This window comes from Bos indicus, chromosome 2 (genome assembly GCF_029378745.1).
Source record: "Bos indicus isolate NIAB-ARS_2022 breed Sahiwal x Tharparkar chromosome 2, NIAB-ARS_B.indTharparkar_mat_pri_1.0, whole genome shotgun sequence".
Taxonomy (NCBI): domain Eukaryota; kingdom Metazoa; phylum Chordata; class Mammalia; order Artiodactyla; family Bovidae; genus Bos; species Bos indicus.
This window is the reverse complement of record NC_091761.1, coordinates 78,623,113-78,767,291: the sequence shown is the minus strand read 5'-3', so window position 1 is coordinate 78,767,291 and position 144,179 is coordinate 78,623,113.

The following is a 144,179-nucleotide window of genomic DNA, read 5'->3' as shown; positions in this document are numbered from 1 at the left end:
TTTTAAAGTGCCACATATGTGCCTAAGAAATATTTGTATTCTCTGTTGGTTGTGTTAATGTTCCAGCTATGTGTGTTAAATTAAATTTGCTAGTAGCATTGCTGAAATTTTATATATGAATCCTGATGAGTTTTCTTAATATATCTATCATTAGCTATGAAAATTTTGAGTTAAAACTCTCCCACTATGATATTATTGTGTTGATAATGATGATGATTTCTTCCTTCTAGTCCTTTTAATTTCTGCTCATTATGTTTTATGCTATGTTGTTGTGTGCAACAACTTTAATATTTTTATGCCTTTCTTGAGAATTATACCTTTAATTGTTTAATAGTGATTCTCTGTTAAAGCTTTATGCTTTAAAGTCTATTTTGTCTGTTATTACAATAGCTACATACTTGTGTTAGTACTTACCTGGTAATTTCCTGGATTTGTTTACTATTATTCTGACGCCAATACTTTGGCCACCTCATGCAAAGAGTTGACTCATTGGAAAAGACCCTGATCCTGGGAGGGATTGGGGGCAGGAGGAGAAGGGGACGACAGAAGATGAGATGGTTGGATGGCATCACCGACTTGATGGACATGAGTTTGAGTGAACTCTGGGAGTTGGTGATGGACAGGGAGGACTGGCGTGCTGTGATTCATGGGGTTGCAAAGAGTCGGACACAACTGAGTGACTGAACCGAATCGAATTCTGACACCACCCTTATGGCAGAAAGTGAAGAGGAACTAAAAAGCCTCTTGATGAAAGTGAAAGAGGAGAGTGAAAAAGTTGGCTTAAAGCTCAACATTCAGAAAACAAAGATCATGGCATCTGGTCCCATCACTTCATGGCAAAAAGATGGGGAAATAGTGGAAACAGTGTCAGACTTAACTTTTTGGGGCTCCAAAATCACTGCACATGGTGATTGCAGCCATAAAATTAAAAGACACTTACTCCTTGAGAGGAAAGTTATGACCAACCTAGATAGCATATTCAAAAGCAGAGACATAACTTTGCCAACAAAGGTCTGTCTAGTCAAGGCTACGGTTTTTCCAGTAGTCATGTATGGATGTGAGAGTTGGACTGTGAAGAAAGCTGAGCGCCGAAGAATTGATGCTTTTGAACTGTGGTGTTGGAGAAGACTCTTGAGAGTCCCTTGGACTGCAAGGAGGTTCAACCAGTCCAATCTAAAGGAGATCAGTCCTGGGTGTTATTTGGAAGGAATGATGCTAAAGCTGAAACTCCAGTACTTTGGCCACCTCCTGTGAAGAGTTGACTCATTGGAAAAGACTCTAATGCTGGGAGGGACTGGGGACAGGAGAAGGGCACAACAGAGGATGAGATGGCTGGATGGCATCACTGACTCGATGGACGTGAATTTGAGTGAAGTCCGGGAGTTGGTGATGGACAGGGAGGCCTGGCGTGCTGCAATTCATGGGGTCTCAAAGAGTTGGACACGACTGAGCGACTGAACTAAATTGAACTGAACTGATTCTGATATTTATGACTTAGAAATGTTTCTTACAAATAGCATAAGGCTAGCTTTTGTTTATTAATCTTGTCTGACAATCTTTGTCTTTCAATTCTTGAAGTTAGATCTTTTACATTTATTCTAACTACATTTATTTCTATCATCATTTTATGTATTCATACATTTTGTGGATTATACATTTCTTATGCTTCTTTTTTTCCCTTTTCTTTTCCCCCTTCATTTTGATTGTTTGAGCATATTTTCTCATGGCTCCTGTTCATCATCACTATTTGGAACTGAATAATTCTACTTTTGTTCTGCTAATGGTTACTTTAGAAAATTTTAAATATTTACCCTTCTCCTGAGTGATATATGATCTGCATAATAAGCTAACTTCAATCTTACTCCTTCTTTCTAATATATTATTGTGTGTTTTAGATCTATTTTCCCACAAGTGTTGATAAACAATATTATTGTTGTCTTAAGTAGTCAAAATTTGGACAGATGCTCCTCTGTATTTATCATTTTCTTTGCTCTTTATTTATTCTTACATCTCAGAGCTTCCAACTGATTGCTTTTATTTTGCCTTTAGGATAAACTTTACAGTACCACAAGTGAAGGTCTTTCGGATACAGTGCTCAGTTTTTGTCTGTATGTTTTTCTTTTTTCTACCTTAAATTCATTTCCTTCAGAAAGATATTTTCATTAGTTCAACTGTTATTTTGTCTGTTACATTTAAGATATCATTCCACTGTATCCTGACTTCATTTGCTGCTTATCATTCCTTTATTAATTATTCATCTTTGTGAAGTTTTCTAGAATAGTCTCTTTCCCTTTGGTATTGTGCAGTTTTACAATGATGTTTCTAAGTGTTGATTTTAATTTTAATTTTATCCTGCTTGAGATACATTTATTTTTATAACTAATAATGTACTTTATTAGTTTCAAAGTTCTTCATTCATTATTTCTTCAAATATCATCTGTCCCCATGTCTCACTTTACTCTTTCTGGGCTTGCAGTTACACATATTATACTTCATTATATTCTTCATGTCTTCTAAGCCTCCTGTGTTATTTCTTGACTCTTTGTGTTTCTATATTGTATTATTGGATGTCTTTAGGTCTAGCTTTTGTTTTATTAAGTATCTCTTCAGATTTGGAAAATTTTCTGTTAAAATCACCCACTGAGCTCTTTATTTAGCTTGTTATATATTTTTGGCACCCTATTTCTGTCTAAATGGTTTCAACATTTTAGTCTTTTATTATTTGTTCATCTTATCAATACCCTGCTTTTTTCTTTTTTACTTAAATCCATTAAACATACATATTTTATATTCTTTCTGATAATTGTGAATATGAAATTGATGAGAGTGGATTGTTTCCTGTTATTACTCTTAATTCTCACTTAGGATGTCTGTTTTCCTTATTATTATTATTTTTTTTAATTTGACTGTGAAATTAGAATCCTTGGAAATTCATCTGTGGGGGATTCTGTGAAGATTGTGTGGAACATTTGCTTCTGTTGATTATTTGGAGTTGATATTTGAAACTCAACTTTTAGCTTGAGTTTTTCTCAGACTTTCCAGCTACTGTGAATTTATGCTGCAATTTGAGAGAAACTAGGATTTTCTTAATAATTCCCGGGATAGATATTTCCTCCTTTACTCAGTGTTATAATGCATGACAGGCAGGTTTTGCTATTTTTCCCTCAGTGGGTGTAGAAGTGTGTGAGTGGGAATGAGTGTAGAATGTAGGTTGATTCTTTATTCACTCTTACACTGAAGAATGATTGAGTTTCATAAGTTACATTTATGCCCAAGAAACATTTGTTTCCTCTGCTGATTGTGCTAATGTGCTAATTTTGTGTGTTTAGTTAGGTTTGCTAACGCACACTCAATGCATCTCTGGTTCCAGCTTCAGGGAATTAGATCTCTCACCTGGGCAGACCCAGAGCTTTGCATCTTGATCCCCAAGTCTTGTATTGTCAGAAATGAACATCCAACATCCTCAAGGAGAGGAGCGGTTTCAATGCTTGACCTAACTCTCTAGAGTCCAGATTTAATTTGGCTTTAATTTAAAATACTCTTACGTCTGTTCCAGGTAGTCAACATGTTTAAAAATGAACTTTGAATGTTTCCTCCAGCATTTTTAATGTCTTTTTCTCCCCATTTGGAGGGATTGCCAGTGCTTCTGTTCTGTCACAGGATCTAACGTGCAAGACATCATGAAAATTATGAGTGAATCAAAAGAATACCTAATACCTGGATCCAGGGAAGCTTATATACTAGCTGATAATAATGGGAAACATACCTGAAGCAGTTAGGGAATGTTATAAGATGGGATGAAATTACTTTCTGAGTCTCTACGAGTGAATGTAACCACTGTGAGGATTTGGAGGAGAGGCAGGAATCTCTTCCAGAGACTAAGCTGGAGGAGATGAGCTTGAAGCAAGTGGAAGATCTCCATAGACAGAATTCTTTGTATGAGCAAAAGCACTATGGAAGTCATTAGGATGGAAAATTCATGATACAGCCTGGCTTTGGTAGTCGTTGCTCAGTGGTAGGTGCTGGATCTAAGTTGCTGTTAGATGTAAGCGTGACTATAAGACCAGAGTGGGACTATGGATACAGCTGAAGTCCAGGCAGAAGAGTCTTGGGGTTGTTTTGCAGGCCATTGGTAGGAAAGCCACAAGATGGACGGATCAGAGCTGAGAGCACACTCTGCTCGCCCATGGGTCAAATTTAGTCAGCAAGTATCCTGCAAATGTTGAACCATATGCTGCTTGAAGCATTGGACTGTTTGTCCAATCAGCAGGCTTCGCTTTAAAAACCCAGTTACTATATTTTCTAGAATAGCTGGACTCAAGGCTTGCAGTTTTGTGGTCAGCACATGGGTGGGTAGAACAGTACCTGCCTCTTTGAATGGGGCAGGTGTTCCTGCAGTCTCTCTGATCCCTACCCTCCTGATTATTGGGCAAGTGTTAGCTTTCCTTGACTCTTGTTCTTAACATAGATTTGGAATTGTAAATATTTCTTATATGCCTATTTCTATGAGGTAAAGATGAACAGCAGACTGAGAGGCTCAAGCGTTTTGGAAAAAATGGGAGAGATGATGTTTTCTTGCCCAAGTGAAGACAATTCCTATTCATTTAATACACACATAAGTGTCTAGGTCTAAAGACTTCATTTTCAATATGGTTCTGGGGAGAAATCTATGTGACTTGTTACATGTACTTTTCTTGGAGCACTGGCTCCTCCTGAGTAAGAATGTGAGGGCCTGGAAAGATGGGCTGAAGGGCTGTTGGTCCTTCAGCAGTGGCCTGCCAATCCATGGAAGAGTGATGTCCACCCTTGAGGACCAGACAGAAGTGACTGGTGAACATATACAATGACACCCCAGCAGATGGGGTGAAACTGTCCTGTGGGGATCTGTATCTCAGAGGGTCCTCACCTCCAGGTAAGCCAGCAGACCAGAGGGATTGGGGGCTCCCCAGGACCCTGCCATCGAGTTCCAAGCCTCCTTCCTCCGTATAGCACTGGACTTCTCAGGACAGCTGATTAGAAGAAAGGCTTTTGGGGGAGGGGAGCCTGGGGGAATTCTGGGAACTGTTGTGTGAATGATTCCCCTAAAAGGTAAAAGAATACACAGTTGCTACTGAACATCTCCCGAAGATGACTCAAGGCTAGATATAGGATTCTTATTAGGAACTTGGAGTTGGGGTAAAGTTTTCTCTCCACTTCGCAAACTTGCTGTGAGATAGCATTCACAGAGAGTCTTCCCTTAATCCCAGCAGGAATGGTAGCAATGACTGCCCTCCACAAGAGAAAGGTGCTTCAAAAGGAGAGGAGAGGAAGGCGGTGCCCATTGTTCCTCAAACCCCACATCTTGCATTTAATCTGTGCCTAGCCCTTGGGGTGGCTACTGCTGTCATCCAATTGGACAGACACCCATCGGACAGACAAGGGATCTGAGAACCCAACAGGACTCATCGTGCACAGCCCATCTAGACAGGACCTCTCTGACCACTAACCCTTCCTCTTTCCCCTTCCCCACCCTGCAAGCCAAAGGATCTGTGGACCAAGCTCAGAGTTTGAAAAATCATTAGACATTTTGGCTTGCTGCAAAGAGGCACAATTGAGTGAATATTTTTAAATGTGAAAGAACTGCTCAAACTAAAGAATTGCTCTTTTGGTTCATTTCCCAAATGCAGTTTTTCTTGGAGCTGTGTGGGCACACTTTGAAATATGGATGTCTACCTTTTAGAATATTGGAGGCAAGGAGAGAGGGAGTGAAAGGCATGACTGAAAACAAGCTATTTTTGATGGGGAACTCACCACTGTCACTGGCCTTTTATATTTGGAGACTCTTCTGATTTATAACTGTGTTATTCAGGAGACCAGGAAAAACCTTATGACTGAGTTACTGCAAGGTTCTGGGATTCATTTCACAAAGAACAAATGTCTTTAACTGTGTATATGAACGTCAAAGAAGTTAATAATTAGCTGTTTGCAATAACCATGCTCTTTCCTAGTGACAGCTTAGGAAATCCAAAGAAATGAGATCTCCACCTCTGTGCTGGTTTATTTATTTTGTGGAATGAGAGGTGAATCCCAAAGGAAGATGAATTCTTCCAGAGGCTCATAAGACAAGTGCAACTAAAATGTCTCCTGTTTATTCAGTTTCTAATGTCACACTCTTTATTCCACGTTCTCAGGTAGAACTGGAAAATCCAGCACTTCCTGTGACTACTGGGACTGGCTATCTTCACCTTTACCAGAGCTAAGGAAACACTCTCAACCTTAGCTGGCAAGGAACAGGAGGAGGAAGGAAATTTACACTGTTGATCACCTACTGAGTGCAGATGACTGCCCAGAGCTCTATACAAAGTTCATTTCTTTTCATTTCTACAACAATTTTGTTCAAAGTCTAAAGCTTTTGAAAAAATCTTCCTGTGGCTTTAATTTACATTTCCCTGATGACTAATGATATGTGCTTATTGGATATTAGAGTATCTTATTTTCTTAAGCATCTGTTCAAGTCTTTTGCTCATTTTTATTGGGTTGTTTCTCTTTCTATTATTGTTAAGCGTCTTCATATATTCTATATTCAAGCCCATTGTCAATTATGTGTTTTACAAATACTCCCTGCGAATTTGTGGCCTTCCTTAACTAGATCTTCTGAATAACAATTTTTTTTTTTAGTTTTAATGAAGTTCAATATATCAATTTTTTTCTTTTGTGCTTTTGTCTTAGTGTCATCTCTAAAAATTTCTTGTTTGCTCCAAGAAGGTATTTTCCTGTGTTTTTTAGATGCTTTTGAGTTTTAATATTTGCATTTTGGCCTATGATACTTCTTGAATAAATGTTCGTGGATAGTATGAGGTTGGGGTTAAGATTAATTTTCTGTATATGCATATATAGTTGTTCCAGTATTTTGGCACCTTTGTTGAACACTGATTAATCATATATGTGTGTGTTTCATGCTCTTTTTTATTCCATTGATATTTTTGGCTATCCTTGTATCAATGAAAGTGAAAGTCACTCAGTTGTGTCCCACTGTTTGCAATCCCACGGACAGTATGTAGACTGCCCGGCTCCTCTGTCCATGGAATTCTCCAGGCAAGAATACTGAAGTGGGTAGCCGTTCCCTTCTCCAGGGATTCTTCCCAACCCAGGGATCAAACCCAGGACTCCCACATTGCAGGCAGATTCTTTACCATCTGAGCCACCAGGGAAGCGTTTTAAAGACAGTTTTGAATTCAAGAAGTCTGTTTTCTCCTACTTTGTTGTTTTTTCAAAATTGTTTATCTTATAGGCCTTTTAGCATATAGGGATTTCAGTTGGGATTCCACCAAATCTTGTGGAGAATCAACATCTTCACAATATTCAGTCTTTTAATCCATGACCATTCCATGCCTTTCATTTATTTAGGTCTTTAACATTTCTCATCAATGTTATGGTTTTTTGTTGTTGTTGTTATTGTTTTTTTTGCAGTGTAGAGCTCTTATACTTGTTTTACTAAATTTATTCATAAATATTTTGTGTTTTTGATGCCAGTGTAAATGCCATATCTTAAAGTTTTATTTTCCATCATGTAAAAATATAGAGCAGCCAGTTCAGTCTAAGAAGCAGTGTGCAGACTTCCCTGGCAGTCCAGTGTTTGAGACTTGACCTTCCAATGAAGGGGGTGTGGGTTCAATACCTGGTCAGGGAGCTAAGATCCCCCATGTCTCACAGACAAAAAAATAAAACATAAATAGCAGAAATAATATTCTAACAAATTCAATAAAGACTTTAAAATGGTCCATGTAAAAAAATCTTTAAAAAGAAAGTAGTGTAGAAAGAGATATTAGCTAAAGTTATTAGATCTTATGCAGTTGTGGTAGTTGTGAAGCAGTCTGTTGAACTGCTACTGCTATGTCTGATTCAGGGCTTCAGGTATGGGCAAGGCGGTTGTGAAAGGAAGATGAACATAAATGAGGGAAACTTAGGATAAACCAGAACCTGTAATAACAAAATGGAGCAGGGTCTGTCTCGTCACTTCTGCTATGAACCGAATTGCATCTTCACCTCAAATTCATACATTAAAGCCCTCACTCCCAATGTGACTGTATTTGAAGATAGGGCTTTCACAGGACAATCAAGGTTAAGTGAGGTCATAAAGTGTGGGGGTTCTAATTTGATATGATTGGTGGCCTTATAAAAACAGGAAGAGAGATGTCTTTCTCTCTATCATGTAAGAACACAATGAGAAGGCAGCTGTTTACAACAACCAGAGAGTCCTTACCAGGAACTGATCTTTCTGGCACCCTGACACTAAACTTCTTAGGCTTTGGAACTGTGAGAAATAAATTTCTGTTGGTGAAGCCACCCAGTCTATGGTATTTTGTTATGGCATTGCCAGCATTCCAGGACAACCTCCAATCTTCATGATGCAAGTGACTTGCTGGATAAACTGTTGTCCTTTACCATGCAGCTGCTCACCCAATTGGCCTAAGATGTGTAGAATTTTAATAAAGGTACTGGGCAAGAGCAGGAGGAGTTGCACACCCAGCTGCTGCTCCTTGCAGTGAGAAAAGCCAGCAAATAAATAGCAATGTGTGAGCTGTAAGAACCCCTGCCCTATGTTATATTTCAGTCTGTAAAAGGGATACTCTTTCACTTCCATCTTCAAAGTATCAGAATTCTCTTGTGGCCACTCTAACCAACTTAGCTAGTTTGACATAGTGTAAAAATCACTGCAGATGGTGACTGGAGCCATGAAATTAAAAGATGCTTACTCCTTGGAAGAAAAGTTATGACCAACCTAGATAGCATATTGAAAAGCAGAGACATTACTTTGCCAACAAAGGTCCATCTAGTCAAAGCTATGGTTTTTGCAGTGGTCATATATGGATGTGAGAGTTGGACTGTGAAGAAGGCTGAGTGCCGAAGAATTGATGCTTTTGAACTGTGGTGTTGGAGAAGACTCTTCAGAGTCTCTTGGACTGCAAGGAGATCCAACCAGTCCATTCTAGAGGAGACTAGTCCAGGGTGTTCATTGGAAGGACTGATGCTGAGGATGAAACTCCAATACTTTGGCCACCTCATGCGAAGAGTTGACCCATTGGAAAAGACCCTGATGCTGGGAGGGATTGGGGGCAGGAGGAGAAGGGGACAACAGAGGATGAGATGGCTGGATGCCATCACCAACTCGATGCACATGAGTTTGGGTGAACTCTGGGAGTTGGTGACGGACAGGGAGGCCTGGTGTGCTGCGATTCATGGGGTCGCAAAGAGTCAGACACCACTGAGCGACTCAACTGAACTGAATTGATGGGACTGGATTCATGGTCTTAGTTTTCTGAATATTGAGTTTTGAGCCAACTTTTTCACTCTCCTCTTTCACTTTCATCAAGAGGCTCTTTTGTTCTTCTTCACTTTCTGCCATAAGGGTGGTGTCATCTGCATATCTGAGGTTGTTGATATTTCTCCCAGAAATCTTGATTCCAGTTTGTGCTTCATCCAGCCCAACATTTCTCATGATGTACTCTGCATACAAGTTAAATAAGCAGGGTGACAATATCCAGCCTTGACGTACTCCTTTCCTGATTTGGAATCAGTCTGTTTTTCCATGTTCAGTTGTAGCTGTTGCTTCTTGACTGGCATACAGATTTCTCAGGAGGCAGGTCAGATGGCCTGGTATTCCCATCTCTTGAAGAATTTTCCACAGTTTGTTGTGATGCATACAGTCAAAGGCTTTGGCATAGTCAATAAAGCAGAAGTAGATGTTTTTCTGGAACTCTCTTGAATTTTTTGATGATCCAGCAGATGTTGTCAATTTGACTTTTCATTCCTCTGACTTTTCTAAATCCAGTTTGAACATCTGGAAGTTCATGGTTCATGTACTACTGAAGCCTGGCTTGGAGAATTTTGAGCATTACTTTGCTATCATGGGAGATGATGTTAAACACAACCAGTGAGTTTTTTTCCTTCACATATTGTTCATTTTGGTTTTAGAATTTTCACTTGGTTTTGTTTTGTAGTTTACATTTCTCCAATGAAGTTCTATATCTTTTATTGTTGTTTATTATTATTTATTATTACAATATTATTATTGTTGATTATTGTTCTTTCCTTAAATCTTTAAACAAATTTATATTGGCTGATTTAAATAAAATTTCTGCTAATTTCAATGTCTTTATCTTCATTTCAGTTTTTATTAATTACACTTTATTACATTTAACTTGGCTCGTATTTTCCTATTATTTAAATGTGTAGTATTTCTTTATTGCATGATGAAAATTGTACATTATGCACTATATAGTCTAGATTATATTGCTTTTCCCCAGTATTTTTTCTTAATGTGGATTTTATACAAAGTAAAATTATGCTTGTTTAAATGTGCATAATTCTAAGATTGTCAAAAGCATGCAGCTACATAGACATCATGACAATAATAATGTAAAATAGCTCAACTGTTTCCAAATTTTCCTATGCTTTTTTGTAAGCATTCTTAGTCTCAATACCTACTTCTGGCAGCCATTGATCTATTTTTCTCTTACATATTTTTGCTTTTACCAGAAGGTCATATAAGTGAAATCATATGATGTTTTGCTTTTCAATCTGGCTTCTTTCACTTTATATGATATATATGTAATTCATCTATGTTTTGTGTTTAGCATTTAATTGATGAGTAGTATTTCATTACATGGTATCAAAGTTTATTTGTTAGTTCTCTAGTTAGAGGAAATTTGGGTTTTGCCTGTTTGAGGAGATTACAAATAAAGCCTATAAACATGATTGTACAAGTTTTCATACAAACATAAGTTTCCATTTTAATAAGATAAATGCAAAAGAGCAGAATTGCTAGGCCATATGGCAAACTTATGTTTAACTTTGTAAAATACTGCCAAGTTATTTTCCAAAATGTGTCTACCATTTTGCATTCCTACCAACAAAGTATAAGCGTTACAGTGATACTACATAATTACCAGAACATGAAATTGTCAGATTTTTAGTTATAATTATTTTGAAAAAAACTTTCAATTATTTTGTCTATTTTAATGATATATAAACTAAACTAAAAACTAAGTCACTTCAGTCGTATCCGACTCTGTGCGACCCCACAGAGGGCAGCCCACCAGGCTCCCCCATCCCTGGAATTCTCCAGGCAAGAACACTGGAGTGGGTTGCCATTTCCTTCTCCAGTGCTTGAAAGTGAAAAGTGAAGTCGCTCAGTCATGTCTGACTCTTAGTGACCCCATGGACTGCAGCCCACCAGGCTCCTCCATCCATGGGATTTTCCAGGCAAGAGTACTGGAGTGGGGTGCCATTGCCTTCTCCCTTAATGATACATAGTTGTATCTTTTTACAGTTTTAATTTGTTTTTCTCTGATAACTAATAATGTTGAACATCTTTTCACATAAGTATTTTGGCAGTCATACTTTTTTTGGGGGGGTGTAGTTTCTACTCACATCTAATGACAGTTTGAAAAATTAGATTATTTGTTTTCATTTTTTTGAGTTTGAGATCTGTTATATATTCTGTATATAAGTACTTTATTAGATATATGATTTGCAAATATTTTCTAGCACTCTTTGGCTTATGTTATTTTTCAAAGTGAAGATAAAGTCCAATTTGTCAATTTTGTGTGTGGTTTGAAGAAAGGATTAATATTGTTATTTTTTTCTGCCTATAGATACTTCATTGATTCAGCACTATTTATAAAAACATAGAATACTTTTTTTCAAAGAAACAGTTTTATATCTTTGTAAAAAATCAATTGATATCATATGTGTGGGTCTAATAATAGACTCTTTATTCTGTTCAGTTGAACTATAACTCTGTCTTGTTTGCAATATCTCAATGCTTTTTGTTTTTAACTTTTCTGGCTGTGCCACATGGCATACAGGATCTTAGTGCCCTCGGGGACTTAACTGGTGTGCTCTGCAGTGGAAGTGCAGAGCCCTAACATTGGCTCACCAGGGAGTTTCCATCCCACTGCCTTAATGCAGCTTCATATACAGTCTTGAATCAAGTACTGAAAGTGCTCCAAATTGGTTCTTCTTTTTACAAATTGTTTTGACCACTCTAGTTCCTTTACTTTTTCATATACATTATAGAATCACTTTCTAAAAATTTCTAAAATAGAATGCTAGAATTTTGATTGGAGTTGAATTGTATATGTAGCTCAGTTTGAAGATATTTGTCTTTGTAACAATATTCAGTCTTCTAATCCATAAGCAAGATATATATCACCATTTAATTAAGGTAACTGATTTGTTTTATTAGAATTTTGCAGTTTTTACTACAAAGATATTGCACTTTTTCATATCTATAAGCATGTTCTATTTCAAGTATTTCTATTTCAAGTATTCACTACTTTTGGCAGTGTTATAAATAATTGGTTATTCTTGGAAGTACTATATATATATCTTAATCTTATCAAGATTAAATAATTTAAATCTTAAAAATTATATTTCCAATTTTTCATTGATAGTACTTAGAAATACATTTTTTGCATATTGATCTTGTATACAGAAACTTATCTAAATTCTCTTATTACTCCTCATATTATTTAGAAAATTCTTTGCCATTTTTTATGTGACAATAATTTATAAATGTTTTATTTATTTGTTTACAACTTATGCTGTTTATTTTCTTGTCATAAGTTACTTCATAAGCTATCAGTTATTATGCTGATTAGAAGTTATAGGCAGATATTGTTACCTTGTTCATGATATTACCTGAAAAGCATTCATTTCACTATTTTTTGTTTCTTCAATGCCAGTAAGGAAGATCGAGATTCCAGTAAGATGAGTGCTATAATATAATGTCGTATAATCATATACATCCTATTATTGTTGAAATATTTTATTGGTTATAAGAAAGTCATAGATTCTGTCCACACTCAAGAGAAAACTACTGTATCCCACAAAGATATGAATAATAGGAGATAGGAACAGAAGTTTATTTTATGAGCATTTCTGCTGTAGCAGCTGCAGTTGCTTTGGGGATTATAGTTAGCATTTTTTACTTATAACAATCTACCTACAAGTAATATATTATTTCAAATATAGTATAAGAAACTTATAACAGTATTGTTCTGTGTTCCTCTTCAGCTTTTGTGCCACTGCTGTCATAACTTTTATTTTTACATATTTTATAAATCCCTCAATACTTTGCAATTCTTTAAACTGACTCAGACACTAAAGAATCTGCCTGCATTTCAGGAGACCCTGGCTTGATCCTTGGGTTGGGAAGATACCCTGGAGAAGGGAATGGCTACCCACTCCAGTATTCTTGCCTGGGCAATCCCATGGACAAAGGAGCCTGATAGGCTAAAGTCCATGGGATCTCAAAGAGTCAGACACAGCTGAGCAACTAACACTTTTCTTTAAGCAATTAATTATGCTTTAAATAGATTTTTTTAAAAGAGAAAAGTGATCTCGCTTTTTAAAAACCTACATGTTTATTATCTCTGAAGCTTTTTATTCCTTTCTGTAAGTATTACATCTGGTATTAATTTCCTTCTGCCTGAAGGATTTCCTTGAATATTTTTTGTAATACAGGTTAGCTAATGATGAATTCTTTTTAGTTTTTGTATGCTTTAAAAAGTCTTTATATAACTTTTGTTTTTTAAAGATATTTCTGCTGAGTTTAGTATAGTGGTTGATTTTTTGTTTTTTCTATACTTTAAAGATATTGCTCCACTGTCTACTGGTGTTCCTCTTTACCAATGAGGAGACTTCTGTCGTTTTTGCCTTTGTTCTTCTGTATTTAAAGAAACGTTTTTCCTCTGGATGCTAAGATTTCCCTTCTACCACTGGCTTTTAAAAATTCAATTATGGTTACTCTAGTGCAGTTTTCATTTCATATTTCTTACGCTGTGGCTCCTTGAACTTCTAAGATCTGTGGGAATTTGGATATTTGAGAGCAATTATTTCTTCAAATATATTTTTTATCTCTGTTCTCTCCCCTTTTATTCAAAGATAGAATTAAGCATATATTAGGCTGCTTTAGCAGAAGGCATGTAGCTCAAAGGGTAAAGCATCTGCCTACAATGCAGGAGACCCCAGGGTTCTACCCCAGGCTCAGGAAGATCCCCTGGAGAAGGAAATGGCAACCCACTCCAGTACTCTTGCCTGGAAAATCCCATGGATGGAGAAGCCTGGTAGGCTACAGTCCATGGGGTCACACAGAGTCGGAAATGACTGAGCAACATCACTTAGGCTGCTTTAAATTGTTTCACAGCTCACTGATGCACATTTGATTTCATTTTCAGCCCTTTTCCTCTGTTTTAAAATTTTTTTATAGTTTCTACATTTATGTTTTTTTTAAAGCTCATTAATCTTTTTTCTGTAGTGTGTACTCTGTTTTTAATTCCATTCATAATATCTTTCTTCACCAACATTTTTTATTTTTCATATCTAGTTTGATTTGGGTCATTATACATGTTCTTTGCTTAACATTCACCCTTTCTCTCTTTCTTCTAAAAATCATATACAGTAAAGTTATAATCAACAATTTAATATCCTTGTCTACTAATTACATAATTTGTGCCACTTCTGGGTCTATTTTGGGAATTCCATGCCCCTCAATAGTCCATGAACATGAAATCTGTTTATTTGCTGTCCCCCACTGTACTTTTACAGGAAGATTAAATTGCAGTGTTATCAGTGATCTATTAATCAAAGAGCAGTGGAAACACAAGGGGAATGCAGATTGCTCATCAGAAAGCTCAAGATTTTCCAGATTAACAAAAACACCTCAACTCAGTTACTGACTAAAAGTAAGTATTGGCAAGGCTGGGGAACGGAGGCAAAGGAAGTTCCTGTGGATAAAGCACATATGCCAAAGCACAGAAATGAGAAATGGATACATGAAAGGAATCTCAGGGAGTTCCCTGTGGCTGAATTATGGACAGAGTGGAGAGAGGAAACAGTAGACTAGTACGTGGAGCCAGCATGTGGTGGGACCTGTGCTTTGCTGAAGAACTTGAGATTTATCTGCATAGCAATGCTTTGGAAATCTTTAAAAATTGTGATAAAATATATTAACCATAAAGTGCAGTAGCTTAACCACTTTCAAGTATACAGTTCAGAAGCATTGAGTACATTTACATTGTTGTGCAACCATCACCAACATCTATCTTCAGAAAATTTTAACCTTCCTAACTGAAACTCTGTAACCATGGTAACCATTGTAAACGATGACTCCCCATTCCTCCCAACCCTCAGCCCCCAGCAACCTTAAGGCTAGCTTCTGGTTCTATGAATTCTAAGTATCTCATGTAATTGGATTCACCCACTATTTGTCTTTTTGTGATTGATTTGTTTCACTTAGCATAATGTCTTCAAGATTTTTCCAGGTTGTAGCAGGTGTCAGAATTTCCCTCCTTTTAAATCACATTTATTCCACTGAATGTATATCACATGTTGTTTATCCATTCATAGGTTGATAAATATTGAGTTGCTTTCACCTTTTGACAACTGTGACTAATGTTGTAATGAACATGGGTGCACAAATGCTGTGTTAGAGTTCATGCTTTCAACTGTTTTGGGTATATAACTGGAAGTGGAATTGCTGGATTCTACGGTAATTCAGGGCAGACACACTGAAATCATAATCGCAGAAAACTAGTCAATCTAATCACACTAGGACCACAGCCTTGTCTAACTCAATGAAACTAAGCCATGCCTGTGGGGCAACCCAAAACGGGCGGGCCATGGTGGAGAGGTCTGACAGAATGTGGTCGACTGGAGAAGGGAATGGCAAACCACTTCAGTATTCTTGCCTTGAGAACCCCATGAAGAGTATGAAAAGGCAAAATGATAGGATACTGATAGAGGAACTCCCCAGGTCGGTAGGTACCCAATATGCTACTGGAGATCAGTGGAGATATAATTCTGGAAAGAATGAAGGGACGGAGCCAAAGCAAAAAGAATACCCAGCTGTGGATGTGACTGGTGATAGAAGCAAGGTCTGATGCTGTAAAGAGCAATATTGCATAGGAACCTGGAATGTCAGGTCCATGAATCAAGGCAAATTGGAAGTGGTCAAACAAGAGATGGCAAGAGTGAATGTCAACATTCTAGGAATCAGCGAACTAAAATGGACTGGAATGGGTGAATTTAACTCAGATGTCCATTATGTCTACTACTGTGGGCAGGAATCCCTTAGAAGAAATGGAGTAGCCATCATGGTCAACAAAACAGTCTTAAATGCAGTACTTGGATGCAATCTCAAAAACGACAGAATGATCTCTGTTCGTTTCCAAGGCAAACCATTCAATATCACAGTAATCCAAGTTTATGCCCAAACCAGTAATGCTGAAGAAGATGAAGTTGAACAGTTCTATGAAGACCTACAAGACCTTTTAGAACTAACACCCCAAAAAAGATGTCCTTCTCATTATAGGGGACTGGAAAGCAAAAGTAGGAAGTCAAGAAACATCTGGAGTAACAGGCAAATTTGGCCTTGGAGTACGGAATGAAGCAGGGCAAAGACTAATAGAGTTTTGCCAAAAAAATGCACTGGTCATAGCAAACACTCTCTTCCAACAACAGAAGAGAAGACTCTACACATGGACATCACCAGATGGTCAACACCGAAATCAGATTGATTATATTCGTTGCAGTCAAAGATGGAGAAGCTCTATACAGTCAGCAAAAACAAGACCAGGAGCTGACTGTGGCTCAGATCATGAACTCCTTATTGCCAAATTCAGACTTAAATTGAAGAAAGTAGGGAAAACACCTAGACCATTCAGGTATGACCTAAATCAAATCCCTTATGATTATGCAGTAGAAGTGAGAAATAGATTTAAGGGACTAGATCTGATAGATAGAGTGCCTGATGAACTATGGACTGAGGTTCACGACATTGTACAGGAGACAGGGATCAAGACCATCCCCATGGAAAAGAAATGCAAAAAAGCAAAATGGCTGTCTGAGGAGGCCTTACAAATAGCTGTGAAAAGAAGAAAAGCAAAAAGCAAAGGAGAAAAAGAAAGATATAAACATCTGAATGCAGAGTTCCAAAGAATAGCAAGAAGAGATAAGAAAGCCTTCCTCAGCAATCAATGCAAAGAAATAGAGGAAAACAACAGAATGGGAAAGACTAGGGATCTCTTCAAGAAAATTAGAGATACCAAGGGAACATTTCATGCAAAGATGGGCTCGATAAAGGACAGAAATGGTATGGACCTAACAGAAGCAGAAGATATTAAGAAGAGGTGGCAAGAATACACAGAAGAACTGTACAAAAAAGATCTTCACGATCCAGATAATCACAATGGTGTGATCACTTACCTAGAGCCAGACATCCTGGAATGTGAAGTCAAGTGGGCCTTAGAAATCATCACTACAAACAAAGCTAGTGGAGGTGATGGAATTCCAGTTGAGCTATTTCAGATCCTGAAAGATGATTCTGTGAAAATGTGCTTCTTCCAGCAAATTGCCAGCAAATTTGGAAAACTCAGCAGTGGTCACAGGACTGGAAAAGGTCAGTTTTCATTCCAATCCCAAAGAAAGGCAATGCCAAAGAATGCTCAAACTACTGCACAATTGCACTCATCTCACATGCTAGTAAAGTAATGCTCAAAATTCTCCAAGCCAGGCTTCAGCAATATGTGAACTGTGAACTCCCAGATGTTCAAGCTGGTTTTAGAAAAGGCAGAGGAACCAGAGATCAAATTGCCAACATCCGCTGGATCATGGAAAAAGCAAGGGAGTTCCAGAAAAACATCTACTTTTGCTTTATTGACTATACCAAAGCCTTTGACTGTGTGGATCACAATAAACTGTGGAAAATTCTGAAAGAGATGGGAATACCAGAGCACCTGACCTGCCTCTTGAGAAACCTATATGCAGGTCAGGAAGCAAGAGTTAGAACTGGACATGGAACAACAGACTGGTTCCAAATAGGAAAAGGAGTATGTCAAGGCTGTATATTCTCACCCGGCTTATTTAACTTATATGCAGAGTATATCATGAGAAACACTGGCTGGAAGAAGCACAAGCTCGAATCAGGATTGCTGGGAGAAATATCAATAACCTCAGATATGCAGATGATACCACCCTTATGGCAGACAGTGAAGAGAAACTCAGAAGCCTCTTGATGAAAGTGAAAGTGGAGAGTGAAAAAGTTGGCTTAATGCTCAACATTCAGAAAACAAAGATCATGGCATCTGGTCCCATCACTTCATGGGAAATAGATGGGGAAACAGTGGAAACAGTGTCAGACTTTATTTTTTTGGGCTCCAAAATCACTGCATGGTGACTGCAGCCATGAAATTAAAAGATGCTTACTCCTTGGAAGAAAAGTTATGACCAACCTAGATAGCATATTGAAAAGCAGAGACATTACTTTGCCAACAAAAGTCCGTCTAGTCAAGGCTATGGTTTTTCCAGTGGTCATGTATGGATGTGAGAGTTGGACTGTGAAGAAATGAGCGCTGAAGAATTGATGCTTTTGCACTGTTGTGTTGGAGAAGACTCTTGAGAGTCCCTTGGACTGCAAGGAGATCCAACCAGTCCATCCTAAAGGAGACTAGTCCTGGGTGTTCATTGGAAGGACTGATGCTGAGGATGAAACTCCAATACTTTGGCCACCTCATGCGAAGAGTTGACCCATTGGAAAAGACCCTGATGCTTGGAGGGATTGGGGGCAGGAGGAGAAGGGGACGACAGAGGATGAGATGGCTGGATGGCATCACTGACTCGATGGACGTGAGTCTGAGTGAACTCCGGGAGTTGGTGATGGACAGGGAGGCCTGGCGTGCTGTGATTTATGGGGTTGCAAAGAGTCGAACATGACTGAGCAACTAAACTGAAATGAACTGAACTGAACTGATGGTAATTCTAATTTTTTAAGGAATACCATTTTTGACAGTAGCCACATCAACTTACATTCTCATCAGCTAAGTTCTAGGCTTTTCACATCCTTGCCAAAATTTGTTATTTTCTCTTTTTAAAAAAATCTTAATTTAAATTTTTGTATAGCAGCCATCCTAATATGTAGAACGTAGTATATCCCACTTTGGTTTTGATTTGCATTTCTCTAATGATCAGTGATGTTAAACATTTCATGCATTCATTAACCATTTGTATATCTCCTCTCAAGAAATGTCTGTTCACGTTTTTTGATAATTTTGAAATCAGATTGGTTGCTTTTGTGATGTTAAGTTGTAAGAGTCCTTTATTTATTCTGGATATTAATCCTTAATCACGTATATGATTTTCAAATATTTTCTCTCATTCTGTGGGTTGTCTTTTCACTCTGCTGGTAGTATTCTTGGCTGTATGACAGCTTAACATTTGAATAAAATGTGTCTATTTTTTGTTTGGTTGCCTGTGCTTTTGGTGTCATATCCAATCGATCATTGACAAAGTCAATGTCATGAGGCTTTTCCCATTTTCTTCTAAGAGTTTTATCATTTTAGGTGTTACTGTAGATATTGGATCCATTTTGAGTTAAGTTTTGTATATTGTGCTAAGATAAGCATTCAATTTCATTCTTTTTCATGTGGATAACCAGTTTTTCCAACATCATTTGTTGAAAAGACTGTCCTTTCCCCATTGACTGGTCTCTTTCCTCATTGAATTGTCCTTTTTCCCATAGGATGATCTCAGCACCCTTGTCAAAATATATTTGACTATGTATGTGAGGGTTTATTTTTAGGCTCTCTGTTCTATTCCATTGATTACTGTAGGTTTGTAATAAGTTTTGAAGTCAGCAAATCTGAGATCTTACATTATTCTTTTTTTGAGATTGTTTTGACTATTTCAGATCTTGAAATTCTATATGAATTTTAAGATGAAATTTTCTATTTCTGCAAAAAATGGGATTTTGTAGGATTGCATTGAATTTGTAGATAGGTTTGGGTAGTACTGACATTTTAACAATATTAAGTCTTCTAATCCATAAACATAGGATATCTTTTCATTTGCTAATGCCTTATTCAATTTTTTTTTCTGGCAGTGATTTATAGTTTTCACTGTACAAATTTCTTGCCTCCTTAAGTTTATTGCTACATATTTTATTCTTTTTGATGCTTTTTAAAGTGGAAGTTTTTCTTAATATGTCTTTTGGATTATTTATTGTTAGTATATAGAAAACAAGTCTGTTCATTTTGTATTCAGGAACTTTGCTGAATTCTTTCATGAGTTCTAACAGTGTGTGTGTGTAATCTGTAGAATTTTCTACATATAAGATCATGAGGTCTGTTAAAACTGATAGTTTGACTCTTTCCTTTCCAATTTGGATGCCTTTAAATTTCTTTCTGTTGCTTATTTGCTGTGTCTAAAACTTTTAATACTATAATGAGCAAAAGTGGCAAAAGTGGTCTTCCTTAGACACAAGCACGTGCATGCTTAGTCACTCAGTCATGTCTGACTCTCTGTGACCTTGTGAACTACAGCACATCAGGCTCTTCTGTCCATAGGCTTTCCCAGGCAAGAATACTGGAGTGGGTTCCCATTTCCTCCTCCAGCCGATCTTCTTGACCCAGGGATCAAACTCGCATCTCCTGAGCCACCTGAGAACCTCAATGTGGAAATTTGGAAAGTTTTAAACAGATGATTAAGAGGATCCTATCCAAGTTGTCTGTTCATCATTCTGGCTGCTGAATGGAGAATGAATAGAAAGGAGAAGACTAGAGACAAAAACACTAATGAAGTAGATTTTCTGTAGTCCATGTAAGGGAACTAACTTTCTTGGAAGCAGTGGGGTGAGGCAACGGTAGTGACACTAAGTGCTTACCAATCCTAAACAGATGTGAGAGGGTCTAATGGCCAAAGAACCACCCATTGCTAAAGCTAGAGGAGAGTTGGGGTTGAATGATGCTGCTGCATTCCTCTGCACATTCTCATTCAGAAGGAGTCAGGTTAAAATCAAAACCAAAGACTCCCAGCATATGTGTTTGAGGGGAGCTCCTAAAGTCAAATATTCTAGCCCCAAATATTCCAGTCTCTTCACAAGGAGTGTGGATTACAGAGCAGACATGGAAGGCAGTGAGGATAGCAAATTATTCCATCCAGACTGCACTCCTTCCTTTCCCACACCCTCCACACTAACACTTCTACAGAAAGTAGAATGACAAAGCCTAGAGACCCTTTGATCCCAAAGTTACCAGAAGCAAGTGGTGAACATTATTCAGTGTCCCAAGCTGAGAATAGGAGTTTCTGGCACCTGTCAGATGTCAGTGGAAGGAAACAATGTAATACATATATTAAGAATGAAGATCTTTTATCTAGAGCCAGGACCAGGGGCAAAGTATCTTGGTTTCTGGGTATTTAAGGATTACTTTTAAAACAGAGCAAAACAGTAAAAAACACATGTCATCATGGACCATTCTGGACTGGAATCTTTACTGCAATAATCAAGTAGTCTAGGGATTGAGAATTGAATCCAACTCTTTCAAAGTTGAAAGCCCATCCTGTATTCTATGTGGGTCTGATGTCTTCTGATGTTCCTGCTCTGTTTTGTTCCCTGATCTGTCTTCATGGAATAATCAGTAGCAAATTTTCTTAGATTGTGTCTGTAATTGCTCAATATTCATCTCATAATTTATTTATATATATATGTGTGTGTGTGTTTATGTGTACATATATATGTTTTACACCAGCCAGTACACTTGGAAAGTGTTTAACACAAATTGCATCTCTTAGAAGAGGGTTTTTTAAAATTTGTGGGTACTATTGTCAAATAGTTCTCTTCACTCTGAGTGCAGTGTGTTTTCTCCCTACCTTCTATTGTTCTTTCTCTACTGACTAGGAGAAGAATCTCCCTTTCTGGGCCCAAAGTGACTATTGGGAGCAATATGGATGTCATGGTGTGGTCTATACAGTGTCATCAGATTCAGGGCCCATTGGCTTCAGTGGAAGGTTTGACTTCACATTTTGCTCCTGTTATCAAGAGAATTGCACCAGGGCTTCTCATTAAAAAGTGTGTTTTGAAGTCTTAGCCCTCTCAGGGGCAGGAGAACTAAAAGGAGTTTGAAGAAGTCCAAAAGTCAGAAGAAAATAGTCCAGAAAGCTGAAACCTTGGCCCGAATTGATGATGGGCATGGTCATAGGAGAGACTGAGTATTCTTACTGTGGGGTACTCCTCAGATCCCTGCTAGCTAAAAAATCAAACCCAGAAGAGACACTGTAGAACCTAAAAGTAAGAGTAGTAATGGGTGGCAATTCTCAGAAGTTAAAATCGTGGTGACTTTGGAGCCAACAGTGTCCACATTCTAACAGTAGTGGAGGATTTATGTACAAATATGGTCCCAGGAAAACCCACTTTGAGAGCTCTATTGATTATAGCATTTGGCTTTTGAAAACCTTTGTAAGAAAGAAACATTATTAGAAAAAGTGAGTTATTATTCTAATCTAATATTTACATGCCCTTGCCATACTTATTTTAAAGAAATGAATTCTGATTTACAAATGTTATTTGATTGATTTTGGTTTCTAGGAGCTAAAAAGTGAAAGTAGAAATGGTCTATGAAGGCCCTGGTGATCACCATGGACCCACCAGCTTGCCTTTGAGCCTTGGATGGCCCTGGTTCTGATTTGACCAGGATGCATCAAGACCAACTGGGGCTGGAAGGGAAGAGTTTCAAGTTAAAAGGAACAATGTGGTGATGGCAGAGGAAAGAAGCTTGATCTGTAAACCTAGGAAGATGAGATAGGTGAGGGTTACAACCCAGGAGGGCAAGCAGGGACCAGAAAACCAGACTAGAAGCCTGGAAACCCAAGAAAATGCATCAAAGATGAAGGCAGACATAAAGAGTTCATCAGAGAAGTCTCCATCTAAGCTGGTGGCTCTGCATCCTGGCCACATATGACAATCACCTGGGGAGTGCCCTGCCCTTCATCATCTACCGGATTTTCTTTCAGGTTATGCCAGTGGGACTTCTGTGTCCATACGTCAGTGGAGACTTACCTGCCAAGAATAAGAATGATCTCATATTCTATTTCATAAGCTTAAAGAATACTTTTTTTTCCCATTCAATTTATCTAACTTCCAACAGAATCCCGCAGTCAGTCCTCCTCCTCTGAACTCTTTCTTCTTTTGCCTTCCATGACACCATCCTTGACACTATATATATATATATATACACACACACACAAACATATATGTTTGCTCACTCTTTTTTTTTGAGCTTCTTCTCTTTTGAACTTAATGTTGAGATGTTCCCAGAGCACTTCTCTGACCCTCTCCCTTTGTATTTTCTCTTTCCCATCTCACCATCCTTACTCTTTTCTTCCTTCTCTTTTACCCTCTTCTTTTCCTTCCATTTTCTTTATTTTTCTTCTCTTTCTACTTATGTCCTGGGTAATCTAATCAAAGCCCATGGCTTTAAATATCACCCCCACACTTAGTAAGCCAAATCAATCAGGATAGCCTAGATTCTGCAATATCAAGACAAAAGTTGAAATTTCATTACTGTCTATAACTAAGGTCTGTTTCTTGCTTGTGTTGCAGATCCAAAATATAACAGCAGGGGTTTTTGCTTACTGATGTCTTTCTGGTTGTAGTCATTATTTTGCTAGAAGATCCCACTTTTATGGAAGCTGTGGTAGGGAATGCAAATTGTACATTGTCACCTCTGAAGTGTTCTGCCCTGAAAGTGAGATAGGTATTGTTCCCCTTCCATTTTCTAGAGGAGAAACAGAGGCATCTCGAGGCTAAAGAAAAAGCTGACGCTGGGCTGTGAATCCAGAGGTCTGTTATGACCACTCATTTATAAATGAGTAGTAAGGGAAGCTGGGTACTTGCCAAGGGCCTCAGGGTTCTCAAGATAAGTAATGCTTGGGGGAGCTCTAGTCTGCCTGGCGTCAGAGCCCTGGTCTCCCAGAACATTATGTCTTCTGTCACCGGAAGTCCATTCTTGCTTATGAAGGAATCATTGTCATCTCCTGAGAATGTCAAGTTTTATTGGAAGGAGTAACTTAACTAACAATAGCTAACATGCACTGATGTCTTACAGGATTTAGCTTACTTGAAAACAGCCCTATATAAAAGGCACTGTGGAGCAGATGTGCCTTTTCCCATTTTAGAGTGAGGATTGAGAGCTGGAGAAGGGAGACTTCCTTCAAAGCCACCTAACAAGGGAAAGTGGAGCAGGGATTTGAGACTGGGTAAATGACCCTGACCTTACCACACAATCTCAGATAATTCATTCAAAATGTGCTTTTCCACCAAGACGTGGAAACAACCTTAATGTCAATTGACAGAAAAACAGATGAGAGATGTGGTACGTATAAACAATGAAATACTACATGCGTGCTCAGTCACTCAGTCCTGTCCGACTCTTTGTCCAACTCATGTCTGACTGCGTGGACTGTAACCTGCCATGCTTCTCTGTCCATGGGATTTCCCAGGCAAGAATACTGGAGTGGGTTGCTTTGCCCTCCTCCAAGGAATCTTCCTGATCCAGGGATCAAACTTGTGTTTTTTACATCTCCTGAATTGACAGGCAGGTTCTTTACCATTAGTGCCACCTGAGAAGCCCCTGTTATACCTTATGAATATATCAAAAAAGAATGTATATATAGCTTCCCCAGTGGCTCACTTGTAAAGGACCTACCTAGAAGGCAGGAGCCACAGAAGTAGTGGGTTTGATCCTTGAGTTGGGAAGATCCCCTGGAGAAGGGAATGGCAACCCACTCCAGTATTCTTGCCTGGAGAATCCCATGGACAGAGGAGTCTGGTGGGCTACAGTCCATAGTGTTGCAAAGAGCTGGACAATGACTGACGTGAGTTAGAACACACTCATATAAGTATAATAGAACATTTTGCTGTAGAGCACAAATGAACATTGTATTATAAACCAACTATACTTAAATTATTTTTAAAATAACACAAAAAATATACTTTTCCAACCAGGTACACATTAGTTATTGGACTCCACTTTCTTCCTTTTTATTCATGGGTACCTTATGGTTAGCATGGGAGATGGGCCAGCCCTGCAAGCTTGGCATGTATAGGTGTTTGCCTAAGTGGGGAGGGGAGGCTGGACTGAAACCCTCAGTGGTCATTTTTCATAGCCAGAGACCCCTATGCTTAGGGGAGTACATATTTCATAGGTTCAAGGCAGGGGGATTGTGTTGTGGGAGCAGCTGGCAATTTTCCTAACCTGAAGGGGTTGGGCCTCCTACACTCCCCATTGCCCATGGGTTCAACTTCTGAGTATCCTCATTCCCTGCAACTTGCCAACGTGTGCCTTCATGCTTCATGCTTTGTTATGCTGGGACTATCAGGTCCTTCCTCCTCCTGTCACTAATTTCATCCCCAGTTCCAGCCATGGTACCCTGGTTTTGTTTATCTTCGAGTACAACTCTCTCTCTTTCTGTCATTGCCATTGTCCCATTTCCTTCCCACTATGTGGCTTTGCATTTAAATTCTGCACAGCACAGGAAAAGAGGACAGACATGCTTTGGGATCAGACAGATTTGGGTTGGGTCTTCGAATTTGTCACTTAACAGGTGTATGACCTTGTACGTATCATTTCAATTCTCCAGTCTCAGTCCCTGCATCCATAAAAATGGGGAGTCACATCTCCTTAAAGGCAGTGCAGAGTCTCTGGTGTAAGTGGCTGGTTCAAAAATGTAGAAATGGAGGTCTTTTAGTCCACTGTTATCCATGATTTACTATGCAGAAAAGATACATTCACATATACATGTAAATGGATACAAAGGCAAACCATTAAATATCACAGTAATCCAAGTCTATGCCCTGAACAGTAACGCTGAAGAAGCTGAAGCTGAACAGTTCTATGAAAACATACAAGACCTTCTAGAACTAACACCCCAAAAGATGTCCTCTTCATTACAGGGGACTGGAATGTAAAAGTAGGAAGTAAAGAGACACCTGGACTAATAGGCAAATATGGCCTTGGAATACAAAACGAAGAAAGTCAAAGGCTAATAGAGTTTTGCCAAGAGAATGCACTGGTCATAGCAAACACCTTCTTTCAACAACACAAGGTAAGACTCTACACATGGACTTCAGCATATGGTCAATACGGAAATCAGACTGATTGTATTTTTTGCAGCCAAAGATGGAGAAGCTCTATACAGTCAGCAAAAACAAGACCAGGAGCTGGCTGTGGCTCAGATCATGAACTCTTACTGCCAAATTCAGATTTAAATTGAAGAAAGTAGGGAAAACCACAGGACCATTCAGGTATGACCTAAATCAAATCGCTTATGATAGTGCAGTAGGAGTGAGAAATAGATTCAAGGGATTTGATCTGATAGACAGAGTCCCTGAAGAACTGTGGATGGAGGTTCATGACTTTGTATATGAGGCAGTGATCAAGACCATCCCCAAGAAAAAAAAAATACAAAAAGTTAAAATGGTTGCCTGAGCAGCCCTTACAAATAGCTGTGTAAAGAAGAGAAGCTAAAGGCAAAGGAGAAAAGGAAAGATATACCCATTTGAATGTAGAGTTCCAAAGAATAGCAAGGAGAGATAAGAAAGCCTTTCTCAGCAATCAATGCAAAGAAATAGAAGAAAGCAGTAGAATGGGAAAGACTAGAGATCTCGTCAAGAAAATTAGAGGTACCAACGGGATATTTCATGCCAAGATGGGGACAATAAAGGACAGAAATGGTATGGACCTAACAAGCAGAAGATATTAAGAGGAGGTGGAACAATACACAGAAGAACTATACAAAGAAGATCTTCGTGATCCAGATAACCATGATGGTGTGATCGCTCACCTAGAGTCAGACATCCTGGAATGTGAAGTAAAGTGGGTCTTAGGAAGCATCACAACAATCAAAGCTAGTGGAGGTGATGGAATTTCAGTTGAGCTATTTCAAATCTTAAAAGATGATGCTGTGAAAGTGCTTCATTTAATATGCCAGCAAATTTAGAAAACTCAGCAGTGGCCACAGGACTGGAAAAGGTCAGTTTTCATTCCAATCCCAAAGAAAGGCAATGCCAAAGAATGCTCAAACTACCACACAACTGCACTCATCTCACACGCTAGCAAAGTAATACTCAAAATTCTCCAAGCCAGGCTTCAGCAGTATGTGAACTATGAACTTCCAGATGTTCAAGCTGGATTTAGAAAAGCCAGAGGAACCAGAGATCAAATTGCCAACATCTGTTGGATCATCAAAAAAGCAAGAGAGTTCCAGAAAAAATTTATTTTTGCTTTATTGACTATGCCAAAGCATTTGTGGATCATTTATGGATGCTGAAATGTTTGTGGATTATTACAAACTGGGAAATTCTTCAAGAGATGGGAATACCAGATCACCTGACCTGCCTCTTGAGAAATCTGTATGCAGGTCAGTAAGGAACAGTTAGAACTGGACATGGAACAACAGACTGGTTCCAAATCGTGAAAGGAGTACGACAAATCTGTATATTGTCACCCTGCTTATTTAAATTATGTGCAGAGTACATCATGAGAAATGCTGGACTGGATGAAGCACAAATTGGAATCAAGATTGGCAGGAGAAATATCAATAAACTGAGATACTCATATGATGCCACACTGATGGCAAAAAGCAAAGAACTAAAGAGCCTCTTGATGAAAGTGAAAGAGGAGAGTTAAATAAAAGCAAAAATAAACAAATGGGACCTAATTAACCTTAAAAGCTTCTGCACATCAAAGGAAACTATTAGCAAGGTGAAAAGACAGCCTTCAGAATGGGAGAAAATAATAGCAAATGAAGCAACCGACAAACAACTAATCTCAAAAATATACAAGCAACTCCTGCAGCTCAACTCCAGAAAAATAAATGACCCAATCAAAAAATGGGCCAAAGAACTAAATAGACATTTCTCCAAAGAAGACATACAGATGGCTAACAAACACATGAAAAGATGCTCAACATCACTCATTATCAGAGAAATGCAAATCAAAACCACTATGAGGTACCATTTCACACCAGTCAGAATGGCTGCGATCCAAAAGTCTACAAATAATAAATGCTGGAGAGGGTGTGGAGAAAAAGGAACCCTCTTACACTGTTGGTGGGAATGCAAACTAGTACAGCCACTATGGAGAACAGTGTGGAGATTCCTTAAAAAACTGGAAATAGAACTGCCTTATGATCCAGCAACCCCACTGCTGGGCATACACACTGAGAAAACCAGAAGGGAAAGAGACACGTGTACCCCAATGTTCATCGCAGCACTGTTTATAATAGCCAAGACATGGAAGCAACCTAGATGTCCATCAGCAGATGAATGGGTAAGAAAGCTGTGGTACATATGCACAATGGAGTATTACTCAGCCATTAAAAAGAATACATTTGAATCAGTTCTAATGAGGTGGATGAAACTGGAGCCTATTATACAGAGTGAAGTAAGCCAGAAGGAAAAACATAAATACAGTATACTAACGCATATATATGGAATTTAGAAAGATGGTAACAATAACCCGGTGTACGAGACAGCAAAAGAGACACTGATGTATAGAACAGTCTTATGGACTCTGTGGGAGAGGGAGAGGGTGGGAAGATTTGGGAGAATGGCAATGAAACATGTAAATATCATGTAGGAAACGAGTTGCCAGTCCAGGTTCGATGCATGATGCTGGATGCTTGGGGCTGGTGCACTGGGACGGCCCAGAGGGATGGTATGGGGAGGGAGGAGGGAGGAGGGTTCGGGATGGGGAACACATGTATACCTGTGGCGGATTCATTTTGATATTTGGCAAAACTAATACAATTATGTAAAGTTTAAAAATAAAATAAAATTAGAGAGAAAAAAAATAAATAAAAGTTGCCTTAAAGCTCAATATTCAGAAAACTAAGCTTATGGCATCCAGTCCCATCACTTCATGGCAAAAAGATGGGGAAACAATGGAAACAGTGAGAGACCTTTTTTGGGGGTGCTCCAAAATCACTGCAGATGATGACTGCATACATGAAATTAAAAGACGTTTGCTCCTTGGAAGAAAAGCTATGACCAAACTAGACAGCATATTAAAAAGCAGAGATGTTACTTTACCAACAAAGGTCCATCTAGTCAAAGCTATGGTTTTTCTAGTAGTCTTTTATAGATATGAGGGTTGGATTATAAGAGAAGCTGAGTGCTGAAAAATTGATGCTTTTGAACTGTGGTTTTGGAGAAGACTCTTTAGAGTCCATTGGACTGCAAGGCAATCCAAGCAGACCATCCTACAGGAAATCAGTCCTGAATATTCATTGGAAGGACTGATGCTGAAGCTGAAACTCCAATACTTTGGCCACCTGATGTGAAGAACTGACTCATTTAAAAAGACACTGATGCTGGGACAGATTGAAGGCAGGAGGAGAAGGGTACGACAGAGGATGATATGGTTGGATGGCATCACTGACAGGATGAACGTTAGTTTGAGTAGGCTCCGGGAGTTGGTGATGGACAGGGAAGCCTGGTGTGCTACAGTCAATGGGGTTGCAAAGAGTCGGACATACTGAGAGACCGAACTAACTAACTAACATATATACTAAGTGAATTTAATGAGGTTGTATGTTCACACATGCCACTGCCTAGATGGACAATACAAATGTCCCTTCTTGACCCACAATCTAGCTAATTTTCCTCCTTGAGCTCTAAACCTGTCCTGCTGGTAAGAAATCTTAAATTTGCCACTTTAAAAGTTACCCAAATTTCTTTTGGTGAGTGTCCTTTGGTTTAAATGTATCCCTTTAGGTCAATGCTAAGACCTCCAATATTCACTCTGCCCTTTTTCTACCTGGAGAGGGGGATTCTTTGTGTGGGAAGAGCTTACTGTGAGCTCCTGGTGGTGGGAGGGAGCTTGCAGTTCCTTGGAGCTCTTGCACACTTCTCTTTGTGCTAACTGTTCCTTCCTGCTTTGGTCACTGACCCTATGGTGGGTATTTGCTGTTGCTTGCTTGGTGAATTCAGGTTGACCTCCCAGGTGCACCTGTATGCCAGAGACCTAGCCGTGTCTCCCATCTCCCCCTGACAACCCTTCACCCAGGTAAGCCAACCAGCAACCCCAGTGACCTGCCTTCCACATGCCTGCACAAGATGTAACAAATTGTGGTTGCTTACAACACAAAGTGGTAATTCTGGTGTGGCCAGGGAACAGGAAATAGAAAGCAGAAAGCTTTCATGAGCACCTTTGTATAAGAGTGAGATTGGTTAAAGATCTTGAGGACCTTATATATTTTTAAAAAGTTTATTGAGAGAAGCAGCAAAACTCCCTTGGACTAAAGAGATTCAAAAAATAATAAAGGCCTTTTTATTCAGTGGGGTCATGTAAATTTTTTATTCTATTTGGAAATAAAGCAAGTGTGTGAATTCCCAACTCCTTTTAATCTGTCACTCATATATATCACTCATATATATCAAGGGGCTGGGACCCAAAAGTGGATTATATAATGAGTGAGTTGGAAGACTTTCTTGACAGAAGTGTGCCTTAAATTACATATTGTTCATCTGGTTTTTAAAATATGGAGTTCTATTTTTTTGTGGTTGTCAAATATGTCTTGGAAAGGCTGTAATTTCTCAGTAAGGATCAGAAAAAGTTTTCTGCTGAACAAAGTTGAAGGTACGCTTTTGGTGCTCTGTGTATTGCTATTTGATCAGTGAGGTTTGTTTGTGTTTCATTAATCATTATTGCTTGAGGGTGAATAATAATCATCATAGCGATAACAATATTCTGTCACTCTGATCTTGTTGCATAAGATGTGCCAGGAGGTAGATGGACAAACTGAAACCTGATGTTTCTGGCTCCATTTTGCACCTGGATGGAAGAGATGGAATCTGCACATTGTGATTTCAGATGCTCATGGAGGCAAGGTGTGTTCACACTACAGGGATAACTGAGATCTGGATTGTCTTTTCATGGGGACACATTGAGCAGGAAATAAAGGAAAGCAGATTTCCTCATACAGGGTAACACAGAGCATCATTTATTATGTACTGACTAAGAATATCAGAACTTCCCTGGTAGCTCAGATGGTAAAGAATCTGCTTGCAATGCAGGAGACCTGGGTTCCATCCCTGGGTGTAGAAGATCCCCTGGAGAAGGGAATGGCAACCCACTGCAGTGTTCTTGCCTGGAGAATCCCATGGACAGTGGAGCCTGATGGGCTACAGAATGTGGGGTTGCAAAGAGTCAGACACAACTGAACAACTAACACTTTCACTAAGAATAAGGCCGTGGACCACATGTTCTGGGTCCTGTGTCCTTTTATCATGCGATGCTGAGAGGCTGTGGTGCAGTTGTGGATCCAGTAGGAGTGAGACTCCATGGGTGAGCTCAGGGGTCCAGGATCAGGCAGAGAGTATGTGGCCGAGCTGCCCTGGGAGCCCAGGTCTCTCTTAGTCTTTCCAGGCAAGGCTCACAGCACCACACAAGAAAGCCTTCAGTTCAGTTCAGTCGCTCAGTCATGTCCAACTCTTTGCGACTCCACGGACTGTGGCACGCCAGGCTTCCCTGTCCATCACCAACTCCTGGAGTTTACCCAAACTCATGTCTATTGAATCAGTGATGCCATCTAACCATCTCATCCGCTGTCGTCCCTTTCTCCTCCCACTTTCAATCGTTCCCAGCATCAGGGTCTTTTCAAATGAGTCAGCTCTTTGAATGAGGTGGCCAAGGTATTGGAGTTACAGCTTCAATGTATGCAGATCAGAAAGCAACAGTTAGAACTGGACATGGAACAACAGACTGGTTCCAGTTGGGGAAAGGAGTATGTCAAGGCTGCATATTGTTATCTTGCTTATTTAACTTCTATGCAGAGTACATCATGAGAAACGCTGGACTGGATTAAGCACAAGCTGGAATCAAGATTGGCGGAAGAAATATCAATAACCTCAGACATGCAGATGACACCACCCAGACATGCAGAAAGTGAAGAAGAACAAAAGAGCCTCTTGATAAAAGTGAAAAAGGAGAGTGAAAAAGTTGGCTTAAAGCTCAACATTCAGAAAACTAGGATCATGGCATCAGGTCCCATCACTTCATGGCAAGTAGATGAGGAAACAGTGGAAACAGTGTCAGACTTTAATTTTTTCGGCTCCAAGATCACTGCAGATGGTGACTGCAGCCATGAAATTAAAACATGCTTACTCCTTGAAAGGAAACTTATGTCCAGCCTAGAGAGCATATTAAAAAGCAAAGACATTACTTTGCCAACAAAAGTCCCTCTAGTCAAGGTTATGGTCTTTCCAGTGGTCATGTATGGATGTGAGAGTTGGACTATAAAGGAAGCTGAGTGTCGAAGAACTGATAACTTTTGAAGTGTGGTGTTGGAGAAGACTCTTGAGAGACCCTTGGACTGTAAGGAGATCCAACCAGTCCATCCTAAATGAGATCACTCCTGAGTGTTCATTGGAAGGACTAATGTTGAAGCTGATTTACTGTTTCACTTTTACAGTGATGCTTGCAGAAGTGAAAAAGCTGTCCAAAGTGTCCAAGTGTATTTCTTTTTCTGGTATCCCCCAACTCAGAAAGTGACAAGGCTTAGATTTCACTCAATTCTGCAAAGTAAAGCACAATTTGTTTAAATGTGCTAAATCTGTTCCAGACCATCAATATGTAAAAAACCAGATAAAAGTAACCATAGTATGTACTCATTTTATAAATCTGTATTATAACCTTTACTAGTAAAGTTAATCAGTGAGAACAATTAAGGTATCTTGACAATCACAAACATTTAAAAAATTAAACCTTTTTTTAAATAAGGTTTACATCAACTTCAGCATCTAATTTATTTCTCAGCTTCATAATATTTGAAAATCTCAAACTTAAAAATATAACCAATTGAAAGTGCTAAATTCTTTCTAGTAGGTTGAGGTTCTCCAGCTAATTCAGGAGAAAGTTGACACAGGGCCTCTAAGTCATAACCAGGTGTGCTGAGCTGCACATAAACCCTGGATGGGACCCTGGGGAGTTCTCTGGGAGGTGTCTGGCAGGAAGATTTTCCTGTTCATCTCTGGATCCTGATTCTGAGGTCGCTTTCCTTGGCCACACTCACCAGCCTGTGCTGGCCCTCATTGGCAGTGTGGTGTCTCCATCCTTCACTCAGGAAGATGGGTTTTGTGTTCTCATCACTGAGCTCCTTGCCGATCTGCTTTTCAATGACAGTGACCAGAAGCCAGCCCGGCCCAGAGATATCAAAGCGCTGCCTGGCCATTATTGCTGCCTATTCTTGCTACCCTACCTTCTGCTCTCAGATGGAACAGACCTGTGCCTGCTCAGATATCCTCCTTGGGGGAAGGAGACATACATAGAGGGCTTGGGATAAACCTTGGGATGTAGGATGACTCTCCACATCCCACCCAACCAACTTTGACTATTACTGAGCACAGGCTGCCTCTGTCAGCTACAAGACAGGCCAATAAATCAGGAGGCAAGTTGTGGGGGCAAGAAATAATGACTTCAACTGAAATGTTAGCAGACTGAGAAAATGGTAGACTAGTATCTCAAAAAACCCATCTTGTCCTGGTCTGATTTTGGGCTCCTTTTATGCAGAGGAAGGGGAAGAAACAGGGCCTGCAGAACACTGACTCATGGCTAAGACCAGCCTTCCATGCTCTGACCCCTCATCAGCCTACTCTTGCTGGAAGCAGACCCACTCCACATGACCCCTGCTCCTTCCACACACATAGGGAGAGGATATGGGGCTACTCAGGTGGGATCAGAGTGGTGGCTCAGCCTGGACTGGCTGTCCTGGGTCTCCCTGTGTTACTTTTAGGTCCCTCCAGGCAAATGGCCAAAGGCATCAGGAATGCTGCTGCTGCTGCTAAGTCACTTCAGTCATGTCCAATTCTGTGCGACCCCATAGACAGCAACCCACCAGGCTCCCCTGTCCCTGGGATTCTCCAGGCAAGAACACTGGAGTGGGTTGCCATTTCCTTCTCCAATGCATGAAAGTGAAAAGTGAAAGTGAAGTCGCTCAGTTGTGTCTGACTCTTCGTGACTCCATGGACTGCAGCCCACCAGGCTTCTCCGTTCATGGGATTTTCCAGGCAAGAATACTGGAATGGGGTGTCATTGCCTTCTCCAGCACCAGGAATGAGACCTGACCAAATATCTGCAGTGTCAGAAAAGGTGGTCACTGTGGGAGGGTTTCTGAGGCCAGGGTTTTGGGACATCAGGACAGAGAAGACCATGTCCATTTGAGTGTCTCCTACCAAGTGAGCTGGGGTAGGGATCTTCTCTAGAATGTGGTGCCTGGTTTCCTGGGTTCCAAGTTCTGTTGGCCTCTATTGCCAGGAAAATGAGGTTGCTTCCTGGAGTCCCTTTATCTGGCTTCCTCCTCTCACAAAGCTCCCCAAGGACCCCTCTGGTCTGCTGACTGCTCATGCTGCCACCCCATGTCCATGTGCAATGAAACCAGTGGGGAGGCCTGAGTGCAGATCCCATCCAGCAAGAACAGAAATCATCTTCCCTCCACACAAGAAAAGAACAGGCATGGGCCCACACCCATCTTATCCTTCTCCACATGACCAGCCCCATCATATCAAAAAAATGTGACTTTCCTCCCGTCAGAAACCAAACACCAGGTAAGATTTAGATGTAAAGTAAACCAGAATATTGTTTTGAGCTACAGACATTAAAAAACAAAACAAAACCAAAAAAACCCTAGTAGCAAAAACAAATACCCCCCCACCCCCCACCAAACAGCAAAACAGTAGGTGCAAGAAGAAAGAGCATGCTGACTCTTCCCTTTTTTCTTCCTGGAAGCAGGTGATGGCATATCCATCCCCCTACCACTGTTCCCCACCCCGTAGCCCCTCCTCTCAGTCCCCTCTCCCCCTAACTGCCCCCTCTCCATCCCCCAATGAAAGATGTCTTCCCTCTCCTGGAAGGAGAATGACATTGTTATTGTCATGGGCAGAGAGTGGAGAATGAGAGGAGGAACAGACCTTTTTCAACAGAATTCTCATCCTTCTTCGCCTCCCCACATAGTGCAGTTACTTTTCCACAACTGCCTCTCTTTGTTCAACCCAATAGAAAAACATTTAGATTTTGCCACTTCTCTGGGTCTTTCTTCATTTCTTAGGATGGTTCTCCATGTCATGTAAAACAGGGAAAATAAATGTGCATGCTTCTCTCCTGTGAATCTGTCTCATGTCCATTTAATTCTCATGACCAGCCAACAACCTAAAAGGGTAGAGTTAACCTTTTGTCTTGGCAACGTCTTTCTTGAAGGCATCTTCAATTTTACCTCCTTCCTTGGCTTGGTTCCTCAGTATGCTGACATGCTCTCAGTTACTCTTCAGAAACTCTGTGAACACAGGCTGTGTCTTTCAAAATGAAACACACCAGTCCTAGAACTCCTTGGTATTGATGGACTCCTTGGTGTCAATGAATTTCCATGACAGTGTTTAGTGTGATGCACACACGAGATTCATTTGTCAAAACCCATAGAACGTATGCTACTAGGAGTGAATCCTAGTGCAAACTCTGAACTCTGGTGATAGCAATGTGGCCATGTAGATTCATCAGTATTAACCAACACACAGAATGATTCTAAGACAGTTGGGAACTTGGGAGGCTCTGAGGATGAATTTCAGACTTAAAGAAAGAAAGGAAAAACATTAGACAATTCAGGTATTACCTAAATCAAATCCCTTATGATGATACAGTGGAAGTGGCAAATATGTTCAAGGGATTAGGTCTGATTTACAGATCTGATAGACCTTCTAGAACTAACACCCCTCAAAAGATGTCCTTTTCAATATAGGGGATGGGAATGAAAAAGTAGGAAGTCAAGAAACACCTGGAGTACAGGCCAAACAGGCAAATTTGGCCTGGAGTACAAAATGAAGCAGGGCAAAGGCTAATAGCGTTTTGCCAAGAGAACACACCACACTGGTTATAGCAAACACCCTCTTCCAACAACACAAGAGATGACTCTACACATGGACATCACCAGATGGTCAATACCAAAATCAGAGTGATTATATTCTTTGCAGCCAAAAATGGAGAAGCTCTAGACAGTCAACAAAAACAAAACCAGGAGCTGACTGTGGCTCAGATCATGAACTCCTTATTGCCAAATTCAGACTTCAATTGAAGAAAGTAGGTAAAACCACTAAACCATTCGGGTATCACCTAAATCAAATCTCTTATGATTGTACAGTGGAAGGGACAAATAGATTCAAGGGATTAGATCTGATAGACAGAGTGCCTGAAGAACTAGGGACCAAGATTCGTGCCATTGTACTGGAGACAGGGATCAAGACCATCTCCAAGAAAAAGAAATGTAAAAAGGCAAAATGGTTGTCTGACAAGGCCTTACAAATAGCTGTGAAAAGAAGAGAAGTGAAAGGAGTAAAGGAAAGATATACCCATTTGAATGCAGAGTTCCAAAGAATAACAAGGAGACATAAGAAAGTCTTCCTCAGAGATCAATGCAAAGAAATAGAGGAAAGCAATAGAATGGGAAAGACTAGAGATCTCTTCAAGAAAATTGGAAATACCAAGGGAACATTTCATGAAAAGATGAGCACAATAAAGGATGTAAATTTTATGGACCTAACAGAAGCAGAAGATATTAAGAAGAGGTGGAACAACACACAAAAGAACTATACAAAAAAGATCTTCATGACCGAGATAACCATGATGGCATGATCACTCACCTAGAGCCAGACATTCTGGAATGGGCCTTAGGAAGCATCACTATGAACAAGTGGGCCTTAGGAAGCATCACTATGAACAAATCTACTGGAGGTGATGGAATTCCAGTTGAGCTATTTCAAATCCTAAAAGATGATGTTCTGAAAGTGCTTCATTCATATGCTAACAAATCTGGAAAACTCAGCAGTGCCCACAGGACTGGAAACAGTCAGTTTTCATTCCAATCCCAAAGAAAGGCAATGCCAAAGAATGCTCAAACTACCACACAACTGCACTCATCTGACACGCTAGCAAAGTAATACTCGAAATTCTCCAAGCCAGGTTTCAATAGTACGTGAACAATGAACTTCCAGATGTTCAAGTTGGATTTAGAGGAGACAGAGGAACCAGAGATCAAATTTTCAACATCTCTTCGATCGTTGAAAAAGCAAGAGAGTTCCAGAAAAACATCTACTTTCGCTTTATTGGCTACGCCAAAGCATTTGACTGTGTGGATCATTACAAACTGTGGAAAATTCTTCAAGAGATGGGAATACCAGACCACCTGACCTGCCTCCTGAGAAATCTGTATGCTGGTCAAGAAGCAACAGTTAGAACTGGACATGTAACAACAGACTGGTTCCAAATTGGGAAAGGAGTATATCAAGGATGTATATTGTCAGCTTGCTTATTTAACTTATATCCAGAGTACATCATGGGAAATGCTGGGCTGGATGAAGCACAAGCTGGAATCAAGATTGCTGGGAGAAATGCCAATAACCTCAGATATGCAGATGACACCACCCTTATGGCATAAAGTGAAGAAGAACTGAAGAGCCTCTTGATGAAAGTGAAAGAGGAGAGTGAAAAAATTGGCTTAAAGCTCAACATTCAGAAAACTAAGGTCATGGTATCCATTCCCGTCACTTCATGGCACATAGTTGGGAAACAATGGAAACAGTGACAGACTTTATTTTTTTGGACTCCAAAATTACTGCAGATGGTGACTGCAGCCATGAAATTAAAAGATGTTTGCTTCTTGGAAGAAAAGCTATGACCAACCTAGACAGCATATTAAAAAGCAGAGACATTACTTTGCCAACAAAGGTCCGTCTGGTCAAAGCTATGGTTTTTCCAGTTGTCATGTATGGGTGTGAGATTTGGAGTATAAAGAAAGCTGAGTGCTGAAGAATTGATGCTTTTGAGCTGTGGTGTTGGAGAAGACCCTTGAGAGTTCCTTGGACTGCAAGGAGATCCAAGCAGTCCCTCCTAAAGGAAATCAGTCCTGAATATTCATTGGAAGGACTGATGCTGAAGCTGAAACTCCAATACTTTGGCCACCTGATTCGAAGAACTGACTCATTGGAAAAGATCCTGATGCTGGGAAAGATTAAAGGCAGGAGGAAAAGGGGACGACAGAGATGGTTGGATGGCATCACCAAGTCAATGAACATGAGTTTGAGTAAGCTCTGGGAGTTGATGATCGACAGGAAATCCTGGCATATTGCAGTCCTTGGGGTTGTAAAAAGCTGGACACAACTGAGTGACTGAGCTGAACTGAACTTAACTGACTACCTGTGTTTTGAGAGTAGGGGTTAGGAAGACAGCAACAACAGAGCAGGGTCCATGTGGGACCTCTCTCTACTCTGCTCCATTCTGCTGTCAACTCAAAACTGCTTTAAAATATATTATGAAGCCTATTTAAACAAAGGAAAAAGCAGAGCTTTCAGTAAAATCACATGGCTACTCCTCTTTGAGTCCTCACCTTGTCTGGGCCGCTTGAGAGTCAAACTTCAGTGGACACTGTCCTTTCAATACACATCCTTTCAAAGTTTCATCTGCAAACCACTTTCTATCTCATTCAGTTCAGTTCAGTTCAGTCTCATTACACTCTTTCTTTTTTAAGATACTCTTCTTACTCTTTCAATTTGAAATATAATTGACTGGCAATATTATATTATTTTTCTGTTATGTCACATAGTGATTTGATATTTTTATATATTATAGAATGATCACGAATATAAGTCTAGTTACCATTCACCACCATGCAAAGTTATTATAGTATTAGGAACTCCATTCCCTATGCTTTCATTACATTCCCATGACATTTGTTTTATAACTGTAAATTTGAAACTTGAGGAAGCAATGTTTTTCACTTATTGATCTCATCCCCTACTCCCCTCCCCCTTTGGCAACCACCAGCTTATTCTTGGAATCCTTGAGTCAATTTCTGTTTTGTTGTGTTCATTTATTTTGTTTTGTAGATTCTATATATAAGTGACATCATAAGGTATTTCTCTTTCTCTGTTTGACATATGTCACTTAGCATAATGCTCTCTCAGTTCATCCATGCTGTTTTAAGAGTTCATTCTCTTTTGTGGTTGAGTCATATTCCATTGTATATGTGTATATGAAATATATATATATATGAAATTTTCTTTATCCATTTGCCTATTGGTGCACATCTGGGTAGCTTCCATATCTTGGCTATTGTCAATAAAGTTCCATAAGCATAGGGATGTATATATCTTTTTAAATTAGTTCTTTTTTCCTTCAGAGAAGGCAATGGCACCCCACTCCAGTACTCTTGCCTGGAAAATCCCATGGACGCAGGAGCCTGGTGGGCTGCAGTCCATGGGGTTGCTAAGAGTCAGACACGACTGAGCGACTTCACTTTCACTTTTCACTTACATGCATTGGAGAAGGAAATGGCAACCCACTCCAGTGTTCTTGCCTGGAGAATCCCAGGGACGGGGGAGCCTGGTGGGCTGCTGTCTATGGGGTTGCACAGGGTGGGACATGACTGAAGCAACTTAGCAGCAGCAGCAGCAGGAGAGGTGGATTCAATACTTGGGTTGGGAAGATACCTTGAAGAAGGAAATGGCAACTCATTCCAGTATTCTTGCCTGGGAAATTCCAAAGACATAGGAGCCTGGCAGGCCACAGTCCATGGAGTCACAAAATTCAGACATGACATAGCAACTAAACAACTACAAGTAAATAGAGGTGGGCAGAAGGCTGAGTGTGGTGGGCTGGGGACTCCTTGGGGTTCTGTGGATTCTGAGGAACCCCAGCACAGGCTAATGGAGAAGAGGAGCACACACAGCAATGCTCCTGCTCCCTGCAGAGCATTCCTTCTCCTGAGCCCTCTGTGATTCTGACTTGGTTTCTTCCTGGGGGCAGGCACAGCCTCAAGTCTGGGGCAAGGTCCTAGGTGTTTGAGTCCCAGTGCAATCTGCTGCCTCAACTGCCCCTTTCTGCAGCTCCCTCATCCTGCAGATACCCTGGCAGTAGAAATGATGTAGGGTGTTCTAAACATGATGAGGAAATGCAACAGTAATTTGCAGTAACACATCTAGTGTGATCAGTTGCTCTTCACCTGGAATGGAAATGGAGCAAGAGGCTCTTTCAGTTCAGTTCAGTTCAGTCTCTCAGTCATGTCTGACTCTCTGTGACCCCATGAATTGCAGCACGCCAGGCCTCCCTGTCTATCACCAACTTCTGAGTTCACTCAAACTCATGTCCATCGAGTTGGTGATGCCATCCAGCCATCTCATCCTCTGTCCTCCCCTTCTCCTCCTGCCCCCAATCCCTCCCAGCATCAGAGTCTTTTCCAATGAGTCAACTCTTCGCATGAGGTGGCCAAAGTACTGGAGTTTCAGCTTTAGTATCATTCCTTCCAAAGAACACCCAGGACAGATCTCCTTTAGAATGGACTGGTTGGATCTCCTTGCAGTCCAAGGGACTCTCAAGAGTCTTTTCCAACACCACAGTTCAGAAGCATCAATTCTTCGGTGCTCAGCTTTCTTCACAGTCCAACTCTCACATCCATACATGACCACTGGAAAAACCATAGCCTTGACTAGATGGACCTTTGCCGTCAATGTAATGTCTCTGCTTTTGAATATGCTATCTAGGTTGGTCATAACTTTCCTTCCAAAGAGTAAGCATCCTTTAATTTCATGGCTGCAATCACCATCTGCAGTGATTTTGGAGCTCTTTATAAATATGTAAACTCTTATCAGAGGATGCCTTACACAAAAGTAACAAAGTAGCTTCTCTGGAGATACTGCTGTATCTATAACAACTATTATGGATTACCTACAACCTTCAAACACTTTGTGGCATTAAATTATCATGACACTGTGATGGGTATTGTTATTATCTTTTTACATCCCAGATATTTGAGTCCAAAGAAATTAAAGTGAAATCACAATATCATGGACCAGTAATGGACAGAATCCATCCCGACTCATTCCTGCCTGATTGCTTTTCATTATTGCTCTTGATGCTCAGTACCACCCCCAGACCAGTACGTCTGTGTCTTGCATACCTGTACACATTCTCTCTGTAGCCTTCAGGGTCCTGAGACTGGAAGAAACAGGAAATTTGGGCCCAGCTGATGGATCTGGTGCTGGGCAGTTTGGTCTGGAAAAACCTCACAGATGCAAGGGGGGTCCCCTTCAGTACTGTGGAGGAACTTGAAGAAGTACCTGCTGGGAAATGTTGCTTGGAGTTTCAAAACTCCACTGTGGCCTGTGGCCTTATCCCTGATCCTTGACACAGAAAAGAGAGACATAAAACAGGCTGACACATGACACATGAAGAGAAACAGAAGATGCAGAAGATTGAACAGAGAAACAGAAGCTTGAAAGATTGAAAAGACTGAGAAAGATCCACATCATTTCACCACCCCCAATTAACTTAAGCCTTACTCTTTAAAAAATTTTTTATTTTTTAACTTTACAATATTGTATTGGTTTGCCATATATCAACATGAATCCGCCACAGGTATACACGTGTTCCCCATGCTGAACCCTCCTCCCTCCCTGTACCATCTCTCTGGGTCATCCCAGTGCACCAGCCCCAAGCATCCAGTATTGTGCATTGAACCTGGACTGGCGACTTGTTTGCACACACACACAGTGTCTATGTCTCCATTTCATCACACGTACTATCCTGCATTATAATTAATTTATTAGTTTAACTAATATTTATTGAGCATCTATTAATACTATGAGCCAGACACTGTTTCAGGCACTAAGAATATAACAGTGAACCAAACAAACAAAAATCCCTGAAACTATATTCAACTAAACAATTAGACAAGAATACCCAAGGCGAGATAAATATAAATGATTATATAAACTGCCAGAAAAAGCTTATATTGTTTTCCTACCAATGCAGGTAAATACTAAATGACTGAATACACATTTTAGTCTATATATCAAAGATTCATGTGTTATATACACTTTACAACTAATTTCACATCACAGCCCACATGGAAGTGAATAATATGCTTTCAGCATCCTGGGATAGATGAATAGGGCTAGGTGCAACCTGAGCACTGAGGTCTTGGGGATGATGCCTCAGTCTCCACCAGGCTGCCTGAGGAACAAAGTGACACACATTTCAGCGTGGCTCTAATCCACGTGTAGCAAATACTACAGTGTATCATTTGGCAAACCTTGCTTAATAGACACAAGTGGCCCACAAATTGAACAACTGACATTCCTATAGAATAAGTGGAAACTATGATGAATAGACAATTTACAGAGCCCACAGAAAAAAACAGCAAGGACTAAAAATCATATAAATAGATGCTCAACCTCACTAACAGCTAGGAAAATACAAAAAACACCTTTCCGTTGTCTGTTCTTGAGATTCTGGGGAAATGGGTACCCTTGATCTTCCTCGTGGAAATGAGTTAAATATTTCGAGGAAACAATCTATTACGGTGCATTGAAATGAAAAAATACACCTATTGCATACATAAACAGTCATTAGAGCCTTTTTGTAGCGTCTAAGACTAGCAAGAACCAACATACCCATTGATTGAAGATTGATAGAATAAAGATGCACCCAAGTACTGGAGGCCTATGCAGGGCTGAACAGTCATGAAGCACCACTCTCATGTTGCTGTTCAGTTGCTTAGTTGCGTCTGACTTTTTGCAACACCAGGCCTTCCTGTTCTTCACCGTCTCCTGGAGTTTGCTTAAACTCATGTCCATTGAGTTGGTGATGCCATCTAACCATCTCATCCTCTGTCATCCCCTTCTCCTCCTGCCTTCAATCTTTCCCAGCATCAGCATCTTTTCAGATGAGTCAGTTCTTCACATCAGGTGGGCAAAGTATTGGAGTTTCAGCTTCAGCATCAGTCTTTCCAATGAATATTCAGGATTGATTTCCTTTAAGATTGACGGGTTTGATCTCCTTGCAGTCCAAGGGACTCTCAAGAGTCTTCTCTAACACCACAGTTCAAAAGCATCAATTCTTTGGTGCCCAGCCTTCTTTATGGTCCAACTCTCACATCCATACATGGCTACTGGAAAAACCATAGCTTTGACTATATGGATTTTGTAGGTACAACATTGTCTGCTTTTTAAAATGCTGTCTGAAAGTGAAAGTGGCTCAGTTGTGTCCTACTCTTTGTGACCCCATGGACTATATAGTCCATGGAATTCTCCAGGACAGAATACTAGAGTGGGTAGGTTTTCCTTGTCCAGGGGATCTTCCCAACCCAGGGACTGAACCCAGGTCTCCTGCATTGCAGGTGGATTCTTTACCAGCTGAGCTACAAGGGAAACCCAAGAATACTGGAGTGGGTAGATTTTCCCTTCTCCAGCGGATCTTCTCAACCCAGGAATCAAACTGGGGTCTTCTGTCTAGGTTTGTCATATCTTTTCTTCCAAGGAACAAGCTTCTTTTAATTTCATGGCTGCAGTCACTAATTATTTGAGAAATGTAAATCAAAACTACAGGGAGGTATCACCTTATTCTTGCAAGAATGGCCATCATCAAAAAAATCTACAAATGATCAATACTGGAGAGAGTATGGAGAAAAGGGAGACCTCCCACACTGTTGGTGGGAATGTAAGTTGGTATAGCCACTATGTAAAATAATATGGAGGTGCCTTAAAAAGCTAAAAATAAAACTGCTATATGACCCAACAGTCCCACTCCTGGGCATATACTGGGATAAAACTATAATTTCTAAAGACACGTGCACCCCAATATTTACTGCAGCACTCTTTACAATAGCCTGGACATGGAGGCAACCTAAATGTCAGTCAACAGAGGGATGGATATAAAAGATGTGGTATGTATATACAATGGAATATTATTCAGCCATAAAAAGAACAAATAATGCCCTTATACATAGTTTTGAATGTAGTTAACAGACATTTTTGGATTTTGATTTTTAAAGCACATAATGATTGTTATTACAAACAATTCATTGAAGTGGGCTAATGTCAAGGATTTACATTGCTTATATTGTTTTTCTTCCCAACAAATCAAATTGAAATGTACATCTTTGAGCAAAGACACTTTTTTATTTAGCAGACTTTCCTTAGAGTGGGTTGTAAGAGGTGTAAGTAGTACAGAATAGATTTATTTTAGGTCTCTTTGTCCATATTTAATGAATATATTATACCAGAGACCTGAAGCCATATTAAAAGCAGCACCAGGCATATTTTGAAAATATAACCTCAGTTGGGGTCATTTCCACAGTCCAACCTAAAGACTGTGCATCAGGTAAGAGGCACAGAAAAGGGGAGGCCAGCTGGGCTGTGGAGGAGACTCGTTCCTGGGCTGCTCACATCTTCACTGGTCCTGGAGACAGTTCTCCATAGAGAGGTGCCCACCCCTCTATGAGGATGGTGAGGATGAGAAGCAAGGAGGCTACGTGGAGAGGGATGCTGTTGAGGATGGACTCAGGTTGGAGGGGGCAGGAGAGTTCAAAGTGAGGCTCCAGTGAGCAAAGAAGAAAACCATAGCAGAGAAGAAGGAAGAAGAAGGTAGTGTCCACATAGAAACCAAAGACCTAGAGATGGCTCTTCATTTGCTCAGCAGAGCTCTGGATTCACCCAGGTTTCTGGCTGACATGGTTTAAAGGCTTATCTGGCCTGTGGCTTCTCAGGGGGCTAGACTAGAAAAGGTTTCCCATTTCCATAAGTCATGGAAGGGAGTGTGTGATTTGAGAATCAAGATTAATGGGTATAAAGTAAAAATCTTTAAGCTCTCAGGCTCCAAAACTGACTCAGGCTATGAGTCAGTCAATTCAAATATATTCTCTCTCTTGGGAAGTGCTAAGTGACTCTCCTTGGGGTTGGAATTTCCACATGGTAGTTCACATTCTAAGCCTGCTCAAGTGCCTGGCATGGATCCAGCTACATGAAGATTAAGACATGCCCTCTGGCCAGGAGGAGCTAGCAGCTTAGGGAGGGAGGCATCTTGGGAGCACCATGACCTGCAGGGCCACTGGGAAATTTGTGTTCTGTTGTGCCTACAAGAACAGAGACCCAGCATGGAGGGTCTGTAGGCCATTGTACTTGACATATGTTCTCATTCAGTTCTGCAATTTTATTCATGCATCAAATATCCATGGAGCCTCTTTCCATGGCAGATTCTTTTACAGAGTAAAAAGCACACAGAGCGGAAAAATAATCATTCTAAGCATGATCCCCGGTCTCATGAGGCTCACAGTCTAGAGGTGAGACAAAGACATAACTACCAGCAGTATAAGATATGCAATGTTGAAAGAGGTTCAGAATGTGGATTCTTAATTTTCTTGCGTGGTTGGAGGTCAGTGAGGGGTCAATGTGGAGAGGTAATCAGGGATGGCTTCTCAAAGAAAGAAGTATATGCTGAGTTGTGGGGGTACAATTAGGTTTCACCATCTACCAGAAAACTAAGCCAATGAATAAAAGAATGAAGTAAGTGTGTTTCTGACAGAAGGCCCATCCATAAGAGAGCATGGCATGGTGCAATCAGGGAGTGTGTGTGTGTGTGTGCGTGCACATGTGTGTTGGATCCTATGTGAAACATTTAGCTCATTTGTTTATCTACATTCTTCTTTATGAAGAGGAAGGATGAAAATGTTAACCTGCTTAATTTTTGGACTGATCAAATAGATGATAATCCAGCAACTTTGATGAGACATAAATACCCATATTAAAATTCCACAATTTGTCACCATCAAGGAAGTCTATCAATTCATACTACTGAAATTTTTTATTAATATTTACTTATGTTTTCCCCACAGATGGAAAGATAGCAAATTTAACCTTCTTTTAGATTTACATATATATCCTCACAAGTTTGACGCTCACAAAGCACTTGCATATGCATTATCTTCTTTGATCCTGAGCTCTTTTTCTTTTCTTTTGATGGCAGTGCAAAAGAAAAAAAAATACTTTTCTCTTTCATCAATTCTGCCAATTGATAATTGGACAGTCAATTCGGTGGCTGTATAAGATACTCCCTTAATCTTTTTCAGTCAATCACATCAAACAAGAATTTCTGACTAGAAATAAATCTTTAACAAATATGATTGATATTCTAAAGTAACAGATGTGGAAATTTACAGTATATTTCAAAACCTAATTGATTTTTGAAACCCCATGCATGGATTGCCAAGGAAATCAATTTCTGTAATTTGTTGGGATACAAGTATGGTCTGAGAATGGTATGTGGGTTACCAGGAGTCTTGTCTGAAGGGAGAGAAATACAAATACAGACCCAGATTTTAGGCCTGACTCTGTCACTCTGTGGCCCAGAAACTCAGCACTGTTCCCTGGCTGCTCTGTCTGCAAGATGAGAACTTTGATATAGTTACCCATAGCTTGGGATACATTTAGAAAGTGATTTAAAAGTGTTCTAATCACTTTCATATATTTTGATTTTATTCTTCACAGTGATCCTTGTAGTAACTGGACCATGATGTAGCATTTATAATATTAATAAAAAAGAATGGGATGTCCAGAAAAGTGCAGAGGTAGGCTCAGCATTGCATGACTGCAGCAGGGTCTCCTGGCTTCTAGGAAAGCAAACCCACTGCTGCCACCCAGAGCTCTGGAGTCCCCTGATGGAATTCCAGAGGGAGATCCCATATGCAAGCAGGCTTGTACTCAGCTTCCTGATCTGGTTCTACCTACTCTTTGGTGCAAACCCTCCTTAGGGCCAAAAGGAGATTAAGGCAGGCCTAGGAGGGAAAGGCAGCAAATAAGAACTTTAATAAATTAAATTTTAATTTAAAAACTGGGCTTATATGATCCAGCAATCTGACTCCTGGGCATATATCCAGAGAAAGCTCTAATTAAAAAAGATCCATGTACCCCAAAGTTCATAACAGCACTATTTACAATAGCCAAGACATGGAAGCAACTTAAGTGTCCATCAATAGATGAATGGATAGAGAAAATGTGGTACATATATACAGTGGAATATTACTCAGCCATAAAAATGAAATAACGCCATTTGCAGCAACATGGATGGCCCTAGCGATTATCACACCAAGTGAAGTCAGTCAAAGACAAATGTCATATGATAGCACGTGTACGTGGAATCTAATATATGACACAAATTAATTTATTTATGAAATAGAAACTGACTCACAGACATAGAAAACTAACTTATATTTACCACAAGGGAGAAGGAGTGGAGGAACGATAGATTGAGAGTTTTGGGATTAGCAGATAGAAATAGCTATATATAAAATAGATAAACAGCAAGATCATACTGTATAGTACAGGGCACTATATTCAATATACTGAAATAAGTCATAATGGAAAAGAATATGAAAAAGTATATGTAAACATATATATAGTTGTATCACTTTTCAGTACACCAGATGCCAACACAATATTGTAAATCAATTATATTTCAATAAAATAAATAAAATAAAATAAAAACAAACCTTATTTTCTCTAGATTTCTTCACAATTGTCCAAATTTGCAGCCCTTGGATGCAAACATTTGCTTCTGGCAGGGGAGGGGCTTTCTCAGTTAAAATCAGACTAAGAAAAAATTTCAAAAATTAAATGTTATTAAACATTATTTAAAATAGGCAATAACTTTGGATTTTTTGTTGTTGGTTTTTAATACAAGAGCATTATTGAGCCATAACTCATATACTTTAGCAAGTGACTCATTTAAAATGTATAACCTGACAGCTTTCAGTATATTCACAGAGTTGAAATTTGACCACAGTCAAATTTAGAACATTTTATCACCCCAAAATGATACTCTGTATCCATTATCAGTCATTCCTATTTCCTTTCAAATTCCTTCCCTTCCAAAGTCCTAGGCAATTCCTAATATAATTTCTGTCCCTATAGATTTGCATATTCTGAACATTTCATATAAATGGAATCATACCCTATGTTATATTTTTTACCTGGCTTTTTTAACTTAGTAAAATACTTTCAAGGTTCAATGGTGTTGTAGTATGTATTAGTATCTACATTCTTGTACATATTAAGCAATATTCCATTGTTTGGACATACTGCATTTATCCATTCATCAATTTTTGCCACTTCTTGTCTATTATGACTAATGCTGCTATGTACATAAATTGTACAAGTTTTTGTGTGGACGTATGTTTTTATTGGGCTTCCCTCATAGCTCAGTTGGTAAAGATTCTGCCTGCAATGAAGGAGACCCCGGTTCGATTCCTGAGTTGGGAAGATTCGCTAGAGAAGGGATAGGCTACCCACTCCAGTATTCTTGGGCTTCCCTTGTGCCTCAGCTGGTAAAGAATCCTCCTGCAATGCAGGATACCTTAGTTGGGAATCCCTGGAGAAGGGAAAGGCTACCCACTCCAGTCTTCTGGTCTGGGGAATTCCATGGGCTGTATAGTCCATGGGATCACAAAGAGCTGGACACCCCTGAGTGACTTTCACTTTCACATGTTTTCATTTCTCTTGATTAATGTCTAGAAGTAGATTTGCTGGATCAAATAACTTTTAGTTATTTAGTTTCACTTTTTTTTTTTAAGGGTGAATGTTTTTTTTTTTAATTTTATTTTATTTTTAAACTTTACAAAATTGTATTAGTTTTGCCAAATATCGAAATGAATCCGCCACAGGTATACATTCACTTTTCAAGGAACTGTGAAACTTTTATTTTTTTTTTGCAAAGCAGCTGCAGCATTTTATATTCCCACAAGCAAGATCTCAGCGCTCCAGTCTCATTACATCTTTGCCATCATATATTATTATTTGTCTTTTTGTTTATAACTGTTCTAAAGGGTGTGTATCTCATTGTGGTTTTGATTACCATTTCTCTGATGGTTAATTATGTTGAACACCTTTTTATGTACTATTTGGGTATTTATGTGTCTTCCTAAGAGAAATTGCTAGTCAAATTCTTCATCCATTTTTAAGATTGGGTTATTCGTCTTTTTAATATTAGTTGTAAGAATTCTTTATATATGCTAGATTCAAAGTCCCTTATTATATATAGTATTTGCAAAAAAATTTTCCCAATCTATGTGTTATGTTTTCAATTTCTTGATGGTGTCCTCTAAAGCACAAGAACTTTAGTTTATATTAAGTCTAATTTATCTGTTTTATCTTTTGTCACTTGAGGTTATAGTGTCAAATCTAAGAAGGATTTTCCTAACTTGTGGTCATGAAGATTCTGTTTGAAAATTTTAGCTCTTACGTGTAGGTCAATGACCCATTTTGGGTCAGTTTTTGGGTTTGGTATGAGGAAAAGGTTCAACTTGGTTTCCTTATTGAAATAATGAAATGAGAAAGGATAAGTGGTTGCCAAATTGTGGGCTGGAAGAATTCCAACAGTCCTCCATGTGACACATTGCATTTTCCAAAGAATTTATGGTTTTTTTTCTCCATTTGCTTTTATAGAACTTGCCATTCACCTATTATAGGGTAGATTTTATTTCTTTTCATCTTGAGTTTGAGGCGGCTTGTGGCTCACTTCTAACCCACAGAATCTGGGAGAATTGATGCTATGTGATACTTGAGCCACTGACCTTCTTAGCTAGAACACGAACTAGTGCTTAGAGTATTGAGCACTAAAAAATTCTTTTCCTTCTCCAAGGCTACTTTGAAGTGAGAAAACAGAGTCCTTGAAGAAATCTATTGTAGATGTTTTAGACCACAATCCCAGCTGAGGCCCCAGACAACATGAAATATCAACTGCCAGATGTGTAACTAAAGATGCTATCAGATAATTCAAGTCCCCATTTGCTGAGTGATCCAAGGTAAAACCCCAAATACTGTTGTACAAAATAGCATGTCTGAGTTCTTAACCCACAGATCCATGAGTACAAAAAAATTGTGGGAAAGATGATCTGCTTGTGAGTAGAGTAACAATCCCTGAATGATCCTCCAAATGACTGCATTGTTGTAATGACTAAAATAACAGATGTGAAGATTAGAATATTTAATGAATTACAGGAAGTATGAGGAAACTATGGGAGGAAGGTCCTGTTCTTTGGCTTCCCTCCTAGTCCACAAGGATGTCCCTACTGTGGTCCTCGCCTGCCTCTCTACCCACCTCCCCCCGCCCCCCGCAGACTCATGGACCAGCAAAACTCACATGAATATCTTGGAGGGCTGGTTCTCACCTGGCACCTAAGGTGCCTGTGTTCCTCTGATCTGAGATGTTTTTCTCCTCCCATTCTTCTTTGCAATTTCCTCCACACATCCGTGATGTATGAAGGTTAGTCTGCTTTCGGGCTTATTGCACAGAGCTCCTCTTTCACCACACTTACTGTCTATATGAGTTCCCTTTACGCATGCATTTGCCCTTAGTCACTCTTGGCGACCCATGGACTGTAGCCCACCAGGCTCCTCAGTCCATGGGATTCTCCAGGCAAGAATACTAGAGTGGGTTGCCATTTCCTTCTCCAGGGAATCTTCTAGACCCAGGGATCGAACCCATGTCTTTTGCATCTCCTGCATTACAGGCAGATTCTTTGCCAGCAGAGCCACCAGGGAAGCAGATTTCCTTTATACTGGAGCTTAAAACCATCCTTCAGTGGTTTTTGATTTTACAGAATATCAAACAGAAGCTTTCCCTCAGGTGTTATGGCCTACAGTGACCCAGATCTGACTAACCTTCAGGGTTCTTCTCTAGCTCTAGAAGCACACTTATTCCTGCCTTGTGGGACTGTGGATAGACCCCCGAAGTATCATATAGCCCTCCTTCAGATCTCCAAAATTTTACATATGCAACTGCCTCTGCCCAAATTTCTCTTCTACTTCTTTGTTTCATTATATTCTGATTATTCTTTGAAATTTTGCTCTTCATTTAAACTCCATCTGATATCCTACTTTCTCAGACTCATCTGACGGGCCCTATTGGTTGCTCTTACATTCTGTGGTTTGTGTTCCTATTTTTTGTGATGCTCTTGGTACTGTTGACTTGCCTGTCTGAACCTCTGGATTTAGAGCTGTTAGAAAGTAGAGAGCAGTGTGTCCTGGGACTTAACATACTGTATATTCCAGTGTGGAGGTCAAGTATGTGGTTTTACTGGAGATGGCATGTACATTAAATAAGACACCTGGATGAAAAAGCACCCCTTTCCCTTGCTGTGGAATCTTATAAGGCAAATCCTTGCCAATTGCCTTTACTGTATTATCCAGACACTTGGCTGTGATCCATCAGACACTGTCATCCATTAAATATGATTATATGCTTTATTAGAATAGCCAGATGTTAAGCACAGTGAAAAGATGTCATTTCATCCAATGGAAAGATTATGAACATATTTACAGTGGCAATCAACCACAAACCACATTTAAATCAACCACATTAAATGATCCAATTAAATTATGGATAGAGTAGACAGGTTTTTCTGTTAGTGAACCCTGGAATAATGGGTTCTCCCAGGAGAGTGGAGTTTCGGGGTGGAGTTGAATTTCTGAGGAGTAGTCATGACCTTGCTAATTGTTCTATCTGCTTGAAATTTTATTGATGATTTGTGAAAGTTGTTATCCCAGGAAAGCCCACCCCAAAGTTCAAGATATTTTAAGGATTTACATAGGACATGTTTTAAATGGGATTTCATCCCTGTTCAGTTGGTGGGGCCGGCATCTAACCAGATATCCATGCTAGACATATGGAAATCAATCAGTTATCTAGTTCTGCCTATCTCATCTCCCAAATACTTTTCAAATTATCTCATTTCCAGGCCAATATTAAACTGCCCAAGTCAACATACCCTTATCACCTCTTGGGTGAACTCCCTCCATAATTTAAAGGTTAATGAATTCCTTTTGTAAATCTAAGGAGATATTGATTGACCTGGGGAAGAATTTCAATATTATACACAGTACAGAAGTCAAAGAATTGAACATTTTAATTATGTTTTTCTAATATGGACATTTTGAACTGAAATGATTTCCCAATACGTGCTGATAAAGGTTGATTACTAAACTTCCTCTATCTCTGAGAATGGGAGAACTAATTTGGTAAGTAGGAAATCAAATTTTAAAAAGAGGCAAGTAGGTGTAGATAGAGAAAAAAAAAAATTTGAGACTTAAAAATGATAGCTAAGGAATGGAGCTAAGAGAGGAAAAGTCAGTATTACCAACAGGGAATTTGAAATATTTTTCTATGAGAATTAATGAAGATGGGAGAAGGCCCTTTATCTAGGAAGAGCCTGGTGTTTGGAAGGATCACTGTTAATGGCACTATTCTAAGAAGCCTTATGGTAGCTGAGTTATTGTCACAATCTACCAGCTCTCTTGAGTGAAGTCTTCCCATTATGGTGCTCAGGGACTTTCATCATTATTTCTTCCTTCAGCACAGGTAATGACTTAACTTCATCCACACCCATCACCTTATCCACGACTACCTGGGGGATATGGTAACTCCCTTTGCTGCCAGATTCAAGATGTGTGTGTATGTTTTGCAGCATCACAATCAACTAAGGCAATTTGGGGAAAACATCTAAACGTTTAAACAGCACTGACTGGCACAGACCATGAACTCCTTATTGCCAAATTCAGATTTAAATTGAAAAAAGTAGGGAAAACCACTAGATCATTCAGGTATCACCTAAATCAAATCCCTTACGAGTATACAGTGGAAGTGACAAATAGAATCAAGGGATTAGATCTGACAGAGTGCCTGAAGAACTATGGACAGAGGTTCATGACATTGTATGGGAGGCAGGAATCAAGACCATCCCCAAGGAAAAGAAATGAAAAAAGGCAAAATGATTGTCAGAGGAGGCCTTACAAATAGCTGTGAAATGAAGAGAAGCAAAGGGCAAAGGGGAAAAGGAAAGATATACCCATTTCATGCAGACTTCCAAAGAATAGCAAGGAGAGATAATAAAGCCTTTCTCAGCAATCAATGCAAAGAAATAGAGGAAAACAACAGAATGGGGAAGTCTAGAGATCTCTTCAAGAAAATTAGATACCAAGGGAACATTTCATACAAAGATGAGCACAATAAAGGACAAAAATGGTATGGACCTAACAGAAGCAGAAGATATTAAGAAGAGGTGGCAAGAATACACAGAAGAACTATACAAAAAAGACCTTCATGACCCAGATAATCACGATGGTGTGATCACCAACCTAGAGCCAGACATTCTGGAATGCAAAATCAAGTGGGCCTTAGGAAGCATCACCATAAACAAAGCTAGTGGAGGTGATGGAATTCCAGTTGAGCTATTTCAAATCCTAAAAGATAATGCTGTGAAAATGTTGCACTCAATATGCCAGCAAATTGGAAAACTCAGCAGTGGCCACAGGACTGGAAAAGGTCAGTTTTCATTCCAATCCCAAAGAGAGGCAATGCCAAAGAATGCTCAAACTACAGCACTATTGCACTCATCTCACATGCTAGTGAAGTAATGCTCAAAATTCTCCAAGCCAGGCTTCAGCAATACATGAACCATGAACTTTCAGATGTTCAAGCTGGATTTAGAAAAGGCAGAGGAACCAGAGATCAAATTGCCAACATCCACTGGATCATCAAAAAAGCAAGAAAGTTCCAGAAAAACATTTATTTCTGCTTTATTGACTATGCCACAGCTTTTGACTGTGTGGACCACAACAAACTATGGAAAATTCTTCAAGAGATGGGAATATCAGACCATCTGACTTGCCTCTTAAGAAGTCTGTATGCAGGTCAGGAAGCAACAGTTAGAGCTGGACATGGAACAACAGACTGGATACAAATAGGAAAAGGAGTACTTCAAGGCTATATATTGTCACCCTGCTTATTTAACTTACATGTAGAGTACATCATGAGAAATGTTGCACTGGATGAAGCACAAGCTGGAATCAAAATTTCTGGGAGAAATATCAATAACTTCAGATATGCAGATGACACCACCCTTATGGCAGAAAGCAAAGAACTAAAGAGCATCTTGATGAAAGTGAAAGAGGAGAGTGAAAAAGTTGGCTTAAAACTCAACATTCAGAAAACTAAGATCATAGCATCTGGTCCCATCACTTCATGGCAAATAGATGGGGAGACAATGGAAACAGTGAGAGGCTTTATTTTCTTGGGCTCCAAAATCACTGCTGATGGTGACTGAAGCCATAAAATTAAAAGATGCTTGCTCCTTGGAAGAAAAGTTATGACCAACCTAGACCACATATTAAAAAGCAGAGACATTACTTGGCCAACAAAGGTCTGTCTAGTCAAAGCTGTGGTTTTTTTCCAGTAGTCATGTATGGATGTGAGAGTTGGACCATAAAGAAAGCTGAGTGCTAAAGAATTGATGCTTTTGAACTGTGGTGTTGGAGAAGACTCTTGAGAGTCCCTTGGACTGCAAGGAGATCCAACCAGTCCATCCTAAAGGAAATCAGTCCTGAATATTCATTGGAAGGACTGATGCTGAACCTCCAATACCTTGGCTACCTGGTGTGAAGAACGGACTCATTGGAAAAGACCCTGATGCTGGGAAACATTGAAGGCAGGAGGAGAAGTGGACAATAGAGGATGAGATGGTTTTATGGCATCACTGACTCAATGGACATGAGCTTGGGTAAACTCCAGGAGTTGGTGATGGACAGGGAGGCCTGGTGTGCTAAGGTCCATGGGGTAGCAAAAAATTGGACACGACTGAGCGACTGAACTGAACTGAACTTGACTGTAGTGAGTTTAGAGATCCAACCTTGAGACTCAATGAGTGGAGAAACTGTTAATGAAATTGCTATAGCCTGCTCTTTTCCTTTTACTAAGTATAACCTTAGGAGAATTTCATAAACACTCTATCTGAATTTCCTTATGTGTAAAATAGGGATAATAATTTCTACTTCTTGGAGTTGTCATGGGAGAAATACATGAAATAATATATCTATATATAAAGTTTCTTAGTCTGTCTTGAACCTGAGAGATGACCAATAAATTATAGACATTATTGTACTCAAAGTTATTAATGATCCTACTTAATTGTCATCAGATTTCTCCTGATTTCTCTTTGGGTACTAATAACATAGACTATTAAATTTATCTTGTAAGAATGTCTTTGTGCTTTATGGTTATTGAGAAAATCAGCTTAGAAAAAATACTTTCCTAGTAAGTAAGTATGGGAAATGTTGCCTGCTGTATACAACTTTCATCTTTATCCTGTTCTTCTGGAGCTATACCAAATTTATAAATATATTAACATTAACAGTTTGTTTAGCTCACACATTTTACAGTCACTTTAAGGGCTTCCTGGTGTCTCAGTGGTAAAGAATCCACCTATTAATGTAGGAGACATGGGTTTGATCCCTGGTCTGGGAAGATCTCACAGGCCACGTGGCAACTAAGCCTGTGAGCCTCAACTGTTGAGCCTGTCCTCTAGAGCCCAACAGCTGCAACTGCTGAGCCCACATGCCACAACTACTGAAGCCCGTGCACCCTAGAGCCCTTGCTCCACAAAATGAGATGTCACTGCAGTGAGACGCCTGTGCACTGCAACAGAGAGTAGCCCCAGCTCACCACGACCAGCAAAAAAGCCCCTGAAGCACTGAAGACCCAGCACAGCCAAACATAAACAAATACAGTTATTAAAAATGTAGCATTAAAATCACTTTTAATATGGAACTAATTTTTTCCCCATGAAATACATAACATTCTAAAGAAGGATTACTCCATGGATAACATTTTGGAAAATGCATCACTAAGTAAAGCCAGTGTTTTCAATGTGCTTCATGGAGCTTAAGAATCAAAAGCAAGATGGGGTACTATCAGGCAGTGGCTCCAAGTCAATACCTTCAACTCCATGGGAGGGCCTGCCACTCTTGATCTGCACTTGCTTTGATATCTTGCTTTTCAACATGATTGATGCACAAAATGATTTCACATTACCCTGTATTAGCAAAGATTTGTTCTGACATTCCATTGGGAGTCAGTCAGAAATCCAGTTTGAAGTTAAGTCAATAAATGCCAAGTTTCCCGTTCTTTCCTTTATCTATTAGTAGTATTAATAGAATCCAAAGGCCTTTCTCTTTTCATCCTGCCAATATAAAATTACACATTCTAGCTATAAGATCTCACTCTGCTCTAAATATACTGCATCACAAATAATACTCATAGTTCAATGACAATATTTATTTTAATAGGCAAAGAAACAAAGGTAAAGAGAGTTTTAAAAGCTTGTTTATTGTCAAAGAACCAGAATTCCAGTATATGTATTATTTCTGGTCCAATCATAATGTATTGTGTTCCACAGCACATCATGCGTCTTCAGAAAGCCTTACCTGCCCATCTTTATGGAAAGCTACAAATATGCTGTGCAACAAACTACCCAAACACTAAGTGATTGAAAGCAAACATTTGTCCTCATGAATTTGTAATTTGGCTAGTTAAGGTTGGGCACTGCTCTGAGTCTATTATCCTTTCTAGAGATGAGCACGTTTTTATTATGGTGATGTCAAAGATGAAAGAGAGCAAAAAAGTCACAAACATGCTTCTCAAGCTTTGGACCACATCATGTGAGCTAACATTCTATCAAATGAAGCAAGTCACATGGTTGAAACCAAAGTCAAGGGACAAGGAATCATGCTCTGCCTCCATAGCAGAAAAACTGCAAAGCCACATGCCAAGTAGCATAACATATTCCCAGCTTTGAGGGATTAGGATGTGGACCATCCCTTTGGGGGCATTATTCTGCCACAGTTTATGTTTTTTGGACATTCTAATAGTTGTTTAGTGGTATTTCACTGTGGTTTTAGTTCACATTCTTTTGTTGGCTGTGCCACATTGCTTGTTTGATCTTAGTTCCTAGACCAGGGAATAAAGCAGAGTCCACAGATACACAGACGTACAGATGTAAGAGTGGGACCATAAGGAAGGCTGAACACCAAAGAGTTGATGCTTTCAAATTGCAGTGCTGGAGAAGACTGATAAGAGTCCCTTGGACTGCTAGGAGACAAACCAGTCAATCCCCAAAGAAATCAACCTGGAATACTCATTGAAGGACTGAGGCTGAAGCTCCAATATTTTGGCCACCTGTTGCAAAGAGCTGACCATTGGAAAAAACCCTGATGCTGGGAAAGATTGAAGGCAGCAGGAGAAAGGGATGACAGAGAATAAGATGGCTGGATGACATAACCAAAAGAATTAAGAAAAACCATAATAGGATCTTGCTGCTGTGCTGTGCTTAGTTGCTCAGTCCCGTCCAACTCTGTGACCCCATGGACTCCAGCATGCCAAGCTACCCTGTCCTTCACCATCTCCTGGAACTTTGCTCAACTTATGGCCAATGACTCAGTGATGCCATCCAACCAGCTCATCCTCTGCCATCCGTTCTCCTCCTGCCCTCAATCTTTCCCAGCATGAGGGTCTTTTCCAGTGAGTTGGCTCTTTGCATCAGGTGGCCAAGGTACTGAAGCTTCAGCTTCAGCATCAAGTCTTTCCAATGAATATTCAGGGCTGATTTCCTATAGGATTGACTGGTTTGGTCTCCTTGCTCTCCAAGGGATTTTCAAGAGTCTTCTCCAGGACCACAGTTCAAAGGCATCAATTCTTCTCCACTCAGCCTTCTTTATGGTCTATCTCTCACATCCACACAACACTACTGAAAAAACAATAGCTTTGACTATACAGATATTTATCCGTCTAGTCAAGGCTATGGTTTTTCCAGTGGTCATGTATGGATGTGAGAGTTGCACTGTGAAGACTCTTGAGAGTCCCTTGGACTGCAAGGAGATCCAACCAGTCCATCCTAAAGGAGATAGTCCTGGGTGTTCATTGGAAGAACTGATGCTGAAGCTGAAACTCCAATACTTTGGCCACCTAATGCGAAGAGCTGACTCATTTGAAAAGACTGATGCTGGGAGGGATTGGGGGCAGGAAGAGAAGGGGACGACAGAGGATGAGATGGTTGGATGGCATCCCCAACTCAATGGACATGGGTTTGAGTGGACTCTAGGAATTGGTGGTGGACAGGGAGGCCTGGCATGCTGCGATTCATGCTGTTGCAAAGAGTGGGACACTACTGAATGACTGAACTGGACTGAACTGAGCATGGGTATTGTCTGTTCTTTTTTAAAGTATAGCTTCTGGTTATTCTAGGCCCTTTGTTTGGCCATACAGATTATAGATTCATCTTTCAATTATATATAGAATCATTTTCGAATATTGGCACACTGATTCTATTTTCTGGGAACTTGGCAAACTCATTTATTAGTTGTATGTAAATTCCTGGGAAATTTCTACATAGAAAACTTTGTAATCTGTGCCAAGAAACTTTTTTTCTTCTTTTGTTTATCTATATGCCTTTTGTTTCTTTTTCTTGCTTGTTTCTCTTACCAAGGCCTTTGGTACAATGTTGAATAAAAACAGTGAGAACATACATTCTTTGTTTATCTCCTATTTTAGGAGAAAATAATTCAATCCTTCACCTTTACATAAAAAGTTAAGTGTAGGCTTAATTTTTGTTTGTGTGTGGATGTCCTTTATCAGACCTAACGGTGGGTATAGCATGGATCTGTGCCCCTCTTCCATGGTAGATTGGATTTTACTGTTCCCTTCCTCCGCTTCAGTAGGTTTTCTCCAGGGTCCTTAGTATACTGCTTTTTGTTGCCTTTTCTCTTGTAGACTAGTTGGGCTTCCCTGAGGGCTCAGTGGTAAAGAATCTACCTGCGGTGCCCAAGACCTGGGTTTGGTCCCTGGGTCGGGAACATTCGCTGAAGAAGGAACTGGCAACCCACTCCAGTATTCTTGCCTGCAGAATTTCATGGACAGAAGAGCCTGGTGAGCTACTTCATAGTGTCACAAAGAGTCGGACACGACTGAGCAATTAACACTTGGAGATTAAGGTTTTTGTTATGTAGGAAGGATTGGAAAATGGATGTGGACAGACCTGAGAAGTGCCTGCTGTGAGAAGTGCCTACCGTCCAGCACCTCCAAACAGCTTTATAACGGGGCATCATCAGGATTCTCTCTAATCTAACATATGAGTACCCTCTGGAAGAGAAGTCTTTTAGAAGTTTGGACCTCCTCATGTCTGTGCTGCAGGGACCTCACCCTCTTACACTAGCCCACATTTAGATCTTAGTAATTCTCGACATTTTCTTGCTGAATATTCTTACCGGCATTTAGTCATACTTTGTTGGGACCTTTTTCTTCTTTTGTAGGTGGTTCTCTCTCAAAAGTCTCAGTGTTTTGCCCTATAATCTCAGTTATTGAGTTCAAGAAAATAAGCAAAAGGTTTTTTTTTTTTTTTAAAAAAACCCCGTTTATTATTGGAATAGTGAGAGTAACACTTTTCCAGTTCTATACATCTGAAACTAGATGTTTCTTCTCATCTCTAGAGTTGAGGAGGAAGGAAAAGTTTGGAGAGGTACTGAGTGTTATAAAAAACTACTCTGAGCCCTGTGTTGCACTAAATTGCCCATGCTATCAAATTTAGACATTAAACAATTACATGAGCAGGAACCATTATTATTATTATTACCATGTCAGTTTGTACGGTTAATCATTTCATGTGCTGCCTTTATCTTGGGTAATCACAACACCAATCATCTGACTAAAGGGACCATGATGTTCTTGGTGTTGTTACATGATCAGCCTTTAGCAGAATATTTAGTGCATGGTGAATGCAGAAAAAGTCCCCGTTGAATAAATTAGTGCAAGTGGAGACTTCAGGCATATATACAATAGTCATTACAAGATCTCCACATTCCTTCCTTTCCTGCAGTAGTGGAAGCCTGGCATGAGCTGGGATCTGTGCACTCAGAAATACATTTATTCATCTATCGACCCTGTGAAGCTGAAAGGGTGGTGGAAAGGTGATCACAGAGCATGGAGGGGAGGAAGGGGGTGGCTTGGACAGCCTCTCCTGACTCTTCCTACCATCTTATTACCTCCATTCTAGGAAATTGATTGACTCCTTTTTTTGGCCTTGGTGCTTGAACCATCTGACATTCTCAGAGCCAAGTCTGTAGCGCTGCGTTATTTTAACTGTTGCTTCCTCCCACCTTCCCTGGCATTCACAGATCCCTTGTTTTTCATGACAGAACATGTCTTTCTCAACATTCCGGAGTCCTGCTGCTTTACTTAAAATCCATTTTATAGTATGAACTGGATCTCCCGGTAAAGGTGTACATTTGTGATCTGCACAACATGGGGATGAAATGCAGCCCACACTCTGTTTACCAAGACAGGCAGTCAGAGCAGTGGCCATATTTGCTGGGGAAGAAGCACCTCTTCCCACTTTTGCAAAGGCACTCTGTGGGTTGATGATGGCCTTGATCCTGCATGAGATTATGCTGAGCAGAGGGGCAAATCAGGAAAATAGCCTTTTCCTTTTGAACCTGAAATTTCTAGTAACTTCTCTGCAGTAACTTCTGACCCCTTCTGCTGCCTCCCTCTGCCATTTCTTGTGTTTCTCCTCTCACATGCTTAGATTATCCTTGGTTTTGCTTCATCTCCCTGTCATCCACCCACCCCATCCCACTCCACCACACACAAGCACACAGCACCAGTCTCGGTTTCCTTCTCCATTTCCATTTCATTTTTCACTGGGATTCTAAAACCAATCCTGATACTCACACCTGCTCAGGAAATTAAAATGTCTAATCTTTTTTGGCTGCTGCATCGCTGTGAGGCCAAACTGACAATCTGCTAACTACAGACTCAGAGCTAAAATAACAAAATGTTTTGCAAGCTGGGCTAGAATCACAGGTGGCAGATTCTTTTTTAGCTTTCTGAAGCCAGCAAAGCAAAAGAAAAATATTCCCCAGCTCCCGTCTGCTTTTTCCATTAAACAGTGGGGAGAGGAGCCTCAAAAGGGTGTGTCTGTGGACTTCTTTGCTGCCTTCCCCACTCTTTCTCCATCTTCCATCTCGCATTTGCTTCTTATGGATAATCACCCTCCCTCCCAAGGCGTGTGCCCCAGAAGGCGTCCTGAGCAGCTGTGATAGCCAGAAGCCTGGGTGGAGCCTGGGTTGAGGGTGCCTGCTCACTGCCAGTCTTTAGTCTTGGAAACACAATAGTTCTCTGACAGCAGGCTGCCTCTCTGAAGGAGGTAAATGCTCTGCTTGCAGATAGAGAGGGCATCTTTCCAGGAGGGTTGACGGACCTGGCTTCAGGACACTGGTCCATGGATGTCATGTGCTGAGTTGCCCTGAAGGAATAAGAAGGAAAAGAGCATTCAGCAGAGCTGCTTGAACACTCCAAGAGTGTCCTGTGTCAGCATGTGTGTGCCGTGCTCTTTGCCTCAAACATTCTTCCTTTAGCTCTGTGAATGTTTCCCTCCCTCATCTTTACTCAGATATTTGTTCAAACTTGATTGCTTCCCGACCATCCTATATAAACTTGTTTACGTCACTTTATACTTTTATGGAATTTATCGCTCCCTCCCTCTAACTTATTTGTTGGTGTTGTTGTCATCCCCTCTCAGATATAAGCTTCATGTGTTGGTGTGTGTGTGCTCAGTCATGTCCGACTCTCTGCAACCCTTTGGACTGTAGCCCGCCAGGCTCCTCTGTCCATGGGATTCTCAGGCAAGGATACTGGAGCGGGTTGTCATTTCTTCCTCCAGAGGATCTTCCCAACCCAGGGATCAAACCTGCATCTCCTGTCTCTCTTACATTGCAGGTGGATTCTTTACCCATTGAGTCATTGGGGAAGCTTCATGAGGACAGGGATTTTGTTTTGCTGTGACCTTCCTCATACTCAGAAGACTGCCTGGTAAATAGTAGGTGATCATTAAATGTTTTACGAGTATGAACCTCAGGAACATCTCAAGTGGACCAGGTACCATGTCAGTTGATTTACATACTTTATTTCATTTCATATTCAAATCATCTTGCCAAAGTGCTAATGGTTTCCAACACTTTACAGAAAAGGTGACCAGGGGGTCATGATGTTAGGAATGCCTGGGCTGATTCCACAGTGGTTTGACCTCCGGCTAGTCTGACCTCAGAGCCTGCGTCATGTCCGCCAGAGGCTGCTGCCTTCCAAAAGTGGTAACCTTCAGTCTTCCTCCCCATCCCATTTCCCCAGTCCTTGATCTGTGATGGGAAGGACTCGAACATTTTCTGGGATGGAGAAGAGTTTCTTAGGCCCTCTTTCTGACCACACTTTCCTGCTCTGAAACTTCTCACGTCCCTGGTCCTCTAGACTGGCTGCTTCTCTCAGAGCATCCTGATGTGATTGATGGCACCATTCCTTGGGTACTTCTTCAGCTTCTATTCATAGTTTAGTGATGTGTGAAAACAAATTTCACTTAAGAATTTCCACTAAATTCACAAAAGAACAAGATATCAAAGCTTTGTAAATCATTCATATTTGCTGTCTCTCTTGGCAGAGTTACAGTTTTCTGGATCAGAGTGTGCAAACAGAAAAAGTGAGCTCCCAGAAGGTTGAGAAGTTTCTCTATGTGTCTCACTGCACTTTGGCGCCCAGTCCCAGAGGCCTGCATCCCAGTGATGGGAGCTGCATCCTTCTTCTGAAAAGGACACTTCAGCCCTGCACCCAGACCTGCCCTGTGTGATTCTTCAGGCTGTAAGCCTCCTCTGCCTGGCACCACGGTCACCATGTGTTGGGGCAGGTCCACCCCTGCTAGCTGTCATGGTCTCAGTTCTGCACCCCTGTTGATCCCATCCCCCACCACATATCCTACTCTGCTCTCAGCTTGTTAAGCTCCAACCTCATTACTCTTTCACCTGACTGTCCTACAGACTCAGGGCTGTGCACTGCCTTCCTTGTTCTTTGCACCTCTTCTGTACCAGACCTGTTGCCTGGGCCAGCCTGTCCTCACCTGACCTTGTCCAGAACCCAGTCTTGCTATGTTCTTCTGTGGGAAGCCCTTGGGTTTTCCCAAGCCCTGAGCAGGGACAAACTTTGCCCTTCGGAAGTTACTGCTGCTACTGCTAAGTCACTTCAGTCGTGTCCGACTCTGTGCGACCCCATCAACGGCAGCCCACCAGGCTCCCCCGTCCCTAGGATTCTTCAGGCAAGAACACTGGAGTGGGTTGCCATTTCCTTCTCCAATGTATGAAAGTGAAAAGTGAAAGTGAAGTCGCTCAGTCTTGCCTGACCCTCAGCGACCTCATGGACCGCAGCCTTCCAGGCTCCTCCATCCATGGTATTTTCCAGGCAAGAGTACTGGAGTGGGGTGCCATTTCCTTCTCAGTCAGAAGTTACTAGATAGCCTTTAATAGACATTTTTCTTTGGATTTGATTTTGGTTGCCCTGGAGCCCATAGAATGCAAAAAGGAAGCAAGGTTTCTTAAGCCAAGATTCTTAACTTGACAAGGGTTTTAATCCAGCTTATTCATCTATTCAACAAGGACTTACTGACAACCTGATATGTACCAAAGACCATGCCCAGTGCTGGAAATATAGAGACACAGGGGCTTCGCCTTTCTTTTCATGGAGTTCAGAGCTGCAGTGCAGATCACAGAAGACAGGGAGTAGAAAGAAGCAATGTCAACCAGTATTTGCTAAGCCTGTACTTCTATATTTCAAGTCCTGCACCAAAGAGTTAACATGCTTCTACTCATCTAATTTGTGCCTCAGTGTGCCCATGGGTTTTATCCATTCTTATAGACCCTAGCTGTCCTTCTGGTTTTGTCCAGCTCCTCTGCAAATATGTGTGTTGTTAGAACAGCTCAGGGATTCCCTGTAGACACTTGATGGTGATCAATGGGAAATAGTGCAAGCTGGACTTCAGATAGAACGTCACTGCCTGTATGTGGCATTCTGTAAGTGGCACTCAGTTAAGTTCAGTTCAGTCGCTCAGTCATGTCCGATTCTTTGTGACCCCATAGACCACAGCATGCCAGGCCTCCCTGTCCATCACCAACTCCCGGAGTCCACCCAAACTCATGTCCATTAAGTCAGTGATGCCATCCAAACATCTCATCCTCTGTCATCCCCTTTTCCTCCTGCCCTCAATCTTTCCCAGCATCAGGGTCTTTTCAATTGAGTCAGCTATTCACATCAGGTGGTCAAAGTATTGGAGTTTCAGCTTCAACATCAGTCCTTTCAATGAACACCCAGGACTGATCTCCTTTAGGATGGACTGGTTGGATCTCCTTGCAGTCCAAGGGACTCTCAAGAGTCTTCTCCAACACCACAATTCAAAAGCATCAATTCTTCAGCACTCAGCTTTCTTTATAGTCTAAATCTCACATCCATAAGTGACTACTGGAAAAACCATAGCCTTGACTAGATGGACCTTTGTTGGCCAAGTAATGTCTCTGCCTTTTAATATGCTGTCTAGGTTGGTCATAACTTTCCTTCCAAGGAGTAAGCTTCTTTTAATTTCATGGGTACAGTCACCATCTGCAGTGGCATTGGGCTGTCCTTTATTTCTACCCTTCTCCAGTTGCTTTCTTCCTCTTCTAAACACATGTCAAGTTTTCTAACTAAATACCCTCTAACCACTCGGTTTTCTAACTGAATACCCTCTAACCACTCCCCTTATCTACCTTCCTGTGCAACAGACTTGAGTTCTTTCCTGAAAAGAAATCTGATCATAATATCTCCTGCCCAAAGGCTTTAAATGGCTTTCTAATTCTTTAGGGTCAAGTCCAAAATTCATAGCTTGGCTTCTTAGGCATTGACCTGGCTCCTGTCTAAACCTAACCCTAACTGTAACCCTAACCGTGACCCTGAAAGTGAAAGTGTTAGTCTCTTGGTCATGTTCAAATCTTTGCATACCTATGGACTGTAGCCCACCAGGCTCCTCTGTCCATGGAATTCTCCATGCAAGAATACCGGAATGGGTTGCCATTTCCTTCTCCAGGGGAGCTTCCAGATCCAGGGATCAAACACACAACTCCTACATTGCAGGCAGATTCTTTACCATCTGAGCCACCAGGGAAGTCCTAACCCTGATCCTAACCCTGACTCTAACACTGAGCCTGAGTATGACCCCTAACCTATAGTTATAACCGTATAGGTTAACCCTAACCCTAACCCTAGCCTGGCTTTAACCTCTGAGCTCACCACTGCCTCCTGGTCCACTTCATTCTGGTCCCACTGGCTGTCTGGGAGATCCTAGAGTGATGTTTTTCCTCCCTCAAGGCCTTTGATCAAGCTTTCCCCTCTGTGCAAAAGCCTTCTTCCATCTCAGGCTCATTCTCATTGTTTGACAGTTTTTGGCTTAAAACTGTTTTTTGTTTTTTTTTTCTTTCCCTCACTTCCTTTCTTTCCCTCGAATAGTTCAGGCCTCCTATTTTATGCTTCTGTGATACTCATCTTTATTCTTTCAGCCACTCTCATGGCTACGATTGTTATATGTGAGATGAAATGGTTGGCCACCTACTAGTCTTTGGTTAGAAGGTAACCTACAATTAAAATGGTTGTTGCTATATCAGAAAGTGGGGTTCTGGCTGCTCACTGCTCAAAAGTCAATAAAGAGACAAAGTTAGTGAAAAGGGAATTTTGCTTTATTTTGAATGCTAGCAACCAGTGGGATGGGCCGACGCCCACAAAAGGCCAACTCCATCCACTGACAAACAGTACAAGAGCTTTTATAGATGGAGGGAGGGGGTCTACATGTAGAAATAGCACAGTCAGCTCTGACAGTCATCTTGAAATTGATCATGTAATAAGTAGTCTTACCAGCATCGTCTTGGTTGTGTCAAGTATAATTAATCTTCAGTTCTAGGGTCAGTTTGTCCCATTTCCTTGAGGCCAGTTCTTAGAGTTATGGCAGCTTATGTCATGGATACAGTTTGGTCAACATGTAGTTAAATTCTTCTACCTGGTGGGGGTTTCAGTATCTACAAAACAGAGCAAAGAATATGGTTCAGAATATTATCTATAGCCCTTGAGGAGGAACCAAATATCCTTGCCTTTACTTAATGACTAAACTATTATTGTTTGGTCCTGTTTGATTGTTAACCTTTGCTTCTGCATTTTTTTCAATTCTCTAATTAAACTTATTCTTTGGCTAAAGTTTTTCCACAGACAAAAGGCACATTGAAGACATGGGGCAGAGGGAAAGGACCATAGGGTCCTGCTCCATTTCATTGCTGGTATATCTAGGTGTATGCCACAAGGCCTTGGGTTGAGCAGGAAAAGCTCTCCATGCACCAAACCACATTGGTGGTGGGTCTATTACCCATAAAAAAGCCAGCATTACTAATAAGAGAAATAGCCTTTCCTCACATGGGGCTATACTCTCGCATCTCTGAGTACTTAATAAGTACTGAGTAATTATTGCTTATACCTTGGAGCTGTTATGTCACAAATTACAATGTAAAGGGGACCAGTCCATCACACAGTTTTCATTGATGAGGGTGGATAGCAGGAAAGCAGGACAGGAAATTAAAAAGGGAGCACTGTTCCCTTCCTTGTTCATGGGCAGGGAGCCCTTTATGTTCAAAAGCACATGAAACTAAACAGAGGAATGTGGGCCAAATCCTGGAACTTGCTTCACTTTGCAAAATGTAGGTGGAATAAAGAGAAAACATGCTTATACACTTATAAGGAAGATCAGGTACTCTTAGCATGGGATGATAAGCCTAACACCTTTGAAGGAAATAGCCCCTTCTTCAGGGAATTTAAAGGATAGAAAACACCATGTAGTCATGTTTGGGGATAAACTATCACCTAGGAATTGTCAAGTTGACCAGGTTGAATGTGTGGTAGGGTATTTGGTCAGGGTTGTCACCATCTTCAGTTTGTTACACTACAATCCTCTCTTGACCTACACTCAAAATTTAGTAAGAAAAAAACTTCCTTGAATGAATTAATTCTATGGGCTTGTCTGACTCACAAGACTTGATGACAAATTCCTGAGGGCAAAGCCCATGGCTTATTCATTTTCATTGCCTCAATGTTCAGTTCAAGGCTTGGTAAGAGTAGCCACTTAATGTTGCTGTGTTTGGATAAATAAGCCTATGTACATTTTTCATTCAAAGAAGCTTTTTTTTCCTTACTAAATTTTGAGTATAAATCAATAGAAGATTGTAGTATAGCAAACTGAAGATGGTGACAATCCTGATCAAATAAACAGCCACACATTCAAACTGGTGAGAGGAGGGAAGAGCCACTGAGAACCAAGAGCCAAGAGACAGAAGTCTTGATGGGGATGGGAGGGGATGGGGTGCATTGCTCAGATGTCTAGCAAGGCCTAGTCAAGGAGCGGAGAGGGATGCCTGTTCTGATGAGGCAGGCAATATGGGAGAAGTAGGGGTATTTGGGATGGATAAGAGTAGTGTAGAAAAGGGTTCAAATTCAGACTTAAATTGAAGAAAGTAGGGAAAACCACTAGACCATTCATTCAGGTATGACCTAAACCAAATCCCTTTTGATTATACAGTTCAGTTCAGTTCAGTTCAGTCGCTCAGTTGTGTCCGACTCTTTGCAACCCCATGAATTGCAGCATGCCAGGCCTCCCTGTCCATCACCAACTCCCGGACTTCACTGAGACTCACGTCCATTGAGTCAGTGATGCCATCCAGCCATCTCATCCTCTGTCGTCCCCTTCTCCTCCTGCCCCCAATCCCTCCCAGCATCAGAGTCTTTTCCAATAAGTCAACTCTTCTCATGAGGTGGCCAAAGTACTGGAGTTTCAGCTTTAGCATCATTCCTTCCAAAGAACACCCAGGACTGATCTCCTTTAAAATGGACTGGTTGGATCTCCTTGCAGTCCAAGGGACTCTCAAGAGTCTTCTCCAACACCACAGTTCAAAAGCATCATTCTTCGGCGCTCAGTCTTTTTCACAGTCCAACTCTCACATCCATACATGACCACTGGAAAAGCCATTACTAGATGAACCTTAAGTGACAAATAGATTCAAGGGATTAGATCTGATAGAGTGCCTGAAGAACTATGGACTGAGGTTCATGACATTGTACAGGAGGCAGGGATCAAGACCATCCCCAAGAAAAAGAAATGCAAAAAGGCAAAATGGTTGTCTGACAAGGTCTTACAAATAGCTGAGAAAATAAAATGTGCAAAAGGCAAAGGAGAAAAGGAAAGATATACCCATTTGAATGCAGAGTTCCAAAGAATAACAAGGAGAGATAAGAAAGCCTTCCTCAGTGATCAATGCAAAGAAATAGAGGAAAACAACAGAATGGGAAAGACTAGAGACCTCTCCAAGAAAATTAGAGACACCAAAGAATATTTCATGAAAAAAATGAGCACAATAAAGGACAGAAATGGTATGGACCTAACAGAAGCAGAAGACATTAAGAAGAGGTGGCAAGAATACACAGAAGAACTATATAAAAAAGATGTTCATGACCCAGATAACCACTATGGTGTGATCACTCACCTAGAGCCAGACATCCTGGAATGTGAACTAAAGCCCACTTTCCTAAGTGGGCCTTAGGAAGCATCACTACAAACAAAGCTAGTGGAGGTGATGGAATTCCAGTTGAACTATTTCAAATCCTAAAAGATGATGCTCTGAAAGTGTTGCACTCAATATGCCAGCAAATCTGGAAAACTCAGCAGTGGTCATAGGAATGGAAAAGATCAGTTTCACACTAGCAAAGTAATGCTCAAAATTCTCCAAGACAGGCTTCAACAGTATGTGAACAGTGAACTTCCTGATGTTGAAGCTGGATTTAGAAAAGGCAGAGGAACCAGAGATCAAATGGCCAACATCTGATGGATCATCAAAAAAGCAAGAGAGTTCCAGAAAAACATCTGCTTCTGCTTTATCGACTATGCCAAAGCCTTTGACTGTGTAGATCACAACAAACTGGAAAATTCTTCAAGAAATGGGAATACCAGACCAGCTGATCTGCCTCCTGAAAAATCTGTATGCAGGTCAAGAAGCAACAGTTAGAAATGGACATGGAACAACAGACTGGCTTCAAGTTGGGAAAGGCATATATTAAGGCTGCCTATTGTCACCCTGCTTATTTAACTTATATGCAGAGTACATCATGAGAAATGCTGGGCTGGATGAAGCACAAGCTGGACTCAAGATTGCCAGGAGAAATATCAATAATCTCATATATGCAGATGACACCAGACATGGCAAAAAGCAAAGAAGAAATAAAGAGCTTCTTGATGAAAGTGAAAGAGGAAAGTGAAAAGTTTGGATTAAGACTAAATATTAAGAAAACTAATATCATGGGATGGGTCCGGTCCCATCAATTCATATAAAATAGATGGGGAAACAATGGAAACAGTGAGACTTTATTTTTTTGGGCTCCAAAATCACTGCTGATGGTGACTGCAGCCATGAAATTAAAAGACACTTGCTCCTTGGAAGAAAAGCTATGACCAACCTACACAGCATATTAAAAGGCAGCGACATTACTTTTCCAACAGAGTTCTGTCTAGTCAAAGCTATGGTTTTTTCCAGTAGTCATGTATGGATGTGAGAGCTGGAGTATAAAGAAAGCTGAGCACCAAAGATTTGATGCTTTTGAACTGTGGTGTTGGAGAAGACCCTCAAGAGTCCTTTGGACAGCAAGGAGATCCAACCAGTCCATCCTAAATGAAATCAGTCCTGAATAGTCATTAGAAGGGCTGATGCTGAAGCTGAAACTCCAATACTTTGGCCACCTGATGTGAAGAACTGACTCATTGGAAAAGACCCTGATGCTGGGAAAGATTAAAGGTGGGAGGAGAAGGGGAAGATAGAGGATGAGATGATTGGATGGCTTCTCCGACTCGATCAACAGGAGTTTGAGTAAGCTCTGGGAGTTGGTGATGGACAGGGAAGCCTGACGTACTGCAGTCTATGGGGCTGCAAAGAGTTGGACATGACTGAGTGTACTGAACTAAGAAAAGAGTGGCAATTTGGATAAGCTTCTGCTTCTCCATATTGTTGCTTCTTAATAAAGTTTTAAAAAGAAATGTGTGTGTGTGTGTGTGAGAGAGAGAGAGAGATATTTAAGGGTGTGAGGACTAAGCATCATGGCACAGAAAGAAAACCAATGAAACTTGGACTATGACTCTTCCATTTATTTGTCTGATATTGGATAGAAAATAGAACTTCGTTCACTGATGGCACACCACTCCGGTACTCTTGCCTGGAAAATCCCATGGATGGAGGAGCCTGGTAGGCTGCAGTCCAAGGGGTCGCTAAGAGTTGGACACGACTGAGCGACTTCACTTTCACTTTTCACTTTCACATACTGGAGAAGGAAATGGCAACCCACTCCAGTGTTCTTGCCTGGAGAATCCCAGGGATGGGGGAGCCTGGTGGGCTGCCTTCTCTGGGGTCGCACAGAGTCGGACATGACTGAAGCGACTTAGCAGCAGCAGCAGTTCACTGATTTAATGTGATGATTTAATTAGCTATCACAAATGAAACTCTTATCAACTCTAAAGCATATCGCAAATATGTTTCTTTGAAAGATCTATTGAAATATCTAAAGTCTTTGAAGGATCTAATCTATAAAGATCTACTTATAGTTTAGTTGAATTGATGGAAGAAATTTAACTCATCTGAACAATATGATGAACTATGTATAAAATGTTAAAAAAAAAAACTATAAGACTACAGAAATATAGAGTATCCACTTGATGGATTTTTGGAAATCATTGACATGATCTCCCTGACATGACACATTGGATCCATGACATATTGGATAACAGTATTTTCCTATTGTAATTATTTCTGTATACATCTCTATGAAAGTGAAAGTGAAGTTGCTCAGTCATGTCCGACTCTTTGCGATCCCATGGACTGTAGTCTACCAGGCTTCCCTGTCCATGGGATTTTCCAGGCAAGAGTACTGGAGTGGATTGCCATTTCCTTTTCCAGGGGATCTTTCTGACCCAGGGATTGAAACCAGGTCTCCTGCATTGCAGGCAGATGCTTTACCCTCTGAGCCACCAGGGAATACTACATCACTATAGGTCTTTCCAAATCCTGTTTGTGAATTTCCCCCAAAAGAGGTAGTATCTCTATATGTCAGCATCTATTAAAGTCTTATCTATAAGCTAATTTCTTAATACCTATATTATCAATTATCTGTTGAAAGCTTCCATTTTACAGTTGGAGAAACAGGCTCAAATATCTCATGTACTCTGCAAGTTTCACACAACTAGCTCTTCTCACTGCCAGCCCAGTGCTTTTTACAATTTGACCTTAGGAAAGAGGTGGGTCTTGAATATGGCTTTGATGAACAAAAACATAGGAGGAAACAGAAAACAGGACATTCTTAGAACATCTTGTGCAAAGGCACTGTGGCAGAAATGGGGATTGAGTATTCAGGGGCCCTTTTACAGACCAATATGACTGCAGTGGAGGGCACACATATTTTTCAGGGGGTCTGCTAATCTGTTGTAGTCTTGAGAAAAACAATCAAGAAATTGTCAAAGATAATAATACAAATCTTTAACAATTATTTAATTATTTAGCAATCTGTCCAGTACTAAACTCTGGGACTTACCAGGTGACTCAGTGGCAAAAGAATCTGTCTGCCAATGGTGAGATGCAGGAGACACTGATTTGATCCCTGGGTTGGAAAACCCCCTGGAAGAGGAAATGGCAACCTACTCCAGTATTCTTGCCTACAGAATCCCATGGACAGAGGAGCCTGGTGGGGTTTCAGTCCATGGGGTTGCAAAGAATCAGACATGACTGAGATACTGAGCATACAGGCCAGCACTAATCTCTAAGGTGACACTAGTGTCATGTAATTTGAACACAAAGTTGAACACATCAAATAAAATAAATGATTCCTTCTTGTCAAAATCTCCTTGGAACTACATCACAAAGAACCCTTGAATCTTAACGATAATATTGAATTGAAGAAATCCCCTTCACTTATTTCAAAGCAAATGCCATTGGATAACTTTGAGATTACTAAGGGTCCTGTATGAAGTTTAACTACCTTTAACAGAGCACCCATTTATTCCAGAGGGGAAAGTAGATCAGTGCCTACTAGTCCCTGACTTTTCTGAGACTTGGACCCCAGTATCATGCCTCAGCATTGTGCAGCACTAAACTGAATAGAATGCATTTCAAAGCTTATTGAAAAAATATCTAAAATCATGGAGGGTTTTCTCGAGAAAGGATGACTTTGATAGAATCCTAACAATGGAAAACTACTACTTAAATCCCTTCATTGTCTCCCTAATGGAGACATACCTCCTCAGTCATCCAGTTTTGTTTCCCAATATTTCTTCCCAATATTTCTCTTTCATATCCCTATACTGCAATCTGAGATGGTTGGAGGGCATCATTGACTCAATGGACATGAGTATGAGCAAACTCCAGGAGATACAGGGACAGGGAAGGACAGGGAAGCCTGGCATGCTGCAGTCCATGGGGTCACAAAGAGTTGGACATGGCTGAGAGACTGAAGAATGACCAATACCCCAATCATACCAAACTGCTCACAGTTCCTTGAGCTTTTTATTGCTATTTCACAGTTTGGAGTCCTTAAATGTCCTCATTTTCCTACCTGATGCACCATTGTACTTCTTCCGGCTGGAGAGAATGTCTCCTTGGTATTCAAATCCTTTATGACTATTTCTTCCCCCAACTAAGGTAAACAGGAGTACTTACCTTTGTGTTCCACTCTGTATCTTATACCACCTTCCTTACAACACTTATCTCACTACCCTGAATCCTTTTTTGTTTTAATAAGAATTTTTTTGTATTTATAGCTCTAGACTGAGCTAAACGACTAGGCTCTGTGTATTACTGGGAACTCTTTCCCTATTAAGTCACTGGTGCAAAGTAGGTGATCTGCTTGTCAAATGAATGAATGGATTAGTGAATGAATAAATGAAAAGTACCAGGCTAATAGTTTGAGTCCAAGAGCCAGGTGGGTGCATTAGGTAGAATGCAGATGCACTTGACTGCAAGAAATAGACAAGCCAACTCTGTAAGTATAAATGGAAATTGCTTCTTGCAAAGTTTCTGTAGGGCTTCCAGGCCTTGGTTGGATGAGTCTCTGCTCAGTGATGTTAGCTGAACCTGGCTTCTTTCTCTCCCTCTGCTCTACCATCTCCTGGCTCCCCCTTGTGGCTGAAACTTGGCCGCCAACAGCTCCTGAGACCTGTTGCACTTAGGGTATGCAACAAGGGAGATGACATGTCTCCTTGGAAAGCTCTCTGAAAAGACACATTTCCCCCAGAAACCACTAGGTAATATTCCCCCAGTTCTATTACTCAGTTTGAACTGGGCAGCCACTCTTAAACCAGTAACTGGCTGGGAGGTAAGTTTTGCTGAGAAGTCACATGCTCTGGCTTAAAGCTGGAGAGATTGTTTTTGAGAGGGGGGAAAAATAGTTGAGATATGGATGCCCAATCAATAAGAGCATTTTAAAGAGAAGAAGGCAGGATTCGAGAGAGGTGAACACAGTGACTAAAATGGGGGTGGAAAAGACATGCCCCAAAGCCATTCCTGTGGTCTGTGTTGACCTTGTATTTTTTCTTTTTTTATTTAAGAGCAGACTTTACTTACAAAGTAAGGAACTATAAAGATGATTAAAATAAAAACCTAGTTCTTTTTACAAATGTCACTAAAATAGATTGATGACAAAAGAGGGAAAAGTTCTATATATACAATATTAATATTTTTTATTTGTTTGAGTTGGAATTTACAGTTCTTGCTCACTGTCCTTGGCTTTATAAAGTGTCAGTTTATTAATAACAAACAAAAGAAAAAACTCCCTATAACATGTGTGTGTGTGTGTGTGTGTGTGTGTGTGTGTATCACAAGCATACATCTCCAAAGTTTGACTTACTTTCTGTTCATGATGCATCTGCTGAGGTAGAGGTGAAAGTCATCTTGAATCTCTGTCAGAGTGGGGTGTAGCAGAAAGGGACCTCCTGTCCAGAGAAGCCATTCCTCCACAGCAGATGCTCTAACACTAGCAGGTGGATCTGGTTCAGTCTCCAGTGGAGTCTCTGCTTCTTTCCCCTGGGTCCTGATGCATGTCAGATTTTGCTTGTACCTCCATGTTTTCTCCAGTCCTGTGGAAGTCTTGCATTCAAATCCCATTGGCCTTCAAAGTCATTTTCCATCAACTGCTACTGGCTTCACAGTAAGAGCATTCAGCATGCATACAAAGTTTTGACTTTGTCTTGAACAAGTTTACATTTATCTCACTGAATTCAAACAAAATTCTAATCTCTCTAAAAGGGGAGTAAATTTGGACACCCCAGGGAAAGACTTTTCTTGAAATATACTTGTTTTAGCCTCTGCCTCAGCGGAGATGTTTGCTGGTTGGTGCTCTCCTGCTTGTTCTAATCTTTGATTTATTCTCCCATTGAAGGAAGAAATACATTAAGTCAGCAAAGACTCATTGTACTACATGGCAGGTACTAATATTAGCTCTAGGAAGAATAACCATGGACAAGATCTATCTTCACTTACTCTTCTTGTAGTTTAATTCCAGGTGGAAAAATGAACACTAAACTTATGAATCAAGATGTGATCAAGAGAATTTCAGCTGGTGATGACTGCAGTGAAAAAAAGCAACACAGGGAGATAAAGTAGGAAGTGCCTGGGTGGAAGGCTAAGTTAGATGCAGTCAGGGAAGACCCTCTGGAAGAAAAGAACACTTGAACAGAGATTTACATGATGGGAAGAACCCAGCCACAGGGGGAAATGGGGTCATGTTTTCCAGGAAGGAAACAGCAAAGTCAGAGTTTGGAAGTCAGGAGTGAGCTTAGCTTGTTTGAAAAGACCAGAGCAAACATGGGAAGAGATGGTTTCTGGATTCTGTTCCTTTATTCTGTGGGTTACCTCTGACTCCAGTGCATAATTTAACCTTTAAAGCAGCATATTTTTACACAGTGTTCATTTTAGAGTTGTTAAAGCTGACATACAGAGCCAGTGGGTTGCTTGAAATGGCATAGCCAGCCATGAGCAGAGGAAAGATGGATCCTATGCCATACCCACCACTAAGTCAGTGTGAGAGAGAACAGTCCATGAAACACCATCCTTCTGATACCAATTGCGATTTGGAGGTTTCTCCAAAACAACCTTAGGTTCCATACTAGAAGGACTCCCAGGACTCACTGAAGGCTGTTACACTCACGGTTATGGTTTATTACAAGGCAAGGATGCAGATGAGAAGAAACCAAGGAAATAAACATGTAGGGCAGAGTCTAGAAGGATGTGGAATGTGGAGTTTTCAGTCATCTTCCCCAGGGAGTTAGGATGGGATTTCGCTCCTGGCACTGATGTGTGGCAATACACATGGAACACTGCCAGTCAGGGAAGCTCACCTGAGCCTCAGTGTCCAAATCTCTATTAAGGCTCCACATGTGGGCATGTTTAGTTGATTGCCTGCATGATTGATTTCAGTCTCCAGTTCTTCCAGAGGCTGACTGATATTATATGACCCAAAGACTTCACCTCAAATCTCATTGTTACTATTTGGTGTGGCCAGTTCCACCCTAAATCACATTGTTAGGCTATCTAGTGTGACCCAAGGGCCCCAGGCAAATAAAGACACCACTGCCAGGCATATTCCAAGGGGCTGGAGATCACTTTCCAGTAGTTGAGGGCAAAGAGCACAAATCTTTCAGGGAAGATTAAATTTTTGATTGCCCACTGAATATACATCTTCCATAGGACATTGTCTTAGTGATGGTCAGGCTTCTGGGCACACATTACTCTTGTCCTGGTCCTCTGTGTCCTTTGGGATATGGCATGGGTTGTGGCAGCAAAGTGTTCCTCTGCATTGGCAGGCACACAGGGCAGGAACACCTTCCACTCACTTCATCCAGGACATTTTCTCACCTACTAGGCTCAAGCTCCAGAGCAGACATTGGTGTGAGCCAACCTGGGAGGTAGCCTGGGAACATGATGGAAAGTACCTTTGACAGTTTGCCCTCACATAGCACACTGCTTAGAAAGGGCAATGTGGAAAGGAAGGCAACAAATTGGCTCTTTCCTACTGTCTCCATGGCAACCAATGCAAGACAATACTCTGGGTCCTTCTGATTCATTTCTAAACTTTATCCCTCCTCCTGACCAAAAAGTTGCCTGTTTTGTTTTAGGGCATGCACACTGATTGTGAATCCCCTCTGGCCATGACAGCTCTAGCAGCTGCCTTTATAAATGTGCTGGAAGCTGACATCTGACAATGAGGAGAGGGTAGGCAGAAACAGACTTACCTGTGGACCCACCTGAAGTGGATCCTGCATCATATCATAGCTCTGCAGTTCCTATATTAGGGCCTCTATTCACCCATCTCACCTTAGTCTAGGAATCACTGAGGATGGTGATTGCAGCCATGAAATTAAAAGACATTTGCTCCTTGGAAGAAAAGCTATAGCAAACCCAGACAGCGTATTAAAAAGCAGAGACATCACTTTTCTGACAAAGATCCATATAGTCAAAGCTATGTTTTTTCCAGTACTGATGTATGAATGTGAGGTTTGAACCATAAAGAAGGCTGAGTGCTGAAGAATTGATGCCTTTGAACTGTGGTCCTGGAGAAGACCCTTGAGGGTCCCTTGGACAGCAAGGAGATCAAACAGTCAATCCTTAAGGAAATCAACCCTGAGTATTCATTAGAAGGATGGATGCTGAAGGTGAAACTCCAATACTTTGGCCACCTGATGCAGAGAGCTGACTCGTTGGAAAAGACCCAGATACTGGGAAAGATTGAGGGCAGGAGGAGAAGGTGGATGGCAGAGGACGAGATCAGTTCAGTTCAGTCACTCAGTCAAGTCCGACTCTTTGCAACCCCTTGGGCTGCAGCACACCAGGCTTCCCTGTCCCTCATCAACTCCTGGAGCTTACTTAAACTCATGTACATCGAGTTGGTAATGCCATCCATAGTTTTAGCTTCAGCATCAGTCCTTTCAATGAATATTCAGGACTGATATCCTTTAGGAAGGACTGGTTGGATCTCCTTGCAGTCCAAGGGACTCTCAAGAGTCTTCTCCAACACCACAGTTCAAAAGCATCAATTCTTCAGTGTTCAGCTTTCTTTATAGTGCAACTCTTACATCCATACATGACTACTGGAAAAACCATAGCTTTGATAAGGCAGACCTTTTTTGGCAATGTAATGTCTCTGCTTTTTAATGCTGTCTAGGTTAGTCATAGCTTTTCTTCCAAGGAGCAAGTGTCTTTTAATTTCATGGCTGCAGTCATCATCTGCAGTGATTTTGGAGCCCAAAAAATAAAGTATCTCACTGTTTCCATTGTTTACCCATGTATTTGCCATGAAGTGATATAACTGGTGCCATGATCTTAGTTTTCTGAATATTGAGTTTTAAGCCAACTTTTCACTCTCATTTTCATCAAGGGGCTCTTCAGTTCTTCTTTGCTTTCTGCCGTAAGGGTGGTGTCATCTGCATATCTGAGGTTATTGATATTTCTCCTGGCAATCTTGATTCTCGCTTGTGCTTCACCCAGCCCAGCATTTCTCATGATGTACTCTGCAAATATAAGTTAAATAAGCAGGGTGACAATATATAGCCTTGATGTACTCCTTTCCCAATTTGGAACCAGTCGCTTGTTCCATGTCCAGTTCTAACTGTTGCTTATTGATCTGAATATAGATTGCAGGATGAAATGGTTGGATGGTATCCCTGACTCAGTGGACATGAGTTTGAGCAACTCCTGGAGATAATGAAGGACAAGGAAGCCTGGTGTGCTATAGTCCCCGGGTTGCAAAGAATCAGACACGACTTGGTGACTGAACATCAACAACTTAAGTGGCCCTTCCTTTTCAGCCCTGGTCTCTCCTCCCAGATCTACCCACATCAGACTCAATCTTAACTATTTCTAACATTTTCTGAACAGAGAGGTAGTATGTTGGGCCAGTGGCAATGTGAGATCACACAGTGATCCATTAAAAAATTCAAGTCTGCCTGTGTTATCTTAAGTCACCCAGCAAATTACTTCAAATCTCTGAGCCTACTTCCTTCTCTATCCAGTGTCACAAGCTTCTTATGAAGGAGTTTGTATACAGAAGTGCTGAAGGTAGTGACTGACACATTATTAAGCTACTATTGTTGTCCTGGTGGCTGCCATGAGGGTTCCACAAGGGAATACACATCATTGGTACATAACAGTAATTCTTTGCACACACTTCCTTTCTTACCAAGTAGTCATTGTCCTCTTAGCCAGAACCTGTGTACAATATTGTGTCCCTGTCCTTTGAAGTAAAAGGCTTTAGTCTCACAGACCTTCAAGTCTTAAAAGTCTGACTCAAGACCTAATGGTTAGAACATGTAGATGTAGAAACAAAGAATAATCTGGGGAAATGATAACAACGTATATGTTAAACCAGCCTCACAGAACTCACAGTTCCCTGAAAGATAGGTGAAGGCCTGACACACATTCCTAAGTCATTTTAATGGGAAGTAGACCCAGGCCCCCGACAGATGAAGAGCTGACACAAGCACAGAGACCCTAGACTGGTTGAAACCAGGTTGATGATGTTTGAAACTTCACCTTGATGCCAACCAATCTGAGAATTGTGCATGAGCTAATCACACACCCTGAAGCCCCCTCCCTTACACTGCATTTAAAACCCCTTCCCTGAAAGCCATCAGTGTGGGGGAGTTGGGATCTCTTGGGCATGAACTGCCTGCTCTCTTTGCTTGGTTCTTGCAGCAAATGCTGCGCTTCCTTTAACTAGATTGGCTTTACTATTCACAGGCGAGCAGACCCAAATTTGGTTCGGTAACATGCCTAGATTATCATGCACAGCACTTTGGAAGCTGAACACACACACACACACTGCATTCTCTCATCTCCAACAATAGGGGCCTCTGTTCTTCTCCAGGTGTCTGAAACAAGCCCATCTGTAGACTTTTGCTCTTTTATTTCCTTTGCTTGTAACACTTTCCCCAGGAGAGCTGTGTGGATCAACACTTTATTTCAGTTGAGTCTGTGCTCAAACACCAGCTCCTGGGAGGCCTTTCCTAGCCTCATCTCTCTTCCTCTTTCCTCTGCTTGTTTCCCTCCACATCACATATCACAACTAATGTTATATTATTCATCTGATTGCTTATTTTATATCTTCATCAGAATTTAAGTTACATCTGAACAAGTTCTTTGCTCAGTACTCTGCCCTCTATTCCTAGAATAGTGCTATTTATGTAGGAGGTACTCATCTAATATTTGTTAAATAAACTAAAGGATATTCTCTTGCGTCACATTCTCATGGTTTTAATGTTTTGTTTACACATATAGGCCTGGAAGATGGTGTCTAGGAGTTAACTCTTTTTCTGCCTCCACTCAGTACACCTCAAAAGTAGTGGTTTATATCCAGCACTCAGTGAAGTAATCTAGAATTCACTTGTGTTTTTCTACCCATCAGTCTCTTTTTATTGGAAATAGATTTACCGATGTCTGTCTTGCAGTTAGTCCTATGCTTGATTTTTTAAGAATTGAAAGACGATTGAAACATCATCCTGCCTTCAAAGAGCTCATAGTTCAGTAAATTGAAAGAACAGTGCAGGAGAAGAAACGTGTTTTCCATGGTGACTCAGTATAATATATATAAATACATGTACATACATGTGATGGAAATAGTTATATTAGGAAGCAATGTCCTCTGCTGTTGTCTATTCATTCTTTGACACTTCTAAAAATGCTACTGGCAACTCACTCAATTAACGCATTAATGAATTATGACACAATTTAGAAAACACACCTATAATACAATTTATTTTCCTTGATTACATAGGGAGTACATAATTATTATTTCCCAGATATTCCACTATGTTGGCCTTTTCCAGTATGATAATGATAATGGCTATGATACTACTATTACTGTTACTTAATACTGCAGAACCAATATTGTAAATGGTTGATATACTACTACTGCTCCTACTTTCTGCTGCTGCTGCTGCTAAGTTGTTTCACTTGTGTCTGACTCTGTGCGACCCCAGAAATGGCAGCCCACCTGGGTCCCCTTCTGTGGGATTCTCCAGGCAAACACTGGAGTGGGTTGCCATTTCCTTCTTCAATGCATGAAAGTGAAAAGTGAAAGTGAAGTCACTCAGTCGTGTCAGACTCCTAGCGACCCCATGGACTGCAGCCTACCAGGCTCCTCCGTCCATAGGATTTTCCGGGCAAGAGTACTGGAGTGGGGTGCCATCGCCTTCTTCCTATACCAAATGCTGTTCTAAGATCATTTCATGGATCATCTTTGTCAAATCTTTGTAATAAGACTTTAAGACAAGGCCTGTTGTTAAGAACATTAAACCAACCAGAAAATGAGCCCATAGAGACTAGAAGTCATCTTATGTGAAATCTTAGAGCTAGTGAGAGGCAGAGAGCTGGAATCTGTCTTTGGAGCTGTGGTACAAGAATAGCGGGTAGCCATTCCTTTCTCTAGAGCATCTTCCCAACCCAGGAGTTGAACCCAAGTCTCTGGCACTGTAGGCAGATTCTTTACCATCTGAGCCATCACAAAACCCTATAACCACAGACTAAATACTAATTCTCTACAGCTGCTGAACTCAGTCAAATGCCATATCTGTTTTCACTTGTATGTCCAGATTTGAAGTCCCCAATTCCCCTGAGCTCTGTCCCCCATTTAGTGATGTTATTTCTCCACCTCACAGAGTAGTATCAGATCAGATCAGTCGTTCAGTCGTGTCTGACTCTTTGCGACCCCATGAATCGCAGCACGCCAGGCCTCCCTGTCCATCACCAACTCCCGGAGTTCATTCAGACTCACGTCCATCGAGTCAGTGATGCCATCCAGCCATCTCATCCTCTGTCGTCCCCTTCTCCTCCTGCCCCCAATCCCTCCCAGCATCAGAGTCTTTTCCAATGAGTCAACTCTTGGCATGAGGTGGCCAAAGTACTGGAGTTTCAGCTTTAGCATCATTCCTTCCAAAGAAATCCCAGGGCTGATCTCCTTCAGAATGGACAGGTTGGATCTCCTTGCAGTCCAAGGGACTCTCAAGAGTCTTCTCCAACACCACAGTTCAAAAGCATCAATTCTTCGGTGCTCAGCCTTCTTCACAGTCCAACTCTCACATCCATACATGACCACAGGAAAAACCATAGCCTTGACTAGACGGACCTTTGTTGACAAAGTAATGTCTCTGCTTTTCAATATGCTATCTAGGTTGGTCATAACTTTCCTTCCAAGGAGTAAGCGTCTTTTAATTTCATGGCTGCAGTCACCATCTGTAGTGATTTTGGAGCCCAGAAAAATAAAGTCTGACACTGTTTCCACTGTTTCCCCATCTATTTCCCATGAAGTGTTGGGACCAGATGCCATGATCTTCGTTTTCTGAATGTTGAGCTTTAAGCCAACAATTTCACTCTCCCCTTTCACTTTCATCAAGAGGCGTTTGAGTTCCTCTTCACTTTCTGCCATAAGGGTGGTGTCATCTGCATATCTGAGGTTATTGATATTTCTCCTGGCAATCTTGATTCCAGTTTGTGTTTCTTCCAGTCCAGCATTTCTCATGATGTACTCTGCATATAAGTTAAATAAACAGGGTGACAATATACAGCTTTGACAAACTCCTTTTCCTATTTGGAACCAGTCTGTTGTTCCATGTCCAGTTCTAACTGTTGCTTCCTGACCTGCATACAAATTTCTCAAGAGGCAGATCAGGTGGTCTGGTATTCCCATCTCTTTCAGAATTTTCCACAGTTTATTGTGATCCACACAGTCAAAGGCTTTGGCATAGTCAATAAAGCAGAAATAGATGTTTTTCTGGAACTCTCTTGCTTTTTCCATAATCCAGCGGATGTTGGCAATTTGATCTCTGGTTCCTCTGCCTTTTCTAAAACCAGTTTGAACATCAGGAAGTTCACGGTTCACATATTGCTGAAGCCTGGCTTGGAGAATTTTGAGCATTACTTTACTAGCGTGTGAGATGAGTGCAATTGTGCGGTAGTTTGAGCATTCTTTGGCATTGCCTTTCTTTGGGATTGGAATGAAAACTGACCTTTTCCAGTCCTGTGGCCACTGCTGAGTTTTCCAAATGTGCTGGCATATTGAATGCAGCACTCTCACAGCATCATCTTTCATGATTTGGAATAGCTCAACTGGAATTCCATCACCTCCACTAGCTTTGTTCATAGTGATGCTTTCTAAGGCCCACTTTGACTTCACATTCCAGGATGTCTGGCTCTAGGTCAGTGATCACACCATCGTGATTATCTGGGTAATGAAGATCTTTTTTGTATAGTTCTTCTGCATATTCTTGCCATCTCTTCTTAATATCTTCTGCTTCTGTTAGGTCCATACCATTTCTGTCCTTTATCGAGCTCATCTTTGCATGAAATGTTCCTTTGGTATCTCTGATTTTCTTGAAGAGATCCCTAGTCTTTCCCATTCTGTTGTTTTCCTCTATTTCTTTGCATTGATTGCTGAAGAAGGCTTTCTTATCTCTTCTTGCTATTCTTTGGAACTCTGAATTCAGATGTTTTTATCTTTCCTTTTCCCCTTTGCTTTTCACTTCTCTTCTTTTCACAGCTATTTGTAAGGCCTCCTCAGACAGCCATTTTGCTTTTTTGCATTTCTTTCTCTTGGGGATGGTCTTGATCCTGTCTCCTGTACAATGTCATGGACCTCATTCCATAGTTCATCAGGCACTCTATCTATCAGATCTAGGCCCTTAAATCTATTTCTCACTTCCACTGTATAATCATAAGGGATTTGATTTAGGTCACCTGAATGGTCTAGCGGTTTTCCCTACTTTCTTCAATTTCAGTCTGAATTTGGCAATAAGGAGTTCATGGTCTGAGCCACAGTCAGCTCCTGGTCTTGTTTCTGCTGACTGTATAGAACTTCTCCGTCTTTGGCTGCAAAGAATATAATCAATCTGATTTCGGTGTTGACCATCTGGTGATGTCCACGTGTAGAGTCTTCTCTTCTGTTGTTGGAAGAGGGTGTTTGTTATGACCAGTGCATTTTCTTGGCAAAACTCTATCAATCTTTGCCCTGCTTCATTCTGTATTCCAAGGCCAAATTTGCCTGTTACTCCAGGTGTTTCTTGACTTCCTACTTTTGCATTCCAGTCCCCTATAATGAAAAGGACATCTTTTTTGGGTGTTAGTTCCAAAAGGTCTTGTAGGTCTTCGTAGAACCGTTCAACTTCAGCTTCTTCAGCGTTACTGGTTGGGACATAGACTTGGATTACTGTGATATTGAATGGTTTGCCTTGGAAACGAACAGAGATCATTCTGTCGTTTTTGAGATTGCATCCAAGTACTGCATTTCGGACTCTTTTGTTGACCATGATGGTCACTCCATTTCTTCTAAGGGATTCCTGCCCTCAGTAGTAGATATAATGGTCATCTTAGTTATATTCACCCATTCCAGTCCATTTTAGTTTGCTGATTCCTAGAATGTCGACATTCACTCTTGCCATCTTGTTTGACCACTTCCAATTTGCCTTGATTCATGGACCTGACATTCCAGGTTCCTATGTAATATTGCTCTTTACAGCATCAGACCTTGCTTCTATCACCAGTCACATCCACAGCTGGATATTCTTTTTGCTTTGGCTCCATTCCTTCATTCTTTCTGAAGTTATTTCTCCACTGATCTCCAGTAGCATATCGGGCACCTACTGACCTGGGGAGTTTCTCTTTCAGTATCCTATCATTTTGCCTTTTCATACTGTTCATGGGGTTCTCAAGGCAAGAATACTGAAGTGGTTTGCCATTCCCTTCTCCAGTGGACCACATTCTGTCAAATCTCTCCACCATGACCTGCCCATCTTGGGTTCCCCACGGGCATGGCTTAATTTCATTGAGTTAGACAAGGCTGTGGTCCTAGTGTAGTTAGATTGACTAGTTTTCTGTGAGTATGGTATAATAAATAATATAGAGTAGTATAATAAAATATATATCTGATCTTTGTACCCAGTTCTTGGAACAGAGCTTCAAACATGGTCCCTGGAATTTCTTAAGTTACTAGAGTGTTTTTTATGCTAATTGTGTGACTCAGGATGGATTCATAGATAACTTCAGGATGCTGGGTGCTCATCAGAAAGGCCTACTTTATAGAGGATGTGGCCATACAGCATCATACAGGATGTGGTCTTACACATCTTGTTCAAGAGAAATTACCCACCAACTCTACATGAGGCTGGTCTCACTATAGGTCACGACATTTTTGCCTGTTGAGTTATCTGATTTTTAAAGAGTGTTTATATCACAATCATAGACAAGACAACAGAGGTTAGATTTAGCTCCCAAGTGGGCACTTTGCTTTTAAAACCCAGAAAAACTTCCTTATAACCTGGATTTTTGTCTGCTCTTGGAACATCTAGCAAGTTGCTCTAGCAACACTGGGAGCACATTTCCTCAATCCAACAATGGACCAGATCAGAAAGTGCCTCTGTATACAGTTCACACTTACTCTTGCATTCAGAGTCCCCACCACCTTTCACTGCCTCACCTCGACTATATTTATTCACACTAACTGCTCGGCTTTATCCTTTCCCTACATCAATGTTATTCCCACATTATCTGACCAGAATGCTGAATGCAAGTGGAATCCAGGCAGTTTCATCAATATTTTTCACAGTAGTTCATTTATCTATTCAACAAAAAACAATGAGGGCCTGGATGTGCAGAACTATTCTAGATGCACAGATATATTTTAACATGACTATTTAAACATGACTTCATGCCCCGCAACCTGCTATGAGGGAAGAAAGACACAGTCATTTGTGAAGCTGGACAAGCTAACAAAAACAGTACAGTACATTAGCTAATTACATGGGAGGGGTCCACAGGGTGCTTTGTGGATACTGGGGACAACTGATCCCAGAAGGGTTGATGAGAGGGTGAAAGAAGACTGCCATCCTTTTCAGAGAGGCATTTTGTATTTGGTGTGGAGGACAATTAGGCTAAGTAAGCCTGAGGTAATCGAAAGTCAGAGTCCTCTAAACTGGGGGAGAACAGCTTTTGAAAAACAATAAGTATGGGTGCAAAGGCACAGAAACAAGATGATGTGCTTGGGATGGATGTGCAAGAGGGATGACAGTGTCAGCTACATATGAAGGAGCATGGAGACCGGGAGGGTGGGATCCCTGGGGCTGCCTCAGGTGTTACCAAGTAGGTGGAGGTCCTAAATCCATGTGTATTGATGACCCCTTGCAGGGGCAAGGGGAGTTTGCAGCAAAGAAAAGAACTGGGATGTAGATGTGTATAGATCCAAGAAGACCATGCTTGACATCCTAAGCATCTTCTGCAGAGCACAGGCCTCCAGTGATGGAGCTGGATGAGCCAGAGACACACCTGACTTGTCCTCACTTCCAGCAGAGACACAGGAAGACTTTTGACCTCTCTCTCTTTCAGCCTCCAGTAGAGGGACAGGAAGAACAAGCAAAAAAGCCAACCATCTTCCCACTCCATTCTATGTATCTGGATCGCAATGCTTAGTTCAAGAGAAGGGAAAATTTATCTTTTGATATAAGAAGAAAAGTTTAAGTTGTGTTAACTTACAATAACCAAAAGTAAATGAGACCTCCAAGATTTGCACACAGTTTCATCAAAGGACAAGAAGAGAGTTTGACAGGGCCTGGTTGAAAGCAGGGATTAGAAAAAATAATTACAATATTTACATGTTGGGCTTCACTGGCTACATGTCACCTAATACACTGGCTACACAGGGTTGAACAAGGTTCATGTCAATTTGAGGGACTTATTTGAGTGTCTTGTCCTGAGTTCGAGACTCAGACGAAGATGGTCTGGGAGTGAGAAGAGCCAGAAACAACTATGAGAGGCATAGGACACATCTCTCCCACAGGGCGATGATGATGTGAAGGCCTCTAGGCAGCTGAGTTCACAGCTCCAGCCAGAGGCGGGGTAGCTGGCCTCGTCGACTTGGGGGTTTTGAAGGCTTGGGCGATAATTTAAGAAGACATGGAAAAACCACAGAGAGCAGGTGAAGCTGGCACCAAGGGGGTGGCAGGGGCAGGTCCACTTGCTCTGTCCACCTAGTGGTCTGAGCAGATAGTGACAGGTACCTCCATAGGTACATGTCCTTCCAAATGCAGGCCGGCCTTCTCATCTCCGCAGTGACCGTGGATCCACACAGATCAGCTTCCTCTTACTCTCAGTTACTGTAAATGAATTTCTGAAGAATCACTGATATGGGGGAAGATTTACAACAGATTAGCTTTCATTTAGTTTAAAGGGATTGTCTAAATGCATAAATCCAAGCGTGCCTCAAGCTCATGAATTTTTATAACTTCTGCTCGGTTAACAATCTTTGTCTCCCTTTCTTTGCTTCCTCGAACCCTCTCATCCCCTCCTCCTCTGCTCTGCCATTGAGTTTGCTGGGGTTTTGCACCTCTGTCAGATACTTTGAGAGCCGGGAGATGAAAGCTTCAAAAGAGGTGTGTAAAATATATTTATGGTGTGTCTCCGCAAATACTCTTGTTTAGTTATAAATGAGTATAAATGATGCATGACAAGCAATTTGCTGCATGGAAGCTGACATTAATGACTTGATATATTCATGCCTATTTGTAAAATCAGATTCTTTTTTTGCCAGTGACATATTCTGGTCCGAAGTGTCTTATATTAGGAATATCCATTTCTTCACGTTAAAAGGAAAACATTTTCTCAGGTTTCTTTATTGTTTCCATGGGTACTGAAGAGCTCATTTCATATAGTTAATGGGAACCTTACTATGGGAAGTAGTGTCCCAGAGAGGAAGGTTTTCCATTAATTGAATCAGTAGAATTTCCTTGCCTGATTGCTTCTGTTAGATGCTCGGGTGTGTGATAGAACAGGACTGAAATGGCCCCACTGCTCAAGCTCACTGTCTAGTGGGGTGCCATGGACAGCCAAGTCCAGGGCTGAGTTGGTTTTTGAAACTATTCAGTTTCTTGTCTAGTGCTACCTTCCTGCAAGATTGTCATGGAAAGCTCCCATCACATACCTCTGGTATGGTTGGTGAATGAAATGACCGGACACTGGGATGAGGCAGAATAATCATTTGGGGAATTAGGACTTCTATCAATCCATTCTACTGTCTTCCATGACTACCCTCTTGGAAGCCATTTTACGTAGGAGGGAATTATCCAAAGCAAACCATCCCATAAAGAAACAACAGTTCTCAGGTTTAAGAAACAAAGGTCAAGATAATAAGGCATAAGACAGGATTTGAATGACAACTTATTCCTGTGTTCACCTCCACTGAGACCAAGGAAGCTCTGACCTGGGAAGAGTGGAGGAAAGAGAAGAACAGGAGTGATGTGGGGCCTGTCCTGGCTTGTCTCCACCAGTTAATCTGGTAGCTGAGGGTATGGAGAGAAGTTGTATTAAACCTGTAAGCTGAGAGGCATTCTTCTCATCAGGACCAGACTTGAGGATGGTGCCAGCTTTGCAGCTCTGTTCTGCACCACACCCCATGGAGATGAAGGGTGATGAGGGTTAAGATAGGGAAGCAATACAGGTCAGCTTCTCCCAGAACTTTTCCCTTTTCTGTCCTCAAGACTGTTTCAAGCATTAGAAGGGGAATCATGCAGCAGTTGGATCCAGCAATGACTGATGACACAGAGGCCCAGTGAGGAGCTATTGGTACAATCCGTTGATGAAGTGCTATGGGCCGGGATGGTGCATGGTGGTGGGGATGCTTATGACTCAACAAGTCAGCATAGGTCTGTGTGTCTGAGAGACGATAAAGTGAAGAAAGTCAGCTGATGTGAGGATTGGGCCCAAGTGTCTCAGTGAGGCAAACTTCTGCTGGGTTCCAAATCATTTCTGATTCGTATCAATCTCAGGGTGTATAGTTCCAATTCATTAGCTTTTTGGCCTGAAGCCCAGATGCCTTAGAGATGAAAAGTTAGTGAAAATATTTGGACCTGACTTTTTATAACTCTATGACCAAAACAGATCTTGCAGAACAAAACTCAGTTGTTAGCTTTGCCCTTGAGGCCCTGAGGATTTCATAGGAATATGAATGAAAAAAATCCTATGAATTATTTCCTCCTCAGAAAACACTCTTCCCCTCCAAGCTATTTTATAATGCCGTATGAGATGGAAAGGGGTTAAAAAACAAAACAAACAAAACAACAACTTCTCTTGAGATGGTCAAAATAAAATTAATTCCTATTCTCTGGATGAGGTTGAAAAAGCACAATGGAAATTGTTCTCACTGAGCCCAGAGACTGCTTAGCCTCTTTGGCAATTTGTGGGGGGCTGTTACCTCTGCACATATTTATCTGTGCCCTCCTACACTAGGAGCTGTGTCTGGCACTGGTGCTCTGATTCTGACAGTTGTGAATCTCAGTGGGGAGAGAAACCTTCCCCAGCGCAGCAGGGCACAGGCAACCCAGGTGCTTGGGGGAAGATTCTCTATATAGCTGTTTTGAATAAGATGGCTCTCCTGGGGCATAAAAGAGGTTATAGGGCTTTTTTTTTTTTGGAAGAACACAGGAAAGGGGGGGACACAGAGCTTCTGCTTTTAGATCGGGTTACATTTGTGACTACTCCACCTCTGACAAAAGAACTAGACACATTCTGTCTACCAACAAGACATTTTGGTGGTTTCAGTAGCCCATGGGCTACCATCTTCAGCCTTGGTGGTCACAGGGCTATGCTCCCGCCCTGTAACACTGTCTATGGTACACAGACTATGCTCTCACCTGCCATCTTGTATGAATGTGGAGTAAAGTGAACTTCACAGATTTGAGTTCTTTTCTTTTTCTTTCTGTTTTTTATTTTTTTATTATTATCTAGTCTTATGTGTTTTCTGTATTAAAAAGATACATAATCCTGCCTTGCAATTATTTGTGCTGATGCTTTGTTTGTAACCTAGTTTATAAAGTACTAGAGGGCAACGGCCATGGCTATGCATCCTCGCTTCCCCCAGAGCATCTGAAAGCATTATGTAGATCATTACACCTGATGGCATGGATCAGAATACAAGCTCTGAAGCAGAAGACCTGTGTCTGCTCTGATTTCATCTTCTTCTTGCAGTGCGACCTTTTGTACCTTACATCAGATCAGATCAGTCGCTCAATCGTGTCCGACTCTTTGCGACCCCATGAATCGCAGCACGCCAGGCCTCCCTGTCCATCATCAACTCCTGGAGTTCACTCAGACTCATGTCCATCGAGTCAGTGATGCCATCCAGCCATCTCATCCTCTGTCGTCCCCTTCTCCTCCTGCCCCCAATCTCTCCCAGCAGCAGAGTCTTTTCCAATGAGTCAACTCTTGGCATGAGGTGGTCAAAGTACTGGAGTTTCAGCTTTAGCATCATTCCTTCCAAAGAAATCCCAGGGCTGATCTCCTTCACAACGGACTGGTTGGATCTCCTTGCAGTCCAAGGGACTCTCAAGAGTCTTCTCCAACACCACAGTTCAAAAGCATCAATTCTTTGGTGCTCAGCCTTCTTCACAGTCCAACTCTCACATCCGTACATGACCACAGGAAAAACCATAGCCTTGACTAGACGAACCTTTGTTGGCAAAGTAATGTTCTGCTTTTGAATATGCTATCTAGGTTGGTCATAACTTTCCTTCCATAGGCTTTATTTATTTATTTTTGGCTGGGTATTTGTTGCTGCCTGAAGGCTTTCTCAGATGGCAGTGAACAGGGGCTACTCTCTAGCTGCAGTGCTTCTCACTGTGGTGTTCTCTTGGTTCTGAAGCACAGACTCTAGAGCACATGAACTTACGCAGTTATGGGGCAAGGCTAAGCTGCCCTGCGGAATTTGAGATCTTAGTTCTTGGACCAAAAATTGAACCTGTGTCACCTGTGTTGGTTGGGAGATTCCTAGCCACTGGACCACCAGGGAAGTCCCTGATCTAACCTTTTTGAACTTCAATTTCCTTATCCAAAAAGTGAGGATACCAAATTCAGCTACTACAGGGCATTGTTGATAGGATGAAATGGCATAAATGGTAAGAAATAGCTAAGTTAATATTTGGAGATTAAAATTTGATCAAAGTCTTAGGCTTAGGCTATGTTAAACCTAAAAGCATAATTTCCAAGTAGTAGATCGTTAAGTATCACTAAGAATGAGATCAAATAGTAACGTAGCCCAGCAGACACTCAAACTGGTGACCTGTTTTGAATCTTTCACTTTTTACTTGGTAGAGTAATCAAAATCACAGTTTCTATACTAACCTCCTACAATATGATGTACTCAATAAGGTAACTAAAGAAGGTTCCTGTAAAAGAAGAGATTTCTAGGTAATTGCTGGCTCCGGTTCCATCCTCTTGTTCTGATTCCATTTCCATACAATTTGTCTGCAGAGATCTAGCCTAATTTGGAATCCTACTAGTATTACTCAAATATATATGATTATTGTGACACCATATATTATATTAGGACATAAGCTCCTGAAGGTAGTAATTTTTGCCTGATTGCCTTATTTCTCTGTCCCCTGGACAAGGGAAGGTCTACCCACTCCAGTATTCTGGCCTGGAGAATTCCATGAACTGTCTAGTTCATGGGGTCGCAAAGAGTTGGACACGACTGAGTGACTTTCACTTTCATCACTTACAAAGGTTTCTGACTTATGTTCTCAATGAATGTTGAATGAATGAATGTATTCCAGCTTTCAGCCAGTAAGAGGGATTCTTCTGGATGTGAAGGCAGCTCGGATTCAGCATTGTCAGGGGCTGGTAAAATGAATGAAGCCTGGCTGTCCAATGTGACTGCTGAGTTAATTCAATACCTGAGGCGTCTCCTGGAGATTATGTCAAAACAGTTACATTCCTAGGCAGACAGGCAAGGCTCATAAATCTGCGCCGTGCTCTCTCACTCTCTTTAACAGCAACAAAAATTCACTTTGAGGTAAAATGTCCTGAAGGCGCTTTCAGTAATATGCATCACCAAAACAGAGAGGGTCAAACACATCGCCTCAATCTTGGGAATCATATTTCATTGCTAGTTAGTGTCAAACATTATCTCATTTGTCAACAAAGCACTATGGGGAATAAATACTACCACTAGGCAGGCACTGGAACAAGCTCTCTTTTTAATCAGGAGAGTATGTGTTTGTAGAAGGAAGACTAGTTTAGCATAAGTGAGTTTATCATTTCATATCAATGAAATTCGATAGGACACATGTTCAGACCTCGCCTGAAATACCATGAAGCTAACACTTAATTAGTGTATGCTTTCTAGTGATAAAAAAACAGTTACACTTCAATTAATCTTAAAACACCAGGGCAAGCACTGAAAAAGTGGACTTGCAAAGGGGTTTTATATTTTTGTCTCACATTAAAAAAAAAAAGCAAACACCTGCAAATTATGCTAGGAAATTTGTTGCTGACTTTATTCAAAAGGTTCAATGAAGATTAGAGAGGATCTAGAATGTGCTCATAGGATGAGGATTTATTTGTAAAGAAGGGGAAACTTGGGTACAGGACATGGATTGTAGTTTTTGAGAAGACCTGGCTCCTTTGAAAAGACCCTGATGCTGGGAAAGATTGAAGGTGGGAGGAGAAGGGAACAACAGAGGATGAGATGGTTGGATGGCATCACTTACTCAATGGACATGAGATTGAGTAAACTCTGGGAGCTGGTGATGGACAAGGAGGCTTGGTGTACTGCAGTCCATGGGGTCGCAAAGAGTAGGACATGACTGAGCAACTGAACTGAACTGAGAGCATGTTGGCCTAATTTTTTTCATTTAAGGGTTTTATGCCTTTCTTCAGCATATTCTATTTTGTAAGGATTTTAGATGTCAACTTCCATGAACAATCTTGTTGAGTTTTGAATTAGTCTTAATTTATAGATCAATTTGTATTATATTATTTTTAAAAATTATCTCATATTTATCTAGTATTTTACAATTTTAAAAATTTGATTCAGATTCATATAAAAAGATTTTGATACAAAAAGTAAAGTAAGGGATCCATTTACCATTACTTTCCAGAAGGTTATCCATTTGTCCAAACACCAGTTATCAAACAATCCATCTTTTCCTAACTGGTTTGCTGCTCTGGTTTCTTTTCTTTTTTTGCTGTTCAGTCACTCAGTAGGGTGTGACACTTTGTGACACCATGGACTGCAGCACACCAGGCTTCCATGTCCTTAACTATCTCCAAGAGGTTGCTCAAACTCATGTCCACTGAGTCCATGATGCCATCCAGCCATCTCATCCTTTGTCATCCCCTTCTCTTTCTGCCCTTAGTCTTTCCCAGGATAAGGGTCTTTTCAAATGAGTCAGCTCTTTGCATCAAGTGGCCAAAGTATTGGAGCTTCAGGTTCGGTCCTTTCAATGAATATTCAGAGTTGATTTCCTTTAAGATTGATTGGTTTGGTATCCTTGCAGTTCAAGGGACTCTCAAGAGTCTTCTCCAACACCACACTTTGAAAGTATCAATTTTTGGGTGCTCAGCCTTCTTTATGGTCCAACTGTCACATTTGTACACGAATACTGGAAAAACCATAGCTTTGATTAGATGCCTTTGTTAGCAAAGTGATGTCTCTGCTTTTTAATATACTGTCTAGGTTTGTCATAGCTTTTCTTCCAAGGAGCAAGCATCTCTTAATTTCATGGCTGCAGTCACCATCTGCAGTGATTTTGGAGCCCAAGAAAACAAAGTCTGTCACTGTTTCCATTGTTTCCCCAGTTATCTGCCATGAATTGATGGGACTGGATGCCATGATCTTCTGTTTTTGAATGTTGAGTTTTAAGGCAACTTTTTCACTCTCCTCTTTCACATTCATCAAGACGCTCCTTTGTTCCTCTTCACTTTCTGCCATTAGGGTGATGTCGTCTACATATCTGAGGTTATTGCTATTTCTTCTGGCAATCCTGATTCCAGCTTGTGATTCATCTAGCTGGACATTTCTCATGATGTACTCTGCATATAAGTTAAATAAGCAGTGTGACAACATACAGCCTTGAGGTACTCCTTTCCTAATTTTGAACTAGTTTATTGTTCCATGTGTGATTCTAACTATTGTTCCTTGATCTGCATACAAGTTTCTTGGGAGGCATGTAAGGTGGTCTGGTATTTCCATCTCTTTAACGCTTTTCCACAGTTCCTTGTGATCCACACAGTCAAAGGTATTAGCATAGTCAATGAAGCAAAGCTGATATTTTTTCCTGGAATTCCCTTGTTTTTTTAATGATCCAAAAGATGTTGGCAATTCGATCTCTGGTTCCTCTGCTTTTTCTAAATCCAGCTTGTACAGCTGAAAGTTCTTGGTTCATGTACTGTTGAGGTCCAGCTTGAAGGGTTTTGAGGATCACCTTGTGAACATACGAAATGAATGTGATTGCAAGGTAGTTTGATCACTCTTTGGCATTGCCCTCCTTTGGGATTGAAGTGAAAACTGACCTTTTCCAGTCCTGTGGCTCCTGCTGAGTTCTCCAAATTGTTGGCATATTGAGTGCAGCACTTTATTATTACTATTATTATTATTTTTTTTTTTGAGTGCAGCAGTTTAACAGTATTATCTCTTAGGCTTTTAAACATGTCAGCTGGAATTCCATCACCTCCACTAGCTTTGTTTGTAGTAATACTTCCTAAGGTCCACTTGACTTCACACTCCAGGATGTCTGGCTCTGGGTGAGTGACTACACTCTCATGGTTATCTGGGTCATTAAGACCTTTCTTGTATAGTTCTTCCATGTATTCTTGCAACCTATTCTTCTTCTGTTAGGTCCATACTGTTCCTGTCCTTTATTGAGCCCATCTTTGCATGAAATGTTCCCTTGGTATCTTTAATTTTCTTGAAGAGTTCCAAAGCTTGTGTGGTTTTACTAACTCTCCTTCCCTTTTAAAATGTCAAAATTATATCAATGTACATGTACAGATAAGCTGTTACAGCTTTAAAGATTTATGTAGATTTATTTATGAATTTATAGAGAGTCTTGATAGCTTTATAATACTGACTTTTTATTCTCAAAAAAGATTATGTCTTCCATTCAATAAAAGAGATTAAAAAAAATTTTTTTTTAAATTTTCACTAGCATTTACAATCTTTCTTCACAGAGCACTTGCATATTTCTAGTTAATGCTTACATTTTTATTCTTTGTTGCTATTATACCTATAGTCTTTTTCTCATATGTCTTCTAAGTGGTTGATCTTTTTACAGTGTGTCACTATTGAATTTTATATGTTGACTTTGTAATCAGCCACATTACTGGGTTCTTTTTTAGTCCTTAATTGTGTTGAGCCAACTCTTGGGATTTCTAGATATGCTGTGTTATATTTGGCAAATGACAATAATTACAAATCTTTTCCAATTTTATGCCTCATATTTCTTTCTCTTCCCTTCTTGTACTTGCTAGGACCTCTAAAATAATTATAAAAATAGTAAGGAGAATGGCCAATATTGTTTTAGTCCTGATTTTAGGAGGCATGCTTTCATTGTTTCACCATTAAGCATTATGCTGCCTTTGGTTTAATCTACTGACACTTTATTAGGGGCTTTATTTTTACTTCAAAATCAGGAATAGGTTTTGAATTTTGTTGGCTATTGTTTGTCCAGCAGGTACAGAAATATCTATGCCTTTTCAGTTACCAAGATAAATATCATATAAGGCATTTGGTAGCTGTATATTCCTGTATTAATATTCTGTAGGATTGCTTGTTAACACATTGTTTAGGACATGTTTTATATAATTTATTTATAATAGTGCAATTAGTGAATTTTATCTATGTCTTACATCATTTTATGTCATTGTGCTATTTTTTGGTCATGTTTTCATATCTAGAGTATGATGGTTTTGTAATATAACTTAAGATATATTGATCTTTATATTCTTTTTATTCTGGAAAAATTTTGAAAGCATTTGGGTGTTCTATTAGCTGAAGCATAGACCATATCTAGAATCTGTGATGTCTGTTATCATTTATCAGATTCCTTTGCATCCTGAATTGCTGTATGTGCCTGTGAGCATGCCGTCGTTTTAGTCGTATCCAACTCCTCACGACCCTATGGACTATAGCCTGCCAGGCTCCTCTGTCTATGGGATTCTTCAGGCAAGAATACTGAAGTGGGTTGCCACGCCCTATGCCAGTAGTCTTCCTGGCAAGGGATCAAACCCATGTCTCTTATGTCTCCTGTGTCTCTTACATCTCCTGAATTGGCAGGTGGTTTCTTTACCATTAGCACCACTTGGGAAGTCTGTATTTCTGTACATTTATGCTTAAATATGGAAACTTCATTAAGTTTATACTTAATTTTCTCTTTACAAGACTACTTCATGAGTTGCAGGTTACTTCCATTAGGATGGTCAGATTTTTCTCCCTTTTTATGATATTAGTAGTCATTGATAATCATTGTCTATATCCATTAATTAACTGAGGATTTATTGACATACTTATTTTATCATTCTGTGTTTAGTTCATGGAATATTTTCATAAAGAGAAAACTTCTGTTATCAATACTTGATTATTGTGAGTTACAGGTCATACAGTGAAGGCAGCAAAATTCCTTTTGCTTATTTGTTTTAGCCAGGTTTAAAAATATTGGATTGTTTCCTTAGTGATGACAAGTGTTTTATTTGTTTTGTTGTTGTTGCTTTTGTATCTTTATGAACTCCTGGATTTAGACTTGCTTGATTGCTTTAATCCATTGCAGCTATTAACCTAACTAATACATTTTCTCACCCCTGAACAATAAAAGTTTGTTAAATTTGGTCTGTGAATCCTTTTCACAGATACTTTCTGGTATTTGGTATTTTCCTTGGTCTTTGATAAGAAAAACTGTTATATAGCTTCATTTTGCACATTTTATTTTGCTTTAGAACTGGAATCGAAAGTAATTTTTTTACAATCTTTAGGATTTTTCAATGTATAGAGTAACAAAAGTTTTTAACATGTTATTTTGTAGTTTCGCATTTATACTTGTAGCTCTAATTATTATCTGTCATAATTATCAGTTTTATGTATTGCAAACCATGCACACAACGATTTCATAATGACAATTGACACCATTAGGAAAGATGCTTACCAGTGTGTGGCAATTTGGAGCCTCCAGAAATGTGAGAAAATAAATTTATTTTTTAATTCACCAAGACTATGGCAATTGGATACAACTGCCACAAGAAATTAATACATTGTTTTTCTACTTTTCAGCTGTTATGAATAATGCTGCTGTGAACATTTGTGTACACATTTTTTGTGTTGACATGTTTTCATTTCTCTCACGTACACGTTTGTGTCAACATGTGTTTTCATTCTTCTCTCCACATATTGGGGGTGGGGGGAATTGCTGAGTAATATAGTATCTCTATATTGAACATTTTGAAGAATTGCCAAACTTTCTTCAATGTAGCTTGACAATTTTACCTTCCAACCAGCAATGTAAGAGAACTCCAATTTCTCCACATTCACATCAATACTTTTTTTTTTTCCAGCCACTCTAGTAGGTGTGAAATAGTATCTAATTGTGGTTTTCATTTGAATTACCCTAATGACTAATGATGTCAAGCTTATTTTCACATGCTTGTAGGCTGTTTGTATCACCATCTTTGGGGCTTCCTAGATGGCTCAGTGGTAAAGAAGCCACTTACCAATGTAGGAGATGCAGGTTCAAGTCCTGAGTCAAGAAGATTCTCCTGGGGAAGGAAATGGCAATCTACTTCAGTATTCTTGACTAGGAAATCCCATGAACAGAGGAGCCTGGTGGACTTGGCAAGCTATATAGTCCATAGGGTCATAAATAGGTGGATGTGACTGAGAGACTGAGCCCACACGCATTATCATTTTTGGAGACATATCAGTTGAAATGATTTGCCAATATTAAATTTGATTATCTGTAATTTGTTATTAAATTGTAAGGTTTTTTTTTTTAAAGATATAACTTTCTTTGTATACATATATGCATATGATTTATAAATATCTCTTTTATTTTGTGTATCATTTATTTATTGGCTTGGCCAAAAAATTTCTCCCTCATATACTGAACAAACTTTCTAGCTAATCCAATAATTTCTTGATGGCTGTCCTTTGAATTACAAAATTTTTTAATTTCGATGAGATAAAATTTATCTATATTTTTCTTTTGATGCTTATATTCTTGGTGTCATATCTAAGAAGTCATTGCCTAATCCAACATCATAAGTATCTGATTCTTCACTTCAAGGAGATTAAAAAGTCTTCGCTCTTACATTTAGGTCTATGATCTATTTTAAATAAATTCTTTCTTTCTTTTTTTACATGTGGTTGTCCAGTTGTCCTCCTACATATGAATTGTTGAAAAGATTACAATTTCCGAATTGAATTGTCTTGTGTGTAAAAAAATCAATTGACCATAAAGGTATAATTTTGGACTCTCCATTCCACTACATTGATCTATATGTATTTTTTAAAGCAAGGACCCACAGTTGTGGCTATTGTAGCTTTGAAACCAGATAACATGAGTCATCCAAATTTGTTACTCTTTTTGATACTGTTTTAGACTTTCTAGGTCTCTTAAATAACCATATAAACTTTAGAATTATTTTGTCAATTTCTGCAAAACAGCTAACTTGTATTCAAGGAATTGCCTTGAATTTGTAGATAAATATGGGGAATATAGCCATCCTAACAATATTACCTTCTGATCCACAAACATGAGATGCATTTATTTTTATTTAAATCTTTTAAATTTCTTTAAACAATGTTTTCTGATATATCTTGCATTTATTTACAAAACTTATTCCTAAGTATTTTATTTGATTGATTGCTATTGCAAGTGCTAGTGTGTGTGAGAGAGAGACTACACATGGACATCATCAGATGGACAATACCAAAATCAGATTGATTATGTTCTTTGTAGCCAAACATGGAGACCTTCTATACAGTCAGCAAAAACAAAAAAGACCTGGAGCTGACTGACTCAGATCATGAGCTCCTTTTTGCAAAATTCAGGCTTAAATGAATGAAAATAGGGAGAACCACTGGGCCATTCAGGATGACTTAATCAAATCCCTTATGATTATGCAGTGGAGATGATGAATAAATTTGGGGGATCAGAACTGGTAGATAGAGTGCCTGAAGAACTATGGACAGAGGTTCATAACATTGTGCAGGAGACAATGACCAAGACCATCTGAAAGAATAAGAAATGCAAGAAGGCAAAGTGGTTGTCTGAGGAGGCTTTACAAACAGCTGAGGAAAAAAGAGAAGTGAAGGCACTGGAAAAAGGGAAAGATAAACCTAAATGAATGCAGAAGTCCAGAGAAGAGCAAGGAGAGTTAATAAGTCCTTAAATTATCAACTACAAGAAATAGAGGAAAACAATAGAATGAGAAAAACTAGAGATCTCTTCAAGAAAATTGGAGATATTAAGGGAATATTTCATGCAAGGATGGGTCCGATAAAGGACAGGAACGGTAAGGATGTAAAAGAAGCAGAAGAAATTAAGAAGAGGTGGGGAGAACACACAGACCTGTACGAAAAAGGTCTTAATGATCTGGACAACCACAACCGTGTGGTCAATAACCTAGAGCTGGACATGCTGGAGTGCGAAGTCAACAGGGCCTTAGGAAGCGTTACTAAGAACAAAGCTAGTGGAGGTGATGGAATTCCAGATGAATTACATCAAATTCTAAAAGATGATGCTGTTAAACTGCTGCAATCAATACACCAGCAAATTTGGAACGCTCAGTAGGGGCCACAGGACTGGAAAAGGTCAGTTTTCATTCCAATCTCAAAGAAGGACAATGCCAAAGAATGTTAAAACTATCCCACAATCACATTTATTTCACAGCTAGCAAGGTGATGCTCAAAATCTTTCAAGCTAGACTTCAGAAGTATGTGAAACCAGAACTTCCAAATGTACAATCCAGGTTTTAAAAAGGCAGAAGAACCAGATATCAAGTCGCCAAACTTCACTGAATCATGGAGAAAGCAAAGGAATTCCAGGAAAAAAAAAAATCTACTTCTGCTTTATTGACTATGCTAAAGCCTTTGACTGTGTGGATCACAAAAAACTGTGGAAAATTCTTAAAGAAATTGGAATAACAGAATACCTTATATGTCTTCTAAGAAATCTGTATGGCAGTCAAGAAGCAACAGTTAGAACCAGATATTGAACAACTGACTGGTTCAAAATTGGGAGAGGAGTATGTCAAGGCTGTATATTATCACCTTGCTTATTTAACTTCTATGCAGAGTATATCATGACAAATGCCCAGTTGTATGAATCACAAGCTGGAATCAAGATTGCCAGGAGGAATACCAACAATTTCAGATATGTAGATGATGTCACTGTAATGGCAGAAAGTGAAGAGGAACTAAGATTCTTGATGAGGATGAAAAAAAAGAATGAGAAAGCTGACTTGAAACTCAATATTTAAAAAACTAAGATCATGGCATCTGGTCCCATAACTTAATGGCAAATAAAAGAGGAAACATTGAAAGCAGTGACAGACTTTATTTTCTTGGGCTCCAGAATCACTGTGGACAATGACTGCAGCCATGAAATTAAAAGATGCTTGCTCCTTGGATGGAAAGCTATGACAAACCTAGTGTATTAAAAAGCAGAGACATCATCATTTTGCTGAAAAAAGTCTGTATAGTCAAAGCTATGGTTTTTCCAGTAGTCATGTACAGATGTGAGAGTTGGACCATAAAGAAGGCTGAGTGTTGAAGAATTGATGCCTATAAATTGTGGTGCTTGGGAAGATTATTTTGACCTCCTTGGTCTGCAAGAAGATCAAACCAGTCAATCCTAAAGGAGAATATTCTTTGGAAGAATCGCTGATATATTATTTGGAAGAATCTCTGGTGAAGGTGAAGCTCCAATACTTTGGAAACTTGAGGTGAAAAGCCAACTCACTGGAAAAGATCCTAATCTTGGGAAAGACTGAAGGCAAAAGGAGAAGTGGGCCACAGAACATGAGATGGTTAGATAGTATCACTCACTCAATGGACATAAATTTGAGCAAGCTCCAGGAGATAGTGGAGGACAGAGAAACCTGGTGTGGTACAGTCCATGAGGTTGCAGAGTGTGGGACACAACTTAGGGACTGAACAGCAACAACATCAACAACAGATATACAGAAGTACAACTTATTTTTATATATTGATCTTAATCCTTCAATCTTGTTGAATTTATTTATTCATTTTGGTAGTGTTTTTGTGGCTTTGTTAAGGCTTTGTATATATGGGAGCATGGCTTCAGTAAAGACAGATAGTTTTACTTGTTCCTTTCCAACTTTGATTCTTTAATTTATTTTTTATTGCCTAATAGAAGGGCAAAAGTGAATATCTTTCTTATTCCTGAACTTAATGGGAAAGTATTCAGTTATTTTTCCTTTAAGTATGATGTTAGTTGTAGACTTTACTAGACTCTCTTTATCATATTGAGAAAGATTCCTTCTACTCTTGGCTTCTTGCATATTTTCAGTCATTAAAAATGCTGGATTTTGTCAAATGTCCTTTTTCTATCTATTGAGATAATCATCGTGTTTTTGTCCTTTATTCTATCATTATTATATATATAATATTGATTCATTTTTTAAATTAATTTTTTATTGAAGGATAATTGTTTTACAGAATTTTGTTGTTTTCTATCAAACCTCAACATGAATCAGCCATAGGTATACATATATCCCCTCCCTTTTGAACTTCCCTCCCATCTTCCTCCCCATCCCACCCCTCTAGGTTGATACAGAGTCCCTGTTTGAGTTTCCTGAGCCATACAACAAATTCCCACTGTCTATCTATTTTACATATGGTAATGTAAGTTTCCAGAGAAGGCAATGGCACTCCACTCCAGTACTCTTGTCTGGAAAATCCCATGGATGGTGGAGCCTGGTGGGCTGCAGTCCATGGGGTCGCTAATAGTCAGACACGACTGAGCGACTTCACTTTTACTTTTCACTTTCATGCATTGGAGAAGGAAATGGCAGCCCACTCCAGTGTTCTTGCCTGGAGAATCCCAGGGACGGGGGAGCCTGGTGGGCTGCCGTCTATGGGGTCGCACAGAGTTGGACATGACTGAAGCAACTTAGCAGCAGTGGCAGCAGCAATGTAAGTTTCCATGTTACTCTTTCCACACATTTCACCCTCTCTTCCCCTCTCCCAATGTCCATAAGTCTATTCTCTATGTCCATTTCTCATTGCTGCCCTGAGAAATTCAACACAATTTTTCTAGATTCCATATATATGCTTTAGATTACGGTATTTGTCTTTCTCTTTCTGACTGACTTCACTCTGCATTATAAGTTCTAGGTTCATCCACCTCATCAGAACTGACTCAAAGGCATTCCTTTTTATGGCCAAGTTATATTCCATTGTGTATATGTACCACAACTTTTTTATCCATTCATCTATCAATGGACATCTAGGTTGCTTCCATTTTTAGCTATTGTAAATAGTGCTGCAATGAATAACGGGATTCATGTGTCTTTTTCAATTTTGGTTTTTTAGGGTATATGTCTAGGAGTGGGATTGCTGGGTCATATGGTTGTTTTATTCCTAGTTTTTAAAGGAATCTCCATACTGTCTTCCATAGTGGCTGTATCAATTTACATTCCCACCAACAGTGCAAGAGCATTCCCTTTTCCCTTTTTTCCACACCTGCTCCAGGTTCTGAATTCTGTTTGCTAAAATTTTCTTGAGGATTTTTGCATCCATGCTCATCAGTGATATTGGCCTGTAGTTTTCTTTTTTTGTATTCTCTTTGTTTGGTTTTGATATCAGGGTTATGGTGGCCTCATAAAATGAGCTTGGAAGTGTTCCTTCCTCTGCAATTTTTTGAAAGAGTTTTAGAAGGATAGGCATTAACTCTTCTCTAAATGTTTGATAGAATTCTCCCATGAAGGCATCTGGTCCTGGGCTTTTGTTTTTAGGGAGATTTTTGATCACAGCTTCAATTTCAGTGGTTGTAATTAGGTTGTTAATAATTTCTATTCCTTCCTGGTTCAGTCTTGGAAGATTGAACTTTTCTAAGAATCTGTCCATTTCTTTCAGGTTATCCATTTTATTGCCATATAAGTTGTTCATAACAATCCTTTGTATTTCTTCATTATCTGTTGTAATCTCTCCTTTTTCATTTCTAATTTTGTTGATTTGATTATTCTCTCTTTTTTTCTTGATGAATCTGGCTAAACATTTGTCAATTTTGTTTATCTTCTCAAAGAACCAGCTTTTAGTTTTATTAATCTTTACTATTATTTCTTTCATTTCTTTTTATTTCTGCTTAGACCTTTATGATTTCTTTTCTTCTACTAATTTTGTTTTTTTTTTTTTTGGATGTTGTTCTTCTTTTTCCAGTTGTTTTAGGTGTAAAGTTAGGTTGTCTTTTCAATGTTTTTCAGGTAGGATTGTATTGCTATCAACTTCCCTATTACAACTGCTTTTGCTGCATCCCATAGGTTTTGAGTTGTGTTTTCATTGTTATTTGTTTCTAGAATTTTTTAAATTTCCCTTTTGATTTCTTCAGTAACCCGTTGGTTATTTAGAAGTGTATTGGTTAATCTCCAAGTGTTTGTGTTTCTTACAGTTTTTTCCTTGTAATTTATATCTAGTCCCATAGTGTTGTGGTTGAAACAGATGCTTGAAATGACTTCAATTTTCTTAAATGTACTAAGGTGTGATTTGTGACCCAAGATGTGGTCTATCCTGGACAATGTTCCATGTGCACTTGAGAAGAAGGTGTATTCTTCTGCCTTTGGATGGACTGTCCTGAAGATATCAATGAATCCATCTCATCTAAAGTATCATTTAAGACTTGTGTTTCCTTATTAATTTCTGTTTTGATAATCTGTCCATTGGTGTGAGTGGATTGTTAAAGTCTCCTACTATTATTATGTTACTGTCAATTTCTCCTTTTATGTCTGTTAGTGTTTGTCTTATGTATTGAGGTGCTCCTATGTTGGGTGCTTAGACATTTACAATTGTTTTGTCTTCCTCTTGGATTTATCCCCTGATCCTTATGCAGTGTCCTTCCTTATCTCTTGTAATATTCTTTATTTTAAGGTCTGTTTTATCTGATATGAGAATTGCTACTCCAACTTTCTTTTGCTTCCCATTTGCATGGAATATATTTTTTCACCCTCTCTCTTTCAGTTTATATGTGTCTTTAGGTCTGAAGTGGGTTTCTTGTAGACAGCATATATATGGGTCTTGTTTTTGTATCCACTTAGCCAGTCTGTGTCTTTTGGTTGGAGCATTTAAACCATTTACATTTAAAGTAATTATTGATAACTCCTATTGCAATTTTCTTAATTGTATAAGGTTGATTTTGTAGATCTTTTTTCTTCTCTTGTATTTCTTAACTATATAAGTCCCTTTAACATTTGTTGTAAAGCTGATGTGGTGGTACTGAATTCTCTCAACTTTTGCTTGTCTGAAAAGCTTTTTATTTCTCCATCAATTTGTAATGAGATCTTTTCTGGGTACAGTAATCTTGGTTGTAACATTTTCCCTTTCAGTACTTTAAATAAATCCTGCCATTCCCTTCTGGCCTGCAGAGTTTCTGCTGAAAGATCAGCTGTTAAATGTATGGGTTCACTTGTGTGTTACTTGTTGCTTTTCCCTTGCTGCTTTTAATATTCTTTCTTTACGTTTAGCCTTATAGTTTGATTAGTATGTGTCTTGGCATGTTTCTCCTTGGGTTTATCCTGTATGGGACTTTTTGACCTCTTGGACTTGATTAACTATTTCCCTTTTCATGTTGGGGAAATTTTCAACTATAATCTCTTCAAAAATTTTCTCATGCCCTTTCTTTTTCTCTTCTTCTTCTTGCACCCCTATAATTCAAATGTTGGTATGTTTGATATTGTCCCAGAGGTCTCTGAGACTATCCTCAGTTCTTTTCATTCTTTTTACTTTATTCTGCTCTTCAGAAGTTATTTCTACCATTTTATCTTCCAGCTCACTGATTCATTCTTCTGCTTCAGGTATTCTGCTATTGATTCTTTCTAGAGTATTTTTTAATTTCAATAATTGTGTTGTTTGTCTCTTTAGGTTTATTCTTTAATTCTTCTAGGTCTTTGTTAATTGAGTCTTGCATTTTCTTCATTTTTTTTCAAGGATTTTCATCATCTTCACTATTATTTTTCTGAATTATTTTTCAAGCAGTTTGCCTATTTCCTCTTCATTTATTTGGAGTTTCTAGTTTGTCTTCTGTGTTTCTAATTTGTTCCTTCTTTTGTGTAGTATTTCTCTGTCCTTTAATTATTTTTTAAACTTATTGTGTTTGAAGTCTCCTCTTCCCAGGCTTCAAGGTTGAATTCTGTTTTCCTTTTGGTTTCTGCCCTCCTAAGTTTGATCCAGTGGTTTTTGTAACCTTAGTATAGGGTGAGATTTTGTGCTGAGTGTTTTGTTTGTTTTTTCATTTTTCCTCTGACGGGCAAGGCTGAGGGAGGTGGTAATCCTGTCTGCTGATGATTGGGTTTGTATCTTTGTTTTGTTTATAGTTTAGATGAGGTGTCCTGCACAGGGTGCTTCTGGTGGTTGTATTCAAGTGGTTTCCTTTGTATGAGTTCTCACTATTTGGTACTCCCTAGGGTTAATTCTTTGGTAGTCTAGGGCCTTGGAATCAATGCTCCCACTCCAAAGGCTCAGAGCTTGATCTCTGATCAGGAATGAAGATTCCACAAGTGGTTTGTTATGGTATTAAGTGAGATTAAAACAAATACCGAAAAACAAGAAACCAAAGATAAATCCCAGACCAATGGCAGTTATAATATAAGGCAAATAATAATTAAAATAATGGAATATACACATAAACATATACACCCATGAGCAAAGTCTAAACAGTCCAACAAAAATAAAGTACAGTAGATTGACCTGGTGATCAAAGGAAATAAAAAACTGTATTTACAAGTTAAGAACAAAATTAACTAAAGCACAAACTGGAAAACAAAACTAAATCAAGGCTCAAGGGAATAAAGCAATGAAAACAAAACTAACAAATATGTTGAGAGGAAAGGAAAGAAAAAAAGAATAGATATGCAGAGTTAAATAGATGTAAATGAAGAAGATGTATGTACATTGATGATTAACTGCAAGGGGAAAAGACAGGTAGGAAAGGAGAGCAAAGGAATAAATGTAGAAAAATGTAATAGGTTTAAAAAATTAAAAATTAAAATTATAAGAAAGAGAAAAAGAAAAAAAAAGGAAGAAGAAAAAAAAAAAAAAAAAAGGAAAACTCTACAGAACTGCCAAAGTCCAATGTAGAGGCAGAGGTTTATAACAAGAATAAAAAGTGTGACTGAATATACACATATACACATATACCCATAAAAAAAATCAAAACAGTCCAACAAAAATACAGTACAATAGATTGACCTGGTGAACAAAGGAAACAAAAAACTATATCTAGTTTTGTTAAGAACAAAACTAACTAGAACACAAACTGGAAAACAAAACTAAAGGAAGGTGCCAAGTGGGGAATGAAGCAATGGAAACAAAACTAACAAATACGTTGAGAGGAAAAGAAAGAAAGAAAAGAAGGAAAGAATAGATCTGCAAAGTTAAATAGAGGTAGATGAAGATTTATATACATTAAAGATTAGCTGCAAGAGGAAAAGAATAGTAGAAAAAGCAAACAAAGGAATAAATGCAGAAAAAATAATAATAGGTTTAAAAAATTAAAAGTTAAAATTGAAAAAAAGAGAAAAAGAGAGAGAGGAAAAAAAAAAGGAAAACACCACAGAACTGCAAAAGCCCAATGTAGAGGCAGAGGTTTATAACAACGATAAAAAATGTGACTGAGGGAAAAAAAATATCTCAAACGCTTAATTAGATTTCATAGTGCCAATAAGAGCGACAACTACAACAGAGTGGGGGGGAAAAGGAAAAAAGAGATAAAGAAACCCAAAAGAATCTACAGAACAAGTCAAAACATAAGAATGATAAATGTTTTTCTTGAGTCACTGCTGTCAGAGTTCTTTCCCTCGCTGGGAGTCACAGTCCACCTCACCTCCCTAGGATGCCCTCCAACACTGTGCTGATCTCTGGACCTGCTGTGGGGGCAGCTCAGATTCTAATCTGGTCCTATATCTGTGTGTTCTTGCCTCCAATGTCCACAATTATCAGAACTAGTGCGTTTTCTTTTGTGGGAGCTCTCAATGTCCTTTTATATATTCCATAGACAGAGTCTGCCTAGTTGATCATGTGGATTTAATCTATAGCCTGTACAGCTGGTGGGAAGGTTTTGGGTCCTGTTCCTTAGCCACACTGCCCCTAAGTTGCAGTCGTGGTTTTATTTTCGCCTCTGCATGTGGGTCATCCACTGGGGTTTGCTCCTGAGAGTACCCTGGAGGACTTGGGTTTGCCCCTTATGAGGGCCAGGTGTGGAGGTGGTGCAGCTGCTTGGGTTGCAGGGGTTCTGGCAGCACCAGGTACTTAGTGGGGTTAGTGGCTAGGGCAGCAGGAATTATATGCTCTAGAAGGGTATGGCAACCAGTATTGGCCAATATTCTTCAGTATTCTTGCCTGGAGAACCCTCCCTGACAGAGAAGCCTGACAGGCCACAGTCTACCAGGCCGCAAAAAGTTGGACATGACCAAATCGACCCTGTGCGCATGGATGAAAGACTTTTTTTTGCCTGTGGTAGCTCTGCCCCAGTACGACTTGAACATGAAGATGGCACAGCTGCTTGGTTTGCAGGGGCCCTGGAGGAGCCAAGTGTGCAGAGACACGGACTGCCTCACTGCAGGAGTTATGGCCCTATTAGAGTCTTTTTTCGAGCCTCTTGTAGCTGGCAATCAGAAGGCCACTTCGGGCAGTCTTTCTCCATAGCTCTGCCTGTTGATGCACATAGAGGGCTCCCCTGGCTGGGGTCCTACTCTGTAGATCGGTGTGTTAGGCACTTAAAGGGGCATCCTGGGTGGGGTCCTACTCTGTAGTTCAGTGCGTCAGGCTTTAGATGGGCCAGTCTCTCTTTTGTTCAGCTGCCTATGCTGGAGTGTGGGGTGAGAGCGGCTATGGTGATGGATCTACCCCCTACACGTGAGTCAGCAGTATCCCCTTGCTTCCATGGCTGCCTGGCTTTCCTCTACAGGCACTTCCCATCACAATCTCCTCCCTCACATCCCCTTGACCCATCTCTCTGCAGTCAATAGCAGCCCTTGCCCTGGGATTGCTCCACAATCCCTAAACTCCAGCTCCCAGCAGCTGTGCCTTCCAGGGGACCTGCCTTTCTGTCCAGGGTATGTATGGCTGTGGCAAGGACTGTCTGATTCTCATTCCATTTAAGCTGCCACAGATCAGCTGTTCACTCTCAGCCTTAAATGTTTCTCCTCTGACTCAGACAATTGCCCAGCTGTGGGGATCAGACCCCTGCTTCAGTTCCCCTACCTGCTGAGGGCAGGTCCAGTCTTAATAACACTCCCATTTTTCCCCCTTGTTCCTACATCCTACCGAGTTTTACATGCTTCTATATATTCTTTTCCTTTGGTCAGGTACTCCTGTCGGCTCTGAAGTGGTGTTCGGCTTGCACTTCTGTCTGAAGGTGTATTCCTCATGTATCCATGGAGAGAGATGTACCCCACATTCACCTACTCCTCCGCCATCTTGTTCTCCTCATTGATTCATTTTTGGATGTTAATTCCACTGTGAATTCTTGAGATAAATCCCATGTGGCCATTATTTGAAATTCTCTTCTTTCCCCCAAACTTTAAACTTTTTGCTTTGTATTGGGATATAGCTGATTAACAATATTGTGGTAGTTTCTGGTGAATGCTCCTGGATTCAGTTCACAAGTATTTTTTGTTTATTTTTATACATATATTCACAAAGGGTATTAGCTAGTACTTTTCCCTTCTTATGATGTATTCATCTGGGTTTTGTATTAGAATAATCATTTCCTCATAGGGTAATTTTGGAAGTGTTCCCCTTCTTTTATTTTATGGAAGAGCTGGTGAAGTATTAAGATGATCTTTTAAATATTGGGTGGCATTCATTAGTTCAGCCATCTAGACCTATGCTTTTCCTCTAGGATTTTTTAAAGTTACTAATTCAGTCTGTTTTCTTGTAATAGGTGTATTCAGGTTTTTAATTTCTTTTTGTGTCAGTTTCATTAGCTTGTTTCTTCTAGGAATGTGTCTAGGTTATTTAACTAATTTGTTGGCATATACTTGTTCATACCATTCTCTTATAATTCTTTTTATTTCTGTAGAGTTGGTAGTGATGTCCACTCTTTCATTTGTTATTTTGTGTCTTCACTTCTTTTTTTTTTTTTGGTCTATATAAGCCTAAAATTTGTCCATTTGTTCACCTTCCCAAAGAAGCAACTTTTGGTTTTATGGATATTCTTGTGCTTTTTTATTCTGTGTTTCCTTTATTTTCACTCTAATCCTTATTGTTTTATTCTTTCTGCTTATTACTCATTAGTTTGTGATTTTTTTCAATATTTTAAAAATATATACTGTATATTATAACTATGTTTCCCTCTGAGTATTGCATTATTTGTAATCCATAAGTTAGTAGATTGTTTATTTTGTTCATTTGAAAATATTTTCTAATTTTCTATTTAATTTTTACTTCGAACCTCAAATTGTTCATATGTTGTTTACTTTCCACACATTTGTGCATCTCTGAAATTTTGTACTGTTGTGGATTTCCAGTCTGACTTGAATTTGGACAGATAATGTATATTCTTTGACTATAAATGTTTGCATTCATTGAGGCTTGTGTTATAGTTTAGCATTTTGTCCCTCTCGGAAAATGCTCCTTGTGTGTTTGAGAAGTATGTGATCTGCTGTCATTGAGAGGAATATCATGTAGACCTGTCACCTTTAGTTGGTTTATAGTGTTTTACAAACCTTCTATTTATTTGTTGGTCTCATGCTTAGGTGTCTGATACACTGTTGAAACAGGATTATTATCCAACTACTATTTGAATTGTTTGATACTCCCTTCAGTTCTGTCAGGTTTTGCTTCATCTACTTTAAGACTCCGTTATTAGACTCATAAATGTTTATTATATCTCTCTAATGAAAAATGTCTTTCTTTGGCTCTGGTAACAATTTTTCCCATAAAATATGTTTCGTTTATATAAATACATCCACTGCTGCTACTGCTGCTAAGTTGCTTCAGTCGTGTCCAACTCTGTGCGACCCCATAGACGGCAGCCCACCAGGCTCCCCCGTCCCTGGGATTCTCCAGCCAAGAACACTGGAGTGGGTTGCCATTTTAGAGCCTCTTTTGTTTACTACTTGAATGTATATATTTTTCCATCCTTTTACTTTCAAACTTATTTGTGTATTTGAATCTGAAATGTGTGTCTTTTAGACAGAATAGAGGTGAATCTTTAAAAAAAAAAATCCCTTCTGACTGTTGCTATTTTATGGTAGGAATGTTTAATCTATTCATATTTGTTGTAATTACTGATTAAGTAGGATCTTTCAAATTTGACATTTTATTTTATATATGTCAATTTGTTTTTTTTTTTCCTAGTCCTCACTTTCTGTCTTTTACATTAAATAGAGTTTTTTCTTTTGTAGTATAACATTTTAATTCCCTTGCTCTTTCTTTTGCTAATTTTTGAATTATTTTCTTACTGATGTTCCTGGAAATTAAAATTAGCATCTTAAAACAATACTATACACAAACTTTTCTATACTATATTTTCTTTTTTAACCTTTCTTCTATATATAGTTATTGTCATACAAATGACTTTTAACATTTTAAGCAACATTTAAGGAACACTTTTATACTTATTGCATTTTGTTGTCTTTTGAATCATCTACAAGAAGAAAAGTTACAGACAAAAACACATTTATACTATCTTTCAAAATATTTATCTAGCTAGTTTCATCAGTGCTCTTTCCTTATTTATTTTCTTTGTGGATTTAATTTACCATCTACTGTCTTTTCATTTCAGCCTAATAGGCTTTTCATATTAATGTAGGACAGATTTTCTAGTGACACATTCTTTCAGTTTTTGTTTATCTGGAAATATCTTAATTTTATCTTTATTTTTTAAGGTTAGTTTTGCTGGACAGAGAATTCTTAGTGAACAGTCTTACTTTCAACATGATAAGGATAGACATTTCAGTGTCTTTTAATCCCCAAAGTTTCCAACAAGAAGTAAGCTGTTAGTAAGGATATAGTCAAATAAGGATTATTTGTATATAATGCCATTTTTCTTTCTGCTTTCAATTTTTTCCTTCTGTTGGTTTGACTATTATTTTTGTAGATGTGGATTTCTTTTTCATTTTATTCTGCTTAGAGTTTGTTGAGATTCTTCAGTGTCTTTACTTCAAATTTGGGAAGTTTTCATTCACTGTTTCTTCAAATATTTTTTCTCTACTCCTTTTCTTGTCTTCTTCTCTGGCACTTCTATTATGTGTGTGTTTGTATGCTGAACAAGTCTCTGAGGCTTTGTTTATTTTTGCTTCTTCTTCTTTCTCCCCAAAATGGGTAATCTCTCTTGACATACATTCATGTTCACTTGTTTTTTTTCTTTATTCAAACTCATTATTGATCCCCTACTTTTTGTACTTTACAACTCCAGAATTTCTGTTTCATGCTCTTTTACAATTTCCATATTATTGTCAATATTGATATGTTCTTTTCAATATCATTATTGATATTCTCTATTTGACAAGGCATAGTTCTCATACTTTCCATTAATTCTTCTTTTATCATTGCTTTTAGTTTGTGAATATATTTATAATAACTGTTTTGAGATCTCTTTCTACTAAGCCTAAACTGGGTTCCTCCCAGGAACATTTTCTGTTGGGTACTTTCTTTCCCTATGTATGTGATGTGCTTTCCTATTTCTTTGCGTTTCTCATTTTTTTTTTTTTTTTTTGTTATTATTGAAAACTGAATATTTCAGATAATATCTTGTAGTAACTTTGGTTAGGTCCCTTCCCCATCCAGTTTTTGGTGCTCTTACTGGTGGTATTTTCCTGTTATTTATTTTCCTGTTGTTGCTTTTCTATTTAAGGCACTACCAGGGCAAATTCTGTAGATTCTGTATTTTCTGCAGTTGAAGACACTGAGTTGTCTGCTATTTTTTTTTTTTAATAAAGCTTTTATTTTTATTTTTATGCTTAGCTTCCTAGGATTTATCCCTAAAGCAGTATAATGTAGTAGTTAGGCATTTTGAAGTTAGCAGATTTACTTAAATGGCTTGCATGTCTTCAAGTTTATCCAGAGGAAATTTCTCTTATTATTTTATTTTATTTATTTATTTTTTTTTTTTCTGGGGCATAGGTATAGTCGTGCATGACAAACTTTGAGATCTGCAGGAATCTCAGAGCTTTTCAAGTTCCTTATGGTCATATTGTTCTCCATAATTCCCTTTTATATTCCTGACTAGACTGTTGTTTGGGCTTCCCAGGTGGCACAATGGTAAAAAATCTGCCTGCCAAGGCAGGAGACTCAAGAGACATGGGTTCAATGCCTGAGTCAGGAAGATACCCTGGAGTAGGAAATGGCAACCTGCTCCAGTATTCTTGCCTGAAAAATTCCATGGACAGAGGAGACTGGTGAGCTACAGTCCACAGGGATCTCAAAGAGTGGGACATGACTGAGCACTGAGCACAAACTGTTGTTTGCTACAAACAAATCCAATCATAGCCTTAGGCAGCTACAATGTTGTCAAGAGATTGACATTGCCTTGGCAATCCCCTATCAGTAGGGCTTTTTTCTTAAGGAGCCGAGCATTGAGTTGAATACCCACTGTACCTGAGCTTAGATATTTTTCTGGTAGTTGGAAGCTCAGATAATGCATTTACTGTGCTCTGAAGATGGTGCTTTAAATGCAGTTTCAGAAGAATTCAGTCATTTTGTCTGGCTGACTTTTCATAGTGACTACACTGCTGAACAGAGGATGACAGGATATGGAATAGCCACAAGTGAAAAGGAAATTGTTTCATGAAGCTTCTCTTCAGTAGCTTCCCTTAGTTTTGTTAAAAACAAAACTATTAGCTATTTCAGAACTGTGGAAATTAAGCAAAATGACAGCAAACTAAAAAACATTTGTCTAAGAGAAGAGAAGCTACTGAACTTTCATAACACAACCTCCTTTTAACTTGGGGCTATTTCATATCCTGTCATCCTCTGCTTAGTACTGTGGTCACCGTGGAAAGCCAATACTCTTGTAGCCAAACAGGATGACTGCATTCTGAAATTCCTTTAAAAGCACTATCTGTAGAACACAGTAAATAAGTTATCTGTTATCTGAACTTCCAACATGGCTTCCCTGATGGTTCAGATGGTAAAGAATCCACCTGTAATGCAGGAGATCCTGATTCAATCCTTGGGTCAGGAAGGTCACCTGGAGAAGAGAATGCCTACCCACTCCAGTATTCTTGCCTGAAGAATTCCATGGATAGAGGAGCCTGGCTGACTATAGTCTACTGGGGTCACGAAGAGTCGAACATGACTGATTAACATTTTCACTTTGTTAGCATAGGCAGATAGCTAGATATGAGAAGCAAAAGGAGAACACGGGTCAGGTGTCAGGAAACCACACATCTTGTAAATGTTAGGAGTCTTTGGACAGACAAAGAATATCAGGAACCTCCAGATATTGAGGGGATAAATGTCCTACATGTGTGAGTACTCAGTCTCTTCATCAGTGTCTGACTCTTTGCGACGCTATGGACTGTAGCCCGCCAGACTCCTCTAAGTTGTTCTGGCTAAATTTTCACAGGTATGTGGCATTCTATTTTTTTGAAGAGTTCTCTTGAATTAAGTTTTTGTTTCATTCATTGCTTTTATTTTTTTCTTTAAAAATTGCAAATCTAAGTATATTAGATTTCATTTGCTCTTTTCTATAACTTTTACATTCTCCTGAATCCTTTTTGGCTCCACTTAATTTTTTAAAGATTTTAAATAATTTCCTCTTTCAGTTACAGATTGTGATTTGTTATGCTTGTTTATCTTATATTCTTTTTGTTAATTATTTATTTTTGAGATAATTTTTTCCTTTTAAAAAAACTTTCCTGCATTCTATCATCTCTTTTTTTCAAGTCATCCTTTATTTAATCACCAAACTTTTGAGTATTTTCTAATAGTAATTTTTCTTCCAATTTTAGTGAGATATAATTGACATTATATTATAGCATTATATAAATTTAAGGTGTACAGAATAATGATCTAACTTAAATATATCACGAAATAATTGTAACTAGAAATTTAGTGAACATCATCTCATGGATATATAAAACTAAGGAAATAGAGAAAAAAATTTTCCTTGTGATGAGAACTCAAAATTTAATTTGTAAACTTTCATCTATAACATACTGCACTGTTATTTATAGTTATCATGTTGTACATTATGTGTCTAATATTTATTTATCTCAATAAATGGAAATTTGTATCTTTTGACTGCTTTCATTCAATTCCTCCTCCCCCCACCCTTTGGTAACCACAAATCTGATCTCTTTTTCTATGAGTTTGTTTGTTTTCTTGTTTGTTTTTGAAGTATAAATGAACTATAACACTATGTGAGTTTCTATTATGCAATATAATGATTTGATATTTCTCACATTTCAAAGTGATCATCACAATAAGTCTAGTTACCATCTGCTATAATACAAAGATATTGCATCATTATTGACTATATTCCCCACACAGTGCATTTCATACCTGTGACTCATTTATTCTGCAACTAAACGTTTGTATATTAATCTCCCTCACCTGTTTCTCTCTTCCCCCACCCCCACCTCTTTCCCTTCTGGCAACCATCTAATTTGTCTGTCTATCTATGACTCTGTTTCCATGTTGTCATGCAGGCTTATTGCTTAGTGCTTTGGATTTGACATATAAATGAGAGTAGACAGCTTTTGCCTTTATCTTTAGCATTTTACTTAGCATAATACTCTCTACGTCCATCTATCTAAGTTATTGCAAATGGCAACATTTCATTCTTTTGATGATTGAATAGTATTCCTTATCTATATGCCACATATCTTTTATCCATTCATCTGTTGGTGGGCACTTAGGTTGTTTCCGTATATGTGCTATTTTAAATAGTGCTGCTATGAATATTGGAAAGCATTGTTGTTTTTCAGTCACTCATTCATGTCCAACTCCCTGTGACCCCATGGACTGTAACCTGCCAGGCCCCTCTGTCCAAAGCATTCTCTAGGCAAGAATACTGGAGTGAGTTGCCATTTCCTTCTCCAATTGGAGTGCATGCATCTTTTCTAATTACTGTTTTTATTGTCTTTGGGTAAACACAGGCATGGATTTGCTGGATCTTATGTAGTTCTATTTTTAATTTTTTAAGGTCTAATTGTAATTTATGTTGCCTTTCTTTACTTAGTGTCTATCTTTCTTTTATCATTATTATTAGCCATGTTCTGTAGCATGTGAGATCTTAGTTCCTTGACCAGAGGTAGGACTCATACACACTGCACTGGGAGCCTGGAGTCTTAACTACTGGACTGCCAGGGAAGTCCCCTCTTAATTTTTCATGATTCTTTCTGTGGGCACATATTTCTGGGATATTTTCATTGGATGAATTATTTTTTATACCTTTGAAGAGAGAAGTGAAGCAGGAAAACTTTCACAGCTTTATCTGGAAATTCCATTTCTCTTGTTTCACAAATAGATAAAAAACAGGGCCTCATGCTTTCCAAGATATGCCTTCTGCTTCTATTTGGATTTCTTTTTCATTTGGTTCTATTGTTTAATTTGACTTCTATCCCCAGCATTCTCCTTACAGGAGGGAATTATCCTAGAATGGAGATTTGCTTTGTAAATTTGGTGATTTCATAAAACATATTATTCCAGCATCAAGGTTTTCTGTTAGTAATCTGAACTGGGCATGTCAAGGTTCCCTTCAAGTTTGGATTGCTCTCCTGAGTTGATTTCTCACATTTTGCAGTGAACATTTGTTGTCAACCTTGGAGGTTGTCTGTTCTCAGAGTCATGATAAGCCCTGTCATTTATCTTGATGTGGATTTTGTACGTGTTTCTAGTCTTTCTTTTTTTCCTGTTTTGGGATCTGTAGGATGCCTGAGCACTAAATTTTGGCATACATACTGTCTGCATGTTTTTCGTTACCTTATTCTGAGTGCCCTGTGTGTGTGTACGTATGTACATTTTAGAGGAATCAGGGAAACTAAAAAAGATATATTGCCATATTTTCACAATGTAGTGCATTTCATTTTGTTCTATAAATTTTTATCAAAGATCTTGTATCTTTTCTTTGAGTTCTTGCTTTATAAAGATCACACATTAATTTTTATTTTCAGAGAAATATTAATTACAATTTCATCATGTAGATTGTGTAGTATGTCTGATGTATATTAATCAATTGCTTAAGTGTTTTTTTTCCCTTTCCTCCTCTTAAAATTTCAATATTTATATTTGATATGCAAATATTTCCTTTCCAATTTTCATCTATATCTTAAAGAAGATAGAGGAAAGAGTTGGTGGAAATTAATTTTTAATAGACTTTTGGGAAAAAATACAGTATTAAGAAGATGCTAGGTGTATTTACTGCATAAATTCAGCTATTTGAGGTATTCATTGCTCAAAAGAAAGACAACTTAATTTTCTTGTTTCAATCAAAAGAGGAATAATTGAGTCTTTCCCCCTTGGGGTATAAAACACATTTGTGGACTTTTACTTCTTTCATAGACCTGAAGAGACCAATATTTTCACTAGACATCTTGTATCATCCTGAACCAATATTTACCATATTGGCATTGCTTTCTTCATAAGTTGTATCTTGTGATTTTAGGCATTTCCTAGTTTGTTATTATTGTAATTATTGTTTTTCTTTATTACAAGGTTAGTCATAAAATATTTTATTCTGCTATCTTTAACCAGGGTTATCAGAATATACACCACAGAATATATTCTTTTACTATTAACACTAAGGTTAGAATATTGAACATAGGAGAACTTTATGACCTTCCTATGAAAATTTCCTCTTCTATTCTTTTAAATAAATTTGATACTTTTTTTTTTTTTTTTTTGCTGCACAGCATGGCATGCAACATTTTATTTCCCAGACCAGGGATTGAACCCATGGCCCTTGCAGTGGAAGTGCAGAGCCCTAATCACTGGAGCCAGGCAATTCCACATCTTTTCATTTTTAATGTTGGGGTAAATTAGTTGTATAGCCTTCGTTCATCCTTTGTTTTATTAATAATTAATGCTTATTGTTGGGGTTTCCCTGGTGGCTCAGACGGTAAAGCATCTGCCTGCAATGCAGGAGACCTGGGTTTGATCCCTGGGATGGGAAGATCCCCTGGAGAAGGAAGTGGCAACCTACTACAGTACTCTTGTCTGGAAAATTCCATGGATGGAGGAGCCTGGTAGGCTACAGTTCATGGGGTCACAAAAAGTCGGACACGACTGAGTGACTTCACTTCACTTCACTTCACTTCAATGCTTATTGTATCAGTATGCACAAAACACTGCTCTAAATAGTGGATAAGAAAGCCCTTATTTTCAGGGACTTTCATTTTAGTGAAGGATGAATACTAAACAGATCAGCCTGTGTGACTTCCACAGGTCTCCAAGATAAATGTTTCTTAAACTGCTCACTTTAACTATTTTCAAATTCTATTATTTTCTTAGCAGGGTTTTATTTACTAAGATACTACTTTTCATAATTAATTATAAACACTGTTAAGTGTTTTATAATGTAGCTTTCAGAAACAGATCGAACTTATCAGGATTCCAAGGTGATATAATTTAATGTTATATCAGAATACAGATACAAGTGTGTGTACTAAATATAAGACTTTTAAAAAGAGAAACAATGAAGTAAGTTGTGTAATATAGTGGCCTGTATTTACAATCTGGTTAAACATAAATTCTGTATCTACAGAAATACTGACTGCTTCTCATATCAACCATTCATCACTATGTCCAGAGGTTTCCAGCAAAGAGTTTGCAATGAATTTAACTTTCCTTCTGTTCAAATTGCTAGTACAGAATCAGTGGAAACCAATTGCTATTTGTCAGAAGTATAGATAATGAAATAACTGAAAGGTATAGCTATCTTCAGTGAACTAGTTAATTATTAGACTTTCAGTTACTTTTTAATTTTAAATTTCTCTGGAGTGAAATCTTTCTCTGTGTTTTTCTCCAGTGAGATCCTCTACCTTAGTGATTTCCAGAAGGTAAGAGTAAATCAAACCAATTATAATTAGTGCTCTTTTGAGCCCAGAAATCATTAGAGATAGCAAAATGGAAACTTTCACCAGTCTATTCTGAACTCCTATCTGCTCAGTCTGAAAATTCCTGCATGCCTGTTTTTATAATAGGCTCATTATCAAATCTAGTAAATAGACATTTAGCTTCAATTAATCCCTGTTGTTCACTCAACTGTGTTTATCTAGTAAACTAAAGAGCTGAGCTGATTAAAAATTTGCTTAGGTAAGTATGTCATAATTGCCTTACCAACATTTTTTTTCCTACTTTGATCCAATTGCCCTTAAGCAGGCTGACCACATCTAGGCAGTTGAGTGTCATCTGCTTAGAGTTGAAGATAACATTACAGAAAGATATATCAAGCTCATGTGGGGACCAGGCAGTACAGTGGTCACAGATGGTAATAAACATTAAGTCACTGCCTTAGAGTAGGTTCCCTGAAAATAGAATCTGAGATGGGAGTGATATGCAAAGGGCTTTTATGTGGTGTGATCACAGGTGATAGACCTCTGGTGAATGAGAAGTCAGAATTAGGAAGAGGGAAATGTTGACCTGCAATGTGGTCTCAACTATGGCTCCAGCCAAGCCAAGGAAGTTCTTGAGGTAGGAAAGTTCTTCCCCTGGACCAGGCCTTTGGTTTCCTTTATCAGCTTCCTTGGTGATGGCATAACCTTGGGCACACAGTTTCTTATAGTTAAGAGTAATGGCCAGGAGTAGATATGGTTGTGAGCTTTCAGCGTCCATTAGTCCCTGCAACTCATTTGTGTGTATTTGGATTATAGAAAGGATCTGGTTAGAGCTTCAGCGAATCCATTACAGTCAGCAAATTAAGCAGGCTTAGGGTTCAGGAATGTCCAGTTGTGTTTTTAATGACACTAGAAGTGAAATGATTAAACAGTAGTCTTGCTAAGTTCTTATGACCATGAGGAAAGATTTAATGATATAATGACATTCATGTTTCTTCAAAATAAGTGCTTTTCAGTCCAGAACCCAAATAGGCAATGGGTCTTCCCATAAGAAATTATGAATTATAATCCTTTGTATCATTGCAAACTGAAGACAGTGGAAGTCAGAACAACAATCACTTGGGTAAATGGTCAGGGAATCGAACTACTATCAGAATATTGATCATAAAAGTTGGATATATGAGTTATCTTTGGATTTTTCTTTTCCAGTAAGAGCAGAGTGCTGGTTATATGGCAATGCTTCTACTAAGGACAACTATAAAATGTAGACAAAACACAAAACAAATCTCTTTTAAGGTATGAGAGGAAAGATAAGCTAGCCAGAACTTAAAAGACCAGAATCTGAGAGAGAAAGAAAGCACATTGAGATGGGTCCAACAGTCCAGAGGGATTTTCCTATTGAGGAATTTGACAGAGTATAAGTGGTGTGGGGTCCAGAAGCTCAGAAGACAAGGAGAAGGCTGTGATGTATGGTTATGAAACCGATCTGATTCTTAGACAGTCTTGTAAGGCTGTGAGATTAAACACAGACTCTGGACTCATAGTCAGTCATTTGAGGATAGTTCAAGATACCAAAGAAAAGTGAATTACATTGAGATGTACAAAATCATCTATCCACTTTTCCTCTTAAGATATGTATTCATCTTCAGGCTGAAGGGTTAAGAAAGCAAGTTCAATTCAGTCAGTCATGTCTGACTCTTTGCGACCCCATGAACCATATCAGCCAGGCCTCCCTGTCCATCACCAACTCCCAGAGTCCACCCATACTCATGTCCATTGAGTCGGTGATGCCATCCAACCATCTCATCCTCTGTCGTCCCCTTCTCCTTCTGCCCTCAATCTTTCCCAGCATCACAGTCTTTTCCAATGAGTCAGCTCTTCGCATCAGGTGGCCAAAGTATTGGAGTTTCAGCTTCAACAGCAGTCCTTCCAATGTACACCCAGGACTGATATCCCTTAGGATGGACTGGTTGGATCTCCTTGCAGTCCAAGGGACTCTCAAGAGTCTTCTCCAACACCACAGTTCAAAAGCATCAATTCTTCAATGCTAAGCTTTCTTTATAGTCCAATTCTCACATCCATACATGACTACTGGAAAAACTGTAACCTTGACGAGACGGACCTTTGTTGACAAAGTAATGTCTCTGATTTTTAATATGACATCTAGGTTTGTCATAACTTTTCTTCCAAGGAGTATAAGCATCTTTTTATTTCATGGCTGCAGTCACCATCTGCACTGATTTTGGAGCCCCAAAAAATAAATCTGCCACTGTTTCCACTGTTTCTCCATCTATTTGCCATGAAGTGATGGGACTGGATGCCATGATTTTTGTTGTCTGAATGTTGAGCTTTAAGCCAACTTTTTCACTCTCCACTTTCACTTTCATCAAGAGGCTCTTTAGTTCTTCTTGGCTTTCTGCCATAAGGGTGGTGTCATCTGCATATCTGAGGTTATTGATATTTCTCCTGGTAATCTTGATTCCAGCTGTGGTTCATCCAACCCAGCATGTCACATGATGTACTCTCCATGTCTGGTTCTAACTATTACTTCTTGACTTGCATACAGATTTCTCACGAGGCAGGTCAGGTGATATGGTATTCCCATCTTTTTAAGAACTTTCCACAGTTCAGTGTGATCTACACAGTCAATGGTTGTGGTGTAGTCAATAAAGCAGAATTAGGTGTTTTTCTGGAATTCTCTTTCTTTTGTGATGATCCAATAGATGTTGGCAATTTGATCTCCAGTTCCTCTGCCTTTTCTAAATCCAGGTTGATCATCTGGAATTTCATGGTTCAAGTACTAAAGCCTGGCTTGGAGAATTTTGAGCATTATGTTGCTAGCATGTGAGATGAGTGCAATTGTGCGATAGTTCGAGCATTCTTTGGCATTGCCTTTCTTTGGGATTGGAACGAAAACTGAGCTTTTCCAATCCTGCGGCCACTGCTGAGTTTTCCAAATTTGCTGGCATATTGAGTGCAGCACTTTCACAGCATCATCTTTTAGGATTTGAAATAGTTCAACCAGAATTCCATCACCTCCACTAGCTTTGTTTGTAGAGATGCTTCCTAAGGCCAACTTGACTTCGCATTCCAGGATGTCTGACTGTAGGTGAGTGATTACACCATCGTGGTTATGTGGGTCATGAAGATCTTGTATAGTTCTGCTGTATATTGTTGCCACCTCTTCTTAATATTTTCTGCTTCTGTTAATTTCATACCATTTCTGTCCTTTATTGTGTGCATCTTTGCATGAAATGTTCCCTTGGTATCTCTAATTTTCTTGAAGAAATCTCTAGTCTTTCCCATTCTATTGTTTTCCTCTATTTCTTTGCATTGATCACTGAGGAAAGCTTTCTTATTTCTCCTTGCTATTCTTTGGAACTCTGCATTCATATGGGTATATTTTTCCTTTTCTCCTTTGCTTTTAGCTTCTCTTCTTTTCACACCTATTTGTAAGTCTCCCTCAGACAACCATTTTGCATTTTTTTTTTTTTCCTTGGGGATGGTCTTGATCACTGCCTTCTGTACAATGCCATGAACCTTGGTCCATTTCTTCAGGCACTCTCTCTATCAGATCTAGTCCCTTGAATCTGTTTGTCACGTCTACTGTATAATCATAAGGGATTTAATTTAGGTCATACCTGAATAGTGGTTTTCCCTACTTTCTTCAATTGCCGTCTAATTTGGCAATAAGGAGTTCATGAATTGTGCCACAGTCAGCTCCTGGTCTTGTTTTTGCTGACTGTATAGAGCTTCTCCATCTTTGGCTGCAAAGAATATAATCAGTCTCATTTCAGTATTGACCATCTGGTGATGTTCACATGTAGAGTCTTCTCTTGTGTTGTTGGAAGAGGGTGTTTGCTATGGCCAGTATGTTCTCTTGACAAAACTGTATTAACCTTTGGCCTGTTTCATTTTCCAAAGGGATGAGATGGCAGAGTAGAAAGACATATGCTCATCTTCTCCTGGGAGAACTGCAAAATTACAACCCACTGCTGAACAACTGTAGACAGGAGAATGTTGGATCCCACCAAAAAAAGAGCCCACGTCCAAGGGCAAAGGAGAAGCCCCAACAAGATGGTAGGAGGGGCAAAATCACATTTAGAATCAAACCCCATACCCACCAGAGACACTCAGAGGGCTCAAACAAAACCTTGTGCACAGTAGGAGAACCCACAGAGACCGAGCCAGACCTGACTTTGAGTGTTTGCGTGTCTCCTGCGAAAGTATGGGTCAGCAGTTTCCTGCTTCTTTGTTCCATATTTGGACTATTTTGATTAATGATGCTGTTAAAATTCTAATCCTTGATATCTGGGGTATATTGTGCACACATCTATAGGCTATTTACCTAGGAGCAAGATAAAATCATACTTGGTCATAGTGAAGTGAAATGAAATGAAAGTCGTTCAGTCATGTCCAACTCTTTGCGACCCCATGGACAATATAGTCCAGAGAATTCTCCAGGCTAGAATGCTGGAGTGGGTAGCATTTCCCTTCTCCAGGGGATATTCCCAACCCAGGGATCAAACCCAGGTCTCCCACATTGCAAGCGGATTTTTACCAGCTGAGCCACAAGGGAAGCCCAAGAATACCGGAGTGGGTAGCCTATCCCTTCTCCAGAAGATCTTCCTGACTCAGGAATTGAACCAGGCATTGAACTTGGTCATAAAATTGGTATCTATTTAGCTTTAGTAAATATTCCAAAGTGATTGCCTTGACTGATGTTTCCCCAGGACTGTATAAGAATTTTAGTTATGCCACATTTTCACTAAACTTGATTTTGGCATCCTTTTATAATATAACCATTCTAGTTGGTGGGCAGTCATGTTTGGCTGACATTTTGGGGCCTCTTTTTTCTTTCTCACTTTTAGTTTTATAAAAAATATTTTTCAGTTATTTTAAACATGCTAGTTTTGTGTTCTATATTTGACATTCTGTTATTTGAAACTGTGGTCAGTTGTCTGTGCTGATGCATAACCACAATAATTAGCATGTACATGTCATACACACACATACGCAGATTTCAGAGTACAAGCATATTTGTTGTAAATTCAGTGAAGGCTGGCTGTCCCCCCAGGGGTTAATTGTTTTGCTTATGCTGCTAATCAAGGAATACTTGAAGTTCTCTTCATTTATGATGACACTGAATCAGTCACAAGGGAATGTGAAATTCAGAGAAGGCAACGGCAACCCACTCCAGTACTCTTGCCTGGAAAATCCCATGGACAGAGGAGCCTGGTGGGCTGCAGCCCATGGGGTTGCACAAAGTCGGACACAACTGAAGTGACTTAGCAGCAGAAGCAGCAGCAGCAGAGGAGACATTTCCCTCTCATCTACAGTACAATTTAAGATAAACTAGTCATTAAAATTTGTTTTAGTTTGTTTCCAGTTTCAAGGCATGGAATTTCTGTAGTCCACCATTCACTACACTTAAGGCCATTTTATTTAAAGGCAATACAGGCCTTGGTCCCCAAACTCTGTCTTATACTCCCAAGTTCTTTCTCTTGTATGGCCTTTCAAACTCAACATCCATAGAGAATGCATGAGCTGAGGGCAGCCACAGCTTCAGAGGCTTTATGGCTTGCTCTTGGTTTGGCAAAAGTGTTTCCTTTCATTTTTGCAATCTTATGCAGGCATTCTGGAAATGAAAGTGTTAGTCACTCAGTTGTGTCCTACTCTTTGCAACCCCATGGATTGTAGCTCACCAGGTTCCTTGGTCTATGAAATTCTCCAGGCAAGAATACTGGAGTGGGTAGCCATTCCCTTCTCCAGGAGATTTTCCCAACCCAGGGATTGAAACTGTCTCCTGAATTGCAGGCAGATTCTTTACTTTCTGATTCACCAGGGAAGCCCAATTACCCAAGACCTTTGCATATTTTATATAATAGGAAAACTTTTCTAGTTTTCTGCTTATTATCTGATATGGAGCTTTCTGTTGTTATTTCTTTCATTAGTTATTTATAATTTATTTCTTTTCAATCTTCTTTTAGGGGACATTGAAACCTCTGGTTTATTTTCATCTGTGTTAGGTTCTACGCATACTTTCATATTTCCACCATTTATGCTATGTTTAAGTAGTATTCCTCAGGCATCCAGTTTTTGCTTTCAACTCTGTTTAGTCTATTCCTCAGCTTGGTTATTATTTTTTTTAGTAAACAAAAATTAAATTTTCATTATTTCTAGTAGACATGCTTATTTTTCCTATTGTTCTGAGGATAGTATCATATTCAACTTTCTCTATTTAGTTTGTTGATTTGAATTAAATTATTTTGTTTGTTGGATTTGTTTTTGTTTATCCAAACTTCTGACCTTCTGCAAAAAGTAGATGATTCCTGCTTTTGGGCTCATTTCTGGAGTTTCTATATCCATTGACAGTCTCCTGTATCTGCGTAGTTTGCAAAGGGGCAAATGATAGGATGTTTCTGGGATTCATACACAGGTTTGATAGTAAAAGTAAATGAGACCCAAGATATATTATTGAGAGATGAATTGTCTTTAATCTCTCAGAAACTCAAGTTCCCCTGGTTGCCTCTGACTTCTGAGAACTCTGTCCCATCTATACTCAAGCTCTGGAATTCATAGATCTTACCTGGCCATGAAACCCTCATCACTGATACCTGGTCTTTGGAGTTGCTACTCTTGATATTATGATATGCATTGTACATTCATTAAGCTATAATATTTATTAGCTTTTTTAAACCACTGTCTTGATAATGTAGTGATCATAGAACACTTGAAGTCCAAACTTTTTCACCTTTTGTGCCCTTGTTTTAGTGTATTTTAATATTCTATTTTCATCGTTAGTACTGTTTTGCTGCTATTATTTATTGAGATTTATCTACCTGTTTATCATTTTTCTTCCCTATGTATCTGAATTTCAAATAGACCTAATTTTTATTTGCCGTCAAGAATTTCTTTTTGTATTTCCTTTAGTCCACATCTATTTGTAATAGATTATTTTATTAAATATTTGGTAAATATGTCTTTATTTTACCTTTTTTCTCAAGGATGTTTTGCTTAATGTAGAATTCTCATTTGGCAGTTCCTTTTCTATCATTGTAAGTTTAAACATATATTTATATGTTCTACTGTCTTTTGACTTTCATACTTTCTATAAAGAAATCAGTTCTCAGTTTTATTGTCACTCTTTGAAGGTCATGTATCTTTTGCTCGTAGCCTTTGGTTTTCAGTAGTATTTTTATGATATTAGATTTGGGCTGTTTTTATTGTCTTTGTCTGTTTGTGTTGCCATGACAGAATATCACAGACTGGGTGGTTTAAATAACAGATATTTATTTCTCACAGTTCTGGAAGCTGGGAAGTCCAAGTTCAAGATGCTGGCAGATTCTGTTCTTGGTGAGAGTCACTTCCTGGCTTGCAGATGGTTGTCTTCTCGCTCTGTTCACACATGGTATAGAGAGAAAGCTCTGATGGCTTTCTTCCTCTTGTAAGGGTTCTGGTCACATCATGGGGGCATATCTTCATATTCCAAACAAACCCTAATTACCTCTAAAGGCTCCGTCTTCAAATGCCATCACTCTGCTGGTTGGGGCTTCAGCATGTGAGGGGGAGCAATGCAAATATTCAGTCCATAATACATATTGATCAACCTGAAGTTTGATGTATTTTGCCAGTTTCCTCATATTCTCTTCCAACTATCTTTTCAAATAACCCTCCCATATGGTAGATTTCTTGTGTCCTTGCTTCTACTGTCTATTTGTTTTTAAATCAAGTCTGTATTTTTATATGTATACTAATTTTTTAAGGCTGGGCCATGTATTTGAAAATGTTTAGAAATCATGGAGTTTCTTCATAATGCTATCTTTGCTCATTGAGGATTTATATATGCCTTGGCTAGTACCTAGACTAAAGACAAATGCTTTATAACTAAGAGCTTAGATTATTAAAGTTTGGGATTCATTTTCTGTGAAGTCCTGTCTGTTTCAGTTCTTTCTTATTCTAAGAGTGTAATTGTTACAACACCTAACCAGAAGCCTGTTCTGTTTACCAGATACTCAGCCTTGGCAGTTTAGATGCCCTCAGGAGGAGCCTGGTAGGCTGCAGTCCATGGGGTCACTAAGGGTCAGACACGACTTCACTTTCACTTTTCACTTTCATGCATTGGAGAAGGAAATGGCAACCCACTCCAGTGTTCTTGCCTGGAGAATCCTAGGGATGGGGGAGCCTGGTGGGCTGCCGTCTATGGGGTCGCACAGAATTGGACAGGACTGAAGTGACTTAGCAGCAGCAGTAGCCTCATGACACTGATGAAACCCTCATAAAGCTTCAGTCTCTACGTAAATATTTTGAAATTGGGAATCACAAAAAGAGAAAATAGTGCGAATACAGAGCTTGCATCTCCTGATGTCTCTCTTCCAAATCTTTAGGGGCAGACATCCTCTAACTGTGTAGCTCCCTGGGTTCCCAGGTGGTGCAGTGGTAAAGAATCTGCCTGCCAGTGCAGGAGACACAAGAGATGTGAGTTTGATCTCTGGTTCTGAAAGATCCCCTGGAGAAGGATATGGCAACCCACTCCAGTTGGAAATCCCATGGATAGAGGAGCCTGGTGGGCTACAGTCCATGGGGTTGCAAAGAGTTGGTCATGACTGAGAAGGCACACAATGTATTCAATTATGTGTGTGTGTGTGTATGTTGAGCAAAAAATATAGTCACAACCTGAAAGTGGGGAGTTAGTTTATTTGGTGGGAATGTTTAGGACTCAGCCTGGGAGACAGCATCTCAGCTCTGAGAAAACTGCTATAAGGAGGCAGGAGGTGAAACCAAGTTTGCAACAAACAGAGGAGCAGTCTGAACATCAAAGATCAAGTATCAAGTTAAGGAATACTGGATTGAAGTTTGGGAGCCCTCATTCACATTTGGAGGCCAGGAATCACTGATGGCTGTGACATCTTTTATTTATTAATATGTCAGGAGATATTTTAATTTCACACACACACACACACACACACACACACACACGGCTTCCCTAGCAGCTCAGATGGTAAAGAATCTGCCTGTAATGCAGGAGATCTTGCTTTGATCCTTGAGTTGGGGAGTTTCACTGGAGAAGGGAATGGCTACCCAGTCCAGTATTCTTGATTGGAGAATTCCATGGACAGAGGAGTCTGACGGGCTATAGTCCATGGGGTCACAAAGAGTCAGACATAACTGAGCGACTCACACACACACACACACACACACACACACACACACACACGCACATATATATATATATATATATATATATATTATTTCTTACTTGTCTCTGTTTTCTTTGCACAGGTTGGTTCCTCCAAATCTAGTTTGTCATTGTGAGAGCACACCCCAGGAGGCCTATATTTCAATCTCAAGACTATCACTGAATTATGAGATATTTGAACCTTCTGAGTTTTATTTTCCTCATTTTTTTTCAGTGGGAACCATTACCTGCCATGTTCACCTCATGGGGTATTGAGAAGATCATTTAATGTAATAAGTATGGAAAGTGAAGTGAAGTGAAGTCACTCAGTCATGTCCGACTCTGCGACCCCATGGACTGTAGCCTACCAGGCTCCTCAGTCCATGTAATAATTTTCCAGGCAAGAGTACAGGAGTGGGTTGCCATTTCTTTCTCCAGGGGATCTTCCTGACCCAGGGATTGAACCCCGGTCTCCTGCATTGCAGGCAGACGCTTTACCGTCTGAGCCATATGGAAAGATGTTCAAAAATGCAATCACATTTAATACATAGGCATCTGCTCCTCCAAAGAACAACAAATCGCTCCAGCCTTTATTAAAACTTTACCACGTGCCATGCAGTGTTCTATATATTTTATGAGTGTTAAAGTGTTAGTGGTTCTATGAAGTACATGGTGTTACTAAGCCGGTTTATAAAAGAAAAAACTGAAGCACAGATCATTTAATTTAATTGTTGACAACCACAGAGCTAGTAACCGAGATGCCAAAATGCAACCTAGGTGGTGATACTGGAGCTTTTGTTCTTCAAATGGAGAAGCTCAATCTAAAAAGAAGAAATACAAATGGCCACCCAGCTTATAGAAGCCATTTTGTTCAATCAGACTTGAAACACTGAAAAATTGTACACCATATTAATGGGTTTAGTGCCTATTTCATTCACTGGAGGCTATTCATATCACTATAGTCTTTCTGGAGAGAAATTTTGCTTTATTCTTCAAAAGACTTAAGATAGTTACATCATTTTATCCAGTTATGCATTTTTACAAATTTTTACAAATGATGCAAAATTACATTATTTTATTCCAGGTTTTAGGAATATATCCTATGGAAATTATTAGATATATCCACAGAGATGTGTTAAGTAATATTTCATAATGCTTTAAGGGACATGACTGATATGATACTGTTTAAGTAAATATCTGTTGTAAGATGAATACCCAATAAGTAATTTTGTACCAGGATGCTCATTAAACACCATTTATCATAGCAAACAAATAGAAATAGGAACAATTATCCACAATAGGTTAGTAGTTACATAAGTGTCATTTATGTGTAGAAGAAATATAATCAATTCTTAAGAGTTTTATTTCTAAGAATATTGAGTGGCATTAGAAGATACATAAGTGGAAAAAGCAAAATATAAAATTATAGATACAGACTGATTTCTAAATTATAAACTAATATGTACATATATATTATATATTTTCAACACTTTACATTATATTTTTCTATTGAGTTGTATATTTATCAGGCTCTATTATTACACAATGGGAGCTTCCTTGGTGGCTCAGTGTTAAAGAGTCCACCTGCCAATGCAGGAGATGCGGGTTCAATCCTTGGGTTGGAAAGATCTCCTGGAGAAGGAAATGGCAACCCAGTCCAGTATGCTTGCCTAGGAAATCCCACAGACAGAGGAACCTGTTGGGCTATAGTCCAAGGGGTCGCAAAACAGTCAGACACGAATGAGCAACTAAACAACAGCAAATGGTTGTATGATAAATAGCTACGGATTATCTGTTTTCGTATTACCTAACTTTATAGAGACCAAAGCTTTCCTAAAATATACCAAAATGCTACTGAGAGATAGCCTGGATCAGTGGCGTGACAGGGAATTTTAAGTTTTCATTATTTTATTATTTGGTATTTAAAAGCTTTCTATAAGCAGCAGGCTCTGATTATAGTATTATATATATGTGTATATATATGTGTGTGTGTATTTATATATCTGTGTAAATGTGTGTGTGTAGAAGTAGTAGTGAGTATTGTCAAATGTTGTTCTTGAAGTTTCAACCTATTTTCAGTGCACACTCATTGAAATGTAAGTCACAGCTCTCCACTTTCTTGGACTCCCATATGCCTGGCATCAGGTTGGGGATTGCTTATGGGCAGGGCAATATTTTTCCATTTGTTCTCATCTAAATACAGTCTCTTTCCCCTTCTGCTCTGCCCCCTTCTACACACTTCCTGTTGGCTTTACTATAGTTTAACAGCTTTGCCACCACTCACTTACCTTTTTTCACACATTTAGTGTCAGCCACAGAGGATGTCTGAATAAAAGTTTCCTATGAATTTTATAAGTAATCTGTTTTATATTCCTTCAAGCCCTCTGTTACACATCTTAGTGAACATGATGTTTGGATTCTGCTCATAATATCTCAAGTTGAGAATATGTGTATGCATGTAAGAGAGTTTGTTTTGAGTGTGTGGTGTTGCCCCAGCTATGACTAAGGACTCATTTTTAGGAGCATCCCATCTTAGTTGGTTTCTGATGGAATGCTAGTCTGCCACCAACTAGAGAACAATGTTTTTGCTTAAGAGACTAAGAAAGGAAGTTAAGAAGAAAAATAATATTTTGCTTAGTTGAATTAACAGCTTTGTTTTTACTGCTTTTTTGGGTTGCTAAGCATTTCTGGCACCTATTGAAAAAGAAGACTAGCTCTTTTTGCACTCACATTGAATAGTTAGCTTTCAAATATTGTTAATTATTTACTAGAATTTTTTTCTTCAGATATGTATATATTTAGAAGTTATTTTATGCATAAATGTGGTCTCCAGAACAAAAATTTCCCCAGAAGAATGTATCTCTGAATTTGAGTATAGAATTTGCAGTCAGAGAATTCAGGGGGAAGAAGTTTCATATTTAGATGATTTTCATATATATTCATCTCCTGTATATATTGAGGTATCAGAATTTGCTCTTATCCACAATGTAGCATGAAATCCCACTGAATGAGGGGTGTGTTTCTCAAAACAAGGATGGTGTTAATACTAGTGGGCATTAGATGGCCCTGTAATTCCATCCAGCCTGTATCTTGGGAAGTTATTTGACTGGTGGTCACAGAGAATAACTCTTAAAGGAATCTGGAGTTAAGGTGACCTCAATGAAAGGTTAGTTGTTCCCAGGAGTTTTCTTTCCAGCATCCTAGAAAAGCGCTTTGTGACCTCGGAGTCTGTGTCCCAGTGCCCTTTTACCACATCCCTTTGGAAATGTCAGCTCACATAGAAGACCTGCAACACACATGACATCAGGGACTGTCTCTTAAGTGCAAACCCTGATTCGAGTTGAGAGGGTGGTTTCCCTGCCCTGCCTCCAGTGGCGATCAGGAAGGACTTTCTGTGTACAGTACCGTGAAGGAAGAGGCAAAAGTAAAGCGTGGGGGATGGGTCAGTCAGAAGGTTTGTTCATAAAACAGGTGACGATCACTCCACAAATATTTACTAAGCTTATCTGGGTCATTGCTAATTAGGGGTGGGGGTGAGGATAGAAGGCAGGTTCCTGCCTGTTCATAGCTCAGAAGCTGGTGCCTATAAGGAAAAGCAGACTTGGAAAGCACCTGCTCAAGACTCCAACTTGGTCAGTGGAAAAGCTGGGGCTAGCATCCAGGGTCCTGTTTCTTGTTTCTCATTGGTCTTCCAGAGTTGTAGGCGATTGATCACTGAACAGCATTGATGGGTAATATCTGATGCCCGACTCCTCTGTGGTTTATTCCTCTAGCATCCACACCACCTAATCCCTCACTCGTCAGCCCTCATTTATTCATTGTCTCACTCAAATGAACATTTATCAACCATCTATGTGTGACACACATCATGCTCAGTCCTTTAAAAATTTTTACATTTTATGATTTTATATTCTTATAAAGTGTATGCTTAGTTGCTTAGTTATGTCCCACTCTTTGTGAACTGTAGCCCACCAGGGTCTTCTGTGTATGGAATTTTCCAGGCAAGAATACTGGAGTGGGTTGCTGTTTCCTACTCCAGGGGATCTTCCTGACCCAGGGAACAAACCCCACGTCTCTTGCGTCTCCTGCGTTGGCAGGCAGATTCTTTACCACTGCACTGCCTGGGAAGCTCTGTATCCTTGTAAACCATCTCCAATTTTGACAGTGAGATATACAGAAGAAAATTAGCTAAAACAGCTAAATACTTACTGATATTTCTCTCTATTGCCTCACCTCCTAGTTAAAATAATTCTATGAATTCATGGCTTTATTTACTTTCTGGAAGGACTGAAACAACCAGATTATCTGAGTCCCCAGAACTTTTTGGAAAATACCTTTAAACTCCTCATACCTCTGTGAAACTGAGACTTTCTCCTCAGTGGCCTCCTGCAAATGACCAATTGGGCATTTTTATTCTTTGCAAATGCTACGGCTTCTTATTTTCTGGACCCTGTATTTGAGGAGTGCATTCTCACCACCTCTTTCATTGTTGCTCAATTAAAGGCTTCTCAATGACACTTCAAACTACTGCTTATCTCCTGCCCTCTCACATCTGCTTGGAATATTGTATAATGGAAAGAGGTTGGTGAGAGGAGCAGTTTCTGGTGCATTAGAGGAACCCTAAGAAGTAATTTCCTAAAAATAGGATGGTGTTAATACCAGCAGTAAAGTGAGGCTTAGAAAAATATCCACTGTCAAAAGACAAAGAAAGGTGAAAAAGCAAATAGCAAGCTTTGAGTACACATATCTTATCATAGCACAGACAGGGTGTTTTCCTAAAGAAATTGCTCACAGTGAGTACTATCTGCAAATAATAGAAACTGGTAATAGCATCACTGCTGAAGCTAAAAGAAAGTAAATGTATAAAAGGCAATGAGGAGATGATAGGGATAATTCTGTGAATTCAGGTAGCAAGCTGGGGTAGCAGGATGAACTGGACATCTGAATCTGAGGCACCTGGGCTGGGGTGTCTGCTGCAGTCATCAGTCATGCGATCACAAACAAGCCACAATTTCTCTGAGCCTTGGGATCACCTGCTTGATGGAAGAAAAAATATTTCAAATTGAGAGAGGTTTACATAAGATGGTATTCAGAATAGAGCCAAGTAGACTGACAGGGAGGGCTTCCCAGTGGTGCTGCTGCTAATAAGTCACTTCAGTAGTGTACGACTCTGTGCAACCCCATAGACGGCAGTCCATCAGGCTCCCCCGTCCCTGGGATTCTCCAGACAAGAACACTGGAGTGGGTTGCCATTTCCTTCTCCGATGCATGAAAGTGAAAAGTGAAAGTGAAGTCGCTCAGTCGTGTCCGACTCTTAGCGACCCCATGGACTGCAGCCCACCAGGCTCCTCTGCCTATGGGATTTTCCAGGCAAGAGTACTGGAGTTGGGTGCCATTGCCTTCTCCGCAGGTGGTGCTAGAGGTAAAGAATCCACCTGCCAATATAGGAGACATCAGAGATACGAATTCAGTGCCTGCATTGAAAAGATCCCCTGGAGAAGGGCATGGCAACTCACTATAGTATTCTTGCCTGGAGAATCCCCGAGGACAGAGGAGCCTCAAGGGCTATCGTCCATAGGGTCACAAAGAGTTGGATCTGACTGAGGAGATTTAGCATACATGCACAGACTGCCAGGGAAACCTTTTTCCAAATTCCAATTCCCTAGGATCCCTCTTGATTGTTGGAATATTTAGAACTGAAAATACTGCATACTGAAAATACCCATATAACTGATATGGTTATATGGGCAAGAAATGAGGCAACCTGGGCCCTGATAAAAGATCAACAAAGGATCTCTTTACAGACAAACTTCCAATAATTAGAAGATTATACCTTGGGCACAGAAAGTTTAGCAGTTTTTATTTTATATAGAACTGCTAGGTATTCAAAGAGGGCTCAGATTGGAACTATGGCATGAGGGATTTAGAAAGCAAGATTATACCAGGTGTGGTTGTGAGCCAACCTGTGGTATTAACAGCATTTGCATTGTCCCTGTTCCTGTGACCACTAAAATTGCTTATAAGAAATGTTATTTTACACCCCATGAACATAAGTGTAAGTCACAGACATCCTTCTATAAAGGCAAGTAGGAAAGGTGTTTTAGGAATTCAAAAACAGGTAGGGAAAATAATTCCTTTTAAATATGTTTTTCTTTATTCCTCAGGAGAGCTCTGAATGCAAATGAATAGTAGAAGTTGCCTTCAATGGATTGGAAGGTATTGTGATATAATGGAGCAGGGCAGCGGAGTTGTGACAATAGTGATTTCCACAGTGTGGGCTGACTCTTGAAGGAGCAGAAGTTTACCCAGAAGTTGAGAGAGGCAGGGCTATTCCAAGTAGAAAGAATAAGAGAACAGTGTGTACAGAGGCTCAGAAGCAAGGTAGACTGGAACTGAGTTGGGGGGTGTGTCTAAGAAGATGCAGGTGGCTCAGATGAGCAAGTACATGCATAGGCAGGACAGTGGGGAATGGGACACAAGAAAGAAACAGAAATCATATCACAAAATCATGCTATCAGGTTTGAACTTCTCCACAGTAATAAAGTACTGAATCTCAGAATGAAATGATAGCATTTGCCTTTTAGCAAAATTTGGAGGGTGTGTAGTTTGGAGGTCAACTAGAGGAGTTGAGACTGGAGGCAGATAACCCAGTTGAGAGGCTCCTGCAAGATGCTGAGATCCTGACATGGGGCTTGGCAGCATAATTGGTGAAGAGAGGAAGTGAATAGGTGGAATTACATTTTTGACATGTGACATAAAAGGGCTTCCCTGACAGCTCGAGTGGGAAAGAATCTGCCTGCAATGCAGGAGACAAAGGAGATGCAGGTTTGATCCCTGGGTAAGGAAGATCCTCTGGAGAAGGAAATAGGAACCCACTCCAGTAATCTTACCTGGAAAATCCCATGAACAGAGAAACTTGGTGGGCTCCAGTCCATGGGGTCACAAAGAATTGGACACGACTGAGCACACACGTGCACATGTGGGCATACTTACGAGTTACTTAGGAGGTAAGATTGCCATGACTCACTGACCTATGTTATGTGATGGTGAATGAAAAAGGAAGAGCCTCTGCTAGCTTTCAGGTTCTGACTTCTTAGACAATGGTACCAGTAACTCAACTCTAAAGAGCTCACTGGGGGCAGAAATTGGGGATTTGAAAGAGACCACGCCTTCAGATTTGAGATCTCTATGAGATAGCAGTGAAGACAATGTTCAGGTCTGGGAACATCAACTTGAGATTAGTTCTCCTGAAGACCACAGAGCTAGTTAAATAAGGGGGTGAACATAATTGTCCAACTGGGACTATTCCTCCTGACAAGAGAGAGAAGGGGAGAAAAAGCCCAAGGCAGCAGTTATAGCCAGGCCAGATGGGTCACTGCAAGTAGAAAGTTTGCTGGAAATTCGTAAAGTTGTACATTCAAAGCTAAACAACACTTTGAATTGAGGAAGTTGATTGCTCTTGTCAGTGTTTGTCTACATGTTTCCTTTTTAAGAGCTATCAGTTGTGGCACATTTTGCTTTTTTAAAGCATCCATCCTTCCATCCACCTATACTTCCATCATTCACTGGTCACCCAAGAGGTGGCAAACTCAGTGCTGAGAATCAGAGTAGTAGCTGTGATGCAACACTTTCCCCGTCATCTAGGAGCCCCGTCTGTGCAACCAGCTGCCGAGGTCTATCCCCTTGTTGGCTGAGAAAAGGACACAGGCCCCTCTGCGACTTAGATCCTCACACCTCTTGTGGAAGGTCCAGAGGACATATGCCACTTACCTACTGAAAAAAATTTTGCAGCTCCCCATTGCTATGAGCCGAGTGACTTGGCCCCCAGGACTTTCCTGTGCCTTCTACCCCTGAGCACTGCCCTGCACTTCACACTTTAGCAATAATGAACAGGGCCCAGGCTTTCAACCCAGGAATCCTTTGTATACATTTTTCCTATTAGTACCTCCTCTTCTTTTCATGTACTTGGGAAGCTCCTACTTATTTTTTAAAACAGTGTGAGTGCATCACTTCCTTTATGAAATCTCTGATGACCATCTATGCAGAGGTGACTTTTGAGTATGGCTCAACATTCAACCTTACCTTGTTTCAAATCCCAATGTGAACACTTCAAAGACATCTGATTTTGAGCAGTTACTTAAGTTTTCTGAATCTGAACGCCTACTTTTAAAAATTTATTTATTTTTAATTGGAGGATAATCGCTTCACAATATTGTCTTGGTCTCTGCCATACATTAAATGAATCAGCTATAGGTGTACATATGTCCCCTCCCTCTTGACTTCTCTCTTACCTCCCACCCCCTCTCACCCCTCTAGGTTGTCACAGAGAACTTGATTTGAGCTCCCTACATCATACAGCAAATTCCCATTGGCTATCTGTTTTACATATGGTAATGTATATGTTTTCATGCTACTCTCTCAATTCATCCCACTCTCTCCTTCCCCCACTGTGCCCACAAGTCTGTTCTCTATGACTGATTCTCCATTGTTGCTGCATTGTCAAAAGCTTCCTCTGTATCTATTGACATGATCATATGGTTTTCATCTTTCAGTTTGTTGATATGGTGTATCACGTTGATTGATTTGGGTATATTGAAGAAACCTTGCATTTCTGGGATAAATACCACTTGATCATGGTGTTTGATCCTTTTAATGTGCAATTGGGTCCTCTTTGCTAGAATTTGGCTGAGGATTTTATGTATCTATGGCTTGTAATTTTCTTTTTTTGTGGTATCCTTGTCTGGTTTTGGTATCAGGGTGATAGTGGCCTCATAGAATATGTTTGAGAGTTTTCCTTCCTCTACAATTTTCTGGAAGAGTCTGAGTAGGTGTTAGCTCTTCTCTAAACTTTTGGTAGAATTCACCTGGAAGCCATCTGGTCCTGTGAGCCCCCACTTTTAAAAACTAAAGTGATGATACCCACTTTGTAAGATGGTTGTAATTAGAAATGTAGTATATCTTAATTATATATACAGTATATTAATATATGGACTTCCCTGGTGGCTCAGATGGTAAAGTGTCTGTCCACAACGCGGGAGACCTGGGTTCGATCCCTGGGTCGGGAAGATTCCCTGGAGAAGGAAATGGCAACTCACTCCAGTACTCTTGCCTAGAAAATCCCATGGACGGAGGAGCCTGGTGCAGGCTACTGTCCATGGGGCCGCAAAGAGTCAGACACTATTGAGCAACTTCACTTTCACTTTTCACTTTTATGTATTGGAGAAGGAAACGGCAATCCACATACGTGACTTGTCTGTTGTCTAACAAGTTGATCCTTAGTCAACAACTTTTATTATAATTTTTGAGGACCTCATATGTTAGTCTTTAGGAGTCAGGGCTGCTCCTTTTAAATTTGAGCTGACCTGAGATTCACTTATAACCAATAGAACGTGAGGTAAGCTGCTAAGTTTTGGGGACTGTAAGAGAAGGCGAAACACTCACCCTGTCCTGAAGGCTCTCCCCCAGGATCTGTGGGATACCCCTGCCCTGTGATGTCCTCCCATAAGTCCTGAGGGGGGCCACCCCCTGCAGTCTTCCATGTCCCTGCTTAGGTGTTGTCCTCCTGCCGCCTGCATGTGCTGCAGGGACAGAGACCTTGCCCAACACGTCTGCTGTTGTTCTCCAGAATTCAGTAGAGTGACTGTCAACTACATGGAACAAAGACACACTTTTGACTGAATATAATATTCACACTGTATTGTAGTCTGATGTATCCTCCTCATTTATGACCTTTTATATGGCAAGGCTCTGAAAGACAGGATTAATAATTATGTCTGCCCCAGAAATTTGTTATAAAAAAATGAAGCTATATATATATATACTTTGTGGGTTTGTATATATATATATACACACTTTGTGGGTTTGGTACATGGCCAGCCCTCCCTAAGCATCAGGTGACACATGATCAAGGTTGTAGTGTTGGGTATGGGGCAAGACTGTGGCTGATGGTCAGTAAATGTCATTGAACTCAACAAAACTGCATAGGACAGAGAGAGAACCACCTCTCTTTAGCAACCCTCTCTTGGACTTACTGAGTCTTGCTAAATGCAAGACCCTCAATTGCTTGGCCAGGGCCTAGGAGATCTGATTTGATAACTGGGGACTGTCCTTTCACTCATTTCACACCCAGCAACAGAGTACAAGGGGTTTCCTGGGCTGAATGTGAGTATGGTGTGGATACCAAAGTGAGGTTAGATCTGTAGACATCTCTTCCTCCCAGAACTGAGAAAGGCTGACAAGAGAAAAATAGGGAAGGGGACAAGAAAGGCACAGTCTACAGAAGAAAACGATGGATAAACAAATGCAAAATAATGAATTCAAATACAAGAGCAATGTATTTGTTCAGGGAAGACCAGTGAGATACTGAGACTGCTGGGCTTCTTGCAAGAGCTGGGGTGCTGCTCTTGGGTCACCAGCGGGACTGTAGGGCCAACACTTGCTTACCTCGTTGGTGTCTTCTTTCACCTCATCTTGCCCATGACCTCCTGGTGATCAAGCAGACCGTCCACTCTTCCAATTCTGTCCTATTGCCCCTTGTGTCTGTGAAAAGTGGTACATCTTTCTTGGCTGTGATCCTACATCATCCCTCAGCAATGGCTCTGTACCTACACTCAGCTGCATGCTTGTCCCTTGCTCTTTCCTGAGGAGAGGACCAAGCCACGTTAATAATTTGAAAGCACAGTTCATGTATCAATCATGCAAGAGTGGCTGGGCACAGTTATCAGGTCAGGGATAATAATTTCCTCTTCCCTACTCACAGTGGATTTAATTGGCTCACCAGCTAGTTTCATAGCCTTTATTACTCCAGCTAGACAGGTTCATCTCTTCTAGTGCTTATGAGTTCTAAGCTGGGTTCTTTCTCGACTGCTCCATTCAGCTCATCCATCCTGGGTGTTCAGAACTCTAAGATAAAGGTAATGGGTGGGTTCATTTGTGAAACTTGCATTTTGACTCTTCTGGCTCCAAATTTTTTTTTCACAAGTACACTTTTAATTTTTCTTAAACTGACACATAGTACTTATGATGTGTCAGGGACTATTCTACCATTTAGTAAATGTTAACTCATTTAATCCCTATACCACTCTTACAAAGAGGACATTGTTATTATTATCACTATTTGGAAATATTATTCCTATGAGATAATCAAAGCATGGCAAGATTAGAGGCATAAAGCAAATAAATTGTAAACTTAAGAGTTGTCAGATTTTGTCATACAATTTTTCCTTTCCGGTTTAATTGAGATGTAATTGTGAGAATTTGCTCTCTTGACAACTTTCGTATATAGCATATAGCAGTGTTAATTATATTTATCATGCTATACATTACATTCCTACTATTTATCCTATAACTCAAAGTTTGTACCTTTTGACTGTCTTCACTCAATTCCCCCTCTCCCTGATAACCACAAATCTGGCTTATTTCTCTATGAGTTTGTTTGTCTTGAAGTATAAATGACCAACAACACTATGTTAGTTCTAATGCATGAGATAGTGATTCAATATTTCCATACATTACAAAATGATCACCAAAGTAAGCCTAGTAACCATCTGTCACCATACCAATATATTATTGTTGACTATATTCCCCATGCTGTACATTTCATACCCATGACTCATTTACTTTGAATTTAGAAGTTTGTAATTCTTAATCTCCCACATAACTTTTGTAACAACATACAACTTTTAGTATAGCTCATGTTTATAAACAATGAGTAAAGTATATTCATTCTTAATCTGATATTTACATTTAATTGACATATTGTATTCTACCTGGAAATCCTTAGCAAAGCAGGAATGAATTCAGGTAGTCTGGCTGTCAAGCCACCCCTCTCATAGCCCCATCTTAACTGTGGGGTGCTTGTGGACTTTACAATTCCCATTCAGAGAACTGTTGAAGTGCTTTGTCCTGGCCCAAACCAATTTCACTTCCGGTGCTGCTGCACCATACCTTGTTTTCACTTGCTCATCACCTCCTGAGTGGTTCCATGTATGCAGTGGGCTCATTAATAGAGGAGGTATCCTCTGGTATGTCATGAGTGAAGATTTATAACGAAAACAGGCAATACTACCCCATAGCTTTTTCTGATTCGGGGCTCCCTTTCCAGAGGGGCAGAAGAACTCACACATAAAAAAAATAGGGAAAAAATTGCTCTCATCTGAGTTGTTTTTTTTCAAGCACTTAGAACAGAAAGGTAAGCATTTCTTCACTGAAGAAGGGCGAGTTAGTGACATTCCCTCATTTTGCTGCATGGGATATTCACACTGATTCCAATTATGTGCAGTGCAGCTTCCAGGAGTTCAGCTTGAAAGGGCCACAGGTTTTCTGCTCAATTGGATGGAAGTATTTTAAATCATTCCCACCTCGTGGCAGCCAAAGTCATTGTTTTCTTTATAGCTAACTTTCCTCTGTTTTTTTTTTTTTTCCCTCTAAGCACAGCACAAAAGGTGGGAGGTTACTTTAAAGGAAGTCATTTATTTTCAACAATAAACCAAGATCAGTGGAGAAAGAATTAGACAGAGAGTTTCTACAAAATGAAAAAAAGACATTACACTAGAAAAAGCTTCTGCAGGAGAATGAAGAGTTGTTGGCTTTAAAATACAAAATATACAAAATAAAACACAGTATTTTGTATTTCCGAGGTCACCTGACATTTCTAGGCTTTTAGCATTGGATTCAGTGTTAAGAAGATGCATATCTCAGCAAGAAGCATAACCTGTTATTTGAAGAATGTAAGTTCCTGTCTCTCCTGTCTTACAGCATTATGTGAAATTCTTCTTTTCTGAATGTCCTGGTGGTGTGTTACAGAAGGTTATGGACATTTTGTGACAACTTCAAGGATAACCCACACATATTGTGGTGGTTGGGAACTAACATTTTGAGTGAAGCTTTTCATAAAGTTAATTGCCTGGGAAGAAACTGAGGCAAAGGGTCTAAGAGTTTAAAAGAGAGTATGTGTGTGTGTGTGTGTGTGTGTTTATGTGTGTGTTTGTGTTTGGGAGGAGGGGAGGAAAGATTTTCTGGGATAGAGTGTTTCTTTCTTGTGTAAGAAGACACTGCACATTAGCCCTGGAAGTGAGCTAGCTAGATTATCCACTCAACTATTCTTTTTCTTTTTTTTTTCTTCCATTTAACCTGCAGTTGCTTAGTGGCTGAGCCGAGGATGCCCACTGCCACATACTGCAGGTCCCAAGGTAAGTCAGAGTTCCTTTCATGAGCTCTATAGAGGGAGGCTTTCATGGCTGATGAGTCTTCAGTATATTTCTGCTAATTAATGCAGCCTTTTCTTGTTTCCTGCTTTTCCTGGCTCTGAGATGACCTTCTGGTCCATAGTGAACGAGAGGGATATTTCAAGAAAAGTCACAATGCCACTTCTTAATCCAGGAAGGCATATTTAAGCATTTAGAATAGTGTTTCTCAAGACGTGGTTGTCCAACTACCTTCACCAGGGGAGCTTGTTAACTTCGCAGATGCCTGAAGACCTACTTGATTAGAATCTCTGTGGCTGGAGTCCAGTAGTGCATGTTCTGACAATCTTCCCTAGAGATTTGTAGGCACCTCAGCATTTCCAACCACTGATCAAGCTATATCAGCGTTCTGGATAGAGGCGATGATCCAGTGCTTGGAGCCCTGTCAGATTCAGGCTGTTCTTCTTACTCACCTCACCAGCACCAGAAAGCCCTGAACAGCATCCCTGGGCTCTTGGTGTTGCTTCAAATTGATCATGAGCTTCTAAGTGTTTATGTATTTTGGCATCTCCTGCCAGCCAGGAGCAGAGTGGTTACAGGCAGCAGTGAGGTCTGTGGATGATTCAGTTCAGTTCAGTTCAGTCGCTCAGTTGTGATTACTAGAATGATGAGTGATTCAGGGGGCCTGAGTTTTGTCCATCCCTCTGACTTGGGTCTTTGAAGGGGTTTCTTTAAATGTTTATTTAGAAAGCATATATTTCTAAAGCACCAATGGTGAACAAGCAGTGTGGCGGCAGTAAGAAACAAGGGCAACAATGGCCATGCTGGACTCCTGCTTTCCAAACCTACCCTCTTGGTTGGTACAGAGGCATGAGGACAGTTGGGGCCAGTGCTAAGTTTGGAAACACTCCATTTTCTAGTGTTGGTTTTGGATTTCTACTTTGGAGTTGTGTTGAGCAGTGTGGGTGACATGAAAGAAGGTGGGATTTGGGGTCACAGCAAATTTGGTTCAGATCTAGGGATTCTCTGTGCCCTTGGTCCAATGCCTTTAGATAAATGATAACTTCCTAGAGCCTCAGTTCTCATAGTTCATGGAGAATGATAGCTCTTACATAGCTCTTGTAAGACCTGAAACTTAGATCCATTATGTGAAAAACATTCTATGATGATCACAATTTCTGGCATATGGGGTACTCAGGGTTAGTTAGCTACACCCTTTTGTTTCCCTGGTCTGGAAATACATAAAGTGGTCACTTTATTGATGGGGAGCTGTGGTAAGAAAATTAATGCTCCCCCAGCTCCCCCGCCAAAGGTGTCTATGTTCTTATCTCATAAACCTGTGATGATGTTACCTAACATAGTAAAACAGACTTTGAAGATGTGATTAGACTTAGCATCTTGACTATGCTGCATTAATTGATGGGGTCTAATGTGTCCAAAAGGGTGCTTATAAGAAAAAGGTAGGAGGTTAAGATTAAAAGATGAAGAAGTGTTGAGAGAAACAGGTCAGAATCAGAGAGATTTGAAGATGCTAAATGGCTGACTTTGAAGGTGAAGGAAAGGGCCATGAGCCAAGGAATGCAGGTGGACCCTAGAAGCAGGAAAAGGCAAGGTATCAGATTCTCTCATCCTGCCTACAGAAAGGATGCAGCTCAGCCAACTCCTAAATTTTGGCAAAGTAAGACCCTGCCAGGCTTCTGACTTCCAGAAACATAATGGCATAAGTGTAGGCTTCATTAAACCACTAAACAAAGTTTATGGTAATTTCTTACAACAGCAATAGGAATCTGATGCTGAGGTATTTTAGTTTCTATTTCAGGATTAGGAAATCTTTCAATGGATTAGGAAATCTTTTAAAGCCTGAGAAACATGAATAGAACTAATGTAGTTCTCAGTGGGTCAGACCAAGATTACATATTTGTCAAACTCAAACTGCCTCACTAATGGGTCACTAATGAAGAGGTTCACAAAGAATTGGACCTGAATGCTCACTCAGGGTGTTCAGAGGTGGATCCATGACACATATGGGCAATTTTTCAAAGGAACTTGCCCAATAGCATCTTCTGTAGTGTGGCCCAGCAATTGCCAGCTGGGAGATGGAGAAGCTGGTGCCAATGACAATGAAGAAATGGCATCATACTTGACTGTGGCTTCTTCCTTCTTCCTTTCCTCCTTCCTTTCTTCTTTCCCTTTCTTCCTTCATTCCTTTCTTCTTCATTTCCTTCATTTATGTTTATTCTGACAACCAATTAGTCAGTCTTGTGGTCCCAGCCATGAAATCATGTGTGCATAGCTACTAAGATGATCCCATTTTAGTAGCATAGTGCTAAACAGATCCATGTTTATATTGATATATTCCTATCTACCAGTCCATATATATTATTATATAACACAGACAATATGATTTTATTATGTAGCATATATTTGTTGTGTTGTTCAGTCCCTAAGTCATTTCCAGCTCTCTGTGACCCCATGGACTGGAGTATGCCAGGCTCCTCTGTCCTCCACTGTCTCCCAAAACTGACTCAAATTCATGTTCACTGAGTCAATTATGATGTTTAACCATCTCATCCTTTGTCACCCCTTATCCTTTTGCCTTCAATCTTTCCCAGAATTAGGGTGTTTTCCAATGAGTCAGCTCCTTGCATAGTATTGAAGCTTCAGCATCAGTCCTTCTGACGAACATTCAGGATTGATTTCCTTTAGGATTGACTGGTTTGATTTCCTTGCAGTCCAAGAGACTCTCAACAGTCTTCTCCAGCACCACAATTCAAAGGCATCAGTTCTTCATTGCTCAGCCTTCTTTATGTTCCAACTCTCACATCCATACATGACTACTAAGAAAATCATAGTTTTGACTATATGGATCTTATATGCAAAGTAATATCTCTGCTTTATAATATGCTGTCTAGGTTTGTCATAGCTTTCCTCCCAGCGAGCAATTGTCATTTAATTTCATGACTGAAGTTACCATCCAAAGTGATTTGGAGCCCAAGAAAAGAAAATAGGTCACTGCTTCCAGTTTTGTTTTTTTTTTTTCCCCTTCTATTTGCCATGAAGTGATGGGACCAGATGCCATGAGATTAGTTTTTTGAATGTTGAGTTTTAAGTCATCCTTTTCACTGTCTTCTTTCACCTTCATCAAGAGGCTCTTCAGGTCCTCTTCAGTTTCTGCCATTAGAGTGCACTCATTTGCATATCTGAGGTTGTTGATATTTCTCCTAGCAACCTTGATTCCAACTTATGATTCATAAAGCCTGACATTTCAGATGATGTACTCTGCATATAAGTTAAGTAATCAGGGTGACAATATGCAGCCTTGATGTACACTTTTCCCAATTTTGAACCAGTCTGTTACATAACCAGTCCATATCCAGTTCTAACTGTTGCTTCTTGATCTGCATACAGGTTTCTCGGGAGACAGGTAAGGTGGTCTGGTATTCTCTTCTCTTGGAGAATTTTCCACAGTTTGTTGTGATCCACATAGTCAAAAGCCTAGGCATAGACAATGTAGCAGAAGTAGATATTTTTCTGGAATTCTCTTGCTTTTTCCATTATCCAATGAAGGTTGATCTCTGGTAACTCTGCCTCTTCAAAACTCAGCTTGTGCATCTGGAAGTTCTCAGTTCACATACTGCTGAAGTCTAGCTTGAAGTATTTTTAGCATCACCTTGCTGGCATGTGAAATGAGCACATTTGTATGGTAATTTGAACATTCTTTGGCATTGCCCTTCTTTGGAATTGGAATGAAAATTGACCTTTTCCAGTTCTGTGGCCACTGCTGAGTTTTCCAAATTTGCTGACATATTGAGTGTAGCACTTGAATAACATCATCTTTTAAGATTTGAAATAGCTCATCTGAAATTCCATCACCTCCACTAGCTTTGTTTGTAGTGATGCTTCCTAAGACCCACTTGACTTCACACTCCAGGATTTCTGGGTCTAGGTGAGTGGCCACACCATTGTGGTTAGCCAGGTCATTAAGACTTTTTGTATAGTCCTTCTGTGTATTCTTGCCACCTCTTCTTAATCTCTTCTGTCAATTCTGTCCTTTATTGTGCCCATCCTTGCATGAAATGTTCCTTTGATACCTCCAGTTTTCTTGAAGAGATCTCTAGTCTTTCTCATTCTATTGTTTTCCTCTATGTCTTTACATTATTCATTTAAGAAGGACTTCTTATCTCTTCTTGCTATTCTCTGGAACTCTGAATTCAATTGCATATAACATTTCCATTCTCCTTTGCCTTTTACTTCACTTCTTTCCTCAGCTATTTATAAAACCTCATCAGATAATTTGGAGAAGGCAATGGCACTCCACTCCAGTACTCTTGCCTGGAAAATCCCATGGACTGAGGAGCCTGGTAGGCTGCAGTCCATGGGGTCGCAAAGAATCAGACACGACTGGGCGACTTCACTTTGACTTTTCACTCTCATGCATTGGAGAAGGAAATGGCAACCCGGGGTCACAAAGAATCAGACACGACTGGGCGACTTCACTTTGACTTTTCACTCTCATGCATTGGAGAAGGAAATGGCAACCCACTCCAGTATTCTTGCCTAGAGAATCCCAGGGATGGGGGAGCCTGGTGGGCTGCTGTCTATGGGGTTGCACAGAGTCGGACACGACTGAAGTGACTTAGCAATAGCAGCAGCATCAGATATTTACTTTGCATTCTTGCATTTCTTTTTCTTTGGGATGGTTTTGGTCACTGTCTCCTGTACAATGTTATGAACCTCCATCCATAGTTCTTCAGGAACTCTGTCTACCAGATCTAATCCTTTGAGACTATTTAATACCTGCACTTTATAATCGTAAGAGATTTGATTTAGGTCATACCTGAATGGCTCCCCTTCATGGATCACAGCCCTGTCATGGCAAACGGGCTTGCATAACTCAGTGCAGCTATAAGACATGCCATGCAGGGACACCCAAGATGGACAGGTAATAGTAAAGGGTTTGGACAAAATGTGGACCACTGGAGGAGGAGAGGGGAACCCATTCTAGTATTCTTGCCTTGAAAACCCCATCAACAGTATGAAGAGGCAAAAATATATGACACCAGACCATGAGCCCCTCAGGCCTAAAACATCCAATATGCTACTGGGGAAGAGTGAAGGACAATTAATAATAGCTCTGGAAAGAATGAGGTGGCTGGGCTGAAGTGGGAAAGATGCTCAGTTGTGGATGTGTCTACTGATGAAAATCAAATCTGATGCTGTAAAGAACAATATTGTGTAGGAACCTGGAATGTTAGGTCCATGAATCAAGGTAAATTGTACATGGTCAAGAAGGAAATGGTAAGATTGAATATCAATATTGCAGGAATCAGTGAACTAAAATGGAAAGGAATGGGTGAATTTTAAT